We start from the raw sequence: 144,179 nt of genomic DNA on the forward strand, positions 1-144,179 counted from the left end.
TTTCAATACAAGCAAGGCTGGGATGGCACAGGCGGCACACAGCTGTTCCCCACAGTAAATTGATAGCGAAAGGGTCGTGGATATTTTTATGTCAGTTGTAGATTTTTGAGCTGCTTTTTTCTTCTTCCTGGATGTGACCAATTACACTGTGATGGTCCTCAGCAGGGGGGTGCGTGCCAGGGGTGCAGATCATTGCTCGACTTCAAAAAGTGCTCCTAAAATGCATTTAAAATCAGCTTAAAAGCGAGCTGTCAAAAAGGAGTTTTGTTTTACTTTCTAGATTGTTTCACTGACAAAAAAGTCTGAATACATCTTCATTAATTTAATTCAGTCACTAGGGTGGAAAATGAAGCACTGCAAGTGGAACCAGCCAAAGTTGGCCATGCTTTTATCCACAACATCATTGTTGGTTGTAGTTTGTAAAATGTAGAAAAAAATCTTGGAATTTCACAGCATTTAACAGTATTTTTCAAAGAAAATAATGTAATCAAAATGTACTGTAACATTGCGACAAATCAAAGCTGGAACGCAAATGGCGTGCGACTAAACTTGAGGTTTTCCATCAAGTATGGAGTGATAGTTTAATAACTTATAAACACGCTTACCTTAGCTAAAAGTAATTCATACTCCAATCTCATCCGACTTAATAAAAACGATCCTAAATATTTGTTCAGTACAGTAGCATCGCTAACCCAACAAGGGACTCCCCCCGCTAGCGCCACCCATATTTTATGAATTTCTTTAATAAGAAATGGGGTTCTGTTAACACAGATACGAATGTATATACGATGGATATTGCCCTCCAAAATAATCACTCTCTTTTTTAAGATATAACATTAGAAGTGCTCTTGTGACTTGTAAATGGGACAAAACAAACAACATGTTTACTTGACCCACTTCCTGGAAAACTTATCAGGGAGTTGTTTGTAATTTTAGGGCCATCAGTGCTAAATATTATTAACTTATCACTTTCCTCTGGTACTGTTCCCCTAGCATTCAAATAATTGGTTATTCATCCTCTGCTCAAAAGACCTAACCTCGATCCTGACCTCCTGGTAAACTACCGGCCGGTATCTCACCTTCCCTTTATCTCGAAAATCTTCAAAAAAAATTGTTGCACAGAAGCTAAATAAACAATTAGCGTCCAACAATCTCTGTGAACCCTTTCAGTTGGTTTCAGGGCAAATCACTCTACGGAGACAGTCCTCGCAAAAATGACTAATGATCTATTGCTAACTATGGATGCTGATGCATCATCCATGTTGCTGCTTCTTGATCTTAGCGCTGCTTTCGATACCGTCGATCATAAAATTTTATTAGAACGTATCAAAACACGTATTGGTATGTCAGACTTAGCCTATTTCTTGGTTTAACTCCTATCTTACTGACAGGATGCAGTGCGTGTCCCATAACAACGTGACCTCAGAGTATGTTAAGGTAACATGCAGAGTTCCACAGGTTTCGGTTCTTAGCAACTATATGCTGCCGCTAGGTGACATCATACACAAATACGGTGTTAGTTTTCACTGTTATGCAGATGACACCCAACTCTACATGCCCCTAAAGTTGACCAACACGCCAGATTGTAGTCACCTGGAGGTGTGTCTAAATGAAATTAAACAATGAATTTGCATCTTAACGCCAATAAAACGTAAATGCTGATTATCGGTCCTGCTTGACACCGGCACCTATTTAATAATACCACCTTAACATTTGACAACCAAACAATTACACAAAGCGACTCGGTAAAGAATCTCGGTACTAACTTTGACAGAACTCTCTCTTTTTAGTCACACATTGAGAGTGTTACTAAAACAGCCTTCTTTCATCTCCGTAATATTGCTAAAATCCGTCCCATTTTGTCCACTAGCGACGCTGAGATCATTATTCATGCGTTCATTACGTCTCGTCTCGATTACTGTAACGTATTATTTTCGGGTCTCCCTATGTCTAGCATTAAAAGATTACAGTTGGTACAAAATGCGGCTGCTAGACTTTTGACAAGAACAAGAAAGTTTGATCATATTACGCCTATACTGGCTCACCTGCACTGGCTTCCTGTGCACTTAAGATGTGACTTTAAGGTTTTACTACTTACGTATAAAATACTACACGGTCTAGCTCCATCCTATCTTGCTGATTTGATTGTATTGTACCATACGTCCCGGCCAGAAATCTGCGTTCAAAGAACTCCGGCTTATTAGTGATTCCCAGAGCCCAAAAAAAGTCTGCAGGCTACAGAACGTTTTCTATTCGGGCTCCAGTACTCTGGAATGTCCTACCGGTAACAGTTAGAGATGCTAACTTAGTAGAAGCATTTAAGTCCCATTTCAAAACTAATTTGTAAACTCTAGCCTTTAAATAGACCCCATTTATGACCAGTTGATCTTTTGTCTCTCTTTTTGCTCTACCCCCTCTCCTGCGTGGAGAGGTTATCAGATGACCACGAATCAGCCGCCGCGGATGACGCGCTAGCTGTTCCAAGTCGGGACCCAGGATGGACCACTCCTCTTTGCATCAGTTGGTGACATCTTTGCGCTTCTGACTTGTCTCCATTCAAGATGATCCCCCGCTGGTCTCCCAATGGACTGGACTTGCACATGAAGTCGGGACCCGGGGTGATCACTCCTTATGCATCAGTCGGTGACGTCTCTGCGCTCGACGTGTCTACATACAAGAGAATCCCCTGCTGGCCCCACTATTGATTGATTGATTGAGAAGTTCATTGACATCTTAAATAATTGAATCCATGTAATGCTTTAAAAAGGCAAATGGATGGCACAAAAAGCCAAAAGGCTTGTTTCCATTGTGGTCTATTAAATATTCATCACATTTGATACATTCAATACTAAAAGATATGTAACCTGTAACATGTATATAAAAAAATACATATTGACAAATGATGTACATATACACAGTATACATGTCAGGTGATTTGAAAAACAATATATAAAAAAATGGGGGGGGGGGGGGGGGGGGGGGGGTCTGTTGGTAGTGCATTCCACTGTGTGGTGGCAAAATAGTAGAATGCATTTTTTCCCAAGAGAGTCTTGAATTCACAGGTACTCCCTCTCGTGTAGTACCTGTGAGCATCACTTACTCTGGTGAAATAGTTTGACAGGTACTTGGGGACAGTTTCTCTGAGTATTTTGAATACCAGGCACATTGCAATTTGGTGTACTCTTTCCTCAACTCTAAGCCATCCTAATTTGGTAAAGTGGGCTTGAGTTAGGTGAGTCCTGTATGGGAGGTTGAGCAGGAGTCTCACCAGCTTGTTTTGGGAAGTTTGCAGTTTCGTTTTTAGTGGCTTGGGGATACTGGTGAACCATGAGGTGCAGGCGTAGTCAAAATGACACTGTATGAGGGCACCAGCAAGGGTCTTAAGTGTATCCCTGTTGATAAACGCAGAAATCCTGGCCAAAAATCTAGTTTTATTATTGATCTTGGTGATTGCTTTTAATGCCATTTTTTTCACCCGAGAGAGTGTTGTCCAATATACAACCTAGGTAAATTACCTTGTCTTTGCTGGTGATTATGGTATCACCTGCTTTAATCGTAAAGCCCGGGGATTTACCTAGGTTGTGCTTGGACCCAAATAGGATGGACTCTGTTTTACCCAGATGTAGTGACAGTTTGTTATCGGAAAGCCAGAGACAGAGATTACTTAGTTCGGTGCTGAGTGCACTTTTAACTTTCGATTTGTTCCTGTCCGAGGACAGATCGCAGAATCGTCTGCGAACAGGAACAAATTGCTGTTACATGCTGATTTCATGTCGTTAATGTAAATCAAGAATAACAATGGTCCCAGAATGCTCCCCTGTGGGACACCACAGCTCACCTTGAGGGGAGAGGACAGTTATCCGTTCTCCTCGACCACCTCTTCTCTATCCTCAAGGTAAGATTCCATCCAATTTGTGGCTGCGCTGTCAAAACCGATTGCCCTCAACTTGTTTAACAGCATTGAGTGGTTAACTGTGTCGAATGCCTTTTGAAGGTCCAGTATAACCATTCCACAGTACTTGCACATGTCTATCTCTCACCTGATGTAGTCAGTTAGGTACAGTAGGCATGTATCGCTGGAATGGGATTTTCTGAATCCTAATTGAAATTTGAATAGGAGCTCGCGATTTGATAGATAATTATCTATGTGCTCATATATTAACCTCTCTATAACCTTTGAGATGGAGCAAAGGATGGAAACAGGGCGGTATTTGCCGGGGTCTAATTTGTTTCCTTTTTTATACAGAGGTAATATTCTCGCGAGCTTCAACTCTTGTGGGACATGACACTAATTGATAGACAAGTTGGTGATATGAGCAACCATTGGTCTGGTTTGATGTCAAAATCAAATCAATGACAGTTTGAGAAGCAGGGCACACCCGTGTGAATTGAGTGATCAGCTGTTTCAGGCTATGTAGCTTACAGTAATTACGGAAGGATTTGTAGATAGGAGTATCTTTTTTCAGGATGTTGGTGTTCAAATCACCGATCAGTATCACTTCAGAATTGCCTAAAGCAGCTGATCCCTCGTTTAGCTGTTCATAAAAGTAGTTACAGGACCATACATTAGTCATATTCAAAGTCCTCATGTGTCCTGAGTTTATAAACATAATGTGAATTTTAATAAAAGGAAAAAAGATTTTGTGACGATAAAAAATATTGATGTAATCATAGCAGTATCGACTAGATACGCTCTTGTACTTGATATCGTGACAGTGGATATCAGGTGTAGATCCACCCATGGCATTTGTTTACATTCAGGAACTGCGTCATTAGCGGTGACACCGGTGAGCCACGGTGTGTAGTGAAACATGTTCAGCTATTCCTCGTCCTGCAGGGATGATATTTGTAAGAAACATACTTTATTTGTCGCCATGGAGGCGAGGATTAGTGATTTAGAAGTAGCTAAAACACTGCAGACTGCGAATGGATATTATCTGCTAGCTAGCTAGCCATGTCTTAAAGCACCTCTTCCTGAGGGCGTTTCAGTGTTATGACTTCACCTTTATTGTTAGTTTTTAGGCCAAAATGCGTCCCTTTTCTGTCTACACACATTGTCTACTTGTAAGTACTCCGTGATTGTGTGCTGCCGAACATGCTCCTCTGCTCGTAAAACCAGCAATGTCATGATGTGACGACGCAGCGTCATGCCCGTTAAAAAAAATGTAATGGGGAATCGGTACTTTTCAAACAGAGTATAGTACCATTTTTGATTCATTAGTACCACAATACTATACTAGTACCAGTGTACCATACAACCCTAATATATATATATAATTAGATATATATTTATATACATATATATTTATATACATATATAGATACTGTATATATATGTACATATATATATATATATATATATATATATATATATATATATATATATATATATATATATATATATGTATATATATATATATATATATATATATATATATATATATATATATATATATATATATATATATATATATATATACACACACACAATGTATACACAATCAATATTTATACAGTTCTGAGTTTGTGTAATGTAATTAAATAAACATTTAAATGTATTTGATATCAAAATCACTACACTAACTTCAGTTGTTTTTTAATTATTATTTATTACAACTATGTGTACTGTTTAAGAGTAATCTGTGATCGCGTTTACACCGCTGTTTTTACACGAAATCTGCAATCGCAATGTTTTAAAGGGGAACTGCACATTTTTGGGGGAATTTTGCCTATCGTTCAAAATAGTTTTGAGAGACAAGAAGATTTTTGTTTTTTTTCGCTTTCTAACATATACAAATTGTCTCGTTCTAGGTTGCTCGCAATGCAGCTAATGAGAGCAGTCGTTTCTAAATCTAAATCACTTTAAACATGCATTCAAAAACCGCCAACAATACTTAAATTACGTTCCGTAACCTGTACAATAACCAAGCGGTCGTGACATTGTTATTGTAAGAGCAAATACTGAGGAACTATTTTTGTAGCGTACGAACACATCGGCATGGCCAAGTATTAGCCATAAACGGCAAGTACGGCGAGAGATAAGCTAGCTTCTATGACGACACACAACACATTTGAGTTTGTAATGCACAACACAATGCGATAGGATACAAATCTGTACTGACTGAAAAACATAATCATATTACAGTATCAGTAAAGTGTTAGCCCACATTTCATGTTTTTTTGTACATAGCTGGCCAGAAAGAATATGTACTGTAGTTGTAATAACACCCATGACATGCTGCGTGTATCATGATCAATATTAACATGAGACTCACTCGATGGACACACACACACATCCACAAATACACTCATTACGATGCTTTTTTTTCGGCACACAGCAGTGAGTTGATTGTGACGTAACAACAATCCTTTGCAGCAAAACAAAACTTCAGTTTGCGTTACTTAAAGCACTAAACAACAACACATAACTTCAAATTTAACAACCCCCAATATTAAACCCCGACGACCATGCAATATGAAGTATAAACGATAAAACATGGAATATTAAGAGTATTTGAAAGTTCGACTTCTACCTTGTTTGCGACCTCCTTAAAGTTTTCTAATCAATCAAAAATATCATGCAGCTAAAATGCCACATACAATATTTACTATTCTTTGTTCATCACATAATAAAGTGTTTGGATGTAGTCATTAAATCAATGTGTTCCTGGTTGCCAAAAAGGGATTCAAAGTAATATTTTGATATCGACACATCTCATCTATGCATAAAATTACTAGACTACACTTAGGAGATGTAAAGATGAGATGTGTCAATATCAAAATACTATTTTGAACCACCTTGGCAACCATAAGCTGTGTTTTTTTTATACATTAACTAACATGTCGGGTAATTGTGTTATTGTCTTAGTCAACATGCCTTTGTTTTGATTAGTTATTGTCTTTTTTTTTTTTAACCTGTTTGATGTAAAAAACAAAACCCAAATAAAATAAACAGCTTGCAGCCCAGGTCTGGAACGGCCACCATTGTCGGCAAGTCCGCCCATTATGCCCGACTGCCCTGGTCTGGAGAGAAGATAATACAACAACTGTTGGTATGTCACCATCGTCACAGTTAGTACACAATATGTAAAAGTAGGGCGGCTAGATCCATAAGTTGGTTGTTTCGATACCAAGGGTATGACTGATACTAGAGTGATTAGTTTTTAATTTGTCACAATCTTTTTCGTTTTTGTTTTAGTAATTTTGACTTTACTACACACAGAATATTTAAATAAATCAAAAATAGCAGTTTTTACTTTGGTTTATTCATTTTGTACTACTCACTTTGACTGATACTAGAGTGATTAGTTTTTAATTTGTCACAATCTTTTTCGTTTTTGTTTTAGTAATTTTGACTTTACTACACCCAAAATATTTAAATAAACCAAAAATAGCAGTTTTTACTTTTGTTTATTCATTGTGTACTATTCACTCTGTTTTTCTCAAACAATTGTATGTAACTAAATAGAATAAGAAACTAGTTTAAGTATTGGGTTGATATTGTTAAAGTGTCAATAGCACTTACCATAAATAAACTGGTATTAGTATTAGTATCGACTAGAGATGTCCAATAATATCGGCCTGCCGATATTATCGGCCGATAAATGCAATAAAATGTAATATCGGAAATTATCGGTATCGTTTTTTTTTAATTATTGGTATCGTTTTTTTGTTTTTGTTTTTTTATTTATTTTTTTATTAAATCAACATAAAAAACACAAGATACACTTACAATTAGTGCACCAACCCAAAAAACCTTCCTCCCCCATTTACACTCATTCACACAAAAGGGTTGTTTCTTTCTGTTATTAATATTCTGGTTCCTACATTATATATCAATATATATCAATACAGTCTGCAAGGGATACAGTCCGTAAGCACACATGATTGTGCGTGCTTCTGGTCCACTAATAGTACTAACCTTTAACAGTTAATTTTACAAATTTTCATTAATGACTAGTTTCAATGTAACTGTTTTTATACTGTTTTACTTTCTTTTTTATTCAAGAAAATGTTTTTAATTTATTTATCTTATTTTATTATTATTTTTATTTTTTTTAAGTACCTTATCTTCACCATACCTGGTTGTCCAAATTAGGCATAATAATGTGTTAATTCCACGACTGTATATATCGGTTGATATCGGTATCGGTTGATATCGGTATCGGTAATTAAAGAGTTGGACAATATCGGAATATCGGATATCGGCAAAAAGACATTATCGGACATCCCAAGTATCGACCAATCTCACTCATGGGTGATCTGTATCAGAATCAGCAGCAAAAACCTGGATCGAAACATGACTTTCACTGACAATATCACCCAAGCGACCGTTGTACCACAAAGGTTCAATACTGTACTCTGCTTTGTGAAAGTGTGCAAATGACAATGGGACTGGATTGAGAAGAACAGAACATGAACTCTTTCTCAACCAAAGCTTGTCATCTTCATATAATAGACCACCCCTTGCCAGGAAGAAAGAAGCTAAATCACTAGATGTCATGCCATTTTGCTCTTTTTTGTGAACATCACTGGCAGCTAACTCATTCAGTAAGTTCAGTTTCACTATGTTTTATTGCTGGTACACTGCAAATAACGCCTCTTTGAAACTGAGTCAAACAAAGGCTTAGTATTTCCAGATTGAGACAAGTCAGAGTCTTGTGTGACGTTGAGTATGTCAGACAGTAACATTACTTTCAACACAAGTTTGGGACATGATACAGTGTGACTTACAAAGACAAGTATTGACACCCCCACTTCCAATTGTGTTTATACCGAGCAGTGGTGTGTGAAAGCATAGCATGTGAGAGGGATTTTAGGCATCATACTATAATTACTCACTTATCACATACTGTAGTGAGGACATCTTTGTATTTGTATTTGTATAGCATTGAGCCTATTTTGTCACAACATTTGTAAATATTTAAGAATGTGGAAAAATGCAAATGTAAAGTAGAGAGGGGATTCATATGGCCCCATTTGTTGTGATTTACCTGACACATGAAAAGTGACGAATTGGGCGATGCACTATCCACTTTAGCTACCACACGGCAGTAGACTGTTAAATATCTTAAAAGGTGTTTTGTGGCAATTCCAACTTTGACTACAGCGTCACTTGCTATGTTGAGTGACGCTTTTAGCTTTTTCAGTATACTGCATTGCAAAATTATTAACGCCAAATCCAACCAGGAATAGGGCCATATGAGTACTTTCCTTACTGGAGCAAATAAATCCGAAGCTTGTCAAAGTCGGCTTTACCCCGCCTTTTTTCCAGTTTGCAATTAAATTGGGCCCAATGATTTCCTCGTTAATGGAATCACAGATGGAATCAATAACAATCATCAAGCACTCATGCGGCCACTCCAAAACTAAATGTTTCACTCACTTCCATGGAGCCTTACTAGCCCTATAATTTCTGACTCCAAAATAAAGAGCACCAGAATTTCAAAATTACTTTTACGCGTCAGGTGAAGTTCTTTTTTTTTTTTACAAAGAAAAAGGGGGATGGAACCAAAAAGAAAGAAGAAGAAATTGCAAAGAAGAAGAAAAGCACAAAAAAACGGTGTGCTAATTCTAATGTGAGCCAACTGTTGTTGACGTGACCACAACTAAAACATCTTTATCGGTAAGTTATTAATAACTTGACAGTTTCTAATTTTATAACTTCCGTCCATCCATTTTCTACCGCTTGTCCCTTTTGGGCTCACGGGGGTGCTGGAGCTTGAACACAAAATAATAACTGATGCATCTTTGTTTGTGCTGTCATAAATTTAATTACTCAAGAACTTTAAAGCATGTCAACTTATAGCAGTTACAGTATGTTACAACATTATTATTTCTTACATTGAACAAAGAGAGCACAGTCTATCACGTCAAATTCTTTGTAAGTTAAACATACGTGGCCAATGAAGTTGATTCTGATGCTTTGACTTAAATATAGGGCTACATTTGTTTGTTGCTGTATTATAAATGTACAAGAAATGTAAGGATTTTTGCATTTTATTAAGTTAAAGAACTGTAATTATATAAATTTTAAAAAAAAGTGCCAAAACGGTCCCTCTGCGTGTTCCAAATGAATGATACTGATATTATTATTGTTATTATTATTACTGATATATATATATATATATATATATATATATATATATATATATATATATATATATATATATATATTTGCGCTTTTCTACCTTCAAGGTACTCAAAGCGCTTTGACACTACTTCCACATTTACCCATTCACACACACATTCACACACTGATGGAGGGAGCTGCCATGCAAGGCGCTAACCAGCACCCATCAGGAGCAAGGGTGAAGTGTCTTGCTCAGGACACAACGGACATGACGAGGTTGGTACTAGGTGGGGCTTGAACCAGGGACCCTCGGGTCGCGCACGGTCACTCTTCCACTGCGCCACGCCGTCCCTAATATATATATGTATATAATAATATAATATAATATATGTATATATATATATATATATATATATATATATATATATATATATATATATATATATATATATATATATATATATATATATATATATATATATATATATATATATATATATATATATATATATATACCAATATTGGTCCAAAATTAGCAACAAAAAACCAAACAATTAACGGATTACATCAGCTTGGATCTAAAATGTCCAATATAGGCGCTCCATTAAAAGCAGTCCTGCAGTGCCTTTACTTGTGCAAAGCTGGACAGCCAGTTGAAATCTAACTGAACCAATGAATAAATTAAATGTTATATAGCACTTTTCTCTAGAGACTCAAAGCGCTTTACATAGTGAAACCCATGATCTACCCATATATGCGGTCCTCTCCAAGGTTTCTCATAGTCATTCACATCGACGTCCCACTGGGGTGAGTTTTTCCTTGCCCTTATGTGGGCTCTGTACCGAGGATGTCGTTGTGGCTTGTGCAGCCCTTTGAGACACTTGTGATTTAGGGCTATATGAATAAACATTGATTGATTGATTGACTTTGATCTACATCTTTAAGTTACATTTAAACCATTGCTCAGCACACAAGCTCGACATGTGTTCTAAATTAAACATAACTGCAGTTTAAAACACAACATTTGTAAATATAAACAAGTATCAAATAATTATAGTTGCATGTTACTTACACAGAAAAAGTCTCTAAGACAGAAGTGCATTTGAAAGTGTCCAGTAAGAAACGTGTCCACATCATTGAATTTGCTGTGTCTTGATCTGAACTTAATGAATTATTGTGACCACTTGATGTCGCCAAAAACAATTACCACTTCACTTCAGCTTAAAGATAGTTTAAGTCCATTCCAGACTGTTAATAATAAACAGGTTGGTTTTTTTGAGACCTACCATTGGTCTCTGTTTGAGTAGTTTCACTTGACCAAGACTTTTTTTAGCATGACACACTACAAAATAATAAAAGTGTGTATGATTCGTGCTAATATCAAATTGAACCAACATCGGTATCGGCCACTCCTCAAGGCTTGAATATCGTTATCGTATCAGAAAAGAAAAAGTTATATCGGCATCCCCTATCCCATTAACGATCAAAATGGGGTGTGCGCGTAAAATGCACACGTCATAGTCACATCCAGTGTTGCTTTGTGTGCAAGTTCTTAAATTTGACTAATCTGAACAATATCCAGTGTTGTGGTATTTCAATTAACTGGAATCCAGTGTGCTGTGGGGCCCTATTGTAGTGAATCACACCTGAGACATCAGAAATTAATCAAATCTTTATTAGACACGTAAACAATGTGATAAAGAACATTTTACATCAATCAAACTAGGGATCTAGATATCTGGTCAGGACACTGCTCACTCTTTTGCCTTCAACTTCATTGTTTATTCGTGTTTGGTGACTTTATATACTCTGGACCTAGACGTTGAGTCCGCGACATACATGGCGGACAATAACTGATACAGTCTGCTTTGCCAGTCCAAAAGCATTCGCTGTTTTCCGTAGTTTTCCCTCGACGTTCAGATAATAAAAAACACACGCTACCTTTTTTTATCACATCCACAGCAGCTCACATTCTCGTTGACTCTCCTTCGACAAATGGACAAAGTTTTTCGGTAAGTAGAATCACAGCTGACCTGGACATTCGAAAGTTCTCTTGCCATCTGAGAAGTGTTGTATCCGAAATAGCTGCAATTGCTTTCTCTTAAGGTATTCATGTGTGATTTCCACAAGCGTCTGTACATGTAGAAGAAGGAGAAACACGGGCATGTCTGGATGACTGGCCTTCATATTTCCAGTGGTTACCTCCGAGTTACGAAACCGCTTTATTATGAAGCTGGCTGTGGCGCGTTCTTTCTGATGTCAATTCCTGTGTGGGGCACGGTATTTCTGGCGTCACTTCCTGTGTGGGCGCGGTCTTTCTGGCGTCACTTCCTCTCCGAACTCAGTTTGTAAACGATCAATGAGTCCATACAAAGCTAAGTGCCGGAGATTCAAGAAATACACGGCGCACTTACCTGTGTAAAAATTTGTCCAAGGAGGGGGACCTTAAATTCTGGTTTAGTGTGGCTGAAACGGGGCTTAGGCTAAATAATTATTCGTTTAAGGGGTTATCCGGCTTAGTGTAGACATAGCCTGTGTATGGAGGCATTACCTGTGGCTGCCTCACTTCTCGTCTGCCTTGTTATTTTGATCAGGAAACACGGAATTTCCGCGATTTTGACCATAAAAATTATGAAAATATACAGGAACCACACCAAAATGACATGGAACGCATAGACTAAAAGAGAAATATTAAAACTTATGGTAACACTTTAGTATGGGGAACATATTCAGTTGCTTATTAAGTACTTATTAATGCCTTATTTTGCATGGCCTTATTATACAACCCTAACCCTAACCCTAACACTAATCCTCTAACCCTAACCCTAATCCCCTAACCCTAACCCTAACCCTAACCCCAACCCTAAACCTAACCCAAACCCTAACCAAATAACGCAAAATTAAGTCTTTTTTACTTAAAATATGTTCCCCTAGTGTCCAAATAACTCTAAAAAACCTGATCTGAACCAAAATTGATCCCCAGCAACTTTTCGAAGCATCAAACAGGTTTATATGTGGTTATAGTGTATATATATTTTCTCTTTCTGTTTTGCACTCTCTTGGAGTCAACATGTGCATAGTCATGTACATAGTGTCATGTACATAGGGTAGTTACCCCCCCACCCCCTATGTTTTGTATATATTGTTTTTCAAATCACCTAACATGTACTGTGTATATGTACATAATTTATCCATGTTTTTAACGTAATTTTTTATATACATGTTACAGGTTATATATATTTTATTATTGAATGTATCAAATGTGATGAATATTTAATGGGCCACAATGGAAACAAGCCTTTTGGCTTTTTGTGCCATCCATTTGCCTTTTTAAAGCATTACATGGATTCAATTCTTTAAGATGTCAATAAACTTCTCAATCAATCAAAATTAAGTCTTTGTTACTTAGAATATGTTCCCCATACTAAAGTGTTGCCAAACTTATTTTATTTTATTACTTCGTTTTTGAACATCTCATGGTTAAGCCTTTTACCCCCCTGGTGGCAAGCTGAGGCACTGCCTCACTTGCCTCCCCTGACAGCACGTCACTGGGATGGAAAACTACGAAATTCCCAAAAAATTGAATTTTGAAAAAAATACAACAGATTTATAGGGCCTACGTACGGTATGTACTGACACAGACAGTGGGTGAATAAAGTTGACTCAGCAATCTTGCCCTTTAACGAAGACAGCGATGTGACACTTGAAAAAAACATCAGCCAGTTCTCCTGCCCTGTTGTGTTGAAAGCAATTGTCCGGCAATTTTCTTAACACAGTTTGATCCTGTGTAAAAGGAACATGAGGATGAATGGCGTCTATTGTGTGTCTCATGTAGCAATGTTGCAGGATGTCCGTGTAAAAAAGGCTGTGGTTTACTGTCCACGTGAGATGGACTATACAGCTTGATGGAAATGATGGCTTTCACACACACACAGCCCTTCACCCCACACCCATCCCTCTGAGTGGACTGCTGCGATAAGTGTCTGTGGGACAGAATACATGTGTAAGTGGCCCTAATGAAGCCTAAACCCACGGAGGGAGGTGGGGATAGCGAAGGTCACACTGGGCGGGCCGGGTCGCGCTTGTCGTGTCAGGCAGATTTTGAAGGCCACGTTGGCGTGAGGGAGGCACACAGCTTTGCGTAAAGCAGCTTGTTTGAGGCGGGGATTGTGTTAGCGGACCACCACACACGCTGAGGAAGAAGAGAGAAGCGGGTATTACAGACCTGCAGCCTTAATCCACATGGCACTGACACACTCTGTTATCCGTGCGCTTGGCAGCCAACAGACTGATGGAGGCCACGCTGGACATCCTGCTGGGCCGCCCTACACATCTTTTTCTCTACAGGCACAATTGCAAATACTTCCTTTGTCCTTTCCGCCATGCTTTATTTCCATCACAACAACAAAACTACTCAAAGTCTATACAATTCAAACAAATAAAAAGAAAAAACATGCCGTGTCCGAAAAGGAGAAGAAATAAGCAAAGGCTTATAATGTCCTGCCCCATCACCCAGATTAATAAAATAATCTGATTCTTTATCAACGACAGAATAAATGATCATTTTATATAACAATATTTCGTATATAATTACAGAATACATATCTGTAATTACCTCCATGTCAGTGACGTGCGGTGAGGTTCATGGCTGGTGAGGCACTGACTTCATCACAGTCAGATTTACAAACATATGAACCCTAAAGAGTATCTTATTCACCATTTGATTGGCAGCAGTTAACATGTTATGTTTAAAAGCTCATACCAGCATTCTTCCCTGCTTGGCACTCAGTATCAAGGATTGGAATTGGGGGTTAAATCACCAAAAATGATTCCTGGGCGCGGCGCTGCTGCTGCCCACAGCTCCCCTCACCTCCCAGGGGGTGATCAAGGGATGGGTCAAATGCAGAGGACAAATTTCACCACACCTAGTGTGTGTGTGACAATCATTGGTACTTTAACTTAACTTTAACTTTACACATACAAACTGTAGCACACAAAAAAGCACATTTAATAAAAAAAACGTTATTATGGTTGTGCTGGATGTAGAATGCACCCCCTGACGGGAGTGTTATAACTAAAGCCCACACTTAAACTTTCCACGTGCAAGATTGAATCTATTTAAAAAAGTTATTTAATAAGAAGCCAAAAGTACAAAAACAATAATGTTCGTGTTGGAGGAGTTGTGAATGAATGAAATCTGAAATCCGTGCTGCAGTCTGCAGGTGTACCTAATGTTGTGGCCCTGCGGTCGTTCGCGGCTCCTCCAACGCTTTTTTGAGTGGGTTCGGTCTTGCACGTGGGGGGTTTGGGTGTGGGCTTTGGTCGGTGTGGCACTCCCGTCGGGGGGTGCGTTCTACGGCGGGGGTGCATTAACCGGCACAAGGAGGCGGGATTACTGCGAGCCTCAGCCAGTGCGTCTTCGCAGCAGTTTTATGATTGTTCAGCACAAGAAATACGTTACACACATACAGTTGTTGACAAAATACACTGTACATTATATACCTCAGCTGACTAAACTATGGAAATGTATAATATAATTCATATAGCAATACGGTCTCACTGCACAGCAGGCCAGCAGTTAGCCGAGTCCACAATCCATGGTGAGGCACAACTGAGTGACGTGCCTCAACTGGCTGCTGATCACCGCACCGTCTCTTCTCAGTATTTGAACGGCAAATGTGAAAATTCAGCGATTTTGAATAAAAATAATCTAAAACTGGTGAAGTTAAATGGAAAATAGCTTTATAATATAATCACTGGATACATATAACAATTTAATTGTTTTTTTTTCTTTTTACATTTTTTTTCTTTCTATGATGGCAGGTGAGGCGGGGCCTCACCTGCCTCCAGTGACTGCACGTCACTGCTCCATGTATACTCAAAATAAAATAAGAACAGTCATCATCAAAAGTAGTTTATATGTATGAAATATGCCCACAAAATATGTTGTTTCCTCTTCTTTGCTGAACCTATCCATTCTTTTTCTTTTTAAATTGGATGATGTTATTGCTTTGTTTGAATTCCTCATTCGATTGATTCTTACTTCCTCAAACCAGCCGCAATTTCTGACAGCACACTTGCTTCCGAAGAAACTTGCACATGACATACTGCACACATGCCAGGAACTACTTTATGCACAATCTAACTGGATCCAACTCCTTTACACAGACACGCTCCTGGTAGACTATAATATGTTTATTTCGATGCTTGGACTTTGCAGGTTCACAGGAGTTGAACTGCAAAGACATTAAGAAGGTTCAAATTCAATTAATCGAAGGCCTGCTTCGGGCTTGTTGTATTTTGCAAGTGATACCATGTGATGTATTTTTCTTTCTTTTTCCCTCCTATAACTAAAGTTGGCTTAGGAGGTAAATATATGTATGTTTTTCTTTGTCCTCCAACTGCTGCTGTATAAGTCTTCTGGCACTTCCCAGGGGAGTCCTGCCTCGCTCTTTGAAAACCACTGAACTAAACCATAAGCCTTAATATACTTAGAATATGTGTTTCAGTGTTCAGTGTTTGCATAAGTGCATTGACTCACGCGGTGTATGTCCGTAAAACATGATTCACAGCCGTGCAGAAAGACAGAATGAAAAGGGGGCAGACGTCAATTGTCTAATTGTAAAGGAAAGAAATGGTACCTTTGGATGTGTACGATACGAAAAAATACTGCTGTACGAAAACCAAAACCATTTTTGCCATTTAAAGTAATGTAAATCTAATATGAATCAGTTCCAGACACACACACATGTTAACATCAAATATGTTATAAAGATAAATTTTAGTTTTGCACACAGAAAACTATGCAAAATGCAAATAAAGGACGAATGAACGCACTTTTACTTTTATCAAAAACTACTGGCGATTATGGCAAAGATTAGCGAGGAAAAAGAGGAGATCCACATGGATGGAACATTCAAACTTTGCTTAGAGTTCAATAGTGTTTCTCACCTTTTTTATGAAAGCGCTGGGTATGCAACTTTCTTGGGCCCATGGTGGGTTCTTTTGCAGCCACACCCAATTAACAAAAAAGCACAGAGTGCGTTTTCATTGTACTAAAATTAAATCACCCATGTGATTAATCACAAGAAAATATTGCATTAATCATGCACAGTATATACGCAGATTAATCATGCAATTTATTTTAAATGCACTTTACCTTAACACCTGAAAGGCAAAGCAGGTGTGCATATGTCAGTGCAGAGGTGAGTGAGGCGATTCCTACTGGTGTGTACACCAGTAAATTTCACTTTGAATACTCCCTGACTTGACTTCAGATAAAACTGTTTCATAGTTTTACGCAAATGGATGACGTACATTCAAGTAAAACATCTAAAAATGTTCCTTGATGTCATTCTGAAACTAAAATTATGTTTATGTTCAAATATTGGGGTCTTTTTTAAGTTATATTAATTTTTGCAAGCAAGTAAAAACCTGTAATTAATCATGATTGATCCAAATTCAAAAGTGTGTTTAAGCTGATTAAAAGAATAATCATTTGACAGTACTAATTTTTAGTGAACAGTTTGGTCTAAAAACAAATCACATTACAACCCAAGGGTGTCAGTTCAGCTCGTTTATTTATTTATCATAGTTTTAGATTTTTTTTTTTTATGTTTAATGAACAGACAAAATAAATCTGATGAGCGAGACAAGCATTTCTCCAATGGCTGTCTAATTTGGCTGCAGTGGAACAACCCACTCTATGCTCCCCCATTGAAGTCAATGGACACTATGACCGAGAAAAAAAGGTTGCGTCAGCTGTTGTAAAAGTAGTATTTTTAGTCAATGAAATGTGACACAGGGCGGCACGGTGGGAGAGGGGTTAGTGCATCTGCCTCACAATACGAAGGTCCTGAGTAGTCTTGGGTTCAATCCCAGGCTCGGGATCTTTCTGTGTGGAGTTTGCATGTTCTCCCCGTGACTGCGTGGGTTCCCTCCGGGTACTCCGGCTTCCTCCCACCTCCAAAGACATGCACCTGGGGATAGGTTGATTGGCAACACTAAATTGGCCCTAGTGTGTGGATGTGAGTGTGAATGTTGTCTGTCTATCTGTGTTGGCCCTGCGATGAGGTGGCGACTTGTCCAGGGTGTACCCCGCCTTCCGCCCAATTGTAGCTGAGATAGGCTCCAGCGCCCCCCACGACCCCAAAAGGGAATAAGCGGTAGAAAATGGATGGATGGAAATGTGACACAAAAGTATATATTTATGGAATGATATTGTGCCTAATTTGGAGATAGCACAGAAAAATATATTTTGCAAGAAAACTCCATAATTAATGCGCATTCCGTGCGGAAACCATGTCCGTGTATTTAAGTTCCGGAGACTCCATGTGGTTGGGATTTTATCAAGTTTCCCTCGTTACTCTCATTAAACGAATAATTGAAGCAACAGAATATAAATCGTAATTTTTTTCTGATCAAATTCATCGAATAATCATTGCAGCCTCAACTTACCTATAATTGTATTGGTTTTTAATATACAGCTCAGTGGCCTTGTGGTTAGAGTGTGCGCGCCCTGAGACTGGGAGCTTGTGAGTTCAAACCCCGGCCGAGTCATACCAAAGACTACAAAAAAAAGGGACCCATTACCTACCTGCTTAGCACTCAGCATCAAGGGTTGGAGTTGGGGGTTAAATCACCAAATGATTCCCGAGCGCGGCAGCAGTCTGCTGCTCACTGCTCCCCTCACCTCCCAGGGGGCGAACAAGGGGATGGGTCAAATGCAGAGGACAAATTTCCCCACACCTAGTGTGTGTGTGACAATCGTTGGCACTTTAACTTTTAATTAAAGTGGCCCCCGCATGCTTCAGTTTTCCTGTATGACATGGACATGAACACGCCTGCCAGAACTGACCACTGCTTTGGAACAATAATCACAGATTAATGGAATTACCCAACATTTTCCCCCATCACATGACTGCAAAAGGTGTTTTCCAGGCCAACCTGCTTTCGGAATCCCCCCCACTTATACACACCTTTCCCCCCAACAAGTGGTGTTCTCCCTACGGCTACCACCAGAGGGGGTGAGTTAGCCCCTGGTCACTATGAGCCCCATGGCAACAGATGCCGCCTGCACCCCCCCCCCCCCCCCCCCCCCCCCCCCCCCAAATCACTGCTTACACTACATCACACTCCTCCCAGACTTACATATTTGTATGAATAATATTAGTATTATCATTATTGGCGTGGTCCTTATGAGGAAGGGAGAAAGAGAAAGGAGGAAGAGGACGGAGTGCGAGGGGGAGGAGAGGGAAGGAGGGGGGGAGAGAGAGAGAGGGGGGGGGGGTGAGGGAGAGAGAGAGAGAGCGAGAGAGAGAGAGGGAGAGAGAGGGAGAGCGAGAGCGCAGGGCTGCTGCTGGTGTAGTGGGAGAAAGACGGGGAATTACACTTAGCAGAAAAGACACGCAGAGGGGAGGACACACCAGGTGGACACCCCAGTCCTCGACCATCTCTCCCCTCCAGTCCTGCTGTCCGTGTCGTGTCCGTGAGACGGTCACCGCACGTCAGACTCGGAGGGAACACACACCGCCGTCCACCCTCTGAGTCCATGGGGTAACAACAGGTATGTCTGACTCTGACCGCGCTGCATTGACAAAACAAACAAACATGGAGACATGCTGCGTGTCTCTCAGCTCCTTGTTGGACAGCTCGGACGACACGACTGTGACATGTTTGTATCTTTTATCATCACATCGGTGCGTTGTCTTCGGGGCTTAGCAGTGCCTGTTTCATTTATGTCCGCTTTATATTTATGGACGCTGCCATTCATTGTGTTCTCTGACACACAATGTACGTCGCGCTAGAACTTCCTCACACTTTGCCAAAAATAATTAGACTTTTGAAAGCGTGAAAGTTAAGAGCCACACGCCGCCCGTGAGCACTTTCTCCCGGCTGAGAGTGTGAGGATGCTCCGTGCAGACGTCTGGAGGATGGAAATCCTCACATAACCTCCACAAAGGGGGAATTCTCTAAAGGGAAATTTCTGCTGCGTCAACGGATCAAAGTTGTCTGCCAGAAAAGATATTTACAGAAGACAGTTTTACTTTTGAAATGTCCACTCTTCTTGTAACCATCTGATGTTTTGTATAGTGTTTGTGTATGTGTGCGTGTGTGTGTGTGTGTGTTGTGGGAGTACAGCACACACACACACACACACACACACACACACACACACACACACACACACACACACACACACACACGCACACACTCACACACACACATCTTGGTAGTACTGATTTCTGAACTTTCTGTTCAGAAAACTCATGCTCTTGTGGAGGCTTTTGTGAATGAAATATTGTCCAGCCATCCATCCATTTTCTACCGCGTAATCCCTTCGGGGTCGCGGGGGGCGCTGGAGCCTATCTCAGCTACAATCGGGCGGAAGGCGGGGTACACCCTGGACAAGTTGCCACCTCATCGCAGGGCCAACACAGATAGACAGACAACATTCACACTCACATTCACACACTAGGGCCAATTTAGTGTTGCCAATCAACCTATCCCCAGGTGCATGTCTTTGGAGGTGGGAGGAAGCCGGAGTACCCGGAGGGAACCCACGCAGTCACGGGGAGGACATGCAAACTCCACACAGAAAGATCCCGAGGCCGGGATTGAACTCACGACTACTCAGGACCTTCGTATTGTGAGGCAGATTGTAATAATAATAATATATGATAAGGATATTCAACTCAATTGTTCCAGGGGCCACATTTTCAAAAAGCTAAGGATCGGGAGGCCAGATTTTTTCCATTCACTAATATTCTTATTTTGAGAAGCAGCATTCTCTGTAGTTTTAACTCCTCTCTACAACCGGAGCGCTCTAGTGTTTTAAATATACCGTATGTAATTTGCTGCAAAAATGTTAGCGTCTCTGTCTTTCAACTGAACCCAGGGGGCCAGTTTGGTGTCATTCCCGGTCCGGATTTGGCCTAAGGAGCGCCAGTTGAATAGCTCTGACGTGTGATCTGAGTCATCAGAGATGGATAACATGCGTTAGCAGGAAAATTATTTATTTACATTTTCATGGTAGGTGTGAAAAAGAGATAAACAAAAGTATTGCCATGTCAAAAGACAGCTTCAATAAAATGAGTCTTATATTTAAAAATAGAAACATCTCAGTTGACACCAAACTCTTAGAGTCCTCAAAACTTATGTATGGTCTGTCCTACTTTACGGCTGTGAATGCTGGACTTTAAACAATCAACAACTGAGAAAATTAGAGGCAACTGAAATGTGGTCCTTCAGAAAAGTACTCCGCATATCAAGGACTGAAAAGAAAAGTAATGAAGAGGTATTGGCAAAGACTAAAACAAGAAAAACAAAACAAAGCAAAAAACAAGAAGATTTCTAATTGCAATGATTCAAAATAGGCAGCTGAAATTCCTCGGACATATCATTAGAAAAGACAACTTCGAAAAACTGATGTTAACAGGAAAACTAGTAGGAAAGAAAGCTCCAGGTCAACAACAAACAACATATATCAACAGACTAAGATATTTTATTGGAACTATATTAATAATATAGAACTCATAGATAGAGCGGACGACAGAGAAGACTGGAGAGCCCTGATCATCGATTCCTGCAAACAGGCCTGATACCCCATGATGATGATGATATTTCCATTCTCCCACATTTTCAAACATAAACAGAACTTTAAACTATTAAACATCTGTCTACCAAACTCTCTATCAATTGAGCTATGCATAAATCCTTTTTCCCCCCTCATTTGAACATGTGTAACCTGAAGTAAACAAACTATCAGAAACTGCTGACACATGAAGAAGCGGTAGGATTAAAACATCCAATTATCTACATCTATTTATCCATTCATTAAACAGGGGCCTCCAACATGTTTCCTTATGACAGGGTATTTCAACTACATTGTTTTGGGGCCCACACTTCCAGAGAGCTACAGACCGGTGAGCCAGACTTCCCGCTTCACAATATTCCGTTTTTTGTATATTTATTAAAATCTGATGTTTTAAGGACTCACGGTCTTGTGTCATTCCCGCGACGTATTTGGCCCATGGCCGTCAGTTAAATAACCCTGCAGTATCAGGACTCTTTTGCTACAAAAAACAGCACTTATTATTAGTACACCAATTATTAGTTATTGACTAAAGTAAGGCTGAACAAACAAAGAAGTCCTGCTGTTTTAGATAACGTTATCATCTCCCTTCTAAACACTGAAATACTCTTTCAACCAAACAATGGTGAGCAAACGTCTTTCTTTGTCAGGTGATCTGCAATTTGCGTCATTTTGCGTCCTTCGATATGACAACACCAAAGGACTTGTTGTCTATTGGCTTCTTCCATCTAGGGTTACATTGAGTCAGTCACATATTAGTATGGCTTCAGTTTTTTATTGCTGGATGCCCTTCCTGATGAAGCACATAATTTATTAGGGCAATGGACATCTCCAATAGCCAGGTATCAAACCTGAACCAGCATTGTGTACCATTTTATAACTTGGGCAAAATACCAAGTTACTTAATTCTTTAACCCTTCATTGAGATACTTAGAAACAGTTGGCGAGACCAGTTGGAGACCCCTGGGCTACAGCGTAAATGGCCCACGCAGACTGTTTGACAGTGACTAACTGGATTGTTGGATTAAAAGACTATCTGGTGATTTCCCAAATTGTCTTAAGGCCTGGTAGGATTTAAAGGTTGTTTTGTCCTCCCTCATGCTAGGTTGAGAGTTGCAGCTTGATATGATAAGCCCTGCAAATTCTTTCATTCAGTTATTCAATTATTGTAGGATTACGTGAAGTGAGTGTGTGAGGTGTGTGTGTGTGTGGGTGTGTTTGTGTGTGTGTTTCCATCAGTTTGTTTTTGCTTTGTATTCCATTAACTACTTTGCATGAACTGCCTCCCACAATGTTTCATCCACAGCTGCCCTGTGGTGGGCTTCAGTGTATGTGCAGCAAACCTTGAAAACTGACCAAGACACCAGCTAGTAGGTGCGGGGGCGACATCATCTGTGAGATGGAAAAAATATTAGCTGCACATGTGAGATTACAAAGACTTTCCAGGATTCTACCTCATGACTCTTTACAAAGAGAAAGAGAAAGAGATGTGACTTAAAGACACCTTTTGCCGGATTTTGGTCACCAACAGACTGCTTTCTTAAGTCATCTGTAACCAAATCAAACACATTTAAAACATTACGTACAGATTTACATTTTAGGGTGCTTGGTGCCTTGTTTTAGGGCGAATTGAGTATTTGTTTCAAGCAGAGGCCACACTGTTACCCATCCATTCATCCCCAACTACATCCAGACTGGGGGGAGGCGGTGTGTGAAAATGAAGGGGTTGATTAGGGCGACAGGTTTTAAAGCTCGTGACGATATTCCCTCACTCTTTCTTGGCGCGTGTGCGAGCCTGCTGGCGTGTAGGAAGTGCTCAGTGCCCCCATGCAGGTTGTAGGCTGAAATGTGTGCAATCACTGCTTATAGTTGGCTTTTATCCCCAGGGACGCCTTGTACTACCCTCAGTGTGTTTGTGTGTTTATGTAGTAAGCACACCTCCTTTAATGACTGTGGAAATAGAGAAAAGAGGTCAAATGCTTCATCAAGGCACATTTGTTCTGTGTTAGCAACCTTATGCTCCATTCATGGCTTTATAGCTCTCACTTCTCTTCATGGTGATTGCTTGTTAATGGGCACACCTGTCAGCACCAAATTAACTTTATAAAGTCGCCATCCCTCAGGGGTGTTTTTCTGACACGTTGTGAATATTATAATTCTCACTTTTGATTCCGTGTCAGCGTGACAACATAGTGGCTCTCCTGAAACTGTGGTCCAGTTGCATCCCCCAGTCCCCGACGACTCCAAAAGCTTTTTAGCTTAACTGCCTGCATCGTACATTGTGAATACAGGTGCTCCTAATCCTAGTGGGGAGACAGTGGGGGATGTGTGTGTGTTTGTGTGCGTGTGCGTGTGTGTGTGTGTGTGTGTGTGTGTGTGTGTGTGTGTGTGTGTGTGTGTGTGTGTGTGTGTGTGTGTGTGTGCGTGTGCAGCAGCTGTCATCCCTGTCCATCTATGTAACTTGCTCATCCTGCCCCCCAATTAAGAACAGGTGAGTTCGAGCCATCCTCACCATGGACAGCCCCCACATCACACATAAACACACATCATCTCCTGGCGTCCATCTTAATATTTCATGGCAGTGTGTGAGTTTGTGCATGCATAAAGACATCCACTTTGCACTTCAATTACGGTACACTTTTTAAATGTCAATTACAAATAATAATATCAGTCCAAAACACAGCTATAATCAAATGTATTTATTTTTAATGTTTCATGATAAGGACTTATTACATGCATGTATTTACTAGTACATCTATTTTTTTTGCACTGTACTATAAGCAAAAGTGACATTTATTGGTTGGGTATTTTCAGCATCTTGAACATTTTTCTGCACACAATTGTGTGTGTCCTTGAATGGCTTGGCATTGTAGACATGCAGGGTGGGCTTCCTCAATGCAATTACCTGGCAGGCAGGGCAGCGGAAAAGACACACACATACACTCCTAGTTGTTCATTAATGAGTGACTTAGTAGTGACTTATAGAGCCTTCAGGCCTGGTCCGTGAAGAAAAATCATTAGTGAAACATTTCTATAGAATGTGGAGGTTTAAATGTGGACATTCATGTTCCATAGTGCTGCGAGCCTCCAAACCATGTGTGCTGGTTAGTTGTTATTTTTCCCACAGAATGAATTTGTCTTTTATACACACAGCATGAGCATTTGATGAGAAATTGAGCGGCTTTGAGCAAATGGTCTGCTAGCCTCAGGCTCTGGCTGGTGCCCGATTTCCATATCAAAGCTCAGGTGAGAGAGAGTGAAAGAGAGGTAGTGGACAAGAGAGAGAGAGAAAGAGAGACAAAGAGAAGAGTGTGGCTGATCAAACAGACATACGCTAACACTAAAATAACTTTTTGCATTTGCTTTGTTTTTTGTTGCTCTTCACCTTTTATAGTCAGTATTTGTCAATGCTGTCTGTCTCAGTCTAAACTTGTGTGGTTTAAAAACACGCACACAGAGAATCACAAAAATCCACACATTTGTCTGCTCACTACAATACAGATCTTATGACAAGCATTCCAGCAATACATCACAACGTTTGCTCCTTTCAACCATGTTAGACATCAATCCTGTGTTAAAATCATCCCCAAGAAATATTCATCCTGTCCACGCCTGTTATTGATTGGTGATGGAGTCCATCTTCCCTGTGACTTAACACAGGGCAAGCCGTATAGAAAATAGAGAGCAGGATGGATACTTCTCCCATTTCAAGTGTCACACCTGGCCCCGTAGAATTGATGGTGACACTAATTCATGCACTGACTCTTTGTTTGGTGTTTTCAAAGATGTGCACGTGTGTGTGTGGTCCTGATGAACATTATAGAGATTTTGTGGAGTTTAGTAATCCGGTTGTGAACTGGAGTGCTAAAGTGCTGCTAACAAGACCTGTTTAACATTCCCTCCCCTGCTCAAAGTACAATTATTCCACTTGGCTGCCATTAACATGTACAGTAGGACTTGGCTTTTAATTGGCCTGATATGACTAATGCCAGATCAACTTGGATTTGCTAATTAGTTTTTGCTTTAAAAGTGCCATCAGGACATGAAATATTCATTGATGTGAGGTGGAGCAAGGACTGTGGGCGGTATTATGGGATGTTAGTGCTATGGGCAGTGCGCCGGCAGAAGAGATTGAACCTTCGCCGGCCTGTTGTGGTCACTTATCAATACGTTTGGTGCGAGGTGTTAGTGTTTTGTCGCACACCCACGCACCGCCTCCATTTAAAGCAACGCAAGGCCACCTACTCCTCTCTCCAAATCTCATAATCTTGTCTCCCCCATTTTTTTTAATGCTCATCGCTTCACATGTTTTCTCTCCTCATATTTTGGTTGCCTAACCTCATGTCAGCCCCGTCCTCTCTGTGCCCTCTACTCCGTCCCACTCTTCCTCCTCCTCTACCCCTCCCACTCCTTCATCTCTCACCTCTCCTCCTCCTCCCTACTATAAGTGGGCCAGGTGCCTCCTGTGGCCTCCCCTACTCCATTTCTCATTTTTACCCTTCCTCTACTCTCTTTCTCATTTCCATCCTCTCCTTGTTCCCTTTCTCATTTTAATCCCTCCTGCTGAGTTCATATTTAAACATCCCTTTAGCGTAATAAGAGTGGACTCCATGCAGGACTAGTGTCTCCCGTTTTTGGTCCGTCATTGTAGTCAAAAAGGTCAGTAAGAGCCTCTGCAATAAAGGTGAGAAAGGGGGCTGAGAAGGTAGCGGGGAAGCCTGTTTCCTCATTTAAAACATCAAAAGATGTAAAAGTAGTGATGCACCAAATTTTCACCCATTGAAAATTCAACTTTGTCCAAAATATTTTTATCCCCCAAAAAACGCAGACGAAAGCAGATGTCGTGATGACGAATGCAGGAAGCAGGTGCTTTGCGTGGAGTAGAGTTAACTCGTCTGCGGTATGGATATACGTCTGTATTTCGATATAACCGAAAAAGACAGCCATCTGCAAAACGTGCAATGTGGAAATATCATCTTTGGCAAGCGCGTTCGCCACGTCACTTTTAATCACCTGAAATACAAATATTCTGATCGACATTCTGATGTTGTGAACAACACTGCACAAAAAAGGAGCATACCCGCCAGCGAGTCAACTCCGTTTGCGGCACCTTTTACTATAAATTCCAAACAATAAGCTAGTACTTTTTTCCCTACACTCTAAACCCAGTGGCTTATAAAACGGTGCAGCTAATTCATGGATTTTAATTCGCTAATGGCCATAATTCAAATACTTTTCCTAAAACACAAGCAGAGACATTGAAAAGGTGTGTTATTCTTTGTGATATGGCACAATCATTTGTACGAATTCACTTACTGCAGGTGCTGCTGGTAAACATCTACAGTATTTCATTCTGTTTAGTGCTTTCAACCAAGAGTACAAGCACCATTCCGTCTACTAGTCATCCACAGCGTTTCTACTCGTATGGATTCTTCATTCGTCACTCCAAGCAACGTTTGTAAGTTTTACAATATAGCTAAAACTATTCATACTTACCAAGCTGTCCCGTGTTTGATGTCTGTAGGATTGTTTTCATGCATAATTGTACGTGCCAAAATGTCACCGTAGAGTTATTGAGTCTGTTTGCTGATTGGAGAGCCAGCTTTCGCAGCTCGTGGGTCTATGACGATGACTTCTGTTTTGTTTAATCAGCTGTTTTACTGCCGTGTTACGACACTGTTTGGAAACAATTAAGCTATGTAAATAACCATTAACAAAATATTTTTTAAATAACTAATTTCACAACTGAAGGTGGTAATCTTTGGGCACCTCACGATTCGATTACGATTCAGGAGCTACGATTCGATAAAAAAATAAATTTTTGATGCATTTTTAATTTATGTATGTTGATACAGTTTTTCATATATTTTCCTTTCACTAAATAAGCATTCACCACTTGTGACTTTTAAAAACAGTGCATTTGTACTAAGAAACAGTTCAATAATTCCCATTACATCTGTTAAATCAATGGAAACTTAAAGATAATGCCCTAAAATAAAGGAACTGGTCGGATATCTCGTGTGGTGGCTTGCTGTGGTCAGACACATTTTTAGAAATGTCTGCATTACTTTATTCACAATAAATAAATAATTGTTAATATATGTTTACTAATCGATTTACAATCGCCAATGTCCAAATTGCAGTACATCTAAAAATCTATTACTTCCTCCACCTCTATCAACAACTTATATACCTGTGCGGCTAGTATATGGAAACATATTTTTTACTTATTAAATTTAGCGGGTGCGGCTTATATGCCGGTATTTGCCTTGTACATTATTATTTTATATTTCATATTGTTGTAATATCAGTGTTAAATAAGGCTGAAACGACGCGTCGACGTAGTCGACGTCATCGGTTACGTAAATACGTCGACGCCGTTTTTGTGCGTCGGCGCGTCGCATATTTACGTCACACTACTTTACTGTCATGGCGGAGCGCAAAGCAGACGATGCGAGCGAGGGGAAAAAAGCACGCCAAAAGTCGTCAAAAGTGTGGGAGTATTTCAATAAACGGCCTAATAATGTTGTTGTATGCACACTGTGTCGAGCGGAAATGGCCTATCATAGCAGCACAACGGCTATGAACGAACATTTGAAAAGAAAACCCCCGACAGCGTTCTTGCCATCACCATCAACAAGTCTATCGTCCGCGTGCGTATACGTTGTCATTATTACACAAAAACATGAATGTGTCATTTGTATCTGCGTTGTAAATTCATAAACTAAAGCACCGTTTCGCTCTGAGAGGCGCGTTTGGCGTGCCTGTTCAGTGTTTACAAAGACGCGCTCCTCTTTAACGCTGTGGATAGGCGGCGGCGGCGAGCGAGCGGCGAGGCGGGGCGCGCCGGGAGCGACGCCGCAATCGTGCCCAGGTGCGCGATCCACGCAGTTGGAAGAGAAAAGACTTTGTGTAAAATTAAAAGATTGTAAACCTGGCAAAGCCGTCTGGCGTTCAGTCTGTCGGTCCTGAAAGAACCCCACGGCACAAGACGTGTCACAAACGCTAACGTTAATTAGTTGTGCAAATACCTTTTACAACATTAACAGTTACATATACTATGTACAAACGAACAATTAACTTTCACTTTAATCATACTATCATTGTTGTGTTATTAAGCAGAATAAGCAATACTTTTACTTTTGTTGAAATGTTTACACTGTACACTTTTTTGTATTGGATGTTTAGCTTTATTTTTGCACATTTTAGCAAATAAGCAATACTTTTACTTTTGTTGAAATGTTTACACTTGTTACAGAATATTTCCGTTTTGCACTATTTTGTATTGGATGTTTATCTTTATTTTTGCACATTTTAAAGCAAAATAAGCAATACTTTTACTTTTGAAATGCTTATACTATTCCAGAATATTAAGATTTGCACTGGATGTTTACTTTTATATTTGCACATTAAAAAGCAAATAAGCTACTTTTAATTTTGTTAAATGTTAAAAGTTTTAAATGTTTACATTGTTACAGAATATTTTGTCATGTTGTTGTCAATGTTGACTGACTAGTGGCCATACTTTTTTTTTTGAAAATAAAAGCCATGCCTTTTGAAAAAACTGGCCTACATTTATTTTTTCCTCTTCATTTTAAATTTAAAAAAAAATCGGTAAAAGGAAAAATAATCTATAGATTAATCGAAAAAATAATCTATAGATTAACCGATTAATCGAAAAAATAATCTATAGATTAATCGATAGAAAAATAATCGTTAGCTGCAGCCCTAGTGTTAAATAAATATTTTCATAATTGTGTCATTGTTTTATTCCTTGAAGGATGAATATTAATTTGGACAATTGCAACACCTTGATTTTAGTGAGGTTCGAACTAAATGCAATGATTTTGATAATTGGCGTAATAATTTATTTCAGGTCATTGTCATTGATGCACTTTGTTCATGTTGGGTGTGATGAGACGGCAAGACGGCCATCAGAATAAACCAAAACAAACAAAACTATTATTACATTACTTCATAAAACTACTGTAGTTGTATGTAGTACATTCTAGTGAATTATTTTTCAAATTATACTTCTTATCTAAAAGTTTTTTTGTTTTTTTTTAAAGGCCTGTGACATGTTAAAATTGTGGTGTTCTGGCGGGCCAAGCACAGATTAGGAAGTTTTGACTTCAATTATTTCCAATACTTTTCTGAAAAGAGGATGGCTTTTTAAAAATAACAGTTTAAGGCTTGTAATAATAACAGTACTGCCACTTTTTTTGTGGTCAAGAATACTGTTGAACAAGTTTTGAAACCTCTCTTGCTAGTGTTAGTGCAAATCGTATTTGTCAGTTGTGTGCTGGTCTTAAACTTCCAATTTACCTGCTAAGGGACCATTTGCTACTTAACTTCTATAACTCAAATTCTCAACACAAATACTGTATTTTCTAATATATATTTGTTATGTAAATCATCAATCATGCTCTTAGTGTGTGCTGTGTTACCAGATATTATGTATCCTTGAAAGCAAATACACAACTATTAGTAAGGCATTGTCACAGGAGCTCGTTTTTGTCATTTTAGTTCCTCTTAAAATAGGACTGATGAAGCCAAACATGAACAGAAGTGAGAAAGTCCACATCCTCTTTTCAGCGGCAAGGGGCAAACTCCCCCTCGCTGAGGTTTATGTTGAGTATTAGTGAACACAAATCGAAACACGCAGCTACGCGCTACACACACTGTTGCTGCCTCATTGTTTCTGCCACTGTGAACGCAGACGGTGATCTTGCAATGGGCCTTTTCATTTCATCACATCCTTTCTAACCCCCCCCCCAACACCACCACCTTTCACTCATTGTCATTCTCTTTGCCTTTGTCTCAGACTGTCTCTTTTTCTTGCACTCTTCTTTTTAATCGCTTTCTCACCCCCGCACCCCTCCCTGCCTAGCTTCTGCTGTCTCCGGCCCCATCCTTCTGACTGTCAAGAAGGGGGTGGTTGATTGGCATTTGGATCGACACCTGATACTGTCACTGCCTTGCAATGTGGGAATGTGTGACTTCTTGAAATTAGGTTTCCAAGGTGCGTGTTGTCCTTTGCAATGACGTTTTTATGTTTACATGATTTATCGCTGTGGGGTCAGGGGGTTGGTGTTCAATAGAGCTCCATAAGCCTGCAAGCCATGGTGCTCGTTCATGTTAGTCAACAGGTGACAGATTATGTTAAATAACAGACAGACACGAGGATAGAGGAGCAGACAGAAGTAAGGATGTCCATGAGCCTTCTAGTTTCATCACAGTGTAGGAGGTAGCCTTGAGGCACAGCAAAGCAAACTCTCTTTTTTTTTACTACAAAGAATCAGTCTTCGGAGGAGACTTGGCTCTGGATGGAATACGTCCAACTATTTACTTTTACTTGTAGAACTTGGAGGTACTTAACTCAAGTGTTTTTTTTACTGCACCACAGTGCATTCAAATGGTTTTAGTCGTTAAGAGAGAAGAACAGTATTTATTTGTCACATGTACAATGTAAACTCTCTGCCATAAACCCATTCTCTTGAGGAGCAGTGGGCAGCCATTGTGTACAGTATCTTGGTCAGTATAACATCCATGTGTGGGCAATGTGGGCAAAGTGTCTTGACCAAGTACACAACAGCAACGGATGCGATGGAGGAAGCAGGATTCGATTTGCTGGAGGACACGCTCTACTTCCTGAGGCATGCCACCCACCGCACTATACCAGTGTTTCCTACACAACTGCAATCTACTCGTGGCGGCGGGGGCGCGGTTGGAATCAAGCTGACGTCATCATATAATTTGCATAATTGGCTCTGACGCGTTTATTGTGTATTTTTTCATGTATCATCCTCAAGCATCCAGCTCTGTCGTTTAGCCACGCCTTTGTGCCAGTTGGTGATGATGTGCTCAGGGTCTCTGCACTTACATGCCGCACTGTCAGTCAAGCCCCACTTCTTCCTGAAAGACCTAAAGCACCCAACCCCTGTGTGCAGGCGGTTGAGGAAAGTCCTTTTTTCGGCGAGGTATAGCTGTACACCCTCGAGGCTTCCTTCCGCCAAAGACCAGCTAGGGCAATGGGCGCTCCCGATTTTTCCCACTCGGCCACATCCCCCTTGGCCACTGTTGCCATGTCCAACACTTTCATTAAAAATCGCCATGTCCAATTTCCAGTGAATTTCACTGGTGCCTACGGTGGGATACGACCGGCCTGAGGCACTTGGTAGCACTGAGAGCTTCGTGTCTGACTACTGCACGTCTCGACGAGCCCGGTCCCCAAACATCTTGACACTTTTAGTGGAAGATTCTTGAGGGCAGAAAAATATTTTTTCGAGAGTGTTGAGAGGAGGCAAAAACGCAAGACCAACTGTATTAGACACGTGACTTTCTAGTGACAATCAAAAATTGTAAACAGATAAGAATGGTCACTTACTCACTAATAACTATTTAGCACAAAAGAGTATTTTTCTAATGATGAACATAATCAATCCATTATCACAACACACCTGCTGTATGTGGGGGGCCTCAGCAGGTCTTATGGAGGGAGGGGTAGGATTAATGTCTGAAAATTAAATATCTGAAGACAGCCCTAATTACTAATGTGTACCATCCTGTGCTATAGTATAATGTATATTTTGTACCACTACTGTACCGCAAAAGTCCTCAACCTTTTTTGCACCACGGACCAGTTTAATGTAGGCATTATCTGCCACACTTTCCACGTGTGGCAGATAAATACAGCAAAAATAAATGCATGAAAAATACAACTCACTATAACGCTGAATTAGTGGAAGCCCTGGGCTTGTTTCCATGCAATGAGATCCCCAGCAGGTTGATGGTAGTATATACCATCAACCTGCTGGGGCCGGCAGTAGGAAATCAGCTTTTGGCTACAATCTGTCACATTTATATTTTAAAAGTTAAGTCGGAGAAAATGCAGTCGTTTATAAATTATTCAATGTTTCTGTGTGGCCCGGTAGCAAATGCGTCACGGACCGTTACCGGTCCCCGGACCGGTGGTTGGGGACCCCTGCTATACCATACTGAAATAAACTATAGTAGATGTACTATCTTGTACACTGGATTGTCACCTAATTATCATATTATACTAATCTGTGGAAAATTATACTCTATACTGTTCTGTAATGTACATCTTTTATTGCACCACGCAATTCCTTAATCTCTATATGTCAATGCTCTACTGTATTATACCACCATGCCATTCCATAACATAAAATGCTAAGTAATATATTTTCCAACTAGACAAGACTACTACTTTGAACGCATCATTTAATTTGTTTGAAGCATTGTAGTCCAGCATGACACTCCTTAATTGGATTTATACAAAATTGCTTGAATGTTTTCTTGTAAAGCATCATTTAAATTGAATACTGCTTATACATGAGCCCAAGTGTGTTAATATTAAAAGAACATTAAATACTCATTCATCACGTCTTACCCATACTTGCCAACGCTCCCGATTTTTCTGGGAGACTCACGAATTTCAGTGCCCCTCCCGAAAATCTCCCGGGGCAACCATTCTCCCGAATTTCTCCCGATTTTCACCCGGACAATGGTATTGAGTGCGTGCCGTGATGGCACTGCCTTTAGCGTCCTCTATAACCTGTCGTCGCGTCCGCTTTTACTCCATACAATCAGCGTGCCGGCCGAGTCACATGTTGTATGCGGCTTCTGCAGACACGCAAGTGACTGCAAGGCATACTTGATCAACAGCCATATGGGTCACACTGAAGGTGGCCATATAAACAACTTTAACACTGGTACAAATATGCGCCACACTGTGAACCCACACCAAACAAGAATGACAAACACATTTCGGGAGAACATCCGCACCCTAACACAATATAAACACAACAGAACAAATACTCAGAATCCTTTGTAGCCCTAACTCTTCCGGGCTACAAGATACACCCCCGCTACCACCAAACCCCCCCTCCACACACACACACCTCAACCCCCCCATCTCCCGAATTCGGAGGTCTCAATGTACAAGCGATTACTATGTGGTGCAGTCTTAGTGTTTTAGCATAATCTCTGATGTGAATAATTCCTCAAGCATTGCATTGGAGTCACAGCATGGAAAGATTGTAGATATATATATATATATATATATATATATATATATATATATATATATATATATATATATGTATATGTATATATATATACACAGTTGTGGTCAAAAGTTTACATACACAAGTTGTGAAGGACATAATGTCATGGCTGTCTTGAGTTTCCAATAATTTTTACAACTCTTATTTTTTTGTGATAGAGTGATTGGAGCACATACTTGTTGGTCACAAAAAACATCCATGAAGTTTGGTTCTTTTATGAATTTATTATGAGTCTACTGAAAATGTGAGCAAATCTGCTGGGCCAAAAGTATACATACAGCAATGTTAATATTTGTCTACATTAGAGATGCGCGGTTTGCGGGCACAACCGCGGAGTCCGCGGATTATCCGCGGATCGGGCGGATGAAATTAAAAAAAATTAGATTTTATCCGCGGGTCGGGTCGGGTCGGGTGGTTGAAATAAAAAAAAATTAGATTTTAAATAGATTCAGGCGGGTGGCAGTTAAATCAATTCGGAAATATATATACATAGTTAAATGTTGTTACCCACATACGAAAAACGAGCAGGCACCTGCTGCATATGCCACAACAGAAGAAAAAAAAAAAAAAGAGATGGACACTTTTACGGAGCGGAGAAGGGACGCCTCGCCGGGGTCCGGGACCGAGGCCCCTTCCCCCGAGAGGGCCCCACCGGGAGCCGTAGCTGAGGCGATCCGCGAGAAGGGCCCGACGCACGTCCAGGGTCACCACCGCGCCCACCGCACCGACACCCCGCCTCGTCCGCCTTCGGCCGCGGCCGGCGTCACGCGCAGCAGGTAAGCAGCTTACCTGCCCGCCACCCCCGTGGCCGGGGGCTCGTAACAGGGGTCACTCCGCGCGCAGTGCGCTCACGAAAGGGGTGGGGCTCACCCTGGTTGATATAGACAGCAGCTGGACGGTGGCCATGGAAGTCGGAACCCGCTAAGGAGTGTGTAACAACCCACCTGCCGAATCAACTAGCCCTGAAAATGGATGGCGCTGGAGCGTCGGGCTCATACGCGGCCGTCGCCGGCAGCGAGATGCGCTTGGAGGTGCGCTCAGCGCGGCTCCCATATGATTGCGCACTGGTGTGCGTCTGGGCCATGACAGCGTGGCACGCGAATGTCTGCACTGCATTGGATCAGTCTCCTTTCTTTAACAGGCAAAAGCTTTATAACCTCACTAATGCCTTGCATCGTCTATATTAGATATATAACAACGGGCGGGTGCGGGCGGATGCGGTTCTGATCAAATGTTACATCGGGTGGATGGCGGATGGTTGACGACTTTCTGATGCGGTTGCGGATGAAATAATTGCCTATCCGCGCATCTCTAGTCTACATGTCCCTTGGCAAGTTTCACTGCAATAAAGCGCTTTTGGTAGCCATCCACAAGCTTCTGGCAAGCTTCTGGTTGAATTTTTGACCACTCCTCTTGACAAAATTGGTGCAGTTCAGCTAAATTTGTTGGTTTTCTGACATGGACTTGTTTCTTCAGCATTGTACACACGTTTAAGTCAGGACTTTGGGAATGTCGTTCTAAAACCTTAATTTTAGCCTGATTTAGCCATTCCTTTACCACTTTTGACGTGTGTTTGGGGTCATTGTCCTGTTGGAACACCCAACTGCGCCCAAGACCCAACCTCCGGGCTGATGATTGTAGGTTGTCCTGAAGAATTTGGAGGTAATCCTTCTTTTTCATTGTCCCAGCCCAATCCAGATCCCTTAAAAAATACTACAGTGATAATTTCAACCTAAAATTAGATGAGTGGGACTGGTCCCCTGTGCTTACGAGCAACCTGGTCGAAGATGCCTGGGATCGCTTCAAAACAGCGTTCCTAAAGATACTTATGACATAGCTCCCGAGAGGACAGTCAGGATCAAAGCCCGCTCTGAACCATGGATGAATCCGGACCTATTAGCTGCCATAAAAGACAGAGATAGAAAATACTCCGAATACCAAAAGTGTAAAACAGAAGTAGATAAACAACCCAATAATAACCTCAAATCACTCCTTTAAACACTCAAAAAGCAATGCAATAAATTAAGAAATAAAACAACTAACCTGACTAAATCCTTAAAAAAAAAATTACATTAACGACAAAATAGAGGAAAACACAAATAAGCCACGTGAGCTCTGGAAACTCAACAACCAACTTCCCGGTTGTAGCCAGAAACTAAAAACCAGACTCACCAACATCAACATCATTACAGACAAAATGGAGGTATTAAGCAGACTTAAAAACCTTTTTCACCAGCATAGCCGCAACTCTAGTCAACAAGCTGTCCCACCACTCTGGTCGCTTTGGCATATATATATATATATATATATATATATATATATATATATATATATATATATATATATATATATATATATATATATATATGTATATACTGTACATATATATATACATACATATATATATATATATATATACATATATATATATATATATATATATATATATGTATATACATATATATATACATACATATATATATACATATATATATTTACATATATATACATATATATACAGTATACATATATATATATATAATATATATATATATATATATATATATATATATATATATATATATGTATATATATATATATATATATATATATATATATATATATATATATATATATATATATATATATATATATATATATTAGTATATGTGTTATTGCTATTGCATCACTCAGCAGGGAACTTCCAGTCCAATGATGCAGTTTGTAAAATGACTGAATAACACTCAGATTGAACCAGAGTATTGACAGACGCCTGCAGTGGTACACTGGGCACACAAGTGTCCTCCATGTCCAGGTCTCCATTAGTCGACTCAGGGTCATTACACTAGACCTGAGCCACACCATCGATCTCCAGCTGCTTATTTTTTCTGCCACAACACCACTTTTGTTTTCCATCTCTCTTCATTCCTCTTTTGTCTCTTGCATCCCCGGTCTCCTCTCCTCTTTCTTATCCTTCACTGTCTCTTTTCCAACTCTAAAATGTGAGTCCTTCTATATTTAGGTGCCCCTTTCCTCTCCCCTTGATTTCGCTCTCTTTATCTCACCTCCTTCTTTTTTTTTATTTCTGCTGTTGAAGGACCGATTTTCCAAAGCGCTCCCACATTCCTTGGTGTTGGATTGTTGCGATGTTTTGATCATCCTGATGAGTGACATGACAGCCTGAGGCCATTCTATACAAGTGTGTTTTTCTAAACATATCTCTGTATGTTAATCACTTGTACATTAGGTTGAACGACTGTATTGTATATATTGAAGTAGGAGTTTTACTGCTTTGTGTATACTATGCAGTGTTTGTAAATTAGCCTGGAGTGAAGTCTCTTATATAGGTAAATGGTAGGGTGGATGGTGGGTGTGCCAGTTGTCGGACTTGTGACTTTACATTTAAGCTGAATATCTTTTGCCCCCCTTGTGAGCGTGAATTTAAGAAAGAAAAGCCTCTGTTTGCTGTCTGACTGAGCGGCAGTCACACCAAGTTATCTAACGCACACACACAGAAACACACACACACACTCACTGGACACCCGCCTCGGCACCAGATAGCAACTTGCCACCAGTGGTGAGTCACTATCATCGCGTCATTCAAAAAGCACACATCTTACTTAATAAACAACAATTAGCTCAATGGTTGTGGACATTAAGGGCTTGATCTACTAAGAGCCAAATACCACACGCTGAAAAACGTGTGAAAACTATAAAATTGTGTGTACTATTAGTGGGCTGTCAAATTTGTACATGCGTCAGTACACGCAAACCTTTAGTAGATCAGGCCCTGAGTGAGCATTCATTTATGTATTCTTGTTTTTGCTCTTTTAAAAATGTGTTTGTGGTGAGCAACTCAAGACGTCACGAAACAGTGTGCATGTTGTTTTATTATGACAGGACACTTGTGTGTACGTTTGTCAATAACAAATTGTTCATACCTCATTCTTGTGTTCCTTCTTGACTGCACTTAAATGTAGAGTATATGTAGTCCATCCATCCATCCATTTTCTACCGCTTATTCCCTTCGGGGTCGCGGGGGGCACTGGAGCCTATCTCAGCTACAATCGGGCGGAAGTCGGGGTACACCCTGGACAAGTCGCCAACTCATCGCAGGGCCAACACAGATAGACAGACAACATTCACACTCACATTCACACACTAGGGCCAATTTTAGTGTTGCCAATCAACCTATCCCCAGGTGCATGTTTTTGGAGGTGGGAGGAAGCCGGAGTACCCGGAGGGAACCCACGCAGTCACGGGGAGAACATGCAAACTCCACACAGAAAGATCCCGAGCCTGGGATTGAACCCCAGACTACTCCGGACCTTCGTATTGTGAGGCCGACGCACTAACCCCTCTTCCACCGTGCTGCCCGAGTATATGTAGTATATGTAGAATATATTTATATTATTTCTATATTTTATATATAATATATAATATATATTATATCATTTATTATTATTTGTGTCTATTGTGAGCGAACTGTGGTGCTGAATTTCCCCCAGGGATCAATAAAGTACTTTCTATTCTATTCTATTCTATTCTATTAATTTCCCATGACATAAGAATTAGACTGATATAATTTACAACATTTGGTGTTAAAATTGTTGTAAGGTTGTGTTTTGTATACTATGGTGCAAATTGTGCCTTTGTTTTGTTGTAATAAAAGTATATATTTTGGTGGTAAAGTAATTGTCTCAGTACTCTTTACAACATTTGGTAACACAACAGAATATCTACTTTTAGCCAACATTATTGCCCAACAGAATTGTCTAACTCCACTAATATTCTCATAATTTGTTGAAAGAATTGTAGTAAATTCTGCACTTCTTGCCAATTGTTTGTCTTTTAATTATTACAAAAAAGCAATGCACTGAATTTGACACATTTTGAAAGAAGCCCTATTAAGCAGAATTAAATTTTTGTCCCTGATTTATTTGACATTAAAAAAAATAGCAACAACAGTTGACATTTAAAATATGTTAACATACTATAGGAATGTCTTTGCAAAGATAATACTGTGTCACTGATGGACATCAGACCACTGACCGATTAAAGTCAATGGAAAATATAATAAAATAATATTACAGACTTATGTGTTGGCCCTGCAATGAGGTGGCGACTTGTCCAGGGAGTACCCCAGCTGGGATAGGCTCCAGCACCCCCGCGACCCCGGGGATAATGATCACAGACTGCTGTAGATGGTGATCACAGCGGTTACATCAGGGAAAGCGCAGTTATCTTATGTTTGTTTACCTACACTGTGAGAAAAAACTGACTTTACTCAAATTTCATTGAAGAACCCTGTTTAGCACAGTGTCTCTTTTGCACCAAAAGAGACATTTGAGCCCATTTCCACCATATCAAAACCCATTTGGAGCCACAAAACCCATTTGACCACTAAATTGAAGGTACATATGCAGTTTATTTTAACGTATTGTCAAATGTGTTTAGTTCCCCAAGTGACGAGCCACATGTTACACTTGGCAAGGCACGTTACGTAAAATCCACCTTAGCGAGAATATTCCCTTCTGATTCTTCTGATTCCCACACATCTCCTTCTCTGCCATTTTTCTATTTTACTAAATATTTCCATGGTTTTGTATTTTTGCTCTATTCTATCAATTGTTTCTTTGCTGCTGTGATAAAAGGCGAGCTTTGTCATCCCCCTCCAAACCCTGTCTTCTGGAGTGTGACGCACACCTCCTAAAAATTTTAACCTTGCGTAGAGGCCACACAGAACATAAAGGCTATAATAAGTTGGCATTTAGTACATTTCCTGTTTTGATACCATTTGTTCCTTTCGCAAACACCTTCTCCACTGATTTCGGATCAATAGCTTTTCAATAACACTCTCCATAGTTACCATTGTTCATTGCAACAAATGAAGCGAACATGCTAATCTTGACAAGCTAAGTGTCAGGGTTTCTCACTCATTTGACTAAGGCCATGTCTACACTAAGTCGTTTAACCCCTTAAACGAATAATTATTTAGCCTAAGCCTCGTTTCAGCCAACCTAAACCAGCATTTAGGTCCCCCTCCTCAGACACATTTTTATACGGGTAAGTCAGCCGTGTAACTTTTGAATCTCCGGCACTTAGCTTTGTATGGACTCATTGATCGTTTACAAAGTGAGTTCGGAGAGGAAATGACACCAGAAAGACCACACCCACACAGGAAGTGACATCAGAAAGAACGCGCTACAGCCGCATTCATAATAAAGTGGTTTCATAATTCGGAGGTAACCACTGGAAATGTGAAGGCAAGTCATCCAGACATGCTCGTGTTTCTCCTTCTTCTACATGTACAGACACTTGTGGAAATCACACATGAATACCTTAAGAGAAAGCGATTGCAGCTATTTCGGATACAACACTTGTCCAATGTCCGGCCGGGTCAGCTGTGATTCTACTTAGCGAAAAACTTTGTTCATTTGTCGAAGGAGAGACAACGAGAATGTGAGCTCCCGTGGATGTGATAAAAAATGGTAGCGTGTGCTTTGTATTACCTGGCCGTCGAGGAAAACAATGAATGCATTTGGACCGCTCAAAGCAGACTGTATCAGTTATTGTCCGCCATGTATGTCCCAGACTCAACGTCTAGGTCCAGAGTATATAAAGTCACCAAACACGAATGGACAATGAAGGTGAAGGCAAAAGAGTGAGCAGTGTCCTGTCCAGATATGTAGATCCTGAGATTGATTGATGTAAAATGTTCTTTATCACATTGTTTACGTGTCTAACAAAGATTTGATTTATTTACGATGGCTCAGGTGTGATTCACTACAATAGGGCCCCACAGCACACTGGATTCCAGTTCATTGAAATACCACAACACTGGATATTGTTCAGATAAGTTACATTTAAGAACTTGCACACAAAGCAACACTGGAGATGACGATGACGTGTGCATTTTCCTCGCATGCGTACTAGGTCGCGTTGCGCCGGCGGACGGAGGGGGGCGGGGGTCTCAAACGGTGGCATTGTTGTGTGTGGACACGGATAAGGTTAGGTGTGATTTACTCTGGATAACCTTAGCCGGCTTAGTGTAAACGGGGCCTTACTGGAAAACACTGCACCGAGTGGTAGATATTTTAACGACACACATTCAAAACTGATGCAGAACCTTTAAATGATAAATGATAAATGGGTTATACTTGTATAGCGCTTTTCTACCTTCAAGGTACTCAAAGCGCTTTAACAGTATTTCCACATTCACCCATTCACACACTGATGGCGGGAGCTGCCATGCAAGGTGCTAACCAGCAGCCATCAGGAGCAAGGGGTGAAGTGTCTTGCCCAAGGACACAACGGACGTGACTAGGATGGTAGAAGGTGGGGATTGAACCCCAGTAACCAGCAACCCTCCGATTGCTGGCACAGCCACTCTACCAACTTCGCCACGCCGTCAAGGCTCATGACAGTGTCTGAAGGGACAGCGTAGTGACTAAAGCACACAGAAGCATAAACCAGTTGGAGCCACGACAGACGGATGAAAGTTGTTGCATGTTGCAGACTCCTGGTCTAGTTGTCATGACAGTTGTGTAGTGGGTTCGCTCCCTACTTAGTGACTGTTTGAATATGAGTGTGAATGCTAGTTTGTCTTTACGTGCCCTGTGATTGACTGGCAACCAGCATGGGTGTTGTCCACATTTTTCCCTAAAGTCAGTCAGTCAGTCTAAATACAAATAAGAGGTACAAAATGGACAGATAGCATGGCTCAGATGGTAGAGTGGCCATGCCAGCAACTTGAGGTTTCCAGGTTCGATTGCAGCTTCCGCCATCTCAGTCACGGTCGTTGTATCCTTGGGCTAGACAATTCGCCGTCCTTGCTCCCAGTGCCGCTCACACTGGTGTATGAATGTGAATTAATGTTTGGCGGTGGTCAGAGAGGTCGTAGGCGCAGATTGGCAGCCAGGTTTCCGTCAGCGTACCCCAGGGCAGCTGTGGCTACAATTGTAGCTTACCACCATCAGCGTGTGAATGTGCAGTAAATAAATGATGGGTTCCTGGTAGGGACGTCACAGTACGATTCTATCTTGGTATTAAGGCCACGGTGCGATATTATTGTGGTATATGTCCAAAAAAAAGACTTAGAAATGTTATAGTGTGTAAAATGAAGTGGCAGGAATGTTTAGGATAAACACACTTACTGTATTTGAACACAAACATAATGCTAAAATGCTCTAATCATATTTATTACTACAAACGTGCAGGGACATTTACTGTTTCAATCTAATATTTAAAAAAAACTTACAGTTGCGTATTTTTAAAGTGACAATGTAAACATTCAGTGTAAAACAATAAAGTTCACTTCAATGTGTTTTAACTTCTACTTTCCGAGGAGCATGTTTATATCAATCTAGAATATGCTGTTTCTCATAAAAGTTAAGTAACAAGTTGGCTTTTGATAATGTAAATACCTCACAAACTGATGTTAGGCTTCCCTGGCTTCAAATATCTTTTCTGGATGACAGTTTATGAAGTAGCGACTTGTCCAGGGTTGTATCCTGCCTTCTGCCTGAGTACAGCTGGACAGGCTCCAGCCCTCCCGCCCCGTGCGACATCGAGAGAAACAAGCGGTGGAAAAATAAATGGATGGATTGAGGATTTATCAAGTAGTTTTTGAGTTTCCTCATATTTCCCGCGTTGAAATTTTTTTGGTGTGATTACCCCCTTGCGGTGCAACGTGACCGGCTGGCTCTGTGTCGCCTTGGAAACGCTGGAGACGAAAGTGGCACGCATTGCTTTGCAGAACGCAGACCTTCTTATCTCCGCCAGTAATTTTCGTCTGTTTGTTAGCAACATAACTCAAATAATTATGGATAGATTTTGATGACATTTTCAGGAAATGTAAAAAAAACCCAACTCTCATCGACTGTGAAACCACTTTATTTCCCGCTTAAAGCATTCCACGCCCCTGCCTTGGCGCCCCACGCTGCGCAGAGGATTCTGGGAGATGTAGTTTATTTTTAGACCCGGCCAATGCTAAAGCACTGGGAAAAAAAACTCATCAAGTTTTTGTTTGATACCGTCAGGCGTCACAGTATTATTATGAAGACTTTGATACCGGAATACCGCGGTATCTACAATACCGTTACACCCCTAATTCCTAGTTCTCTGTGACGCACTTTGGGTGTCTAGAAAAGTGCTGTATAAATCCAATACAATATTATTGTTATTATAAAGTTCAGTGTTATGTTACTAATTGAGTTTTTTTTTTTTTTTTTTGATATCAGCGGTGTTTCAAATATAATTAATATGAGATTTATTTATTTGCAAATATGCACTTTTTCTCTTAAAGTTATTGTATTGGCTCTCTAGAATGCAAAGGTGTACACTGCCTTGAGGAGAAATAAACGAGTGGGAGAGTGCAGAGCCTGTAACTTTGTTCCACCTCTGTTTACATAGGTGGTAAAGCCTGGCTACTGGCTAAGGTAACGGCAAAAGTCTAAAACAAAGACACAGTGTCTTGTTATCTGTTGTCCCCTTCACCTCTTTCGTCCTCCCGACCTCGTCTTTCACATTCTCTGCTCCCACTCGCTCTCAGCATCCGGTCCTCCTCTCACCTTCCTTTCTCCCTCCCTTTTAACCCCTCTTTCATTGTCTTGGAGTCCTGATCATCCACACCTCCCCCCTACACTGTAAAAAAATCCACACAATTTACGGTAAAATACAGTTTTTGCCAGGAATTCACCGTAAAAAATACAGTCACGATGTATAAGATATCACAGTATGTTTATGTTGAATCCGTTAATTTTACAGTTGGTAAATTACTATGAAAAAACTGACATATTGTTAAACTGTTTACAAAAAAAATGTATAGAATTTACGGCAAAATACTGGCTGCTGTGGTTGCCAGGATTTCACAGTAAAACAACTTAGTGCCGAATTTAGTGTTGCCAACCAGCCTATCCCCCAGGTGCATATCTTTGGAGGTCGGAAGAAGCTGGAGCACCCGGAGGGAACCCACGCAGTCACGGAGAGAACATGCAATCTCCAAACACAAAGAACCCTTCGCACTGTGGGGCACGAACGTTATCCACTGCGCTAACCTTTTACCAATATTAGCATCTGCAAAATGCCTCTGTTTCCGAGACATGTGAGCGGTACATGAGGACTTTAATTTGAAAGTATTTGTACAGGCTTTCACTGGACTACTCGCAACATGTTCCTTCAAGTGCGCTTTTAAAAATGAGCCTTAAATGCTCCGTATCTGTTAAATAGCTGCTTGCAACCAGTTTCAACACACTTAAACACACAGCGTGGTTCATTTCCATGCAGTTTACAATGAAGCACATAGACGTAACCCCTCAATGTCTGAAACGGCTTGCCACAGAAATACAAGAAAACATGTTGTTACTAGAGATGTCTGATAATATCGGCCTTTTTTATTAAATCAACATAAAAACACAAGATACACTTACAATTAGTGCACCAACCCAAAAAACCTCCCTCCCCCCACACAAAAGGGTTGTTTCTTTCTGTTATTAATATTCTGGTTCCTACATTATATATCAATATATATCAATACAGTCTGCAAGGGATACAGTCCGTAAGCACACTTGGTTGTGCGTGCTGCTGGTCCACTAATAGTACTAACCTTTAACGGTCAATTTTACTCCATCCATCCATCCATTTTCTACCGCTTATTCCCTTACTCATTTTCATTAATTACTAGTTTCTATGTAACTGTTTTTATATTGTTTTACTCTCTTTTTTTATTCAAGAAAATGTTTTTAATTTATTTATCTTATTTTATTTTATTAATATTTTAAAAAAGGACCTTATCTTCACCATACCTGGTTGTCCAAATTAGGCATACTAATGTGTTAATTCCACGACTGTATATATCAGTATCGGTTGATATCGGTATCGGTAATTAAAGAGTTGGGGAATATCGGATATCGGCAAAAAAGTGAATTAGTGAATTATATTTATATAGCGCTTTTCTCTAGTGACTCAAAGCGTTTTACATAGTGAAACCCAATATCTAAGTTACATTTAAACCAGTGTGGGTGGCACTGGGAGCAGGTGGGTAAAGTGTCTTGCCCAGGGACACAACAGCAGTGACTAGGATGGCGGAAGCGGGAATCGAACCTGGAACCCTCAAGTTGCTGGCACGGCCACTCTACCAACCGAGCTATGCCGCCCTAAGCCATTATCGGACATCCCTAGTTGTTACCCAAAAATTAACTAGGCTAATGCTTTAACTCAAACGCCTAAAACATTTAAGGTATGCTGTAAATTTAAATGTACAATCTGCAAAATCTTTAATTTAGACAGAATAATACCATACATTTTAGAGTATTTGCAGTCTTGTGACATTACAGTATTTACAAATGTATTGTACTTTTTTTTTTACATTTTCACAGAGAAGTCATATGTTTTCTATATATTACAACCATAGTAATTTAGGTTATCTACTGTTTCTTGGTGTGCAGGAATCCACTGCATTTACTACTGTGATAAACTATTTTGGATTTTACGGTGTTTTACTGTTGCTATTTAACAACTGCTTGCCGTAGTTTTTAGGGTCATTTTTTACAGTGTACTTATTCATTTTGGATTCTACGGCTGTGGTAATGAGATGTTTTATTTGCAATCTACAGCTTTTAATAGAGAGAACATTTAGGCTAAGCCCCGGGTTGTCAGTCAGGGTGTTACCATGGGAGGCATAGCCCAGAAACTCCATGTGCTAACACCCACACACATACACTTAATGCATTGTGCAAGTCCTGAACGAGTCGCTTAAAACTTGTGAGTTTTGTGCTGAATCTGACTCATGTACACAAGTCTCTGTTAACTTGTTAACTCACTCACCCCAGCTACTGCTTGCTAAATGAAACCAAGCGGCATATCAGACACTATTTTGGGTCTCTATATATTTACGTGACGGGTGACCACAGTGAGTCTTCAGACTTCAGTGAGTGACTCATAAGACTCCAAACAATCACATTTCCCACCACTACATTGCATGCACATCTTATTGCAAGGCGAGGAAAAGATCAGACAAACTGTATCACTGAACTGTTGTGGTGTCACATAAGGACTTCAGGCTAAACTTCATTCATGAGCCAAACAGCCACTTGCCACTTTGGGATGATCCTAGTCCATCCTTACTATATGACTGGATTTCCACGAGATCCCTCTAGGCTTAACACCTTGTGTTGCTGAAGGTGAGAAGACAAGATGCCACCCAGTATTGTGATGTCCTAAGCCTGAAGCGAGGCTTGAAGATGATTCTCCTGCAGGCAGCAAAGCATGATGGGGTGGGCCAGGATGGGGTGGAGGGATACCTGTCTGTAGGTGAATATGTGAAGGGTGTGGGCTTTGCTGTTTAGGTGGGGGGTTGCAGAAGGACGTAGCATTAAGTCTTTCTAAGCCTCCTGGATCCTCTTTGGTGCCTCTCCACATGACACGACTATCTTTCTTTCCCTCCACTTTGGCTCTTTGGAGGCCAGCCAGAGAGCGGACAGAGAAAGACACATAGATTTATTGTAGAAAATGCAGCATGCTTAAGGCTGATGGGTGCATAGATGAAGTGTGTGTGTGTGTGTGTGTGTGTGTGTGTGTGTGTGTGTGTGTGTGTGTGTGTGTGTGTGTGTGTGTGTGTGTGTGTGAGTGAGTGTGTGGGTGTGCGTGCGTGCGTGCGTGCGTGCGTGTGTGTGTGTGCGTGTGTGCGTGTGTGAATGTGTTTGTGGGAGTGTATGTGTTAAAGAAGAGAGGAAATTCATGAGGTGTGCACTAAGATGTAAAGAACCTCAGCAAACATGATACCGCTGGAGATAAAACAAGTTAAACATGAAAAGCATAAAACAAAATAGTGAAGAATGAGCTTTTTATATCGTTATTTTACTTGCAGCACATATACCTGTCTATGCCTGTTCGTGTGTGTGTGTGTGTGTGCATGCGTGCGAATGTGTGTGTGTGTGTGTGTGTGTGTGTGTGTGTGTGCGTGTGTGTGTGTGTGTATGCGTGCGAACGTGCGTGTGTTTGTGTGTGTGTGTGTGTGTGTGTGTGTGTGTGTGTGTGTGTGTGTGTGTGTGTGTTTGTGTGTGTGTGTGTGTGTGTGTGTGTGTGAGTGTGTGTCTGTGTGTGTGTGTGTAATTGTGACATGTGCATGCATGTGTTATTTTTGTCCATGCCTGCTTGTTAACACACTGACTTGTCCCGAAAGGCTGCCAGCTCCGTCGGATTGGGGATTAACCTCAGGATAATGGCCTTGATGCCCAGTTGAGTGGAAGCAAAGCTGTTTAAAAATATTGGCTGCTTGAATCATTTTCCTCTTCCTTCTTGTCTATCTCTTGTCTCTCCTCCGTTTACCGTATTTTTCGGAGTATAAGTCGCACCGGAGTATAAGTCGCACCTGCCGAAAATGCATAATAAAAAAGGAAAAAAACATATATAAGTTGCACTGGAGCCCGGCCAAACTATGAAAAAAACTGCGACTTATAGTCCGAAAAATACGGTAGTTTTTATTTCACCTCACCTCTTCTACAGTGACCTTTAACTGACCTCATGTTGTCAATGGAGAGGTCAGTGTAGCTTTTGGTGCCTGTTCAGAATAACATTGGGAATGGCCAAAAATTATTGAATTTAAATGTTTACTATTTTATGTGTTTTCATGTAACAAATTACAGAAGCTGCCCAAAATTTATAGAATATTTTTGCATTTTCCCTATACTGCGTACAACAAAATAAATCACATTTGGTTACCTGTTATGTACAACTATAAACCAATCAGTAAATACAAAAGTATAGTTACAGGGTTAAGATTCTGAATTTCTGTGTTTATATACATTTTTTGATATAAATTCAAAATAATTTTACCCTGTATTTGCTAATGTTTAATATTAGATACTTTTTTGGGGGGTATTGTAAACAGTTCCCATTTCTTTCTAAATTTGTATAAAAAATGGTATTTAAAAACATTTATGTAATTTACAATGTGCTTTGAATATAGGTGTAGTTTGTTATAATTTGCCAATAAAAGTACCCAACTCTCTCCAATGTGTAATTTTTCTTGCTGCCTGAATGACCTTATATATATATACATTCTCATTGAGAGTATTCATGATTTATCAAGAAATGTAATAAGTAGCTCCCACTCAATGATGGTCAGTCACACGCTGTGAGATACACGGAGAGTGAGGCTTTCTCACCTTTTTTTAGCTTTAAAAGAATCTTGTTTTATACTTCCCGGCAACCACAGCTGTTCTTCATTGTAGGAAGACGACAAGCACCTGCCAGCGCACTTACGCCCCCGCCTCTTCATTGAGAGGATGGGACACCTCATTGTATGACATTAATCTGCAGTTATTGTCCGATGAAGTGAAGTGTGAAGTGAATTATATTTATATAGCTCTTTTCTCTAGTGACTCAAAGCGCTTTTACAGAGTGAAACCCAATACCTAAGTTACATTTAAACCAGTGTGGGTGGCACTGGGAGTAGGTGGGTAAAGTGTCTTGCCCAAGGACACAACGGCAGTGACTAGGATGGCGGAAGCGGGGATCGAACCTGCAACCCTCAAGTTGCTGACACGGCCACTCTACCAACCGAGCTATACCGCCCCGATCATGAACGATAATGCCAATGCTTCCCATCCAATCTGATGGACCTTGAGAGGGACGAGTGAAACAGCCCAAAGATAGGTGTGCATTATATTAAAAAATACTTGAGGCTGTAATTCCTTCCAAAGGTGTATCAACAAAGTATTGAGAAAAGTTTTTTAAATTTAATGAATTTGCAAATTTCAAAAATCTTTAATTATGGGTTATTGTGTGCAGAACTTCGGGGACAAAAAGGTATTATTCTATTTTGGAATAAGGCTGTAACATTACAAAATGTGGACAAAGCTGTGTATACCTTCAGAAAGCACTGTAGCATGTATGCTTCCTTGTACACTAAGCAGAAAGAGGAGATTTGCCACAGCCTCATCTTCGGTTTACCCTGTATTTGCTAATTTAACCCTGTATTAGATCAATAAACATGCAAATTCAGTGATTTTAACTTAAGAAATGATTGCAATTATACGGAAAATACATTTATAACACAGTTCAAGGGATAAATATTAATATTTATTTTATTATGTCGTCATTATTTGATTTTACGCAACATATGTGCCCATTCCCTTTTCTTTGGAAACCTTGAGCCAGCCCAACATGTGTTAAATATCCAATCCAGTTTGTATGCATTCTCGTATGCAGCTCTTGTGCATTTTCATCATATTCCACAAAAACCTTTTTATTTCGCTCCCTAAAAATATTGTGTTCCATTATAATTCAAAACTATGAGAAATTTGACACAGGGATAAGCTGATTTTTCTTCTGCCAACTAATAATAAAAACTGTTGCACAGGCATGAAATTGGGATGGTTGATGTTATACTGTGAGTGCCAGCTCTTGGCTAGAAAGCCTGACTTTCCCTCCCTTTTCCTCCTCACACTTTGTTTAGTCAGTGGCTGTTTTTCTGCTGTGTTCTCCTTGCTGATTTCAACAACTCACCAACTTAAAAGAACGACTGTGAAACGAAATGGCTCACACAAAGGTTTTATTTACTGTACTAGGTCAATCACTGTCGAGGACTGCTCTATTTGTTCAGTAGAGCACTGACCATAGTTCTGGTACTGTATATAATATTCAAAACAGACAAGGAGACTAAGTATAATGAGTATAAAATGCAGTCTCTTTTTTTAAATCAACCTTTTTTATAGAACACCTTAACATGCATTAAGGTGCTGCACAGCAAGGCAACTGCAGACGACTGTCCAATGTAAGTCTATCAGGGTGAACTGATTAAAACTACTTGGATCAGAGGCCAAACGTCTTTCAAGACAAACTGAACAGTCAACTGATCAGTTGAATGCCCTAAGAATAACAGTAACCTGGATGAATGACAACATCCATTGACACATTCATCTTCAAATGTAAAAAAAAGCTTGTTGTATAAAAGTGACATGCTTACAGTATTTTTAAATGTGTAAAACATAACAAATATCCCCAAAGATGCTGACAGGCAAAATTAATGTAAAAAGACAAACAGAATCACAAGTCAAATCTAATTATTTTTAGATGAGGACCAAAAGACTTGTTCCATCCATCCATCCATTTTCTACCGCTTGTCCCTCTTGTTGAATGAACATATTTTGTTTTGATGGGATGACATAAAAATTATCCAAAAAAATGTATAAATAAAAAAGAACAGACGTATTGGCCTTCAGTCCAATCAATAAAAAGTAAATATCTAGTGTACTTCAGAATTCCTCTGCATATCTTACAAATGAAGTCAACTTGTCAAAGGTTTTCAGGCGAAATTTCACCCTGTTGGCATGATGGATGAAGACATGCTGATTCTGGAGGTCCAAAATCAAATAATCTTATTACAGGCATATCCTGGATGGCTATCTGGGGACCTTTTGTCAATTAGACTTGACCCAGGGGCAGAGGGAGGTGGGGACTGGTTATAAGGAGTTGAATAAGAAGTGTGTACACAAAGCTTGCCAAGGTTGTTGTTACTACTGTGTTATTGGCTACAAATACAAAAGTAAAGTTGTAGTTCTGCAAGGCAAAACTGTTGTCTTTTCCAAGTCAAGTCAAGTCAAGTCATGTAATGCCGGTAGGTACTGACGGACCACGATGCTCGGAGACATTTTGCTGTATTGCCGTTCAGCAGCCAGGTATCTCGTAGAAATCTGGGGTAATAATTTTTCAGGCAGCTCTGGCTCTTGCATTGTTGTAAGGATAAACTGTTAGATAATTGCTAGTCTTGCACGACACTCGATGCATGTATTTACAGTCCATTCATTTTAATCTTTAGTGAGTCACATAAGTTAACGTGAATCTTTTTGCGAGCCGCCCTAGTTCTAGCGTTGTTAAATGACAAAAATGTCAACTGATTTCTACTTTCGTGTGATCAAATCTTTTTTCACTCGATTAATTTTATAATTCACAACTAATTATTATCAATTGTGACAGAGCTAAATCGCTCATTTGTCAAACTGGATATCCAATCGTATCGGTTTATCGTTCTCTACCATAGGTTTTACACATCAAACTCATCCAAGCCTGCTTTCATGGACTTTGCTTTGTTCAAGGTCATGCTGAAACAGAAAAAGGCTTTCCGAACTGTTGGAAACATACAATTGTCCAAAGTATTGGAGAGCGTTAAGGGGAGCTAAAGAACCAAACCCAACCCTTGATTGTTTGATTAATTGATGAACAATTGTGTCTCTGCTGTCAAAGCTATCATATAAAATAACTCAACCTTTTCAATTGCATGCACTTATTTGACGCATTGCTCACGGAGCCTTTTAAGTGCTAACAACAGTACAAAATGTATGCTCATTCACCCCCAATACATAAAAGTGTCTAGCATTAAAAACATTCCAACCACTAATGAGAGATGCAAGTCAGTTTTCATTCAATTGTTTGCATCCAACTGAAGACATTTTCAAGTAATGTGCAAGACTGTCACATTTGTTGAGCAAAGGAGTAGACATTGTATGCAGAGTGATTAGCTGAGGGTGGCAACTTTCAGCGCAGTGTGTTCATCACTGGATGTTGTATCACCACTTCCTGGAAATACCTGCATTGTTCCCATGCTAATAATATAAAAAGTATTACATGACGTTTACTGTAGAAGTAACTTGTTTTACCACACATGCTAAGATCAAGGCATTCTATCAATTGCAATTGGACCGTTTGGTTAGTCTGAGAATACAATGACCTGGATGAATAAGAACATCAATGGACAGACATGCTAAGGTTTTCAAAGTGGAAGCTGTCCATGTAAACAAAGTTTGGCTCTGTACTTGGTCCAGAGGGACCTTGTACTGTCTGGGTCAAGGAAGCAGAGGAGAGGCTTGGAGCGACAGGCTGAACGGAGGGACACACAAGGAGGAAGAAGCCCCGTCCTCTCACTCCATCACACGTCTCATCACTTTAGTCGTCTGGCCTAAAGTGACTTTGCCGTGATGTGACCGCCACAAAGCGGCTGTGACGCCATGACGGCTCGGCTAAGCGTGTGTGTTTTAGGTCTCACACATGTTTATGTGTTCACGAACAGGAGCAATGTGTGTGTGTATGTGTGTGTGTGTGTGTGTGTGTGTGTGACTTTTAAGGAAGGAGGCTCTTGATTGGGGGGCAGTAACTTCTCATTTGGAGTCAAAAGGATGACAGGCTGTCTGAGCTCTGGTAGCATATTTACTGAAACTAAAAACACAAGAAAATTCATAGAAGGAAGAAAAACATTGTATGTACAAAATATATAGCAGTTGTAAGCTCAAGTAACCCTTAAAGGAAATGAAATGTGAGCACAAAAACTGTTTTTTTTTAACTTGAGTTCAAGGCAATCTTTTGCATGTGCTGATTGCAATGTTCAATGTTCACACTAAACTTTAATTCAAAGACGTACTCCCTTCTTTATCCTATTGAAAACCAAGCAACTTTTATTTAATCATGCTTTGAGTCCACCTGTACTTCAAAATGTACATAACAGATGCTTTGTTTAACAAAAGTGTTTGTTTCATATATCCATCAAGAATGTTTGAAAATGTTTGTAAAGGGGCCAAGAAAACAAGAACAATTTCACAGTTGTATCCGATAGAAGCCATTATATTTATTGTATATTTATATAATTATAATATACTGTATTATATTATCTATAGATTTGATGGAACTGTAAGACCATGTCCAAATTAAAAGATGTCCCCTTCTCATCCACAACAGTGGTGTTTAAAAAAGAAATTATGTCCACAGAAAAATCAGCCAAACTGGTTGCACATCATGCCGTCTCTGTTCATCAGTAAAGTAAAATTGTAGGTATAAAATGACATGTCCTAATATTTAAAAATCCGCACATATAGTCCAGAAAACACCAACATTTAAAAAAACAATGTCTGGGAGGGTATTTCTACCAATCACTGCCAAAAATTCAAGCAACACCCATAAGTCAATAACTTCATTACTCATATTGTGTTTTTAAATAAGGGTTAAATACATGACATAATGAAATATATTTCTTATGACACAAGTCAAAGCTGTCAGAAGTTCCATACACAAACACTAAGGCCAAAGTTTTTTAATATCTTCATCCTGGCTGGAGTTTTCCAAAAGCTCAGTTTTTAAGGTCAAAATTAATCATCTCCTGCACGTTTGTGTGTGTTGTGTGGGGCATACGTAGCTAAAAGTAAATCCTTGGAGAAGGGAGATGGTGGGCTATAATGCATGCAGACTTTGCAAAGTTAATGACCGCTAGGCAATTACAAAGGATGCTGAAGCAAAAATTCTGATTTTTTTAAATAAGTCACAACAGCTAACTGCGTCACATTACAATTAGTGTGTTGTCATTAATGAACACTTTTGTTTCAAATACCTTTATAAGAATGGTTTTCTGTGTAGGTTACCAATACTCCTAACATAAATAAGTAGAAGTGAAATTGTTTAAACATTAGTCATTACATCTTAAGACATAAAACCTTTCTTCATCTTGTCATGAATTATTTGCCTGCTTCTGACAAAACTGCCTCCTCAATGTTCACAAATGATCCTGATTGGTTTGCATATTTTCAAAAAGAAGTCACTTTTTGTAGTACGGAGCTATCGATTATTTTAGTAATCGAGTAATCTTATCGATTATTTTGTTTGATTATTCGAGTAATCGGATAAAACACTTTGACAGCCTCAATGCGTATTTTAAGGAAAATTGTTGAAACAAACCAACATTTTTCTGCTTTCCATAACCTTCATTCTTTTTTTCTATTAAAGGCACAAATCAACATTGAAATTACCCTTTTACACGTTTACCTTGATAAAAAATAATTAAAATATACTCTGCACTGTTTTTCGCCACACAGTTCAAGGCACCCACACATCAACGCTGCACTATTGCATTGGCCCTACGGAAACAATGTTAGCGTAAGTTTTGTGTACCCCATTTGATCAATATTTAGCAGTTAAACTAAAATTAAACGGTTAATCACAGCAATAAAAAAAAAAATCTAATCAATTTATTTGATTAACCGTGTCAACCCTGCTACATTGTGGTTTTGTGCTTCTTGTTAATTAGATGGAAATTTGGAACATTGATATTGGCATTTGAGGCTCCAGCCAGTGATGGAAGTTTGACTGTAGTTGGCTGTTGTTGTTACTTACAACTCGTTGAAGATTGACTCTGTATGTATCTAGCTACAAGAAAAATGACAAATATATCATGAGGTTATGGCGAATGAAGGACATTTCTAGCGTTACTTGAGGCTGTATAAAGTCTTTTACCCTATAGAAACAGGTTGGCTTTACAATGTTGAATGTGCAAGTGGCCCTGAAAGGCGACAGAAGGATGGCGTGTCTTTAAAGCGACTGGGTTTGTTAGTTTCCATCAGGCCAACACAGAAAGGAAAGAATATCTCAAGGTTAGAATGGCAATTGATTTCCTCAGATGTGTGTCCGCAAGAGGAAAATACACACACATAAAACATAAAACTGTATCTAGCTGCCTTATGAAACACAAAGTTGCACATGTCACTCTTCCTTGCTTCAAATACATTCTAGTATATAGTTGGGAATTAACAAATAAGGTATCAAACTTTTCTTAACCATCCACTCGTCCAGTGCTGCTCAAAGGAGGACGTGTTTGTCCGAGCCGACGTGGGAGACATTGTGGATGTATGTGATCCTACAAGCCATCAGGTTGAGCAGAGCTTTGCTAAACATGACCTGAAGTGTGCCGGCCCCGGAGCAAACGTTGCTGTCACCTTGGCCAAGACGAGCTGTCATCTCCCCGAGTGGCCCATGAGACCTGACAGCTGTGGCGTTCCCAAAACAAATCACCCCTGCGTTTGGTAACACTTGGCGTCCCCGCTATTTAGTCCTTGCCGAGACGAGAGCGGGAAAGGCAGCTGCTAATGCTCCGGCTAATGCACTGCCTAAATGTGTGTTCATCTTTTAGTGTGCATGTTTGGGGTTTCGCTTCTCTTTGTTTTCCCGCCATCATCTTGAGTGTTTCAATACAGCAACATGCATATTCCCCATTATCCCGTTCTTTATCCCCCTATCTTTTGTGATCACCTGCATGCATCTCTTTGTGTGTGCCCATAAAAAAAACAGTTCTAAAGACCAGAAAAAAAATCAGACTTTTCTTTTTCTTTTGGTGTGTACTAATACAGTGCAACACATGCACACGGACAGAATTACGTTGCTCTTCAAATGGCCATTAATGGTCTATTCTTTGTAGTTGTCAAGGGAGTAGCGCGTTCATCACCTCGACTGAACTGTGCAAGATCAGAAGTGCAGAGGTAAAAGTTCCAGAGAGAAGTTCTGTCTCAGGCAGTCCCTGAAGTAAGGTTGTGTTGACTGATTTTAATGGTAAATTTCACACTAATGTGGTCTGTCCTAAATGAGGTGTTTTTCTCCTTATCAACTCTTTAGTGAATGTGTTACAATGTAACTGTCAGTTATAATGAGCTCACACACACTTTCTCTTCGACACAAACACACACACTCACATGAACCCGTCAGACAGTGTTTAAACACAGATATTTCTGTGTATTTATTGCTGGTCTGTTTTTAGACATCAAACGACAGCGGTTGAGATGTGCCTTCTATTGATGTCACTGTCTTTATGTCACATTCATTATTGAGAGATCCTTAGCCTTGTCTTTTAGCTAAATATTCTCCCTCGCCTTACATTAGAAGTGAAACAACGCCCCAAGAAAATGAATCACTTATATTTAAAATGGTGCTGCCAAATAACTTTTTAATAAAAACAATCAGATTATTCACACTTTTGAATTTAGATTAATCATGATTAATAACAGATTATTACTCCCGTGTATGATTTAAATAAAATGTAAAAAGAAACCTAATATTTTGACACAGTACAATTGTTATTGTCAGAATGTCATCAAGGAACATTTTTTAAATTGAAATTTAAGTTAACTTGTTATTTTTGACAGCCCTAATTTAAAGCCATATAGTAAAATTCTAATTATTACATTCATATTCGTATTTTCAGATGTTAGTCATCATAGTCTATTTATCATGGTTGTTTTATTGTATGTTTTTTTATATTTATGATTTTGTAATCTTATATTTGTGTTTTTACTTTTTACACAACAAGAACACTTTGGTTATTCACATCTTACATAAAACTCACCAGAGGAGCTGCAGGCCTGAACACCATCAGCAACTACAATGCATGGCTCTGCACCATCCCTTCCTAAAGGTTTAATGTATATTACGTATCAAGTTCATCAAGTAGGATGTTTAAATTGCACGCGAGCATTCATGAATGGCAGGCTTTAGAAATAAAGTGCATTACATTGCATTAGAGGATTCAACGTCTGCCTCTAAATCACATTATAGACTTATTTCTTTGGCCTGCAACTAAAAAAGTATTTTAATGGTCAACTAGTCAGCGATTATTTTGTCCGATTAGTCAAATAGTCAAACGATTATTGCTTAGAATCAGCTGTATACGTTCGAGTTTGACGTTGACTCCCTGACTTCTTTTTAACACATTTTTAAAACCTATTATAGCAAATTCAATTGTAACAAAAGAAACATAAATGCAACATAGGGCTGGGCGATATATCGAATATACTCGATATATCGCGGGTTTGTCTCTGTGCGATATAGAAAATGACTATATCGGGATATTCGAGTATACATCCTCACACAGTTGCTTTTAGCTGCGGGCATTACACTTCAGGCTTTTCTCACTCTTTCTTGTCTCTGCTTCTCCCAGAGACATAAAACAAGCGCACCTTCTTACATACGTCACATACTGTCGTAACGTCATACGCTCTCGCGGAGCGGACAGGTAGCGACATGGTAAAGTTAGCTGTGATGCTAGCGGTGTGGTAACAAATGAAGGAAGAATTAATTCCCAAGAAAAACAGCAGGGACTCCATCGTCTGGCGGTGGTTTGGCTTCAAGCGGGAATATTTTTGTATGCGGCAAAAGTGTTACTACAAAAAGTAGCAGCACTGCTAATGTGTAGCACCATTTGAAAAATCACCGGCTAGAGAATGAAGAGTGCTTGAAAGTCTGCATATCAACATCTCCGGCCGGTGCCACACCCACAAAATGCCCAAGCAAACATTTCCAGATCAACACCGTATGACAAAAAAAGTAAACAACAGAAGGAGATAACGTCCGCAGGAACCTACTACATAGCGAAGGACATACACTATTTGATTTCCTATTATGCAGCTCATTTTTATTTGACAGTTATTGAAATATCTTGTGTGACATCATGCACAAAAGTGCACTTTATATGTTTTAAACTATTGTAATGGCTTTCTGTACAAAAAGTGCACTTTAATTTAGTGTTGTTTTGATATGTCATTTTAGTGACATCACGCACAAAAGTGCACTAATAGCTTGTTTTAAAATGTCTCTGACAATCTTGCACTTTCACTTTTGGAATTTACATGAATGTTTGTGCCACTGCTTAATAACTGTTTAATAAATACAGTTTTGGTAAATTGACTTAGTTGTGATTTCCCTCTCTGCATGAAAGTTTCAAAGTATCCATCCATCCATCCATCCATCTTCTTCCGCTTATCCGAGGTTGGGTAGCGGGGGCAGCAGCCTAAGCAGGGAAGCCCAGACTTCCCCCTCCCCAGCCACTTCTTCCAGCTTTTCCTGGGGGATCCCGAGGCGTTCCCAGGTCAGCCGGGAGACATAGTCTTCCCAACGTGTCCTGGGTCTTCCCCGTGGCCTCCTACCGGTCGGACATGCCCTAAACACCTCCCTAGGGAGGCGTTCGGGTGGCATCCTGACCAGATACCCGAACCACCTCATCTGGCTCCTCGATGTGGAGGAGCAGCGGCTTTACTTTGAGTTCCCCCCGGATGGCAGAGCTTCTCACCCTATCTCTAAGGGAGAGCCCCGCCACCCGGCGGAGGAAACTCATTTCGGCCGCTTGTACCCGTGATCTTGTCCTGTCGGTCATAACCCAAAGCTCATGACCATAGGTGAGGATGGGAACGTAGATCGACCGGTAAATTGAGAGCTTTGCCTTCCGGCTCAGCTCCTTCTTCACCACAACGGATCGATACAGCGTCCGCATTACTGAAGACGCCGCACCGATCCGCCTGTCGATCTCACGATCCACTTTTCCCTCACTCGTGAACAAGACTCCGAGGTACTTGAACTCCTCCACTGGGGGCAGGGTCTCCTCCCCAACCCGGAGATGGCACTCCACCCTTTTCCGGGCGAGAACCATGGACAGTTTCAAAGTAGCATATATTAATGTAGTATGAACAGGAATGTTTTAATGTAGACACATAGAATCATCATACTGCTGTGATTATATGCATCAAGTGTTCATTTAAGGCTAAGGCAAAATATCGAGATATATATCGTGTATCGTGACATGGCCTAAAAATATTGAGATATTAATAAAAGGCCATATTGCCCAGCCCTAATGCAACATATGATTCCACAAAGTATATAATCACAGTAAAAAATAAATCAGCAGACTTAAAGTGCAAGATGTCTGCAAACATGACCTTCAAATCAGAAAGTATTTTTTTTAGTACTGTTATGTTAGTTTAGCTGCAATTATTTACCTAAAGGAATAAAAGTGCGAAAAGGAACGATGCTGGCGTGATATTGATTCAAATTCATTTAAGCGACTCGTCATCAATAATAAATCTTTGTGGCCTAAACAATGCGACCGTATTTTACACAATAGCAGGAGATATGATGATAATTGAGCGTATAGTACATTGAAATACAATAAATATAGTTCAAAACTATCTTTAGGTGCTGACCATTGTCATTTATAATAATTTTGATTTTGTTCGATTTAAATTAGATATTATTTTTGTATTGAATTCCCCTCCCGAAAATGAAAATGTTAAATATTTTTTAACATATCACAGACTTATCTTTCAGTCTTTTCTATACTTTCTTGTGTCATTTGCCCCTAGAAGATTCCTTTTGACAAATTAAAATGTCACTTCATCTCAAGTTCCAAGAATTGACCGTGTATCTTTTTCTTTTTTTTAGACTATTGAAGGAGAGGCTTTTGTTCAGCTACCCAGATGAACAACAGGAAGGAGGACATGGAGATCTCTTCTCACTACCGTCAGCTCCTCCGAGAGCTCAACGAGCAGAGGCAACACGGTATCCTGTGTGACGCCTGTGTCATTGTGGATGGAAAGATCTTCAAGGCTCACAAGAACGTTCTTCTGGGCTCCTCGCGCTACTTCAAGACTCTATACTGCCAGGTGAGCCTCTACAGTCAGTTTGAAAAGTTTTGTCATTTTCCGTGTTGTCTATTCCTTTGATAAATAAGCGTCAATTGTCTTGACACGGCAGGTTAAAAAAGGGGCGGAGCCACACCACCAGACTACAGTCACTCACCTGGACATTGTGACTGCGACAGGTTTCAAAGCCATCCTGGACTTCATGTACTCCGCTCACCTCGCTCTCACCAGTAAGAACGTGATTGAAGTCATGTCTGCCGCCAGCTACCTACAAATGACAGATATTGTCCAGGCGTGCCACAGCTTTATTAAGGCCGCCCTGGACATCAGCATCCGCTCTGAGATGGCAGACGAACTATCAGACTTTGAAATGGGAGCTGTCACCGCAGCCGGCATAGGAGGTGGCGGTGGGGGAGGCGTAGGAGGTGTTGGTATCACAGGAGCAGGAGGAGTAGCCGGAACAGGCTTAGGAGGAGGTGGGATAGTGGGCATGGCCTCCGAAGCTCTCGCCTCCATCATGTCTGGTCGCAGCACCTCCCCCTGGCTGGCGCGACGCACCAGCCCTGCCAACTCCTCCGGGGACTCGGCCATCGCCAGCTGCCACGAGGGAGGCAGCACGTATGGCAAGGAGGACCAAGAACCCCCCAAGAGCCACGAGAGCCAAGAGGAAGCTTGCCATGACTCCCAGCCTGCTTGGCCACACGACTACAGGCCTGTCAGCGTTAAAGAGGAACAGGTGTCCCCTGCTTCTTCCTTGCATCCCCGGGACACCCCCAGGGGTGCCGCTCATAGCCAAAGGGATCAGGTGGCAGGGGGCACGAGCGCAGGTGGAGACGGACCCTGGCAACCCTTGACAGGGTCAGGGCGGAGGAAGAACAGGAAGAACAAGGACACAGTCAGACATATAACCCAGCAGGCCGAGAGGAACTGGGACAGGGACAGTAGGCCTGGATCCCCTCTGCCGTCCATGCTGGCTGTGGCTGGCTGGAACTACAATGGACAGGATATTCCAAGTAAGTCTGTGTTTTGTTTCTTTCACTCAAAACATTGATGTCTTATATACAGCAAAGCATTAGTGAAGTCTTGTTTATGTGTACTGATTTTGCTGATTATTCAAAGTTTATAAATGGGGGTGCAAGGAAAAAACATATCATTTAGGGATATTCCAATCAGGGTTTTATGCTGCCAATTCCAATACTGATCATTCACGAGTGAGATCGGACGATACCAGTACCGATACCAATCACATGTATTAACTGTAAATGTTTCTATTTATTTAGGGTGAGTCCTATTGACAGTTTAACAATATAAACACAATATTTAACGTAGTTTCTTATTTTTTTCACCCGTTTAATATGTTCAGCCTCGTCCTCCAGTGATTATGTAAGGTAAAATAAAAAATGTTTCCCTGTAATGGAAGTGATTATTATTAGCTTAGAGGAGCGGGTCCACACTGTGTATGGAGACACCTAATTAATTGCTAGCTGCTTGTCAGCCAGCAGAATAATAATAAATACAGTGTTACCCAGCGGGTATCGGCGTTTGTAATAAAAGGCATTAATCGGCAATGGCGATCACATAATTTTTTAGGAAAATCGCATACTGATCGGTGGCCTATCGATTGGCACATTCCTAATATCATTGCGTGCGTCCAGCTAAAAGTGCAGATTAAAGAATGTATTTGCAGTTAGAGTCACGATGGCATGAAGGGACTGTCATATCCAGAATCAAAACGATAAACTGTCCGTTCTTTCATATTGTCTAATATCCTCCATCAAACGATAGCCCACACAAATTCAGCAATTCACATGTTTCCATTTTAAAACAGCTCTGTGCTGTTAAGTATAATTTTGTCTTAAAAATAGTTTGAAAAGTGTGCTTTTTATTCAAAGTAAGATAGTTTACTAGCCTGTAATGACCTCTTCTCATCCTCAAAGGTGTAGATTAGCTTGCTTCCACACTAACGTGTTAGGACTAAGATGATTATCTCAAATCATGGAGGTGTGGGGTAAAGCGGGGTTAAATGCAGATGATACAATCCTCTTCTTACTCTTGTTTATGTAGCACAAAAAGAAGCAAACCTGAAACTCTTTCTTTTCAGGAAGCCTCATAATGTTTAATGAATTGCTTTACTCAGAAACAAATTCATCAGAAACGCTTACCTGTGTGTGTGTGTGTGTATGTGTGTGTGTGTGTGTTTGTGTGTGTGTGTGTGTGTGTGTGTGTGTGTGTGTGTGTGTGTGTGTGTGTGTGTGTGTGTGTGTGTGTGTGTGTGTGTGTGTGTGTACATTTTTGTGTGTACTGGTATGTGTGTGTATGACAGTAAGTGTGCTGTAGGCCCAAGGCGTCGATAGTTAGATCATTAAAAGTAAGAGAAGCTAATCCTGGGCGCATTAAGGGAGTTGGCTGTGAAATGGGCACACACGTCGCACAGCTAAAGAAAACAGGATAATTGAATTGACCTGGGTCACTGCACGGATTACCAGTGCGTCCTCGCCAACCTAAGCTCCTCCCCCTCTCTGTGGGATTTACGGAAGGACCTTTGAAAAGGGCAAGCGGAAGGAAAATAGGTAGATTGGCAGAAGGGAGTGTTAGATGTGTGGGGTAAAGAGAGAAAGGAAAGGAAGTAAAGGAGTAGAGGACAGAACATTGTTGCTTTCTATTTAATGGGACACGCACAAAATTACAATAATGGGCTTAATTATTGCTCTTACTAAGATATTTTCGACAGTCTACGCCTTCAATTTTGTAGAGACAGTTTAGGGAAGACCCTTTCTGTTCCAGCCTGACGGTGCTTCAGTTCACAAAGCAAGACCCATAAAGGCGTGCTTGTATGAGTTTTCTGTGGAAGAACTTGACAGCTGCAACTTCAACCCCATCAAAGGCCACTGTCCATTTCCACTGACCTCTGACCTCACAAACATTCTCCCAAAAAAAACAAAAAAACAGAGACACACTCTACACAGTGGTAAAAATGGACTTTCACTTCCTGTATGTGTAAAAGACTAAGTGGCCATGCAAACGCAGGAATTTAAACTTCTTAAAGACTCTGTATTGTAGCAAGAAGAGGATGTTTTTGAGGTTGAAAACTAGAGCTGTCATTTTTTTTTAAGCAGAATAATCACACTGTTAAATTTGGAATTAATCGTGATTATTCACAGGTTAATACTCAGTTGCATAATTTAAATTCACTTGAAAAAGAGCCCAGTATTTGGACGCAAATACAATTTTATTGTCAGAATGTCATTCACGAAAATTTTTGGAAAGTTTTATTTGAATTTATTTGTTTACGCAAAACTTGGTAACAGTTTTATCTGAAGTCCAGTCAGGGTTTATTTTGAAGTGAAATTTGCAAGCAAGCACACAAGTCTACGAGGGGCCATTAGGGCCATTATTCAGAATGACCTCTTACATACACTACTGAAATGCTCTCACATAAACAACTGCAATGTTTTTCTCTCACATACACTACTGAAATGTTTTTCTCTCACCCACACCGCTGAAACACTCTCAAACACACTACTGAAATGTGTTTCTCTTACACACACACACTACTAAAACACTCTCATACACATTACTGAAATACTCCCACACACTACTGAAACACTCTCATCCATCCATCCATCCATCTATTTTCTACCGCTTATTCCCTTCGGGGTCGCGGGGGGCGCTGGAGCCTATCTCAGCTACAATCGGGCGGAAGGCGGTGTACACCCTGGACAAGTCGCCACCTCATCACAGGGCCACTCTCATACACACTACTGATTTTTTTTTCTCTCACCCACACTACTGAAACACTCTCATACACACTACTACATTGTTTTCTCTCACACACACTAGGGCTGCAACTAACGATTAATTTGATAATCGATTAATCTGTCGATTATTACTTTGATTAATCGATTAATAATCGGATAAAAGAGACAAACTACATTTCTATCCTTTCCAGTATTTTATTGAAAAAAAACAGCATACTGGCGCCATGTTCTTTCAACTTGCCAAATAAAACAAGGAAAATGTTACAAAAATGCACACTTTTGACACCCCTGCTATAGATAATAAAAAATTGAATCTGATAAATGTATCGATAAAAAGCAGAGCCTGACGACGCATGCACGTTTATCACAACTCTCTCGCTCTCTCTGGCTCTCCCCCTCCCTCACGAATGCTGCTGCACGCACAATTTGTTGTGTTTTTAACCTTCTTAACCCTGAATGTATATTGAAAATACACACAACCCTAACTCAAAATGCCGGACATTTGAGGCATTTAAGAAACACCGCCCGACAGCCCCACAAAAGAGGACATGTGTGGTGAAAAGAGGACGTATGGTCATGCTAGCAGCGATCGGTTTCACGTCCGGTGAAACCGATCACTGCTAGTCCTCTTTTGCTAGCATGATAGCAGCTAACGGGCTAGGATAGACTGACCATACGTCCTCTTTTCATCGGGCATGTCCTCTTTTGCGGCGCTGTCAGGGCGGTGTTTCTTAAATGCCTCAAATGTCCGGCATTTTGAGTATTGTTTACACAACGTGCAGTACGCTACTTAATATGTCCGTGTGGAAACGAAACCCCCGTACCGAAACGGTTCGATACAAATACACGTACTGTTACACACCTATTATTTTGATTATTGTTTCTCAGCTGTTTGTAAATGTTGCAGTTTATAAATGAAGGTTAAAAAAAAAAAAAAACTGAGTTTCTGCGCATGCGCATAGCATAGATCCAACGAATCGATGACTAAATTAATCGTCAACTATTTTTATAATCGATTGTAATCGATTTAATCGATTAGTTGTTGCAGCCCTAACACACACTACTGCAACACTCTCATACACACTACTGACATTTTTTTCTCTCACACACACTACTAAAACACTCTCATACACACTACTGACATTTTTTTCTCTCACACACACTACTAAAACACTCTCATACACACTACTGAAATCCTCTCACACACTACTGAAACACTCTCTTACACACTACTGAGTTTATTTTCTCACACACTACTGAAACACTCTCATATAACTACTGAAACACTTTCATACACACTCCTGAAACACTGGTTGCAACACTTTCATTCATTCAAAGGCCGTCCACCGTATCTTTATTTTACTACTTTCCAAAGCCAGCAGGCAGAGCAACTCCCCTTCTTTGGTGTCAGTGTAAGGCGGAATGATCGACAAATATAAACAACACACAAGGATTGTGGGAAATGTTGTGTTTCACAGACCTTTCACAGTCAACTGCTGTGCTGCACTGCGCACGACTATGCAAGCTTTGACTGCTGACATTCAGCTCCGCCCACACTACGCTTGAGCCTGAGATCACCTTAAGTATACAGGAAGGTAGTTTCTGTGTGTTTGGGGGGGGATTGGTTGTCTCTTATTGACTTGGGATCACATAGGCCCTGCACTTGGAGTGGTGAGATGTTTTGGTTGTGGGCATATTCCTCAGATTTGTGAAGCCACTAAATTCTCCCACAGAAAAAAAAAAATTAAGTGGAACAAAACTAGTGTCAGTTTATACCGTGACCAAGTGACACTCACAAATAAACAGGATCTGTTCAGGCTTATGTCCACGTAAGTCTTAAGTCTCTGTAAGGAAAGGCTTTTGTCACCTGCGGTTGATGATCCGAAATAGATTTAAGGGCATATGGAAGGAACAAAGAATTAGAAAGTTGTGTATTTGAGGCTACTATATATGCAACATACTGAAAGGGTGTAGTAGATGCAAGGAAGCTGTTTGACCATTAATTTGTTCAGATTTTAAATTTATTTTAAGACATAATAAACACATGTGTTCTGGATTCATGTTGACACTAGATAACAACTTAGATTTACCAGATATATCCCTGGAGTAACAAATGCAAAAACTTATCACATGTTTTGTACATGTTCACCTTACACTCACAATCTTTTTTCTGTGAAACCCTCAGAACTCAACAGTATCCACATTGAAGTGTAAGATGTTCAAACACTTATTTTCCTGTATTTCGTTGGAAAAAAAACCCATTAAATCAGATTAAAGTTGTAAGCCTCAATTTGCTGTTTTCAGTCTTCATAATGTAATTTTGGCTTGTATAATCGACACACGGTTCCCAAATATTTGGGGAAGCGACACAAAGCACTATGAATTGTACAACAATGACAGTTCTGTTCCATCAAAAGTTCTAGAAAGGTATGACCTAAATAGAATGCAGCCATTATCTAGTCAGTAATTACCGTTGCACTTTTTCTTGCCATTTTGGGTCAAGATGGGAGTGAGGAAAATCTATTAGTAATCAATCAACAGTTGTAATGTCAGCAAAATAAAAATTTATGTTTGGGTGTAGGTCACAAGTTGAGGGGTATTTCTCACAAGCTCTATTTGTCATCATCTATATCTGTCTATCTATCAGTCTTTCTGTGTAAGCATACTGTATCTGCAAGAGTCATACATTGTCTTGTGTGTACTGACAACACAATGATTGCCTGACTGGGGATTTGACTGGATTACTCTCCCATATAAGTATAATGTGTATGTTCGTGTTTAAGCCCTGTGTCGTGGCGTTCATTTGAATAAAATGCAGCGTATCCATGTTGACATAAACACTTGCACGAATAAGGATTTGATTTCTTTAGATCCTTTTCCCTTGCAAACATCTGCTGTGTTCATTTGATGTCATTATTGGGGTCACAATGCACTCAACTTCCTGTCAATAACACGCAACTCTACTTTTCGTATGTTCACCTTGTGTGCTGACAGAAATATTAGAAAAAAGACTGGAACTTAGCACTGTGTTTTTAGAATCGCGCCAGTCACGCGGGCCTATTCTTTTCTGTACACGGCTTTATTAGAGCTGACAATATTTTAAAGAGAAAAGTTTTAAATAGCCTCCTGCTCTGTCTGCTGATGTTGTAAACCTTTAAATAATTACCAGAAATTATTTTTAGGTTGGTACCCGCTGTTTCGATCTGACCTGGGATGAAAAGCATCAGCAGATAAAAGGCTGTCAAGATGTTTAAAGAACATGTTGTATGCGAGCCATTGATGCTTAATTTCACCCCTTCTTGGTTTCCCATGTCACGCTAACAAAATGAGTCAATCAGGGAATTGATTGTCAGAAAATTAACTGACACCAATTTGGAGTGTTTGCCCCTTTTATACACTTCTAAAATGTGTGCTTTTCTAAGGGCGAGAGAGGAAATTATTGTTTTTGGGCTGTTCATTTACAAAACCAACAACCATATAGTGAATCAATGATTGTCCTTAGCACTCTCTTCATTTCTGACTCAAATATATTTTTTTATTAAAGGTAAAAGTTAAAGTTAAAGTACCAATGATTGTCACACACACACTAGGTGTAGCGAAATTATTCTCTGCATTTGACCCATCACCCTTGATCACCCCCTGGGAGGTGAGGGGAGCAGTGGGCAGCAGCAGTGGGTGCGCTCGGGAATCATTTTGGTGATTTAACCCCCAATTCCAACCCTTGATGCTGAGTGCCAAGCAGGGAGGTAATGGGTCCCATTTTTATAGTCTTTGGTATGACTCGGCCGGGGTTTGAACTCACAACCTACCGATCTTAGCACCTGATTAGTGTAATTAAATAGAATAACCAAAGCCATGATTAATTCCATCCATCACGGGGGTGCCATGATTAATAATTTTATATTTTTCTCAGCATTTGGTTTTGTTTGTGACTTTCTGTGTACAGTTTTAAGATATCCTTGCAAATAGGGATGCAACGCTTAACCGTGGTATTTCATCGCAAAGGCTTACTTAAACCGTGTGTCCTCCTAACTTGCTATTAACAGACATTATGCTAGTAGGTTATTTTCTGCACAACCTGCAAGGAATGAAAACAAAGTTACACCATTGGTGCATGCGTTTTTATGCACCTATCGAGACAGTATTCAACCCTATCTTAAAATGGCAGCAGGACAAAGTAGAACATTTTATTTGTGGGAACATTTCAGGTACCTAAAAAATTACCAGGGAGTCATTGAAGATAATGGCTCACTCATTTTCAAAACCTGCCAAAAGAAATCTGCGGCTAAAGGGTCTAATATGTCCAATATGGCACCGCTTTACACGGCAAAGTAAAGATGAGGCCTAATAACTGTATTAAATGATGTTAGTGGCAAGTTACCTCATGAACAATTGAAGTAAATATAAATTTGTCACTTCCAATAGTAGCTGAGCGTTGAGTCTGTTTGGTGTAAACAAACAGCAACAGGTATTCCTGTCATTCAGTGACCATTTAACGTTAGCGATTGCTTCTTCCTATTCGTGTTGAATAAACTTAAGGCTTTGTAAGTTAATATAGCGAATGTAAAACACTAACATTACATCAGGAACTTGTAGAATACCAGCACCATACCATGGGATCTAATTGTGTGCTTCCTAGTTATTATTAACGCAGCATAACATACATTATTAAAAATTAATAAATAGTCATGGATGACAGTTGATGATAATAACACTAGCGTTAATAACATTTTCCCTTGGGGATCAATAAATTTCATCTTAGTCTTTTATTAATAATACAAATATTAATTACCAATGCATTATTATTAATACTTTTGTTCGTATTTCTTATTTTGTACTGTTATTAATATCTTATTATTTGGTTACTATTATTCAGACAGTAACAAATAACATCAAAATATCTAAAAAGGTTTTGTAATGTTTTTGTTGTGAAATTAATCAATGCATAATAATCGTAAAAATGTGATTATTACTCAAACTATATCTGTACATTCAAAATCTATAATCGTTGCTTCCTTACTTGCAAGTATGTTTAATCCCTATCCTGCAAAATTCTGAAAATGTATAAAAAGAAATCTTATAATAGAAGCAATGTTCAGGGCTTTTGCTGATGTATGCACTCCTTGTTCTATGGGTTCTTTAGTATTACACATTTCCCTCCAGCTGTTGATAAAATCAACAATCATGCTCAAATTCAACATCTTTATCCGACCCTCCACCTTGATCACACACTTACACACTCTCTCATGCACACAAATGCGAGCTTAAAAAAGATAAATAATTTTCATATTCTGGGAGCTGCTGCGCTTATGCATGTTTTGTCTTGTTGGAGCTCAGACCTTCATCCTCTAGAATGAAGAGGCAGTTAAGGACTCACCTGAGACCTGCAGACTAGAATCACCCCTCACCTCTATATCAACTTTTTCTCTGTCTCTGTCTCTTTCCCTCTCTCTCTCTATCTCTCTCTCTCCCCCTCCCCCCCACCCACACACCTTGCGTCCGTCTCCCTTAGTCTCTGCAGTGTAAAGGTGAACGCTTAAAATAATGAATCAGACCCACCCCATTTCTACCCCATCCTCTCTGTATTCCAGTTAGGACTCTCCCAATAGTATTTGCACTTCATTAAACTTGAAATAGGTTTAATATTTAAAACACAGTGAACAGATTTCAACCACCCCACCCCAGCCCACCCCTCACAACTCTCCACTTCTTCCTCTCCCTTCTCCTGCCTTTTGGTTTAATAATCTACTCTCATATTTCCTCCCTAATTCACTCCTCCTTCATTAAAAACCAAAATAGATATAATATTTTAGACTGTGTGGACGTAATTTTTATCCCCTTTCTTCTCGGAGTGCCCCTGCACACGTTACATATATAGGTTGACTACATGTATTCCCTTCTTTGTGTCTTTTTTTGGCTTCTTGTTCATCTTTATCACTTTTCCCAGAGTGCCCCCTTTATCTCCTCTCTGTCTCTTATTGTATTCCACAGCTCCCCGCCCCAATTTCCCCCTCCCTCTATTTTTCCTTTGTCCCCATGCACACATGATCATTTCAGGCCTTTCCTCCCAACCTAGTGACTCCTGTGGCCTGCCTACAGCACCTCCCAAGTACCAGACTGTTCTTATATGTATTCTCTTTATCGTGAGCCTCCTGTTTGCTTAGAAAAAAAAAGTTTCATTATTGCCGTGGCAACCAGTCTTTTCTCACCGCCCACCAGCCATCCTTGTCATATGACCTCACATCCTGCTGGACATTATGGGCAGTCCACCAGCTAAAAAGCCCCTTCTCCTCCTCACACACATTCACACCATTTTTCACACTCTTGCTGTCTGTCTTGTTTTCTCGCAGCTCTGCCTTCTCTAAATGTGCGCTATTTTTAATGCTGTGGCTTTAAACCAGCCACGTTGGACAGGAAGCAGCCCCCCTTCTCGAATCCTGACGGCCTTTTTTGTCCCCACATCACCGCAACCTGCCCCTTGAGCATAACAGAAAATGGGGGTGGTGTGCACAGTGTTAAAGATTAGACATCCCACCCTCCATGCACCTGGGATGGGCACGTGTGTGGGCTGCAGTGAGCCATAGCCCACACACAATCTATATACACTCACCCACTACAATTTGCGTATCGTATATACACAGCCATGCTACTGTTCTAGAATCCCTCATCAAAAAGAGCCCCCCACTTTTCTTGGCATCTATCATTCAGGTCTAAGAATGAACTGACCCACAATGCATCATGGCAGGATGTCCTGTTGGCATGGCATGGAGAGGTGGGTGGGTCAGGAGGTTTCTGTGGTTGCACAATTCAAAGCAGAACTCCCCCATAAGTGAAACTCCACCCTTGCATACATCAACATGTATGCACTCGTGTATTAGTTTTCAATCTGTTGATTGCAGGTGAAGTGTGCAATATAAACAGCTTATCACAACATTAGAATTCCCATAAACAAGGCTATCACTTGAAATTGTCAACTGATACGGGTAAAACTAAAAAAAAAAAATTTTGTCCAAAAATGTGTTTATTCCAGCAATTAGATTCACAAGGTGAAACTAAGATCGGTAGGTTGGGAGTTCGAGTCATACCAAAGACTATAAAAAAAATGGGACCCATTACCTCCCTGCTTGGCACTCAGCATCAAGGGTTGGAATTGGTGGTTAAATCACCAAAAATGATTCCCGGGCGCGGCCACTGCTGCTGCTCACTGCTCCCCTCACCTCCTAGGGGGTGAACAAGGGGATGGGTCAAATGCAGAGGACACATTTCACCACACCTAGTGTTGTGTGACTATCATTGGTACTTTAACTTTAACTTAGCTTAATATACAAACGTATGACATAGGCTCATAACATGCAACTCTTGATATTTCAAGCCTTCTTGTGAAATAATTTTGATCATTATGCTTATGGCTTATGAAAACCTTTAATTGAAAATCTTAGAAAATGTGGGGGTTTTCAAATACTGCAAGCCGTGATCATCTAAATTAAAAGGCTTGACATATCTCACTTTGCATGAAACGAGTTTATATCACATATTAGTTTTACATTTGCAGTTAAATTGCTGACGTGAATGGACTTTGGCACCATATTAAAACATTTTTGAGTTTCACTTGTATGTCCACAGGCATCTGTTGCCATAAGAAAAAAGAACACTTGACTTTTTTATGCATCATAAGAACACTTTGCTAATGTTTTAGCATCTAACAAAATATTTCAAAATAACAGCATAGTCATAATCATCCATTCATCTTTTATACCGCTTTTCCTCATTAGGTGATGGGTAAGCTGGAGTCTATCCTAACTGACTTCAGAATCAGAATCAGAATCAGAATCAGCTTTATTGTCATTACGCAGGGTAACGAGATTGAGGCTATTCCATACAGTGCGATGTGTGCACGCAAGAAAACAATGTGTAAATATATGAAAATATAAAAAAATATAAAAGTGCAAAGAAAGGTGTGGCCCACAAACGTGACCCTGTACACTCTATACAGTGGGTGAAATGAATATATACATGAATATCTACATGCATATATTATAATATCTTCCGGTGACAGGCGGGGCACATCCTAGACCTGTCCCTGTCCTAATAATGGAATAGGATAAAGGGTTGATATTTGCCTTTTTTTAACTGATCTGTGATTGGCTGATGAGCTGCTGAGCACAGTCGATCTTTACCACAGCCGTGTCCCAATGTTGATTGACATGGCTACAGATTCCTTCAAAAGGGATGCACACTCAGGGAGACACAATTACATTTTCGTATTTCCTGTTGCAAACATGCAGGAGTTGCTTGAATTCCAGGAGGGTGCGTGTCTTGCCAGAACACCGGCTCAAATTTAAAAGCAAGCCACTTCTAAAATACTAATCCTCACCACTGATCTGATAGGCAATAATGGACCTTGCTGTCGGCTATGGTTTGAATGTCTCACTGTACCTGGAAGTTTAGCAAAAGATGGATAGTAGAGACTTTACTATTCATTACTGTAACCTGATGACCTGATGGGTCTTTGCTCTCTGTCATTTTCAGCCAACCTGAAGCTCCTTGTCCCTGCATTGTTTATTTTAGTGAGGTGGCTTTGTTCTCTTCACCGTGCACACTCCCTCTGTGGCCTCCACACACCACATCAGTTGGGAAGGGGAGCCATGGGTAGGGGGGAGACAAAGGTAGGCAGTGGGGAGGTTTGGACAAAGTGGTCACACCATGAACAGGAAGTGGAGGTCTGCAGGCAGTGGGTGTGTCAGTTTAACTGAGGCGCAGCTCATATACATGTGCACACACACACACACACACACACACACACACACACACACAAAACACTTGCACACAAACATGGGTGTGTTCCCACTGGAGGGCAAAGTCTCCTTTCCTCTTATACACCCATTCTCTCCTTTTTTCCGCCATCCCCTCATTTCCCCATTTCTGGTGTCGTTTCATCTCTTATGGCAACACCCATGCTCCCATAAAACCCCCATCCTTTTGTAATGAAGAAAGTGTTAATCATACATCAGGGTTGGCCAACAGCAAGGAGACTCTAGGAGGGAGTGTCATAAAATACTCCCAGGAGACAATTATGGTCTGTGTACTGTAGATATGTATGTGAAATGTATATGTGTGTGTGTGTGTGTGTGTGTGTGTGTGTGTGTGTGTGTGTGTGTGTGTGTGTGTGTGTGTGTGTGTGTGTGTGTGTGTGTGTGTGTGTGTGTGTGTGCGCGAGTGTGTGTGTGTATGTGTGTGTTTGTGTGTGTGTGTGTGTGTGTGTGCTTGGAGACAGTCTGCTGTCTGTCCTTCACAACTATCTCTACAACCTTCGTCTGTTTGGACCAGCTCATCACCATCCCAACTTGTAGACTGGATGTGTAACTCGTACCTCTAGTCTGTATATGTGTGCTTTTTTTGCAATAATTCTTGAAATTACCAACTTCCAGCCAATGTCGTAATGTCACTCTCTTTTAGCGAAAAATAAATAAATCTTGAGCATCCTATATTTCCTATCATTTTTTTTGCAATATAGATTTTTTTCTGAAGGTTTTTTCAAGGCTATATGGCATATCTTCATGGAAGGTTTTGCAAATACATTCTTAATATGTAAGGACAATATTGCATATATGAACAGTTGGTAAGTGTTGCACAAGTCAATACATTATTTTCTTTTTTTATTTAAAAATATTTTAGCATTGTTGACATGTGTGAATGGCAGCACGGTGGAAGAGGGGTTAGTGCGTCTGCCTCACAATACGAAGGTCCGGAGGAGTCGTGAGTTCAATCCCGGCCTCGGGATTTTTCTGTGTGGAGTTTGCATGTTCTCCCCGTGACTGTGTGGGTTCCCTCCGGGTACTCCGGCTTCCTCCCACCTCCAAAGACATGCACCTGGGGATAGGTTGATTGGCAACACTAAATTGGCCCTAGTGTGTGAATGTGAGTGTGAATGTTGTCTGTCTATCTGTGTTGGCCCTGCGATGAGGTGGCGACTTGTCCAGGGTGTACCCCGCCTTCCGCCCGATTGTAGCTGAGATAGGCTCCAGCGCCCCCCGCGACCCCGAAGGGAATAAGCGGTAGCAAAATGGATGGATGGATGGACATGTGTGAGACAAAATTATGTTTAAAAATGTACAATGATAGAATATAAAGTTTAACAATGTAGCAAAACATATGGACAGTGGAATATCATGTTTTCTTCCATAGAAGCAGTTGAAAATTGAATTGTATGAAAACAGAAAAAAAATCCTATAAGCCACTAAGACTTATGTCTTGAAATAAATAATGTTTCTCACTGTGGTACTCAAAAAAATAAATTCACATCCAAATCGCGATTTGTATTAAGTCCAAATCTAAATCAATTCATAATTTTGAGAATCAATTTAAAAAATACAATAATTTTCTTATATGAATATTTACTTATTTAACTATCGTTATGTAATTTACTCACTTACTTACCATACTTTTTTAAGGAATCGATTTTTGGGTTAAAAACAATAAACAACTGTTATTTATGTTTTTTGTTTTTTTTATTGTTCATGTTGTTGCTTTTTTTAATTTATGGTTTTCCTTTTTTAGTATTGTATTTAATAACTATAGTATTTTTATGTCTTCTCAATTGTTTTGTAAATTTCTAAGTAGTTATATTCTAAGGAGTTGGGGTTGCTGTATTTTCTTTTATTAGATTGATTAACATTCTGTGATTCTTTTCTTAGGCCAACACTGTGCATATAAGTCATATGTCAGCAGCCAAGAGGAGCATTTGTAACCTGTGACCTGTTTTGAAAATGTTTTGTTTAATAATTTTTATACCAAATAATATATTACAAAAATCGTTTTGAATTGAGAATTAATTTTGAATCGAATCGTCACCCCAAGAATCGAAATCGAATCATGAGATGCCTAAATTTTCCCATATTTATCATCTTATTTATCAAAGTGCTAGCACTCTTGTTATATCCAAGAACACATGGACTGTGTGGTTACACAATTTTGTTTACATCAAATGATGCAATCACATGCATGCGTGAAACAGACTCTGCAGGCAATCGCTTCTTCTCCCTTTACATCAGCAAGGACTAGAAGATGGAGCTAATCTTCGAGGCAATCTGAACATGCCGGGCACATTTTAAGTGGCGGCACAGAAAATTCCACTAGAAGCCATTCCACAAGGTGACAGTGCAAGCAGGGCCGTAACTAGGATTTGACAAATACCGAGGTCAAATATTGGTTGTTCAAGAGAAGTTTTGAAACACTGAAATTATGGGTATCCCAGCACCATATAAATAATGCCCTGTGTGGTCCCTGAGGGTTTGATCCATGGACCAATCCTGTTTTCAGTGGACATCCTACCCTAGCAACACATTTTTCAAGACCTTCTACTTTGCAAAGCCAGTACTAATGACGCTCGCCACGGAGCCACCAGAAATGTCAATGGACAATTTGTGTTTATATTCTAACCAGTGACAGAGAATGGTGTGGCCAGGAATACGTTTGGGGTTAAAACTGTACATGAAGTGCCTTGTCATTCAATCATTTACATTTTAATGCACTTCTTCATGCAAAACGGGCCCCCCACTGATCGCAAAGCCATATGCAGAGCGCGTGTTCAGCACCTGACTGACACGACAACGTTATTATACCGACAACGTTTCACATCAATTTCATTCAGGTGAAACCAATATCAGTATCATTTATTGTTAATGTTATGTTGACAGAACATTACGGATCGGATAATGTTTAAAGTAAAAGTGGACTTGCGTTACGGTGACCAAAGATCATATATTGAGAGAAGATGATCTAGTGCATTGTTTTACAGCGCAGACAATTACACAAAGTATATTTGCAGCCAGTCATATCTTCTTTTTGTCACTTAAAAAAATACAGAGGACATGACACAAATCATACTAAAACCGAGACATGTAAAACCTGAGGCATTATTGTATGATAAACAAACCAACTATTTGTCATCGGTCATATTAACAGTAACACACACACACACACACACACACACTCATGGCACTGTTTATGGCCACACGAAAAGTCGGACAACTCCAATGTCACACAAAGTGTAAATGCCAGGTCGTTACATTATGATTCCTCAATCAGATGTGTGCTTATTTTACTGTAATTTCTTAAGAAAATTAATTTATGGATAGCAATCATGAAATTTTGCTACTAAATTACAGAAATGTTAATAAAAAATATATATTTTACAAACAGAAAGTTACAGGAATGTACACTTTATCCCATCCCATGTGATCTCTGAAAGGGGTACAAATTATTTGCAAAGGAGGACGCCCACCCAGACATAAATTACTATTACTTACCTCATGAAAAATAATATTATTTGTTATTTTCATTGTAAGTGGGCCAAACCACTTATATTATGAAATAATCCCATGAAAATGACTGCTGTTATTTGGTTATTATAATAAAACATTTAACTTGTTATTAAGTCAGGTTAGGGACAGGTGTGATGCTGGTATGACCACAGTGTACACGGCGGGTGTTGCTCACATGTGCTCCATTAAAATGCTCGGGGAGTTTTTGCGTTTGCGCAGACACATGAAAAATTAGAGAGAACATTGATCAGCGGGCCAAACAGAAGTTAAATCCAACGCACACATTTGAGAACGTCTTTGACTCCTCAAAGCCCAGTGCACTGAATGATGAAGTCGGATGAGCTAAGCTAAGGTAAGAAAGTTAGATTCATTTGTGAAAGCATAAGAAGACAATTAACTCTAAACAATTATTATGTAACACACTGTTCATATTTAGCAACGCAATGCGACGATGTGTGCGGGTTTTGCAGTTTTATCAAACTCACTAGACCACGCTAGTTTGACGGGAATGACAATCGCATACAGAAAACACTCCTGGCCGTGCACTAAATAATATAAAGCTCCAACATTTTACCGTCATTTTGGGCAAAAGGAACACTTAGCCTAAGCGTGAGTTCTTTTTTTAATGTACTATGACTTGAAGTGTTATTATAGTGGGCAAAAGGAACACTTCAGCATGGGTTCTGTTTTGAATGTACTGTAGGCTAGTTTCAAACACTTGAATCTTTTATGTTAAAAAATAGCAAGTGTACAAGGTTGTAGTGGGGCACAAAGTGACATTGTGAGCTTGTACTGTATGTCTGCATTGATCTCATAATTGTTTAATACTACATTTGATACAGTTTGTCTCTGTATAACAGTTATTTTAAGGTTGGTTACTTGAGACAGCATAGGTTAAGAGAAGTCCCAAAGGCCGAAGAAGCCAGAGCACTGTCTTTACTTGGCCTGAAAATCAGATGTTATTCATTAAGATTATTTATTAATAGAGATGACCGATAATGGCTTTTTTACCAATATCCGATATTCCGATATTGTCCAACTCTTAATTACCAATACCGATATCAACCGATACCGATATATACAGTCGTGGAATTAACACATGACATTATTATGCCTAATTTTGTTGCGATGCCTCGCTGGATGCATTAAACAATGTAACAAGGTTTTCCAAAATAAATCAACTCAAGTTATGGAAAAAAATGCCAACATGACACTGCCAAATTTATTATTGAAGTCAAAAAGTGCATTATTTTTTTTAACATGCCTCAAAACAATAACAGTGCAATACTTTTTCATAACATGGTCACTACTGCTTTCTCTCTTGTTATATTCTTATTTTACTGTTATATATTTATTCTCATTGTTGCTTTTTATTTGTATTCTTATTGTAATATTTTTTTATTCTGTTTCCATTTATACTCCCATTATTTACTTTTTAAGCGTCCCGGAAGAGTTAGTACTGCAAGGGATTCTGGGTATTTGTTCTGTTGTGTTACGGTGCGGATGTTCTCCTGAAATGTGTTTGTCATTCTTGTTTGGTGTGGGTTCACAGTGTGGCGCATATTTGTAACAGTGTTAAACTTGTTTATACGGCCAGGTCAGTTTGTTTTGCTTTTAAATTCCTTTGATTTGTCATTTGTAACCATCTTCAAACATAATTTTTTACCCGTAGATAATATTATCCATGATGCTTCTACCTTTATTGTCCACAGTCCTCCTCATCCTTGCCTTCTCTCCTTGTCATTATGTCTTTGCAGCCCCCGCACATTTCCCCCTATCTTATGATCAAAAATGGGTCTGAGCTTGTTTCAGGTGGGACCTCCAATAACAGTAGCACCCAAATGCAGTAAAAAAAATTAAATTAAATTATCACCTTTAATTCAGTTGAGATGCCAGCTTTAAAAGTTGCAAAATAGATTTGCAGTGAAACATCTAAGGAAATAGCTCTTTTTAGGAAAGGGTGTAAGCTCTCCACCGTAAAGGTTTGTTGTCATAGTTTAATGCAGCATGTTTGTCAGTGTCCATGTGTCTGTGCAGTAATTGTCAGGGACCCTCAATGTTCTTTTTTCTTTTCGTGGCGAGACTGTTTGGCCTTCCCATGGTTCTTTTGGTGCCTCAGACATGCAGCGTCAAGGTTTAGCCTGTTTGTAGATGTGTGTTTATTTTGCACATGAGAGCAGAAATGAAGCGACTGGGTTTTTTAAAGGTGGTTTTGATAGCGTCAGACACCCAGACCCAACTTCTCCTGCATAGCCCTCTGTTTAGGCCTTGATAAGTGGAGCCAGAGTCTGTGGGGGTTCGGGATTCCTGTCTGGCACAAACACGCACATTCGCTGCAAAACACACACATACACACACCGGGATACGCCCGCTGTACATTCCTGTGTCGGACTAAGGAAGCAGCAAAGCTGTCTTTCCCTCCATTCCCAAATTAACCCCCTTTTTTTAAAGTCACTGTAAACTTATTGCACTCTTTACCACATTCCCTATTTCTGATTGATTGATACAGCTGACCGAGTCCTTACTGTAAGTGGTTCATCCTTCACCCTTCTTCCTGGCACCCGGAAGATGCCACATGGGAGTGTACTCCCTTGTGTGGGAGAGATTCATACCGTAGCTGAAGTAAGGTATAGTCACAGTTTCTTTTAGTTTAAGCCACTGAGGTACAGCATCACATCTTAAGATAACTATTTGATCAATTTAGTGAAAAGAAGTTTACACAAGTGAAGTGAAGTGAATTATATTTATATAGCGCTTTTCTCTAGTGACTCAAAGCGCTTTACATAGTGAAACCCAATATCTAAGTTACATTTAAACCAGTGTGGGTGGCACTGGGAGCAGGTGGGTAAAGTGTCTTGCCCAAGGACACAACAGCAGTGACTAGGATGGCGGAAGCGGGGATCGAACCTGCAACCCTCAAGTTGCTGACACGGCCGCTCTACCAACCGAGCTATACCGCCCCACAAACACTGAGTATATTTCTGAACAGGAATGTACAGCCCAAGGTGATGCACCAATAATTTAGATAACTAAAGTAGCTGATCCTGTGTTGCCATGGTGCTAAAAGAGATTTTAAATTGTAGAGCTGGACAACTAATGGAATTTTGATTTCGATTTCGACTGTGGTTTTTCACGATCATGAGACTATATATTTAAAAAAAAAAGTTTTATGGCCCACGCAACGTGCATGCAAATTCCAGAGCTAATTGTGAAGGTGAAACAGATGAGGACGTCTCTTAGAAGTTTGGGATGTCACCATAGTTGCTGCGTTTATATTTGACACAACGGTTGTATGTCTAAACATTAATCGTTAAACTCAACAAAGTAAGGCATACGATTTCCGTAATCACCTAACCGTGGACGGAGTCACATAATTGGCCAATAAAACGGAATCTGCTGTTAAACGCACAATATCAGGGAAATTGACATAAATGGAAGTGAAATGCTGTCATTGTGAGGAGAAGGAACATTTGTTTGGGAAAATAATTGGGAAAATAATTCCCGACACAGACTTGTCCTAAACCAAACATTCATCCATTCATCCATTTTCTACCGCTTACTCCCTTCGGGGTCGCGGGGGGCGCTGGAGCCTATCTCAGCTACAATCGAACAATGAACAACAATTGAAACAGCGACTAAACTACGAAGCTAAAGCTAGCAAGAACAATCCAAACACCTATATCACATCTAATCTCATCTGCTGGTGTTGTTGTGAACGACATCATTGATGTTACATCAATGCACAAACAAAACAGCAGTCGCAACTTGAGAGGCGCTCTTTTTTTTGCAGCACAACAGCACAGCACACTTCCTCCCTTCACAATAATAGCGCGGTGCGCCACATCTTACAGCACTTTTAGATACATTTACACAATGATTATGCTGATAATACCTGAAATTGTCCAAAGATGTATTGCGCCAAAGACATGCACCTGGGGATAGGTTGATTCGCAACACTAAATTGGCCCTAGTGTGTGAATGTGAGTGTGAATGTTGTCTGTCTATCTGTGTTGGCCCTGCGATTAGGTGGCGACTTGTCCAGGGTGTACTCCGCCTACCGCCCGAATGAAGCTGAGATAGGCTCCAGCACCCCCCGCAACCCCGAAAGGGACAAGCGGTAGAAAATGGATGGATGTATTGTGCCAATAAATGTGGGAATTTTTGCATTTAATTACCAAACATTTTATAAAATTGTATTTGATACAAAAAAATACTGTATGGTGGTAATATAAGGGAAAACTGAATGTTATTGTTTTTCATATTGTTATTTAAAGTTATTGTTATTTGTCTTATTTTTTAATTTTTTATTTGTTGTTTGTTTCTAATTTATATATATTTTTTAAACTATATGTTTTGGTGATACAGTACAATAGATACACATGTTTTCATGTTTTTAATCATAATTACAATATCAATCAAAAATAATTGTGATTATTATTTTTGCCATAATCCTCCAGCCCTAAGTCCATTGATAAGTTGTGTTAGTTTATTCATTGCCTGCCGCTCATATGGACCATCTATAGTCTCCAGTGAACCAAATGTGGATGTTTTTTAACCCACACAAGCATGAGGATAACATGTAAAATTCAAAATTCAAATCCGAAACTTTCTTAGTATGAGGCATCTCTTCCTTATTCTCCTCTATTTTGCTACAGAGCACTATCGTATATCTCTAAACCCTCTCAGGGGTGTGTTGCTGAGGTTAGAAAGGGGTCATGTGGTCTCACGCTGACCTTCTCTTTAATGGCTTCTTAATGAGAGCGTCCAAGAGGCAGGGAACGAAGAAGTTTGGAGAGGCTTGGTGAGATAGCAGGAGTTCTCCTTGGGGCACTGACTGTGTGTGTCTGTGTGCGTGTGCGTGAGTGTGTGTGAGGTAGAGACCGAGAGAGAGGGCACAATTTGACTAACCCCTTGCTCCATTTTGAGCTCTCTCCGAGCACTATGTTCCTCTCTGGGGGAAAGAAGAAATGACACGTTTGTTGCCTTGAATAAGCTCTGCAGCGTTGCACTGTCCACTGGGTTTCACACAGGGGGATGGTTGTATGATGTGGAGGTGTGGGTATGGAGGAGGGGTGCGCTTCTCTTTGATTTGCACAGTTTATGCTGATTTGATCATCAGCAATTAATCTCAATGGCTCAGCTTGGTTTCAGTGGTGAAAGAGGAAATGAATGCAGTTACTTTGGTTGCCTATAGCCACTGCAGGTACTTTAGAGTTGTCAGAGGTGGGAGGCATACATGATGCATGACTTTGTATTGACAAATGATTGTACTACAAGATTGATTTGAGTGATAAACAAGGTCCATGTTTGGTGGCAGCTGCATTCTGTGTTATTTAGGACTGTCTTCAACTGAGGATTTTCATAGTTTTTTTTCGTTAGATTTTGCCCATTGCCTGCGATCGGTAGTAAGTAATTGCCGTTACTGTTGCCAGACGCTTCCTTCCAGGGCATACTGGTCGAAGCTACACCTGGCCTGCAATGTGTCTGACGGGGGGCTCTACCTGATGGACCCTGCTTCCCCCATCTCGACACATCCTCCCAACACACCGGCTGTACGTGACGGGTCTCGGGTACTCAACTCGATGTTGGTTCCATGTCCAACAACTTTACTGCAAGATTGATAGTTCAAGCTGACTTCTCCGAATTGAATTGTCAAATAGTTGACTAATCTTAGAAACCCCAAGTGTTCCTAGAATTAGAGTTGGTGTCAGATGAGTCATATTCCTTGTGATGTGATTTTCAAAGTCCAGTCAATATTTTGTAAATTTCCGCACAACTTGTAGTATCTCAGTGACACGGGTCTATTAAAGCAAAACCTGCAGCTTGCACAGGTTTTTCTCTCTCCCTGCCTCCCCTCTCTTCGTTTCCATTTATCTCACTTCCTTCCTGTTTAACCCTCAGCTCTCCTCTCTCATTTTGATCTACACCATAAACACTGTGACTCGCTCCATCACGCTCCTTTGCTGCCCAGACAGTCTGCCAGTTTCCCATCTCCCTCTATCTCCCTTGGCCTTGCATTTCCTCTCCATGGCACCATCCTCCTCCCATGCTGAGGCCAGAGCTCTCTGCATTGTTGGAGGCAGGTTGCCAAGGATACGAGCACAGAGAGGCACAGTCTTAATGTTACAACATGGGAAAGATGAGCAGGGAGAGGGAACGTAGCCTCCCTGATCACATATTAAAGCCTCTGCTGTGTAGAGTGTTCCTCTTTCCTCCATGGACACAGCACACTGATATGGGCAGTTTGTCAAAGAACCTCTTGTACCGATCATCTGCTCTTTGTTTGTGTTTATGATTGCACTGTCATCTTGTTTTATTTGTGCACATGTCAGGCGAGTAAATAAAACGCAGCAACAGACAGACTATACTTTGTTACAGGTAAGCTGTTAAGGCTCCCAGGGAATTGTATGCCATTGACATAGGGTGAGACACTTTGGACTGATCACCTGTCAATCACATGACATTTACCTGTTTAGAATCTGTGGTTTATTGGACATACGAGATTTTGGACTGCAGGAGGATTCTGGTACATTGTTGTCATGAGACAAATGTGTTAAAGCAGGGGTTCTTAACCTTTTTGACCTCGGGGCCCAACGTTTCCACTACAGTGGAGACGGGACCCATTCAAATATTAACACTGAATTAGTCATCTTACTTTTGATTTTAATTATAATAATAATTACATTTAGCCTACATACAGTTTAACAGGTTAACAACACTGTGAAATTATATGAAACAATGTGTTAAAGATTATTATAAACGTTAGGCTTACGTCAGCCTTATTAGAAAAATAGGTAATACCCCGGTAATCAAATATACTGAATAAGAAGGGACTCAAAAACCGGCTGAAAAATACATGTACATGCATGTATTTAGTGCTAAAATAAATAAATGGAATAGTAAATAACAATATACTTTTTTTAATAAATAAAATTGCCAATAAAATTAAAGTGCACATGAAAATAGAGCTTTAACACTTTAGTCATAATTGTTGCTCTTCTCTATGACTTTTGCTCCGGAATTCTTCTGTTTGATATTGTCATTACTGCCACAAGTGGTGGAAAAGTTAATTGCAACTGAGTACCGCTTACCTATGGTTAAGAAACACTGTGTTAAAGGACCAGATGACTGACATTTTTACAAGTTCTCTTAATGTAATTTTTGCTCCTGAAAATGAATCTGACAGTCCTTTCCCATATTATGAATTTGTTTTTGAGTAATTGGTAGATAACTAATTGTACTTGGAACGCAGCCTTTCCATCACCAGACTCGATATGCCGCCGCCTTTGGTGTGACTTCATCTACAAAACTGGAACCCATTTTCCTACTTAGACAGTGTGGATAAAAGCATGCAAAAGTAATTTTTTGATTACTAAATTGCATGTTTTGTTGCCCTGGTACATGATTACTTAAAAAATTATATGGTTAACATGTTATGCAAAAATACAAAAGTCAATCCTGCTCTTGCAAATCTTTTTCCATTGGCAAAATAGCCTGTGTTTCCTCATGTTCTTTCAGTATTTCCTCAATGATATTGAGGAAACATCAGTAGAAGAAGACTCAACGTCAAATACCAGCGACTTACCTTATTTTTGTCTCATATTTGATCGCCGGGTCTGCTCTTATTTCTTAATTTTTTGCAGGGTCTTTCTGTCCTCAAGGGTGCTCCGGATTTTCATGGTCACATTTGGTTTGAGTTTTTTTCCATTTACTGAAGTCCGACCAAAACCTTCATCCTTCGAAGATAGAATCATTAAAATGATGGCTACAAATTACACTCGTTTCGCTTGGTTCGACCCATTTTGTACAAACGTTTGTACAAGTCAATTTGACTGGAGAGGTCCATACTCTCCTCATACTCCCATTATTTGGAAATGTATGCAGGATGACTACTTCTTTATTTGTTTTGCTACAATTTTCAACAGTGCATCTGGCAGACATGGCTAATTCCTTCAAATTATGCGCCAAAATATTGTGATTTGGGATGAAGATGCTTCCAAAACACATAATCAGCATTATGAAATTGCCTCCAGTTTTCTGTAGGTTACGTCAGCTGGCTGATGCAGGTCTGCGCATTCTTTGGAGCTAAAAGTGGCCGTTCCAAAAAGTGCTGGAACTTGTTAGAAATCTAACCTATGTGTATATTTTTGGAGGAATTTTACCTGTGGACATCATTTTAGGTCAGAACTATGAAATAGTACCAATATAAAGACTGTTAAAGAAATATTCTTCCTCTTTTTAGCTGCATCAAGTTCTGCGATTTACTTTGAGTGGAAGAAAACCCACACACCAAATAAACACACAGGCTAGTGCACATCCCCACCCAGAGATGTATTGTTTCCATTATCTGTCCACTCAGGAGCTCATTCTCCTGCCTCTCCCTGATAATACGACCCCTGGACCGGGCTGGACTGACTGGACGGGACTTTTGGGCCTGTTCAAAACTTCCTCCCTTGTGCATGTGCATGAAGCCATAATATGTCATCTCTCTCTTTGCTTTTAGCACAAAGCCCTTCGTGTCTGCCTTCCTTCCCCACCCAGCATTCTTTCCCCATGTACACCTCTCCCTCGCTCGTGTCCACCTCCCTCCGAGCTGCCAACTTGCTCTGCTTCACCCCACCTTTCATTAGCCCACACTTTATCTCACATGCTCACTTGATTTGCTCTCTCCCCCTCCACTCTTATATCGCTACAGCTTTTACAGTCCCCCTCCTTATGCCGGCCTCACCCTCTTCCTCGGTTGCTTCAGCTTTAAGAAACATCTTCATTTATGTCTCCCTTTCCCTGCTGACCACTGCTAGAAAAGGTGTTTATATCCAAGTGAATTTATTTGTTTCAGTGCATCTTCCTGTCAACACCTTTTAGTTATACTGAGTGCAACTTACTTAAGAATGTGTATAATTTAAAAAATGTGCCACTGTATGTGTATGTTGGATCAGAAGCTATAATGTACAAAAGGGTTTTTATCTGGATTTGGCTGCAATTTTAGTTTTACATGCAAAATCCTATTTAACATGTTCAGATGCTTATATCAGAATATTGGATTTTTTGTGCTTATTTAGGATCTTTTATGGATTGATTTTATTAAACAACTTTTAAAATCCCAATTATTTCCTCCAGAGGGGACAAATATAAGGCTGTCCTGATACAACTTATTTACTTCCAATACAAAATCGATAATGGAGCCTTGAGTATTGGCCGAAATTGATATTGTTCCGATATAATTTCAGCATGAATCATAGTACATACTTGTATTATTTTGTAGTGTTGAATGTTAGAAAAGCTTTGATCAAGTGAAATTACACTCGCAACACCAGTGTACCGGGTAAATATGAAAATATGTGTGCATGTTTATGGTCATATGAAGAAATAAACTAGATTTCGTCTATATTGTGTATAAGTACGCTCAGTGTGCATGATAATTGGCGCCTTAGCCGCTGTCCCGTGTAAATACAGCAACCAGTGTTATAAATCTAGCGTGTATAGATCTCTCACAAATGTGTGTTCTTAAAAAATGACAAATCTTGTCTTTTGTGTTGTCAAGTTGTGCAATTAATAGCTGCACAGTGTGCCAAAGATATCTTTAAAGTGCTCTGTACAGGTTTATATATTGGCAGGTAAGCTCGGCTGAGCCCGCGGGATCATGGTTTACTACAAAAGTAGTTTGTTTTTAAGAAAGTATTTATTTTTGGACATGTGGTAAAAGTAAGCGGTCCTGCTCCTGCTTTACAGTCTTTAAGAGTAACAGTTATTCAGTACAGTAGGAGTCATTGTCAAATATTAGCTTCGGCCTACTTACTGTTGCGTAGATGGTGCTTCAAGTTTGTTGTATTTTTGCCGAAGAAAATCAAACCATGGGGTTTACAAGTTGTTCTGTTGTCTATCGGTAAAGGTGTCTTTGTCTTCCCTTCTCTTTCTTTTCGGTGTAGAAGATATATTGTATTGATGTCTTGTGTTGAATCCTGCTTTTCCAGATGAAAACGCTAGTTCTGATTAGATACACTTACTCATCCGCAACTATGATTAGCTATTTTGTCCCGCCTGCTTAAAGATGTAATTAAATGTGATTAGACGAAACATTTTTGTCGTGTTTTAATGTGTTGACTAAATTGTCAATTATTGTCATCATTGTTTTAGTCAACGTGCTTCTGTTTTCATTCGTTATTGTCCTAATTTCGTTAAGGGAAAATAGGTCAATGGCGATAATGAAGGCAGAAATCTGTAGTCAACAAAATCAACACTTGAGTTATTGTGCAGAAATATGTGAAAATAACTACAAAAGCATGCTTATTCACTTACCATGTCACAAAAAAGAAAGACCAGTGAGAATAACACATAATGAGTGATACATACAGTGATTACTAATACATTGGAGGCAGACAACACAGCTGACAGACTTTACACAAAAGTCACAATTTCTCCGTGATTGTTGGTCCAAAGCCAATGAAGATTTTGCAAAATGAGGGTAATAGGTTATTTCTTTGGTCGTTGTGTGTATTTTTTTTAATGTTTATTTTGCTGTCGGGTGCATGTTGGAGTGCCTGCTGGTCACGAAACGCTGAATGAATGTAGCAGCAGAGTGCGTCAAATATTATACTTTCACGAAATAAAAGCATTTTGTATTGAAAGTTTATGAGCTGGAGTATCTTTAGAACTATATGTAGACGCACTATTTTGGTTTATTTCTTCAGAAAAACTAACGTCAAAACAACAGCAATTGCATGGATCCGAGCACAGCGGCACACGTCCTTGGTAGGAAAGATCGCAACTGTTGTTTAGCTGGCCATACTCTCTTTATACATAAATGAAATAACTGAGAAGTATTGAATTAAGGACACTTAATAGTAGCTTGTGTAACCTGTGTCCTTAGCTGTTGTATAGCTGCTAGCTGCTACCACCGGTATCTGATAGCAATATCGGATCGGGACACCCCTCGTGACAGATGTTTAAGCCTTGGCGGAGGTGTTTTCCGAATGCTCTTGTTTTTGGATTCCTTTTCCCTGTGCCATAACTCCCTGTCTCTCCCGCGTTGCCTCCCTCCCACTCGCACTCCCTCTAAACTGCATTAACTCCCCAGATTACCTTGAGCCCTGCAATCCTCCATTCACTCACCCCCTTCATCTTCCCCTTCCTCTCTCTCCTTGTTCACTAGCTCACCTAGAAGACTACTTCCGCATTTCAGCGCAGCACCAACTTTTGTTGCATCTTTCTTCTCCAGAGCAGCGCTACTGCCCAATAGTAATGACATTGTGAAAGTGACATTCATTTCAATGTTGTTCTTTTATAGACCCCACATTTTCTTAACACTGAATCAACATTCATTATTATCATTACGAACAAGACTTTTTATGTGATTCATAAATTAGCCATTATTCTTCTCCAAAGGACAATTACGTTATTTTTTGGTGAGACTAATACATAAAACGTCACTCTGTATCACTGTTCACACCTCATAAAAGTTATGTTTGTGTCCTTTCTGCTTCTGACTGTTTCTGTGTAAATGTCACTGTGAGCGCTGCGGAGTCTCACTTTGTTTTTCCCCCCTCAGTCGCGTCAATCAAATTCAAGTCCAATTCACCTTTTTTCCCCATCTGTCAACACTGTGCTTCGACAGCGACAAAATCAATCATATTTCCACCTAGAAAGGTGGTAATTTGTAAGCTGATTTAAATAAAACTCATTCCTGGATGACAGACAAGACAGTATGTTGCTTCTGATTAGATAACATTTATTTTCTGAATTAAAACTTGCAACCTTGAGAAGGAAATGCCAGTGGCCTGCCGAAGCAACCCTGAATAACACCGCCTTATCTTAGATGAGAACTTCCTGTTAAGATATTGAAAGGTGGTGACACGGGTGGAGGTCAGGATGGCGCCTGAGAAGCAGCCCTAGTAGAAATGTGCTGCTTGTTGTCTGATTTGTGCGACTGCTGTACAGAAAAGAGAAGCCATCATTTTTAAGCCGTTGTTGTTAATTCAGAAGACGATAAAAAGAGCGGAAATTTGCTTGAAGATCTTCATCCAAATGATGTCTTTAGGGTCTTAAGAGCTGTAAAACAACAGAACAAGTATGCACTTTACAAATATAGCTTGCCTATTGTGCACACACACACACACACATACACTTGCCCCTGTAAACACCCTCCCACCCACAGCCGCTCCCCCTCAGCCTTCCTGGCTCCCCATTCACTAACCCACCCACCCACACTCCATCACCCCACAGTCCACCTCTCACCCCTCTACTCAGGCAGCCGCTGATGCTCCTCAACTCATCCCTTCCACCCACACTAACCCCCCACCAACTCACCCTCCCGCAGTAGTACCACCCTCTCCACTAGTACCATCATCTCTCTCTCTCTCCCCTGTCCTCTACCACTCTCTCCCCTCTGTCCCACCCTCCTCTAAAGCCTTCAGGCTCTGCTTGATTTATGCCTGCCCTCCCTATGTCCACACACACACGCACACACACACACACACACACACACACACACACACACACACACACACACACACACACACACACACACACACACCACCACCACCACCACCAGCGTTCTTATCTCTCATGGAGGTTGTGGCCCAGCTCGTCCCTAAAAACAACAGAGGGAGAGCGAGCCAGAGAGGAGGACAGAAGGATAGAGAGAATCACCGCTTCTTTAGCTTTCCATCCTCCCTCCTTTTTAACCCCACATTTTTTCATTCTCACTCCCACACCACTTTTTAAATTGCCTTTGAATTCTTGAGCTGTTTTAGTGCCTCACTCCCTCTTCTCTCTTCTGAATGTACTTTTTTTTAAACTTCTCAAACATCAGCACGCTGAGGAAGCAAGTTGCACCACGGCCTGCCGCCTTTGTCCACTCAAGGACAAACACTAATCATGCCCGCTGGGCATAGCAGCGTCTTGGGTAAAGAGTAGGGCAAGAGTTGGACATATATGACTGTGATGGAGATAAGAACAAGGTGGCCAGTCTGTGAAGACACAGTACTAGTCTTCTTTACATTCCATTGTTTTTAATTCATTTCGATTGGGGTTTGATTTTAAACAATTAAAATGGTCTCCAAAAGTAGTTATCATTGCCATGAAAACACTGAAAACATCTGTCAAAAAAATCAAAGAAATTGCTCAAGAATGTTAAGTGTTTAGTGCAGACATGTGTGGCTCATAACTCAAGCAACAATGGTGGGCCACAACATTTTATTTACTGCACCACTACTGCAATTAGTAGCTGCACCGCATTGCATACACTAAAATACACTTTTTGACTGGCATGTGCAAGGTTCAGGTATTCAAGCAAGTTATTAATTTCTTGATATAAATTGATTGACATTTAAACGCTTGTTCTTGTGTAATCTATGTATTCTACTTTTTGTCCGTCAGTTAGTTAGTGGGTTAGTCACTTAGTTAGTTAGAGTTATAACTCAAAAATATCTGGGCGGATTTTGATGAAATTATCAGGAATAATCAGAAACTTGATAAGGAACAGGGGCCTCATGTATTAAAGCGTTGCGTTGATTTCCTTCTAAAAATTGGTGTATGTTCAAATCCAAAAAAACTATCATTGAATTGTATGTGCGCACGCACTAATCCAAGCATATTTCTTTTTTACATGCTAATGAATGTGGAATTGATTGCAGATGTCTGCCGACTGGGCCATGGAATTAGCCATATGCCTGAGATCTGGACACTCTGGCCAATCAGAATTCAGTAAGAGTCAATAGGATGTACTTATGAGCAAATGAAAAAGGGTTGAGATTGGCAGCCTGTCAATGCTGTGTGTTCCGACATCCACGCACTGGCTGAAATAAAAACAAAATGGTTGGACGTCAGGAAGAAAGTAAAGAAGAAGATGGATGTGCATGGCCAAAACAGATGAGCAGATCAGAGACAAAGATAGTCACTGCAATGATACGTACAATTTTAGAAGAGGTGGGTGACTCGGATTCAGACGGCTCCCACTGCACTGCAGCTGGAAGACGTTGTGTGTAATGCTGCCAAGGCTACAGTATTGTGTGATGTCTCCAGAGGCCAGCCACGCACTATGGTGCATGTGGGCTGGAGACGCAAGGTTTTTGACATCATCCATGGCCTCTCACACCCGGGGGTTAAGGCCTCTACTAAGCTCACGGGGCCAAATGTGTCTGGCCTGGCTTACGAAAAAACATAAGAGCTTTGGCAGGCTCGTGTGTGGCGTGCCAGCGGGCAAAGGTCATGCAGCATTCTAGGGCTCTCTAGGCAGCATTTGTGGTGCCGAATGTATGTTTTGACCAAGTCAATGTAAATCTGGTGGGCCCTCTGCTTTCCTCTCAAGGGTTCACCCACCTCCTCGCAGTAGTAGATAAGACCACCAGGTGGTCAGAAGCCACACCTTTGTCTTCTACTGAGACAGCAGAGGTGGCACGGGCATTCATTGTGCGCTGGGTGGCGCGTTTTGGCACACTCTCTGACCTCTTATCAGACAGAAGTGAGAGGTGGAGGCAGGTGCTAAGAAGTTTGTTGTGGGTTGGGGGCAAAGCGGAGTGGGTGGCCATAAACCGGCTTAAGCCTGCCCAAGTGGATATTAGGGTGCAAGTGGAGCTGGCCAAACCTCTCGGTGAGGCCACCATCCAGGCTCAGTTTCGGGGCCTGCCCCTGAGAATACCCCAAGGCCTGAGTCAACCCAGGACGCCCTTGCGGTGAAGCGCAGCCGTTTTGGCTGCCAAATTCGGCCTTTGTGGCGTAGACTGTTACATGTGTTGATTGCTACATAACTTTCTGTTAATCTTGGTAAATTCTGAGGGAGCATGTGTGGTGGTTAGGGTTAGGATGGTTAGGCTTCACCAATAGGGGAGTATTTCCGGTTCTGGGTCAAAGGGGCTGTAACTAAGTGGAAAGTAAAGAATTTATGCACTTAATCTTTGACTCCTGCCTCCTTAATCAAACACCTCCACATTGTAACCTTTTTAATAGCGCTCGCATGTTTAAAATGAAAAGTTTGCAAAACAAATATTACATAGTTTTCTCATTAAACTTTAGTCTGGCTGTGAGCAGGCAACTGTATGAACACACGTTGTTGTAAATTACACAAATTATTTTTATCTTGTGCTCCCACCTCTTCTAAAGTTTTACATATCATTGCAGCGACTATCTTTTCAAACAGAGTGCACATTACTTTATCTCCTACTTTATCTCCGGTCCCCTCGCCTGTTTTAGCCGTGCACATCTATTTTCTTCTTCACCTTCTTCCTGATGCCCAAACACTTATTTTTTTATTCCAGCCTGTGTGGTTTTCGGAGCCCTCAGCATTCTCACAATCTCAAACCTTTTTTGTTCACTGGAAACATAAGAAAGAAGAACCCCCCACTGACTCTTACTGAATTGAGATTGGGAAGAACAAGCAGATCTCAGGCATATGGCTAATTTCAATCTGATTTGTGTATTCATAAGGAGGTGTGGCCTGAGTATAGGCTGGGTGTGCAATCAATTCCACTTTGATTGTGATGTAACAAAGAAATATGTTTGGATTAGTGTGTGCACACACTTTACTATATGTGGATTTTTTTCTTGTGTAAACTGTTTTGTGGATTTGAACCTATTTTTAGTAGGAAATCCACGCAACTCTTAATACATGAGGCTTGTGGTGATTGTTTTTTAGAGTTGATCCGGTTGTATACATTATGAGGCTTATCTTCTCACTATGTAAAGAGATTTGAGTCACTAGAGAAAGCACTATATAAAAATAATTCACTTCAATGTGTGTATGCTAGTGGTTCCGGTCCTGCCTCCACCCTGCATCTATCCCTCCATCTTCTTCTGCTTATTTGAAGTCGGGTCGTGGGGGAAGCAGCCTAAGCAGAGAAGCCCAGACTTCCTTCCCCCCAGCCACTTCGTCCAACTCTTCCTAGGAGATACCGAGGTGTTCCCAGGCCACCTAGGAGACATAGTCCCCCCAACTTGTCCTGGGTCTTCCCTATGGCCTACTACCAGTCAGATGTGCCCTAAACACTTCCCCTGGGAGGCATTTGGGGGCATTCTGACCAGATGCCCGAACCACCTCATCTGGCGGATTTACTCTGAGCTTCTGCGAAAATGACAGATCTTCTCACCCTATGTCTAAGGGAGAGCCATACCACACGATGAAGGAAACTAATTTCGTCCGCTTTTACCGGTGATCTTGTCCTTTTGGTCATAACCCAAAGCTCATGACCATAGGGGAGGATAGGAACATACATGAACCGGTAAATTGAGAGTTTTGCCTTTCGGCTCACTTTCTGGATACAGTATTTTTTTTTTTTTACTACTGAGAGTTAGGGTATGGCAGCTCTCTGAGTGCTTTTCCAGTGTAACAGTCGTCCCTCGTTTATCGCTGTTACTTGTGAACGGACATGACTGGGATAATATAATGAAATATTTTCAGAGTTACAGAATTAAAATCTGTTTTGACCTGCTAAATATGTTTTTTAACATTTGAGTCCATCCATCCATCCGTCCATTTTCTACCGCTTGTCCCTCTCAGGGTTGCAGGGGTGCCGGAACTTATCCCAGCTGCACTCAGGTGGAAGGCTGGGTACTCCCTGGACAAGTTGCTTTAAGTTTATTAACATGATCCATCACAATTTCCAGTTTCTCTTTACAACATGTCCAAACAGGAGTAGGGTGAAGAACCATATCCCTTTTCCATTTCATAGCTGTTACTAACACATTTGATTCAATTCCACAATTTATTTCCCTAAATAATAAATAATAAAGTTCTCAACAAATAAATACCGTATTTTTCAGACTATAAGTCGCTCCGAAGTATACGTCGCACCGGCCGAAAATGCACAATAAAGAAGGAAAAAAAAATGTATAAGTCGCATTCGAGTATAAGTCGCATTTTTGGGGGAAATTTATTTGATAAAATCCAACACCAAGAATAGACATTTGAAAGGCAATTTAAAATAAATAAAGAATAGTGAACAACAGGCTGAATAAGTGTACGCCATATGACGCACAAATAACTAACTGAGAACGTGCCTGGTATGTTAACGTAACATATTATGGTAAGAGTCATTCAAAAAACTATAACATATAGAACATGCTATACGTTTACCAAACAATCTGTCACTCCCGATCGCTAAATCCCATTAAATCTTCCTCCCCGGTGTCGCCTCTGGTATGCACCGTTTCCTTTCTTTCTGCTGCTCGATCGCCGTTTCTGCTGCATATTTCACTACATCCAGCTTGTAATCTGCAGTGTAATGATTTACTTTTCGGTGCCATTTTAGTTCAGCCCTTCTCAGTTTTTATAAGTTACCGCCAATGTTGAAATAATCCATTTTAATAGCTACGGATGTAGCAGCAGTTAGCATTCCATGACCCACAATGCACTTCTGCCATGACCCACAATGCAGTTCTGCCATGACCCACAATGCACTTCTGCCATGACCAGCCCCCGCCGAATTCTTATTGGTTGACGTATGTGACGATTGCTGACGTGTGTGTGACGATTGCGGACATTTGCTTCGTCTCTTACGCGAATGAGATAAATAATATTATTTGATATTTTACGGTAATGTGTTAATAATTTCACCCATAAGTCGCTGCGGAGTAAATGTCGCATCCCCGGCCAAACTATGAAAAAAACTGCGACTTATAATCCGAAAAATACGGTAGTTAAATAAGTTGATAATTCCTCTGAGTTATAGCTGGGCTTTAGGTGGACCAAGCGCCTTTTCGTGTCATTTTGGCCATTTCCGGGTCCTAAATGCCTGTCAAAGTGTGCCAACTTGTCTTCGCTGTAAGCTGACTTTTATTTACGTTTATTTAATATTTAGAACGCATTAAAAGAAAAATCCATCCGTCGTCACGTCTTTCATATTAATTGTGAACGATAGGAAACATTCCAAAAAAACACGTCAAAACTGTGTTCTTAATATCAAAGATTTAGTGCATCCAATACTTTATCTCCACTTTGACCAGACAGTTGCTGATAGCTGAGTTTTAGCAGTCTCTTTATAGCCCTCTCATCTGCTGTGCCAAATATCCAGTGCTACTTCCAGCTGTTGCTGTTCAATATCATCTTACTAATTGGGAGATGTGTTATTGATGAAGTAGGGTTTGAATATAAAGTCCATCAAAATGTAATTCTACCAAAAGTTGACTTAAGGTTGTCGCTGTGAAGATGAAGTAGCACAAGGATTAGCCACTTTTGTTAGCGGTTTGACCCTTTACCCGGAAAGGGAACTCAACTTAGTTTTTCATAACCTTTTTTACCACAACACAATTAATAGACAAAATGACAAATACTGCACTGTATGGTAGATACAGTATAACACACACAAACAAATTAATGTAAGCCAAAAACGTATATTATGCTCAACAACAACAAAAAATAACATGCCGTATGGCAACACTAAATTCACTAAATTGGCCTTAGTGTGTGAATGTGAATGTTGTCTGTCTATCTGTGTTGGCCCTGTGATGAGGTGGCGACTTGTCCGGGGTGTACCCCGCCTTCCGCCCGAATGCAGCTGAGATAGGCTCCAGCACCCCCCGCGACCCCGAAGGGGACAAGCAGTAGAAAATGGATGGATGGATGGCAACACTAAATTCACTAAATTGTCCCGAGTGTGTGAATGTGAGTGTGAATGTTGTCTGTCTATCTATGTTGGCCATGTGATGAGGTGACGACTTGTCCGGGGTGTACCCCGCCTTCCACCCGAATGCAGCTGAGATACGCTCCAGCACCCCCCGCGACCCCGAACGGGACAAGCGGTAGGAAATGGATGGATGGATGGATGTTGTATGTTGCTGCTAACTGAGCCATTAATCAGACCCCCACTTGGGGAAAGACCTCCAAGCTGACAAATGGCACACAAACACACACGTAATGCCTTTCCCTGTTTGCTCTCCCCTTCCCCGACATGCAGACAAGGCCGATCTTCTTTTCTGACAGCTCTCTTGTAGTCGACAAGCCTCAGTAACTCACTGCTTAACCAACCTGCACATGTTCTCCATTGTATTTGGCTACTTTTCTCTGTTGAGATGTTTTGTGTGTGAGGGGCAAGTGTCAGGTTGTGTGTGAGGGCGTTGGTGCAGGGAGTGAGAAGTGAATGATCTGTTTATTCATGTGTTTATTTTATCGCCGCCTTGGTGGATACTGTGTCGTTCACCCTCATAATAAAAGAGTTAGGGTTCATCTCCAGGGGAAGGGGGTATTTGTTACAACATGCACACACTTCATGTGCACAATCAGAACATTAGATCAGGGGTCGGACTGGGTCAGCTGCTCTATACCTCCCTTTTCGGGCCTTGTCCTTTCTCCTTTGTGCATTTATTTTCAACTATAATCACAACCCCAACACAAACACAAAAGTGTGTGCCTCATGTATCGCGTTAGACATTCAGGAGTATCTTCTGTCCATTAGCTGCAACTCCCTCAATGGATGATGAATACAGTGTCTCTCACAACACACGAAGGATATTTCAGCCCGACACATCTTTTATTCCAAGGCCAGACTTGCCACCCCGTCATTCAAGCCCCCATGCCGCTCACAGACACGCTTTCCGGGTCGGCGTACACACACATGAACAAAGACATCCACCCTCTGCACATATTTGCCTCTCTTTTTTAAATAGGGGGTTTTATTTAGCATAAATGTGCAAGCCAAGGGTGCCTGGCTGCCATGGCAACACACTTAAATGGAGGATCTCTTCAGAAAGCAGAAATCTGAATTATTCGGACTCTTTTAAAAGAAGAACATGAAATTCCCCGCGCCATGCAGAGACCGGTTTCAAGGCCAAAAAATTTGGAAAACACTTTTTGGGTCTAACATGGATCGTCACAGGTCGTTAACAATCAGTATATGTGCACAAAGGAATGACGTAACTGCTGTGTCTCTCAAACGATTGCCTCTAAAAGACAGCGTAACATGTGTGTCTACAAATCCAGAGCCTGGCGTTCCTATGACAAAATCCATAAGCTATGTACACGGGATTAGGTGTGGACTGTTCCTGCCGCGGTAAATGATGTTATCAGTCGGAACAGGATGAGATTTAAAAAACACACAATCCATGCCGACCCAATTACGCTTACATAAGTATAGGCGGATTATGTATTCCGATTATTTTGTGCGGAAGCCTGTTTGTGGTCAACTGAATACTAATTTCTAATATCTTGCGCTTAGTCTCAGTAATGTGGGTAAATCCTCAGAAAGCAGGCTAGCAAGAGAGCCACTCCTGGCTAAAACACAGATAGCCATTTTTCAGATTGTGTCTATTGAGTGAGCGCATGCTCTTGGCTGTGCACATTAAGAGTGTATTGTGTGAATGAAGCATTGTCACTGTTGGACTGTGAGGAGGCTGCACATGTTCCATCTGTACATGCACATTTCCAAGGGATGCTGGGAAAAGTGGCCAAGGGTCACACACTCGTCCAGTGAAAAGATGAGTGGACAGAGATGAGGGTCAGAGGTGAACCTCTTTTCTTCCTCTTTCATTCTCCCTCATGCACCTCCTCTCCTCCTTCCATTGGTCTGCATTTCCTTTCTGTGTGTGTGTGTGTGTGTGTGTGTGTGTGTGTGTGTGTGTGTGTGTGTGTGTGTGTGTGTGTGTGTGTGTGTGTGTGTGTGTTTGTTGTTGGCCAACAGCGGATCTATGTTATTGATTGACTCTTGTGGCTGCTAGGCTGCCCACTGAAGGAGGGGGCAGCGCTTTAATGAATTCCAGCACCTCGTGCCCCCTACGCCAACCTCTACCTTCCCTTCTTAATTCACTTTGTGTGTGTGTGTGAGTGTGTGCGTGTGTGGGTGTGTGGGTGTGTATGGGTGGGGGTGGGGGGGTCTACATCTGTGTGCATTTCATATGTATCTTGTCTCCAGCCTCCACAGATCAGTACCCCTGCTCTTACACACCTTTGCTTTTTCTTTCCTCACCCCCACAGTCCAAACCCATCTCAGGGATCATTCCTCTAACTCCATCTGCTCTATCCTATCATTGTATAGTTACCAGCCACAAAATTAGGTACACCCGCACTATGTAATGGAGTCCAGGACAAGCACTATGTCAACAATTTGCATTGCAGTAATGCTTAATGTCGTTAGACAGCTCATTTATTTAGCAGAATTTCAAGAAATAAAAGTGTTTGTACTATTAGTGGGCGTGTTACGAGTGATCTACTTAGACTGCATGTACAATAGATAACAGGTGCAAAAGCGGTGCAGAGTGCCCAATTTAAATGAGATTATTGTGTGTACACTGGCTGTCTCCATGGATACACTCATGTTCCTCCACATTAATGGCATTGTATCCTCAAACCTATCATGTTGTTGACATGCGGCACACAAATATAATGTGCTACCTTTCTGGGCTATATTGAAGCGCAATGTATATTTGTATTGTTATCCTATCCAGCTACTCAGGCAAATCATACTGTTGATGGAGATGCCCATATTTGCTGTACATATTTACTTTATAAAAGAGAAGTGTGGGATGATTCTCTTGTTGCCTTATTTGTATTTGACTTTATTAAATGGATTTATATTAATGTTTAGCGCAGCCGGACCGGAGCAAGAGGGGATAGAAAGAAAAAAAGAGGAAAACAGAAGGGGAAATTGAGGGGATAAAACAGAGAGACAATAACAACAACAACAACAACGACAGAACAGCATCAGCAAATACGATATGCACAAATATGATAGGAAAAATGATAGAAAATAAGCAGTTAGTGAAGTAAATATTAATAACACAGAAATGACAATGAACATTATTGCACGACAAATGGAACAATAAAAATAGCAATAGAAATAGCACTAATGATAATGAATAGTAACAATAACTACATCTATTATCCACAATATAGTTGTTTCAAATGCAACAGTACATATATGTAATAATAACTTGAATTACAAAATAAATCAGATAAATGGAGGGGAAGAAAGAGAAGCGATCTGGGATTTTAACCTTGTAGATTGTTATAGTAACAATAGGTTAAGCTTCGTCAGTGTGCCATGCTTTACCCAGTTACCTGAGGGAAACAACATTAATTTATGTTTGATGAAACGTGATTATATGCATGACTGTATGTATGCATATGTGCTTGTATTGAAGCGCAATCTAGACAACAGAACATACTTTTAGTATTGAAGGTGTGCTGTCAAGACGCAAGAAAATGCACATTGCAAGAAGTATTTTCATTTGGGAGATATATTAGAATGATATATATATTCCATATGAAAAAACTAACATTATTTAAAAAAAAAAACAGCAGACACAAAAACTAATCAATTGAATTAGTTGTAATAAGACTCTTAGGTAATCCAGCAGATATACATTTGTATGTCATTGCTGGATCGGTGATATGTCTAACATTTTATCTCTGACAGTCCCAATATGTCGACACACACATAGATGGAATATACTCTCTCCATTGTCTGTCTTCACAGCACGATCACCTCCTTTCTCGCACATTTGTGCGTAACTATTCCAGTTTGCATGTACCGTACATTCCAGACATGCTAAAACTAGATGCAAAGCAGCGGCCGCAGAACAGTTTCAGTCTTGATAAATCATATTGCAAGCACTAGTATTTGAATCTCCTCATCCCAGTAGTGTGGGCGTTTTGTTGATCGGCAAATATTCTGCACTTACACGAAGACAGACACGCTAAATGGATTGCGCTTTCTATTTTTCACAGATTTTGCACGGTAAGCGATGCAATCCTCTGCCCACGACCTGGGTAGATCAGCTTTGCGTGCGCTATCAAGTTGGCATGTGTTTTAATACACTCAAACTTTGAGTAGATCAGGCCCTTTGAGATTGAGAAGATCTAAGTATTAGCTGTCAATGTAATGCAATTGCACACCATTGAAAACGGCCACCACTGCAATAAACAAATGAATACACGTTCTTTATACAGACCGTTTTAATATAGCTTTTGTATTAGACCTCATTAATTAGCAGATGTAGTTAGTATTTTTTCATTGTCAATGAATTTCTTTGATACGTGCTTAGTTTCAAGCATACATACAAGACATGCAACTAATTGCTCTGTGTCCATGTGTCTGAACTGAGCATGACTAATGACAAATGACAAATAGTGTGTATGAGAGAGAGGTCAACATTGACCAAGCGGGCTGTGGGAGAACACTGTAGAGCCATCTGTATTCGAGACATGGAGGCAAACTGCTGTCACCTTGACTTCCCCTGCACAAGACGTGGCTGAATAGGAATCATACATTCCTGTACGTTACAAACTAAAATGTTGTTTTTGTGCTCACCTTTTTTTTCTTTTTCTCTCTTCATCTCTCTGTGCATCCTTACTTATTCCACTTTTAAGTAGTTCCTCAACTACTTCAAATATAAGTAAAGGTACAACAAGGAATTAGTATGTCATCCATAATTATGCCCCCACACTTAATGAAGTCTGCACTACAGTGCACATAAAAATGTGTCTTTGAGTTGTTGTAACACACAACTCTAATGATGTGCACAGTTTATGTCCTTATTTGTTGGGGAAAGCAAGCGTTCAGTTAAATGTCAATTATGATGGAACAAAAATGTGTACAGTGCGTGGCCAGGTGTCTATGTGAGTGTGTTAAGCTGTCAGCATTCACAATGGAACCTCCAACGTCGCAACTATCGCTGACAGCTTCTCTACACACTCCACTTTCCACGACACTGACAGCGCCGACATAACACACTCTGTGTGTGCCTGTGTCTTCCTGATCGCTGTCTCTCTATGAGCCTACATTTTAGTGGGCTGGTGATGATGATGATGCGCGGTAAGGAGGAGGTGAATGAGATGTGATGGTAGTCTGAGGGTTTAACAGAATTGCTTTAATATTCTGCTTCTAGTGTTCTCTCAAGCTGATATCACTGCCAGGTGAAAGCTTTAAATCTTGACAGCTTTTTAAAACACAATGTTTTTTATTCTCTCTCTCTGAGCAAGTCACAAATCCATGAATGGTATCCAGCTTACACAGAGGCTCGTAATCCTTGGAATGAAGGTGAAGCAGCAACGTTGTGTGGCTTCGCCTACCATTTGACTTCTGCTGTGCTGGCTTATGTTGCGTGGACAGACATGTCAGTGATGGCAGCAATAAGTGACTCTCCTGTCTTCTGTCACTTCTTGTCTACTCAGGCGCAGACGTGACCGAGGCCAACAGCTCCGACAGCCGCAGCGAACGCCTTGACTTTTTCCTCAAACAGGAAGAGGCTCTTGCGGCAGAGCCGGGCTTCCTGGGTCCCAACGAATCAGAAGAGGCGAGCAGAGGAGGAGGAGGCGGCGGTACGATCTCATCGGTGGCCAACCTGAAGGCGGCACTGATGAGTAAGAACAGCCTGCTGTCACTGCGGGCTGAGATGATGGGAGATGATAACCCCTTGCTCTTTGAGTATCTGCCCAAAGGAGGACACTCCTTGTCTTGTAAGTCCTTGTTTACTAACACACACACACACACACGTACACGCACGCACACACACCTTAAATGTACAGTTCATGTACACTGCTTAGAGTGATGAATGAAGAATCCATACGAGCAGAAATGCTATGGACTAATAGTAAACAAAACGGGATGCACTTACGGTTCAAGGCACAAAACAGGAAGTACATTTTCAATCTGCAGCACCTGCAGTGAGCAAACTCGTCCAGACGATGACGCCAAAGCACAAACGATAACACACATTTTCCGTGTTTGTTTCGCCACAATATGAAAAGGATTTGTTGAATACAAAGTATTATGACCGTTAGCGAACAACAATCCATAAATTAGCTGCCTCGTTTCATAATCCGCAGAGTTCAAAGCGCTGGAAAAAAGAGCGGCTCATAGTCTGGAAAATATGGTAATACAAACTACAGTAGTTTTATGAAGTAATGTAATAATAATGTAAAGCTTTTAGTTTGGAATGCAGACTTCTTTGGTATCTCTTTCTAGCTGCTTCTCCGTCAAACACACCATCAGCAGCTTTTCCTTTTTTTTTTTTCAGCCGTTTAGAAATTCTTTTAACATTCTAAGCTGACGTTAGACTCATTCTGCTTCAGTTAGGTGCAGACGAGCCGTGATACGCTATGCCAAGTTGGCGACACGCTTGGTCGGGTGTTTGATGATTTACTTCTATAATTCAATAAATATCATCTGATTTTCATCTCAAAACACTTTGAAGTTGAACCACTCTTAAGTTGAGGTACCGTTCTAGTACATTTGAGCATACCACCCCAATACATCGTACATTTTTATGTGACCTAACATCAGATGCCATGGTTTTGTTCACTAAAGTGTTACTCTAACAATACCATCTGAAAAACAATATCAGAAACTGAACTGAACCGTAAAACAGGTGCAATAGAAAATATATGTAGATAATGTACACACCACAAACAAAAGTAACAGTTTTACCGATTGGTGTCTTAACTCATCCTGAGTCCTGACAAAACATTATTGTGAGGTTACATTGACGTTTTTTCACGACTGCGTTTCTTCACTGGGAGACTCGAGCAAACAACCATAAATGTACTTGAGTGTTTGTTTTAGCAACAATTTTGATAGGCCTGAATGCATGTGTGCGTGCGTACGTACGTGCGTGCGCGTGTGTGTGTGTGTGTGTGTGTGTCGCTGCCAGTGATGACTTGCTTGTGGTGACTCAGTGCGAGAACATTTTGTTGGAATAACTTGCGCCGTCACGAGAAGATTTTTTTATGGTTATTTGTGAAAGTTTCTCCCTGCAGTGAAATGTTTGCCAAGGTGTTAACAATCAACATCAGTTCAAATGCAATGTGTCACTCAAGTGATGAAGATATTTGATGCACGCCGCAACACAACAAAAGTGCCTTTTAAAATTGTGCTAAAAACAACAAAAAAACAGGTGGAGCAAGATTAAACAATTGACCTGAAATGATCGTAGCAAATAGGTAGGAATAGATATGCTCTATTCAGCTTTTAAGTTGTGTTCAGCTCACTGATGCATCATATTTATAGGACCCTTAATATCATCAAGTATTCTAATTACCAATTCTTTATACAGTTTATCATTTAATTTTATTTTGCATCCAGTGAGGGTGTTAAACTGTTTATTGTTGTGCCGTTTGAATGTGTAAATATTTATGTCTCCTTCAGTGTGGGGAAAAGATGTGTTTGAGTTTTATTTGCTAGCGATTAGATCTGTTGTCCTGAGGTGGGCCTGTCTGGAAAAAAAAAAAAAAAAGGGTGGGGGTGGGCAACTTTATGCCCCGTCATGCCCACTCAAGTATAAAATGAAAAGCAGGGCCAAGAAATGCACGTTAGCGGTGTGACACCGGCGCGCGCTCGTGCACGTCGCGAGTGTAGGTGTTAAGTGCGAGTGATTGAGATGTTTCTGTTGAAGGGGATGACGTTCTGTCACAGCCTCCATGAAGACACACGCCTGCACGCACACTACACTCAACTGTATCAGCTTTCATTGCTTAAAAGGAGATTGGGTCAATTCAATTTTGCTTTGTTGCTCATTTTGGTTATTCATATTGAATATATGTGTTAGTTTCTTATAGTCAGACACAATTAGGGTATAATAGAGGAGTTCTGTCCTTGTTTAGAACTACAATTTGTTTGGTGTTAAAAGAAAAAGAACATACATTTGGTGTGTGTTTGAAAGAAAAGATACACACAAGAGACATTGGGCCCCATTCAGCAATAAGTTCCTAACTTTTCCCCTTATCTTTCTTCCTAAGTGATTTCCTAAGAGAGTCCATTCAAATTCATGACATGTTATTAAACGCCCAAATTGTTCCCACCTGCTGTTCTTAAATTGCTGAATGCCAAATGGTTAGCGCGTGCGTGTCTATCATAATTTGCACATATACACGCCCTTATTTCCCCAATATGCATATGTAAACACCCTTAATTCCTTAATTTACATAAGTAAACGCCCTTAATTCCCCATGTAAGGGCACAATTCCGGCGGAAAAGCCGAACATCAAACACATGGCGAGAACACAAACAGATTACAGAAGAGAAATTCGTATTATCCCGCGGGGGGAATACATAATGTTAAAACGTAAGTTTAAGAAAGGGGGGACAGCTCTCGGTAGCCTAAAGCGTTCAAATAAATATTTGTCACTTCGGGCAAATAGGTCGACATGGTCGTGAGATATGCGCTCCCTCCCCAGGGCACGATCTGCCGCATCTTGCAGTAGCAGCAAAAGCATTGCAATTTTGTGTGTGTGCGTGTGTGTGTGCGTGTGCGTGTGTGTGTGTGCGTGTGTGTGTGCGCGTGCGTGTGCGTGTGCTATATGTCTGTCTGTCTGTCTTATCTACATCTATCTATATATATATATATATGCATATGTATATATGCATATGTATATATATATATATATATATATATATATATATATATATATATATATATATATATATATATATATATATATATATATATGATATTAATGTAACATTAGACAATAGAAGTAAGGGAACTTGTCACACTTAAGAACAAATAGGCCACCCTAAGAGGCAGGCCCGGCCCTAACCAATCTGGCGCCCTAGGCAAGATTTTAGGTGGCGCCCCCCCACATCGGCAGTGAAGTGTATATACTCACAAGAAACCGAATAGCTTTGTCTTTGACCTTTTTTTTTACTTAAAGAAAGCAAATTAACAATCAGAATAGTTAACAAGATTAAAAAAAAGATATGAATAAATAAATGAATACAAAAAATAAAAAATGAATATATGAAATTATGAAATACAATATTTTTTACATACATAAACACAAAATAAAACGTGTCAACAAGTTGCATAAAATTAATTAAAAATACAATATAAATAAGGCACTGCACAAAACAAGATATCAAACCAGTATGACTTTAACAACTATATTACAAAAAAAGGGGATCCTACAGAGTTCTCTATTTGTGCTTTTTAATAGAGATTGTCAGAGCAACCCACATGTTGGGGTACATTTCTGCCAGCTTCTTCTCATGCAGGAAGGTCAAGAGTTCCATGTTTGTCATGTTCTTTGATGGCAATGGTGGGAAATTCTGCATTTCCATTGCAAGTTCTGTGCCATTAATGTCCAGCTGGCTGTCATGGGTCAGAGTAGTACTCAGGGCTGTAGCAGCTCTTCTTTTTGTAAGTTGTGGAAATTGAGGAGTACTCCAAACTTGTCATTCACCTCTCCAAGGCTCTGAAATCTCTCATCAAGTGAAGAGATGGCTGTATGTTTTGCTGCTGCAAAACTGGTGGGTTGTGCTGCTGAAGTGGAGGCAGCAGGGGTAGATGTGGTAGATGGCCCAGGGGTGGGATTTAGAAACTTCAACAGTGCATCTGAAGAAAGGAGTATGTGACACCATTGAGTATTACAGTTTAATAATAAAAACATATGATTCCAGGAATAAAATGAAATGATATAATATAGATGAAAAACCAAAGAGATATATGTATGATGTTAACTGATATGCAAATTAGTTAATGTTGTAACAAATAATATTTCTATTAAATAGGCTTTACTTTACATTTTAATTAACGTGGGGTTATTTTTTGTATTTAGAAATAATAGTACCAACTTTTTTCTTTTTCTTTTTTTTTTCTCCAACATTTGTGGCACTGGCGTGGCGCCCCCTGATGGACGGCGCCCTTAGCATTTGCCTATACGACCTATGCCACGGGCCGGCCCTGCTAAGAGGGTTCTGGAGCACTCGTAGATTTTGTTCTTACCTGCGAACAAATCCCAGCTAAGAAAACATTAGTGAATACAAAAATCTCCTTAAAAACTTCGTAATTGGGCCTAAGAACAAAATTAGTTCTTAAGAACGGTTTCTGAATGGGGCCCAATGTGTGTAGCCTACATAATAAGGGGTTATGGAAATGGCCAACAAGCTCGCCTCCCCCCAGGGTTTGTCCCGTTGTCTAAAGGAGGACATAAAAGAAACAAACACTGTACCTCAGATTACAGGGTGGAGGACAAGTCACCCTGCTGCTCTCTACCTCCTTCACTCCACTTAGCCCTCTTCCCCCTCCTCTTGTTTTCTCCCACCCTGCTTCTCCGTCACCCCCACTTCATATCCTTCCTGGCCCTTTTTCCTTCCTTACTCCCCCACCATCTCCTCCTCCCCCATCCATCCACTTCTCCTTCACCCCTCCTTAACACTCGTCCCTCACACTCTTCCTCATTCCCTCCCCTGTTCACTGCCTTTTTACTTCCTCCTTATTTGGCTTGCTCCTGTCTCTTTGCCCCTCCATGGCGGAACATCAGTTCAACATCCTGGGAAAGTATCGATCATGAGCCGGAAAGAGTAAAGAAAGGTCACCTGGTCCAATTTGAGGCAGGCCCCTCAATGTCAGCACCAAGACTTGACTTTCCCGACAGTATCTGTTTTATATTTGTGCTACTTTGTATATATACAGTGGAACCTCAATTTACGAACGCCTTTTTGGTTTACGAACTTTTAAATCGCACCGAATGCGCCGCTGTGTACGAACCAAGTCTCGGCGTATGAACACATCATTCATTCATTCATTCATTTTGCAAGCCCTTTTAAGCCATCGAGGGCTGCCATTTTGATTACATCTTTTTCTGTACACACGGGCATAGGCATGTTTGAAGAAGTGGAGCACCCTACGTCACAGTGGCCTTGTGGTTAGAGTGTCCGCCCTGAGATCGGTAGGTTGTGAGTTCAAACCCCGGCCGAGTCATACCAAAGACAATAAAAATGGAACCCATTACCTCCCTGCTTGGCACTCAGCATCAAGAGTTGGAATTGGGGGTTAAATCACCAAAAATTATTCCCAGGCACGGCTACCGCTGCTGCTCCCTGCTCCCCTCACCTCCCAGGGGGTGAGGGTGATGGGTCAAATGTAGAGGATAATCTCACCACACATAGTGTGTGTGTGACAATCATTGGTACTTTAACTTACTTTAACATTCTGTTTACACATGGAAGCGGCACTTCTGACGCGTTTACTTCCACAATTGTCTTACCAGACTTGTCAGCCTGTCTTAGAGATCACTTTGTGTGATCAGAAACGCTTTACTTGTGTCCAAACTCTCACAGGATTGCTAGACAACCGCTTTGAGGTAGCATTTAAGTTAGCCTCCGGCTTGCGGCACTTTCAGTTTGAGGATTTTATCAGCGAAGGGGGCTTTGTTCTGCAGAAAGTCTTTAATTGTGATGAGACCAAAAAAGATGCCACAGCGGACCTTTATCACAGCGAAGGAGAAGGCACTACCGGTACACAAACTGATGAAGGATCGTCGCCTCACATGGTTAGTTTGCACTAACACTAGCGGTGACTATGTGGAGCCACTGCTCGTTTATCTCTCCTATAATCCCAAAGTGTTAACAATGCCACAGATGGAACAAAGGATTTTCCTTTATCTGTGTTTACTGTAGCAACATGGTGGTTAACGTTTTGGAGCGCACCAACATGACTTGTGTATGTGTAACATTGTTGTGTTGTTTGGATAAAAAAGAGATTGCTGAACCATTACCCCCTTGTTATACAGTACCTATACAGAGTATTTAGTGTCTTCAAAATGTGCAAGGTTTTTTTTTTTCCACTAAAATAGGGACTTTTGTCAAGGCTACAACCAATTATTCATGTTTACATTCTTATAGGGTGTTCTGCTTCACTATACAAACTATTTGATTTACAAACCATGTTGAAGAACCATTTAAGTTCGTAAATCAAGGTATCACTGTACACTGTATTCTGTAGTGGCCATGAACCCAACTGCAGAGGGGACCAGGCATCTATTTGGGGTACCGGTAATTGATAGATGTAACAATAAGAGCTGTCAAAGCAAAGTTATCGCTTTAACAAATGCGATCAATCACAGAAAATTATCGCATGATTCATGTATAAATGCAGATTAATCACACAATTAGTTTTGACTGCAATGGTCCTTTACCTTAATCGTGGATGGATTTGAAAGGCGGAGCAGGTTTTTATACAGTCAGTGATCAGGTCATTGCATACGTCAGTGCAAAGGTGATGTACTCACTGACAAATATAATTAAAAAAAAACCTCAAACTGTACTTTAGGTAAAACAGTTAACAAGTGTTGAGCAAATAAATGACGTGCATCCAAGTAAAATATATATATTTAAAACATTTCTGTATGCCATTCTGACAATAAAATTGCATTTGGGTAAAAATATTGAGGTCGTTTTTTATTTTATTTTTTAGATTAATTGAAATTAAGCAAGCAAATAATTCAGTAATTCAGTCAAAATGAAAAAGTGTGAGTAAACTGATTTAAAAAAAAATTAACGTGTGTCAGAACAAATATATATCAAGGAATCTGGTGTTTAAAATGTCGGGGTTTTGTTAAAATAATTGAGGTGGAAAGCAGTAAGATTCTAGAAACTAGTTGACTGGTGTTATTGTTAACATACTTTGGTTGGTGCTGATGTTTTGGTTAGCAATGAAGTTCAAGCAGGATCAGCAGTTAACTCTTTTATGGCCATTGCAGTATATTTAGGGAAACCTGCTACATGAATTGGCTTAAAACCATATTTTTAAAAGAGATATAACCACCTTAATTAGATTGGGATTGCCTTTTTAAAAATTGGATTAACATAATGTGCATAATGTAGTGACCTAATGTGAGAAATATATCTGCTAGAAAAGTGTGACTGAATGTTTACATTTGGCCCCCGGATGAAAACCATAGACATAGAAACAGGGAAAGACGGGGGGACGCATTTGTCTAACCCAAAAATTATACAGAGAAGGAGACAAATATTTTGTTTTGAAAGCTTTAACTCATGTGCTTTCATTTTGAAAGCACAACACAGCATGGTGACTCGCCCTTTAACTCACCGGCTCTGACTCGAGGAGCGTTGTGGACGAAAGGACACATGCAGCAGGCAATCTGCAAAATAATGTGTAGGGAACTTCGCTACACATGACTTTTTACAACGTCTCATCATTTGTTATTGGGATGGTCGCTTGTTCATTATTTTAAATGCGAACTTTGCCAGAGACAACACTAGCTAAAATGTTTTGTCATCCCATTGAAATGAATGATTGAATGGCGGCTATAAAGTGACAGCACACTGAGTTGTCAGTGAGGCACAAAGCTTGTGTATTAAATGTGAGATGTGTCACTCCTATTTATTTTTGTTGGCCAAACTGTTGCACTGACAGAACTGTTGTTATAACAAAGCTGATTTATTAGACTTTATCTTCATTGGCCAAACTGCATTGTGTTTTAAATTGACTTAAAAAAAAAAGTGAACATTTATTAATATTTTTTTCACATCTGAAAGTTGTTACTTTAGACAAAAAACATTTTGGAAATGTTTTGCGCTGTTGTTAACTAATGACATATTCTGCTCAAGTGGAAATGAGTGACAAAACATCCACAAGCAACATTGTTCATCATACTTTCTACATAGTATTTACACGTTTGTACATCCATTCATACATTATATTACTTTCATTTACGTTCACATAAAAAACACACATATTTAAGGTGTTGCGACTTGTATTTTATTTTGTAGTAGTACTGACTTCCTTCCGGTCAACTTCCTTTGTTTTCACTTTATTGAAGTATGCTTGCAAGTGACGTTAAGACCACATTGGGGCCACATTGGGGCCTGTGAGTGTTAACACTGGAGTCTGATCAAAATTACATTTTACATGCAGTGTAAACAGTCAGCTGGAAAAAATCAGATCTAAAAAAAAATCTGATTTGGGCCACTTTGTCCTGCAGTGTAAACATGGTCTAAAACTAAAATACATTTTCTTCAAAAGACTATAACTAAAACTAAATTAAAAACTGCTGTCAACATTAACAGTGCTTGGAACGTTGCTTTTCCATGGCCACACCTGATATGCCGCCCCCTCTTGGTGTGACATCATCTACAGAAATGGAGCCTATATTCCCGCATAGACAGTGTGGATAAAGGAATGAAAAACTATTATTTGGTCATTTACTTGAATGTTTTTGTTGCATTTCCGGACTTCTCTGCTCTTCCATTGGCACCATTGCCTGTGATTACTCGTGCTCTTTAAGCATTCCTTCAAGCATATTGAGGAAAACATCAGTAGAAGAGGACGCAAAATAAAATACTAGTAGTTTATTTTCTTTTACTCTCGTTTTTTCTCACCGTTCTCCGTTGTTTTGCGGGTTCTGACTCAGTGGTTCTCCCCTCGAGAGTGCTCCTGATATTGCAATTGCATTTGACTTGAGTCTTTTAAATTTTTTTCCATTCAAACTTTGAGCAAAACCGTAATTCTGCATTAAAAGGATCGCTGAAAATTACACTCCTCTCGCTTGGTTTGTCCCATTTTGCAGCAGTCAATTTGAGTGGAGAGGTCCATACTTTCCTCATATCCCCATCATTTGACTGGCCCCTTTACTTGTATTGCTACAACCTGCAACAATCTATTTGGCAGACATATTTCTGCACAAAAATAACATGATTCGGGAGGAAGACGCTACCAAAACACGTACTAAGCAATACAATATTGCCTCCAGTCTGCTGTAAGTGACATCAGCAGGCTAATGCAGGATGTCCACATTTTGTAGCTAAAAGTGGGTGTTCCAAAATGTGCTGAAACTGGTTCGAAAATCAGCCTAAAATCACTACTATGTCTATTTTGGGGGGAATTTCACCTGTAAACATAATTTTTAGGTCCATAACTATGATATAAGCGCCGATTTTGTCAGCAGTGAGGGCACCCTTAATTAAAAAGAAAGTCATTAAAACTCTAGAGTTAGAAAATATTCAAGAGTCAGGATATCTCTCCAATTGTTCTATTCCTCAAATAATTCCCAATTCAATTCAGTCCTCTCAAGCTTGTAGTCAATTTTGTGCCAATATTTGCCATTCATTGCATAATATTGTATTGTTTCCTTCTAATTGCAAAATCGACTATTCACTCACCTTCTACTATAATGTACACCAAATGTACACTACTGATGACATATAATACAAATAGTGCTCGGTTGTTTTTAACTTTTCTGTTTTGTAAAGATCTCGTCATGGATCACATTAGCTTGTGCACATTCACCTAATGAATTGGCCGTGTGTGTATCTTTAATATTGCTCCTCACAAACTCTTTCCTTGGCTGTGACCTCCTTCCTCTCTGTGTTGCGCCTCCTGTTGCCACCATAGGTGGGCTAGAGAATGGGAGTTCCAAGTAAGTGGGAGTGTCGGGTGCGGTTGTTCAGCATTCCAGGAATCCGTCCACGGTCAAGCTTCAGCGTGGTACGATTCTGTCCATTGTGTAGAGGAGGGCAATGAACGGCTCAGCCACTGCATAACTGCTGCCCACGTGGGCACATATTCCTGCACACTCACAATCCACAGTGCAGTGCAGTCCGCGCTAATGAATAGGAATACAGAGTAAAGGCTCAGCAGGAAATGTGAGAATAGTTAAAGGAAGGTCTGCGATTTTCTTTTAATTCTTTGAGTGTGAACTTGTTGCTGGTAAACATCCTCCCTAGTGGATGTCCTTTTGCCCTGCGAGCAGCGAAAGTCTTCAGTTGAGCTGCAAGATGGCATGTCTCCAAAACAATCTCCCTCCATGCTACAGAGGATCCTCAAGCCCTCTCCGTATATGCATTTTACTCACCCACAAAGCTCAAGCACACTCTTGCAAAGCACACACACTCATATGCGTAGACACACACGCACACACACACACACACACACACACACACACTTTGCCATCTTGTGTGCATGCATGTGGGTGGAAGGAGAAGGAGAGCAGAGGAGCAAATGGAAAAGAGAGAGAAGAGAAGCCCTTTCCCCTCGGCTGCTTGGTGGAAAGTGAAACTTCAGAATTGTTCTTCCTCCCCCTCTCCATGGTGTTTGATAGTGCAGCACTGGCAGCCTCTTTGCCCCCCCCCCCCCCCTCCCCATCCCCTCCCACCCCCTCACTACCACCACCACCCCACACACCCCTCCTGCCCACTCTCTCCCGTTATGTTCTGGTGGCCAGCTGCTAGCAGAGTATGCAGTTGTACGTGAGTGGGTGGGTGAGACTCGTTTCCTGTGCTCCTCAGGGCTCCGCTCCAACAACTACTGCAGCACACTCCGGCCAGGGGCCACAGGGGCCACTATTCATAACAAACACGGGGCTGGATCCTCTCCTCCTCCTCCTACTCTTCTTCCTCCTCATCTTCCACCAACACCTCCACCGTTACCGCCATCATCAACATCATCTTTTCGTCCACCCACTCCACTGCACCCCACTGAGCCCCGGCCCCTGGAGGCTCCTGGTTTGCGGACAGGGGCATTCCGGTTGCACTCGGACACCCTAGACATGGAAGTGGAAGAGGCCCCTGAGGGCCCGGCGCTCTCCACCTTACCCGAGGTAAGCAAAAAAGAGTCCTGGCTCCACTCCAGAGGCAGAGGCTGTCCTCTGGGTACCACTCCTCCACTTGGATCAAACTTTGGTTCTTGCGAGTGAAGGAGAGCATCCGGGGGGCTGCCTCACCGTGTCTGCAGGGGGATGAGTGACGATGGAGTAGAAAGTGACCTGTGATGTGAAGGCAGGCAAGCATGTTGTAATCAAGACACTTTCTACACACAATCCTCCCTCAATCCCCTCATACGGGTCGTTCACACCTTGCCACTTAGATAAGGTATTCATGGCGGCTCGGCATTTCGCCTTTCCAAAAAATTTAACGTTTTTATTGGCGGTTCAAAATGGACCATGTTCAAAACGCCTTTCGCCGTGTAAAGAACGACACCGTAAGTTTGGTGATGTCAACACAGACAAAATCCGCCAGTCATCACGGTGTGAAGACTGTAACTACACTGAGGTAGCAGAGTTAAACACGGAAGCATCACTCGCTCATCAAGGAGCTACACTGATGCAGAGTAGATGGTGGAAGCCTCCCTCATCTTTTGGGGAGACCTGTGGTACTACCGCCCCAATCTGCGTCTGCACCGTGTTTCAAACATGTCGAGGAAGGCTTTCTGCCAACGCTGGGACACGGTTCATGTGTGAACGGCCCTTTAATGTCTTTTTCTGTTTGGAATTTGTCTGTTCACTTTTTCTTTCTTTCCAGATTTCTAATTCGTTATCCATTTCTTTTTTTTCATATCATCTTTTCATATAGCTAGGCCCTAAGCGCTAATGTGGCTACCGCGACAGTCAGTCAGCGTGTGCTAGCAAATAGGTGGAATCAATACTAAAAGACAATGAAAGGTTTGCTCCTTCAGCCCAAGAAATTGTTTGTTCTCTTCAGTGTCCGTGTGGGCGTGTGTGAGTATGACTGTGTGGTGTGGCCGACTGTGATTCCTGTGCCAGTCTGTGCGTTTGGGTAAGTCAGCCTTTAGGAGGAGTATTTGATTCTTAACAAGCATTTCTGCGGACAAGCCATCTGTTTGCCCAGTGCGTGGTGTTCTTCTCCTGGTGAGGAGGGGGTAGGGATGCAGTTTAGACAAGAGAGGTGCTGCGTGAGATATTGTTACTGTAGCTCAAGCTAGGTTTTCATCCAAAACAATTTCTGTATTCATGTCTTGTTATGTTCACAGCTTGTCTCATCTGCCTGCATCCTGCATGCCCAGACTGCCTCTCATACACTCTCTTGAAATGTGTGTGGCGTGACGTGGTGTTCTCTGCTTTCAGGATGGTGGGAAAGACAAAGAAGATCAGGAGGAATACAACACAGGTAACACACCAAGACCTTCAAGGACATGTCCTTTCAGATTGTATGGAGTGTTGTATTTCACTAAAAATGCATTCATTCTCTCTGTGCTGTTCAGCCTTGGAAGGTGACCAGTCTCCCATTGAGAGGGATCAGATGGCCAAAGGGAGTTGTGCTTCTGGTTTAACAGTCCCTACATTCACGGCTTCCAGAGCGATAGAAGGGCTGGCAGTGCCGGGCACAGAGGCTCGATCAGACGTCCTACCAGAGCCCAGTGCCTGGACCTCGCAGGGGTTTGCTTGCTCCCTGTGCAAACGGCTGTTCAGCAGTCTGGACCATCTCAGGGAGCACGAGTACCGCCACAACTTGTCTCTCATGGCCATGTCCTTGGACTGGTCAGGTATGCAAAGTCCATACAACCAGCCCAGCCAGCCTCGCCATCAGTCCCAGTCCCAGTTCCTCCACTATCCCCAGTCTCTGTATCGCCCCACCGTGGTCGAGCCCGCTGCCGCACGCTACCTGTGCTCGCAGTGCCCGGCCAGTTTCACCCTCAAGTCCAACGCCGACCGCCACGAGAAGACCATTCACTTCAAGAAGAAGCTGATGCAGTGTGTGTACTGTTTGAAGCATTTCAGGGACCGCACAGACCTGCACAGGCACCTCTCATCAGTGCACTCCAAAGAGAGAGGCCACATCTGCCCGGCCTGTGCAAAGTCTTTTAGCACCCAGAAGAACTTGGCCACGCACGTTAAAGTGTGCTGTCAGGTGGGGGCCGTGCCAGGAGTTGTGCTCAGGGGAGACAATGGGATGGAAATGTCTCAGGGTGGGGCTGAAGATGATCCATGGAGGTTTTCTGAACAGATGAAAGTTGAAAGAAGTAACCGTAGCATCGTGGATGTGGAGAACTAAGAGTGTTTTTAAAATTAGAACCAGCAATCCATGCCAGTGAAGGCAAGACTCTCTTACAATTCCATCTTTTTTCACTCTTTTTTATTACAACTGAACATAATTTATTATGACATGAGAGTAGTTAATATAAATTGGAATAATAGCTTTCCAAAGCTTGTCTTATTAAATTTGAACAAATGTACATTTTCGGTAGTTAAAGTCAGCACTGATAAGACTCGTGTCGCCATGAATCACTTCAGGTTGCGGTGCCAGGTGGGGAGACAGGGCTTAGTTGTCAAGTGGAGGGAGGGGGGTTTGAGGGCGCAACCAAAACCACATAACTCTTCATTCCTTATCCAAGCATTTCTATCTGAATGAGTTAGAAGAGCACAACCTACTGGCTCAGCGCTCCACACAACCCCACCACCTGCAGGACATCAAGTGCACTGCACAGCTGTTTGCACAGAAGATGCTTTCAAAATGGACATTTAGAAGGACGCTCATGTCTGCCTAGTCCGCCTCCAGGTGCAGGACCAGTACAAGCTTGCCCTCCGTCACCACTAATAAGCTAAGCTGGCCCCCTTTGAAGTCTCACACTCCGCAGATGGAAAGGCTGGACGGGACAAAGAGGACTAGAACAACAATAGGATGCAGTCAGGTGGGGGGAGGGTGGTGTCATCTTCTCTCTGTCCATCTCTCCTGTCCCACGTCGGGGGGTCTTACGTTGGCCATGTCCACACGGGAAGGTTTTCACATTCGGAGCGGTGACATTTGTACGGTTCTGGCCTGTCATCCATCTAACAAGGCCGTCTTGTCGTGGTCATGTGGACGACCAACACCACTTTTGGAGAAGGAATTGAGACGAGCTGTCTTATATTGAACGTACCTCCAGTGCACCAGGTCCTCTTGCCATCATTATCTTCTTCTGTTGCTTTGGAGACTTTACACACAGGTGCTCCTTCTTCTTCTATAGTTTCAGTGTGCCCCGTCTGCTTACAGTGCCACCTGTGGGTGTGGCTCACGTATTACATGGTTGGACGTGATTATGTATTGATCCCACAATCTTCCCATGTGGACACAGACCTATAGCCGTAGAAAGCGGTGGGAGTTGAGCAGTAATTAGTCTTTCATGGGAACAGCCCTCCTTCACCTTTGACCCCTAATGGAAAGCAGAAGTAGGGACAGGTGCTCTTTAGACCAGATGGGTTCGGTGATGTCAGTGGAGCGGGAAGATAATGGTGTGGTCATAGAAGGAAGAAAATGAGGTGTGAGGCAAAAAGCAGGAATGGTCGAGAGACTTTTATTTTTATTTTAACCACACTGCTTTCTGCCAAAGATGTTCTCTAAGAGTTTACAGCCATCTTTACTCTGTAACTTGAAAAGGAGATCGTACTCATCAGGATTGAGGTACGAACATGTAATTGTGTTTCCATGTGCCCAATAGAAGCAGAGTGAGTGATAACAGGAAACTGATAGATTTTGGACTGCAGCTGCCGACATGCCAAACCTCTCACACACACAAAAAAATCCCATTTCTCAGGTAGCACTCGGTGTCCTGGACAGCAGCTGAAACGCTCAAAGAAGTCAGGAACTAATCAGGAAGCAGACAATTCCGAGTGGCATTTTTTTAAGTCCATGTTGCTGTGAATATTTCCCTTTGCAAAAGGTGCTGTGTAAAAAAGATGTACTTTTCTAAACAGGAGACTTTGAATGTTGCAATTAAACGATGATGAAAACGCAAATTTGTGGCTTGTTGTTTTTTATGCTGTGGATAAAGGAGGCTTTCACACAATCGCACAACTACTAACTCTAAATATGTCAGTCCTGTTTGTGTCTACTTGCATGTTTTTGTGTGTTTTTCTTTTATTCTTTGCTTTACTCAACAGAAGTCATTGTGATGATGGAGGTAATCATTTCTTTTAAATGTGCTGGATATTTAACGGTTAACAGCTAGACTGAACACTTTACCTTACCCGACCTTTACCCAAGTATTAGTTTTGACTCTCCTCCACCATTCCTTTGTGTGGCTTTTATTTCCCCACCGTCGACCTGTGTGTTTGTTTGTGTCGCACAGACCTTGTGGAGCATCTAAAGCAGACTGAATGTAGAGCCAGTGTTTATACTATCTTTTCTTTCCATGCTTTAGTGTAGAGGAAGAGCGGTTGCCAGGGCAACTGTAGCTTTGACTGGGGATCAGGGTGGCCATGGGAATTGATGATACATTTTTGTCCACCATGCCGCTAATTAAATGTAATAACTGGAAAGTGATGTCTGGGTTTCTTTAAAAGCGCCTCATTGGACTCTAATCTTCCCCTCCTACCTCTCTTCCCCTTTTGTCGCTGCAGTGAATGACTTCACGGTGATCCGCAAAAAGTTCAAGTGCCCCTACTGCAGTTTCTCTGCCATGCACCAGTGCATCCTGAAGAGGCACATGCGCTCCCACACCGGCGAGAGGCCGTACCCGTGTGAGATCTGTGGCAAGAAGTTCACCAGGAGGGAGCACATGAAGAGGCACACGCTGGTGAGTGTAATTGCTGTCATCACCACTAGGGCGCAGACTAGCACCAGCAGAGAAAGGCCTTCCCACTCTTCTGCAGCACACCCAAATGTGAAATGGCAAAACAGAGAAAAAGCAGAAGATTGTTTGCAGCTCATTACATGATGACGTCATCAAGATGCCCCTCTGAGGCATCTTCGGTGTGTGATGTGAACACAAGTCACATTGACTAAATCAACTACATTGACTTGCGTTTTAAACATATTTGAAAGTTCCTTGCTTTATAGTCGGACCGATTCCTGGAAAGTTATTCTCGATATCAGGGGTGTCCAAACTTTTTCCACTGAGGACTGCACACGGAAAAATTTGATATTTGATTTTGATATTTTTCATTTTCAAAATCTATACAATATTTTTACCTTAGGGGCTCTTCTCAAATTTGATCGCAGGGATTAGTCGTAAAAAATTTTAAATACAAATTTGAGTGTATTATTTGAAGTGAAACAATTAGAGCCTTAAATAGGTCAATAATTCATAACATCATCGATTTCAAATCATTATTATTTAGTAATGACAGGTTTGTTTGTTTGTTTGTTTGTTTGTTTTTAAATACATTTCTTGGGGATCCAAAGGGACCCCATTCTTAAACATGTTAAAAATAAGTCATACCTTTTTTAATACTTTCAATGCTTAAATTTTTCGATCGACTTGGTTATAAGTTTTGTAATTATTTGTTTGTTTTATGGCCTTTTTGTCAAATAAAAGTTGTTTTTATTTTTCAAACACACAATATGCAATACTTTCCCCAAAAAATATTTCAAAGTGGAATATTTCATAATTCTGACACCATTGATTTGGATTCATTATTATTGTTTAGCAATGTCAGTTTTAAAGACAAAAACAGCCAGCATAGCAGCTTTGTGTTATGAGAGTCCACATTGTAACTTGTTCAGGTACATTTCACCTGTTTGCTCTTTTATTCTACTTTTCAATATTTTTAAATAGTATTTTTAGAATTTGCCGTGCACTGTTAAAAATGTAGATGCTGGCCGCAAATAGCCCGGGGCCACACTTTGGACACCCCTGCTAATTACAGTTATATTCCATTGAAACGTTCACAGCCCAAGTTGAGATTCCACTCCTTTATTTGCTCCTGAATCCCAAACAGATCTTGGAACCTTTAATCATATACCACCAACCTATCATTTCAATCAGGCAAATTCCCAGATCAAATTAAAATAGCAAAAGTCAGACCAATTTAAAAGAATGGAGACAAACTACAAACTACAGACCTGTTTCCTGATTTTCACAATGTTCTAAAATTATTGACAAACTGTTTAAAGGGGAACTGCACTTTCTTTGGAATGTTGCCTATCATTTTCAATCATTATGAAAGACATGACGAGGGAGGGATTTTTTTTAATGTATTCTAAATATTAAGTAAATGCGATCAAAAGTCTGCTTACAATGGAGCCTATGGAAGCAGTTAAATTCTGCCTATATAGCCCATAAAAAATATCCGAACACCTCCATTGATGTTTTGTATACATGGTGTAAGTATATATGTAATAAGGGACATTTATTACAACATTTCATATTTACCTATTTTGATCATTTTAAGCAATAATTTCAAAAACGCATCACATTTGCTTTTTTTTTTCATCACAGATTATTAGTCACTGCAGACTTTATAAGAGCCAACAAACATAATAAAACATTACATACTGTACAAGGTCCGCTCTCATTAAGATGCCAACTGCTATAATCTTCATATATTCCCATTTAGATGAAACGTGTTTCATTATCTTCGCGAAGAAACGGGGTAGGGGAGGAAACAAGCACTTTTCATGTCGTTCTCGCCAGTTCCAGGTCCTAAATGACTGTCAAAGTATCCCAACTTGTTGGATTATATCCTCAGCCATCTACTTTACAGGTGAGATGCATAATTTATGATCTTGGATAAACTTCCAAGGAGCGAGGAAGCAGCAGACCACTCGATGATGTAAACATCGACACACAGGAAGTAATCACGTCGCCGCTATAAATAGTTTGTCTGCGTTAGCGCTTATAATAACAATATCACTCATACTTGGTTAATATTCAAGTCACTAAATGTAAATGGACTATTGTTAGAGCTTTTTGAATGGTTATTATATTTTATGGCTCCGCTTTAAGTGAACTTTTATTTACGTCTATTTAATATTTAGAATGCATTACAAAAAAAATGCATCTGTCGTCATGTCTTCCATGATGATTGTGAACGGTCACAAAAAAAGGTCATTTCCCACTTAACAGATTGGACAAATTCATGGGAAAAAAAAGTGGAACAATTGCAGAGAACCATTTTGGATACAGAGCCAACATTTCAACTAATGGAAAACATTACCAATGCGATAGATAGCAAACAGTGAGCAGCTGCAGTATTTATGGATTTATCAAAACATTTGACACAGTCAATCATATTTTAACCAACAAATTAGAACGTTATGGCATCAGAGGGTTGGTCTTAAACTGGATAAGAAGCTACTTCACCAACAGGAAGCAACACGTGAAGATAGGCAAGCTGAAAATATCCTGTGGCGTACCCCAGGGATCAATACTGGGACCAAAATTGTTCAATCTTTATATAAACGACATTTGTAAAGTTACAAAGGACATAAAGTTAGTATTATTTGCAGATGATAGAACTGTGTTTTGTTCAGGAGAGAACACACAAAAGCTAATACAAAAAAAAAAAAAAAAAAAAAGAACAAATTAAAGAGATGGTTTGACAAAAACAGACTTTGAATCTCAGTAAAACTGAAATAATGCTATTTGGTAACAGTAGAAGGGAAAGTCAAACACAAATACAAATAGACGGAGTAGACATTCACAGGGAATAAGTAATCACATTTTTGTGTGCAATAACAGATAATGAAATTAAAACAAAAAAATATGCAACATAAAGTAGCAAGACATATTTTTATAATGAATAAAGCAAAATATGCACTGGACCAAAAAACACTTATTCTCTGCTGCTTGCTAGTGTTACCATATCTGAGTTATTGTGCAGGAATATGGGGAAATAACTACAAAAGTACACAAAAAGGTAAGCTAAATGAATACATGATGTTGGTTATAGAGAACATTCAAACGTTTTATTTACCAAACCCAAAATATTCAACTTCAATGATTTGGTGGAAGCAGTTTTAGCTCCTCTGAATACTTTTGTCCAAGAGTAGTGATAACGTGATGTCACGTCCACACCTTACCACGGTTCTGAGGTGCTTACAGAGCGCACTTGTTGATGTTTCCACCTCACAGGTGCACAGCAAGGACAAGAAGTACGTGTGCAAAGTGTGCAGCCGCGTCTTCATGTCGGCCGCCAGCGTGGGGATCAAACACGGCTCCCGCCGCCACGGCGTCTGTGCCGACTGCTCCGGTCGAGGCATGGCGGCGCTGCTGGATCACAGCGGCGAGGCGGGAGGAGACATCTCTCCCGAGGAAGAGCTGTACCAGGTCGATCGCTTCCACGACGACCAGGCGGAGTGCGACGGCGACGGCGAAGAGGAGATGATGGCGGAAGGCGACGGAGAGCTGGTGGGCGAGGGGGAGGAGGAGGCGGCGGCCAAGTGGAAGGACTCCGGGATGGCGGGCCAGACTCGCCGAGCGCTGGACACTGAGAAGGAGGAGAGCGACTCCTCGGCGCAGGACGGCGAGCACCAGAACGGCAGCGAGAAAGACTTTGCTTGGATCTCCTAGAAGTCACGGAGTCTTCTTTGGGATCACAACCGAGTCCGCAGACCTTCTGGGATCTTGCAGGTCTCCTTTCACCTCTCGCTGGCCGGATGGGGGGGCAGTTTATGAATAGTTAGTACACACACACACACACACACACACACACACACGGTGACAAGATGGCGGAGGGAAAAGCTTCTTTCTGCTTCTCGCCTCCTGAAGTCGTCTTCATGTTGTTGTCGTGAAAGCTCTCGACTCAACGTTGTGTGTTCGCCGTCACAATCGCCATGGTAACGGTGGGCCCTCCGACGTGAGAGGAGACGTGAATGGATCGCAAAGCCCCACGGGAGGAGACGAGTCCCACTGCCACAGACTTGCACTTTAACCTCCAAGCTCCTCTCGGACCCTGGCTTCACCTTTGACCTCCATCTTGGCGAGCGCCGCCACCTTCTTCACGGTCCTGCCGACTGTGAGCACCCAGTCTGGACCCCCGGGGCCCCCTCTGACAGGTGCGCACCAGGCGGGACAACCTCTGTGCTGCCTTTGTCGCCTTTTCTTCTCTGTTCTTCTCGGCCACGCCAGATTGTTGAAGGTTCCCACGGCCATTTTGCTTGCTTTGGTATTTATTGAAGGAGCGTGCACTCTGCAGGTGGCCCCTCGCCCTGGAGTGTGGGAGTGGGACGTATGCAAGGATGCGTCTTATTCTGATTAGCCCAACTATGATTACTGTTGTTGTTGTTGTTATTATTCTTCTTCTTAAGTGCTGGATGCTAAGCTTTATTGTCTTCATTTTCTATCTTGTACAGTGGACAAAAACAGCTTTTATACGTTGCCTTGTTGTGGATAGCAAGCCATGGAGGCTTTGGTCGACCTTCTTATCGTCGACGCTTTGTTCCGTCACACTTGATTCTTCTCTCTCGCAGGGGAGGAAACGTGTCCACCGTAAAGATGGTGACATTTATTCTGCACACGCTTTTGCATCACGATATCGAACCAAAAACAAGTGCTTTTTGTTCCACGGTGTGTGTGTGTGTGTGTGTGTGTGTGCAGGTGCTTTTTTTAATATATTGTTGTGTTTGGTTTGTGTCATGCTTTGGTCAAAGTGTTATTATTGTGAATATGAAGGGCTGCATGCGTCTTGGTCATGACACACAATCAAGGAGGGAAATGCAAATAGAAACGGTGCATCTTTTCTACCTAGCAACTCTTTATGGCTCATTTGCATAAAGGGAAGGCACACAAGGCCATGACTGCACTTCACTTATTTATTCTTTCCTTTATCTGACAGCTGTGAAGAAGATGGAAGGGGCGGCTCTCGATGAATGTTTATTGTGGGTGTGGAAGCCCACATAGCAGTGCTATGTGTGTGTGTGTGTGTGTTACTTTCCGGCCTTGCACTCCTCTCATAACCTCGACCTCGTCTTCTTCCTCATACTGGGTTGTACTTCAGGAAACCGTCTGCCATCAATCCTCAAATATGTGCCTCAATGACCTTTAACCTGCGTGATTGTGCTTGAGAGACGTTGGCTGATTGTTATTGTTATTGTTATTATTATTATTATGATTATTACCTTGATAGGCCTTGAGTCAAATCACAAGAAACATTTGAGACAAATCAAAAATGGCGACTTTTGAGTTTGCTTCCCGCCGCGTTGTTGTTTTTGTTTCTTTGCATGTTTGTGTTGATTTTGTGGAACCAAAGCAACGCCCTCACACACCTGTCTCATTTCACTCCGTGCAAAACTGGAAGGGTTGATTTCTTGGTCATGTTGGCTGCATGGACACGTGCTCATCCTTCAAGAAGCCATAGTCGATGCTATGCTAGATTTCAAGTTGGCGCTTTTTACTTTAGAGTGTGTTCTTCTACTAAGACTGATGTGTGTATACCTTCATATATATAAATATCAATTTATATGACTATTATTATTTATTTTCTCTCAACTTTAAGAGGGTCTTTGATTTGTACAAAGTCGCACTTGAAGCCTGAGCTTTGTTTCTTTTCACTGGGAATATTGTTCAAACTGACTTTATATTAATGATCAATAACTTGTGTTTGTAACAAAATGTGCTTAATCCACAAAAAGGACGACTGTGCTGCTTTTTTTTTTGTTTGGTTCTGTTGGAGGCAGAGGAAGTGCTATTGTGCAAATATTTCTTTGGTGGATAATTCTGGTCACAAAACATTTTTACAAACTTTTTGAGCCTCCAGTTGTGATGTTGGCCCAGCAAATCTCTTTCTAACGTCATGTTTAGTGCAAGAATTTGCTTATTATTATTTGCAAAAACCAATCAGTCTCAATAAATTTTTAAATTGCTGCTGTAAAGAAGTCACTAATGTGTGTTCTCTTTTTTTTTTTTTTTTAATTAAAGGACCCATAGCGTCCAGATGACCAACATTTCACGAACTACTTCTCTTTATGTATTTTTTACTCCAGAAAATGAATCTGGCAGTCATTTCCCATAATATTAATTTGTTTCTGAGCAATTGGTAGGTAACTAATTGTGCTTGGAACGCCCCTTTTTCTATTGCCAGACCCTATATGCCGCCCCTCTTGGTGTGACATCATCTACAGAACTGCATCCAATTTCCCCGCATAGACAGTGTGGATAAAGGCATGTAAAAGTATTATTTTGATCACTTTTGTCGCCCTGATTACTTTAAAACAGACATTACGAGTAAAAAAAATAAATATAAAAGTAACTTTCCAGGACTTCCCTTCTTTTTCCATCTCCTCTTTGATACACAAAATAATACTTGTATTTCTTTGTGCGATTTCAACATATCCACATCATCGTGAAGAAAACATCAGTAGAAGAGGACACAAAATAAAATACTAGCGGCTTACCTTCTTTTTGTCTCGTTTTTTAGCTGCTTTTATTTCTCTGTTGTTGTTTTTTGCAGGATCTGACTCAGTCTTTCTCCCCTCTAGGGTGCTCCTGATTGTAAGGATTGCATTTGGTTTGAGTCTTTTATTTTTTTCCATCCAAACTCCAACCAACACTTTCATTCTAAGAAGTCAGATTCATTCCAATGATGGCTTCAAATGACACTCATTTTGCACAAGTCAGTTTGAGTGGAGGCGTGCATAATGCTAAGACTCCCATTATTTGGAAACATACAGGCTTTTTTTGATTGATTGATTGAAACTTTTATTAGTAGATTGCACAGTACAGTACATATTCCGTACAATTGACCACTAAATGGTAACACCCCAATAAGTATTTCAACTTGTTTAAGTCAGGGTCCACGTTAATCAATTCATGGCTGACTGACACCTTCAGTTGTGTTGCTAGGACCTGCAACAACGCATCAGGCAAACATATTTTAATCATTCCTTCAAATTCTCTGTAAAAATAAAATACATTTGGATGAAAGTGCTGCCAAAACACGAACTAGACGACATCAAATTGCCTCCAGTCTCGTGACGTGACGTCAGCAGGCTGATGCAGGACGCCCACATTTTGGAGCTAAAAGTGTGCGTTCCAAAATGTGCTGAAACTGGTTAGAAAACATTCCTACTGTGTTTATGTTGGTGATTTGACATGTGGACATCGTTTTTAGATCTACTATGAAATAAGTAGCAAACGGACCTTTATGTTGTAAACGAAGTACAATCATGTGTCCACTAGAGGGCGGCATTGTCCCTCACATGCACTGTGCTCAATACAATACACAGGACTTCACAGTGTGGATTGACAGTCTATAACAGAGGTCCCCACGGTACCGGTCCGTGGATAGATTGGTATTAAATCAACATAAAAACCACAAGATACACTTACAATTAGTGCACCAACCCAAAAAACCTCCCTCCCCTCATTCACACAAAAGGGTTGTTTCTTTCTGTTATTGATATTTCTGGTCCCTACATTATATATCAATATGGATCAATACAGTCTGCAGCACACATGATTGTATTTTTTTATGACAAAAAAAAATAAAAATAAATATTTTTTATTTGTCCCCCCGGTCCGTGGGACAAATTGTCAAGCGTTGACCGGTCCGCAGTTACAAAAATGTTGGGGACCACTGGTCTAAAAGGTAAGCATTTAACAATAACGTGGATTATAAACATTACATTTATTTGTGTAAGCATTCAAGTTACAAAAAGCAGAAGGTGTTCTCGAATTAAATCAACACGTTCATGAGTTTAGGTCCTGCAAGATGTATCATCCTATACATGTTCCTTTACCTTAAAGGGGAACTGCACTTTTTTTTTTATATATTGCCAATCGTTCACAATCATTATGAGAGACAAGAACACACACGTCTTTTATTTTTTATTTTAAGATGATTAAAAATGCTTGGGAGATGTAGCTAATGGGAGTCACCGTTGCAGCCTTCAAAGCCTCTGAAACAACTTCAAAACCCTCCTGCAACGTTTTATATACACACTGCAAGTCTATATATAATGTAGTATAAGAAACGTTCCTAACAATATGTCATATGTTCAATATTTACCATATTTTTATCATTTTAATTAGAGATGTCCGATAATATCGGCCTGCCGATATTATCGGCCGATAAATGCTTTAAAATGTAATATCGGAAATCGGTATCGTTTTTTTTATTATAGGTATCGTTTTTTTTATTTAAATCAACATAAAAACCACAAGATACACTTACAATTAGTGCACCAACCCAAAAAACCTCCCTCCCCCATTTACACTCATTCACACAAAAGGGTTGTTTCTTTCTGTTATTAATATTCTGGTTCCTACATTATATATCAATATATATCAATACAGTCTGCAAGGGATACAGTCCGTAAGCACACATGATTGTGCGTGCTGCTGGTCCACTAATAGTACTAACCTTTAACAGTTAATTTTACTCATTTTCATTAATTACTAGTTTCTATGTAACTGTTTTTATATTGTTTTACTTTCTTTTTTTATTCAAGAAACTGTTTTTATATTGTTTTACTTTCTTTTTTATTCAAGAAAATGTTTTTAATTTATTCATCTTATTTTATTTTATTAATTTAAAAAAAAGTACCTTATCTTCACCATACCTGGTTGTCCAAATTAGGCATAATAATGTGTTAATTCCACGACTGTATATATCGGTATGGTTGATATCGGTATCGGTAATTAAAGAGTTGGACAGTATCGGAATATCGGATATCGGCAAAAAGCCATTATCGGACATCCCTAGTTTTAATTATTCTAATTCCTCAGTGCATTAATTTCTGTTTCCAAAGCAGCGCATGTCTGTCTTCTGGCAAAAACTTTGTGTTGCTACTTCTGGATAAAAACGCTTGTGTGTGTTCTAATCGTGGCAGACTTGGTAACAAACAATGAAAACGGCTATTTTTGGACAAATGAGGATTCACAACCTCATCTTTTTGAATCAGAATGAACAAAGGATGAGCTGCTGCTTCTAGAAGCCAGCACAAAGAGGAGGGTGAAACGTTGGAGCAGACAGAAGCCGATAGAGTGAGGTGAAAGTCACTCGAAGATGCAATTGTGGAATTTGGAGACAAGCTATTTCGACATAAATGGCGTGCTTACCCCAAATAATCCAGAAAAATGTTGCCGGCCAGCTGGACCAAAGAGACAAGTGTTGTAGTTTTTTTTTATGTTGTTTTTTTGTTTGTTTGTTTTCTTCCCTTTTTTGTCAAACAAAACTATGTTTTTAATGGCAAACACACAAAATATGCAAAATCTTCCACCAAAAATATTTTCCAAAGTGGAATATTTGATGTGAAGTAATCGGAACTTTGGATAGGTCAATAATTCATAATAACATTGATTTTGATTCAATATTATGAAAAAAAAAACAGCTTTGTTTTATTAGTCAACATTGCAACTTTTTCTTAATTACATTTCACCTTTAAGCTTTTTTATTTCACTTTTGTTATGTTTTTGTTTATTTTAATGGTATTTTTAGAATGTGCTATGGGCCTTTAAAACATTAGCTGTGGACTGCAAATGGCCTCCGGGGCACACTTTTGACCCCCCTGCTATAGATAATAAAAAATGTAATCTGATAAATCTGTGGATAAAAAGCAGAGCCTGGCGACGCATGCGCGTTTATCATAACGCACAGTCAGCATATCTGCTTCAGTAAACAATGATGACGTCACTGTCAGCGATGCTAACTTGTCAGCCACTTCTCCAAGAGACTCCTTTTGAACACTCCTCGCACATTAAGACTTCAAAAGGCAAACAATTGCCCCGTTTTTTGAGCTGCAAAGTATGTTTTTGGGGTGTAGGAGTCTGCTCGGGTGCTGGTTAGCTTGAAGCTAACAGCTAGCCTGTCTCCATCCTGTAACGATGTGGATCCAGCGGGAGATAAAAGTGAAGTTTCCATGGACTCACAAAGACTAAAATAACTCATTTACTGGAGTTAAAAATGTTGACTTTACACTCACCTTAGTGTTTACCATAAAGTCTTTATTTTGACAGCCCCTCGCGGTAAACTTGTCGGAGTGCAAACTGAGGCAGTAGTTGTCATTGATAAAACTTTTGGCGAATCAAAATAAAAACGCAATAAACGGGGACAGAAATTTGACCCGGCAAATTTAAACAAAACAAAACAAAGGCGGAAAGCGATAATCGATACAATAAAAAAAAAACAAGCAAACCGGGTGTCTTGTCTGTCTTACCATGGACCCTGAGTCTACAAGTTGAAAAACTTATTGGGGTGTTACCATTTAGTAGTCAAATGTACGGAATATGTACTGTACTGTGCAATCTACTAATAAAAGTCTCATACTCAATCAATCACTCTCCACTCCCTTGCTCTCTCTATCTCTGCCCCTCCCTCACGAATGCTGCTGCTGGCACACCTTCACAATTTGTTTTGTTTTTAACCCCTTCTTAAAGGGGAACATTATCACAATTTCAGAATGGTTAAAACCATTAAAAATCAGTTCCCAGTGGCTTATTATATTTTTCGAAGTTTTTTTCAAAATTTTACCCATCACGCAATATCCCTAAAAAAAGCTTTAAAGTGCCTGATTTTAACCATCGTTATATACACCCGTCCATTTTCCTGTGACGTCACATAGTGAATACAAACAAACATGGCGGAAAGAACAGCAAGATATAGCGACATTAGCTCGCATTCAGACTCGGATTTCAGCGGCTTAAGCGATTCAACAGATTACGCATGTATTGAAACGGATGGTTGTAGTGTGGAGGCAGGTAGCGAAAACGAAATTGAAGAAGAAACTGAAGCTATTGAGCCATATTGGTTTGAACCGTATGCAAGCGAAACCGACGAAAACGACACGACAGCCAGCGACACGGGAGAAAGCGAGGACGAATTCGGCGATCGCCTTCTAACCAACGATTGGTATGTGTTTGTTTGGCATTAAAGGAAATTAACAACTATGAACTAGGTTTAGAGCATATGAAATACATTTGGCAACAACATGCACTTTGAGACTGCAGACAGCCCAATTTTCATCAATTAATATATTCTGTAGACATACCCTCATGTCAGCAGGCCAGGGAAGCTAGGGTCGATATTCTTCTCTTGATCATCTTCGGTGGCATAATGGACGGTGTGAGCCAAGACATCCAGGGGGTTTAGCTCGCTCGTCTGCGGGAACAAACTGCCGCCATTGCTTGCCGTGCTACCGAGGTCCTTTGTCCCTGAATTGCTCACACACTCCGGCAGATTCAATGGGGGTCTGGTGGCAGATTTCTTTGACTTTATCGTTGGAAATGCATCTGCTTTGAGTGTCGCAGGATATCCACACATTCTTGCCATCTCTGTCGTAGCATAGCTTTCGTTGGTAAAGTGTGCGGAACAAACGTCCTATTTCTTGCCACTTTCGCATCTTTGGGCCACTGGTGCAACTTGAATCCATCCCTGTTCGTGTTGTTAACACACCGACGAGGCATGATGTCTCCAAGGTACGGAAAACAGTCGAAAAAACGGAAAATAACAGAGCTGATTTGACTCGGTGTTTGACAAAATGGCGGATTGCTTCCCGATGTGACGTCACGTTGTGACGTCATCGCTCCGAGAGCGAATATTAGAAAGGCGTTTAATTCGCCAAAATTCACCCATTTAGAGTTCGGAAATCGGTTAAAAAAATATATGGTCTTTTTTCTGCAACATCAAGGTATATATTGACGCTTACATAGGTCTGGTGATAATGTTCCCCTTTAACCCTGGACGTACATTGAAAATACACGCAACCCTAACTCAAAATGCCGGACATTTGAGGCATTTAAGAAACTCCGCCCGGACAGCCCCACTAAAGAGGACATGTCCGAGGAAAAGAGGACGTATGGTCAGTCTAATTTAAGCCACACCCAACACATTTTAGGAGAAAACAATATTTGTACATACATTTGCCGCACCGGACTATAACCTGCAGATATATACCAAACAAGGTCTGTCACACGGTGGTAAAATGGCTCATCAAACAAAATCCAAGTCATCGTCATGGAACCACCAGCTGCGGAAGCTAGCTCTCCAATCAGCTAAACAGATTCAATAACTCCACGGTGACATTTTGGTGAATTTACAAAACTGAAACAATACAACAAGAATGCCATTGTAAGTCCAGAATACAAACACGGACACTTATAAACGTGTTAGCACATTCGCTAATGCTAACGACGATAGCTTGATTGCATTACACTAGCACGTACAAATATGCATGAAAACACATTTACAGACCTCACACATGGTAAGGTTAGTAAGGAATAAATTGTTTTAATTAGTTATATAGCCTCACAATACGAAGGTCCTGAGTTCGATCCTGCGCGGTGTGGAGTTTGCATGTCCTCCCCGTGACTGCGTGGGTTCCCTCCGGGTACTCCGGCTTCCTCCCACCTCCAAAGACATGCACCTGGGGATAGGTTGATTGGCAACACTAAATTGGCCCTAGTGTGTGAATGTTGTCTGTCTATCTGTGTTGGCCCTGCGATGAGGTGGCGACTTGTCCAGGGTGTACCCTGCCTTCAGCCCGAATGTAGCTGAGATAGGCTCCAGCACCCCCCGCGACCCCGAAAGGGACAAGCGGTAGAAAATGGATGGATGGATGGATATTGTAAAACTTGCAAACGTTGCTTGGAGTGATGAATGAAGAATCCATACGAATAGTAACGTTATGGACGGTATTACTTCTGGTTCAAGTCACGAAACAGGACGTATATTTTCAACCTGCAGCACCTGCAGTGAGCAAACTCGTCCAAAAGATGGCGCCATAGCACAAACAATAACACACCTTTCCAGTGTCTCAGTTGGTGTTTTATGAAAACTATTTGTTGAATCAAAACATTATGTTAGCGGAGAAAAATCCATAAATTGTCATGTCTGTGTGATCATGTTTTGTTTTAGTCATGTTCGGTTTTGTTTTTGGACTTTTTGTGCACTTTTGTTTGTTTTGTCACCATAGCAACCATTAGTTTCACCTGGTTCACATCCTCATGTCACGCACCTGTCTCATGTTTTCACATTTTGCGTCACGCACCTGCTGTCACTAATCATGTCACTATTATTTAAGCTCCCAGTTGCCAGGCTGTCTGGCTGGCGACATTACGATCTATCTATCCCAGGGGTCGGCAACCCGCGGCTCTAGATCTTTAGCGCCGTCTTAGTGGCGCTCTGGAGCTTTTTAAAAAATGTATGAAAAATGGAAAAAGATGAGGGGGAAAAAAAAAAAAAATTGTTTTAATATGGTTTCTGTAGGAGGACAAACATGACACAAACCTCCCTAATTGTTATAAAGCACAGTTTATATTAAACATGCTTCACTGATTCGAGTATTGGCCGAGTGCCGTTTTGTCCTACTAATTTTGGCGGTCCTTGAACTCATCGTAGTTTGTTTACTTGTATAACTTTCTCTGACTTTCTAGGACGTGTTTTATGCCACTTCTTTTTGTGTCTCATTTTGTCCACCAAACTTTTAACGTTGTGCATGAATGCACAAAGGTGAGTTTTGTTGATGTTATTGACTTGTGTGGGGTGCTAATCAGACATATTTGGTCACTGCATGACTGCAAGCTAATTGATGCTAACATGCTATTTAGGCTAGCTATATGTACATATTGCATCATTATGCCTCATCTGTAGGTATATTTGAGGTCATTTAGTTTCCTTTAAGTCCTCTTAATTCAATTTATATCTCATGACACACTATCTGTATGTAATATGGCTTTTAATTTGTTGCGGCTCCAGACAGATTTGTTTTTGTATTTTTGGTCCAATATGGCTCTTTCAACATTTTGGGTTGCCGACCCCTGATCTATCCTATCCATCCATACTACCTCTGCTACCCATGCGATTCCTGTTTATCATAGTTTTCATGCTGTTTCACGCCACAGTAAGTGTTTTCGTTTTCATGTTCATAGTCTCTCTAGTTTTGTATCATTAGCCAAGTTTGTTCTCCGCCATTGTGCGTGCCTTTTGTTTGCTTCCTTTTGTTGTAATTTGTTAGTGTTATTAATAAATATGTATTTACGTTCACGCCATGTCCAGTCCAGCTTTACTTGCATCTCGGGAAAACAAACACACCATAGTCCCCTTCTTGGCAGATGTCGCCAGCCAGACAGCCTAGCAACTGGGAGCTTAAATAATAGTGACATGATTAGTGACAGCAGGTGCGTGACGCAAAATGTGAAAACGTGAGACAGGTGCGTGACATGAGGATGCGAACCAGGTGAAACTAATGGTTGCTATGGTGACAAAACAAACAAAAGTGCACAAAAAGTCCAAAAACAAAACCGAACATGACTAAAACAAAACATGATCACACACATGACATAAATTAGCCGCACTGTTTTATAAGCTGCAGGGCTTAAAGCGTGGGGGAACAAATAGCGGTTTACAATCCGGAAAGTATGATAAAAAGTACATTCAAAAATTTATTAATTATAGTTACTAGTTACTTTACCAAAAAAGTCCTTGAACTACTATTGGAATTACTCTTTAATAAATGTATATATTTACTAGACAAAGTAATTAATACGTTACTTAGAAAAAAAATATTCATATACCGTATTTTTCGGACTATAAGTCGCAGTTTTTTTCATAGTGCGACTTATAAATGTTTTTTTCCTTCTTTATTATGCATTTTCGGCAGGTGCGACTTATACTCCAGTGCGACTTATACTCCGAAAAATGCGGTACCTGGCATATACAGTTGAGAGGCCTAGTTGCCTAGTGACATGTTTGAGGGTTTTAAAGGAGCTGTGTTTGTTAGCTTCAGCAGGCGGCAGCGTCAGGCTGCAGTTTGTCGGCTCTGACACAACTCTTTCAGAGTGTGCTTCAATGGCTGTCATATCTTCTCGTCAACAAGCGGTGTATTGTTTGGATGGCAAGTTTGTCACGTCAATCATTGCTTTGTTGTTCAACACTCCCATCGTGCACGTGTGTGTACGTTGTTGTTGTCTGCTGTGTCACAGTGTGATGTTCCTATTTGACATAAAGTTCATTTTAGTGCGGTGCTGCTTGCTGCTTTCAGTAGTAAAAAGATATTTCCTGCATTGAACATGCTGCACTTCTGACACTGTCTCGTTGTTGACATAAAACAACATTAAAAGTAGCGTTCCATGTTATATCAAGCTATCGCTAACGGCGTTGACCTAAAAGTCATTCAGTAGATTACTCGTTGCTAGTACAATAAGAGCGTTACTAACACCGTTATTACGATTACCGTATTTTTCGGAGTATAAGTCGCACCTGCCGAAAATGCATAATAAAAAAGGAAAAACACATACATAAGTCGCACTGGAGCCCGGCCAAACTATGAAAAAAACTGCGACTTATAGTCCGAAAAATACGGTCCTAAGATTAATTGCAGTTCATCCAAATTCAAAAGTGTGACTAATCTGATTTTAAAAAATATATAATTTGAAAGCACCAGTTAATATTTGCACAAAATAGAGACAAGAAGTACAACCTGATGACATATTTGTTCAATTTACTTTATTTTCTGTGTGTCCCATTACATCACATGATCATACAAGGTCATCCATCTTTTCTAAGCACTTCACATATGCTTAACATTCACACAAATACTCCTCAGAAAAAAGTGCTTCCTACGTCAGCGTGGGACTGCCGATGACCACCAGAGGTCAGAGGTGGAGTCCACACCGCGGGGGACGACGCCACGTTTGCCTCGAAATGTTTTCGGCTGGGTGACGTGAAAAGGCTGCAACAAGCTTGTTGATATTTGGAGGTAAACAAAGGGCGTCACCCTCGGATGATCCAATCACTGAGAGGGGAACACAACTAACCCTCTCAACAAGCAATGGAACAAAAACCATGCAAAACAACCTCAAACTCAAGCAGACAATCAATCGTGAAGCAGCGCGCAAACAACAAAGGCTCGTCAGGTTTTATAGCGGCCCGACAAAAAGTGGAGAACAGAAACAGAAGCGAGTGGAGCTGCCATTGCCACGTTTGATTTGGAAAGCTTCGCTGCTGCTGCATCACATGAAAATTGACATTCCAACAAAACAAAAGCAGCACAATTGTGACATATTTGGAAACAAAAAAACGCATGGAGGCTTTTCTTGCCGCACATTTGAAGGGTTAATGTTAGCTTAACGTGCTGGGTGAAGGCGTTTGGGAGGAAGCAGAGGAAGACACTCAGTCTGCTGGAATGTGCCAGGCAGGAAGACTAACTGACCAGCGAGCTTTTTGAACAAGTTGACGCCACACAAGCGAGCAAACACGGGTTAGTGCAACCAGTGAAGGAGAGCGATACTGCTGGCTGCTCTTGTTCCGTACCAGCGAGCACAAGTTGAAAGGTTTGGAGAACAAAGTAGTCAGCAGGGAGAACAACAACAACTTTTATTTGTGTAACTTTTACATTCAACAGGTTCCACCCCTCCTGTTTGCCTCAAAGCTACATCCAACCTTTACGTACGCTCACTGCAGCTTCTCAACTTGAAAATACAAATTAAAAAAATAGTAGCTGTAAAAAAAAAAATAAAAAAAAAGTTTCCTTTTCATACACGAGAGGAACAACCACAAACATAATAAATGAAAAAGTGTCACACGGTTGTCAAAATGCTGCGTATGTACAAAGAGAGAAAAAAAAAAAAAACGTTCTCGATCACTGCGTGTCTCGTTTCCACGGAGACCAAACATCCTCCTCCTGGTAAAAGTCATCACAAATCTCAACAAGCAAGCTAAGTTTGATGGCAGCAGGCCTTGATCGTCACTCGACTGATTAGTGCAACACGAAAGGTGGAATCGATGGCGCTGCTGCAGCATCCAAACACGTGCTGGTGGAAATGTAAAAAGTGCTTGCTAGGAGTCACCTGCTACTCTCTCACCTGCAAGCACACACACACACACACACACACACACACACATGCGCACGCACTCACACACACACTGCTGAGTGCTTGGAGAGGAAGTGAGCAGGAAGCACAAAGATGATGGAAAGGTCAGACTATGGTGAAGCAATAAAGCCGAGTCCACATCATGGAGACAAAAAGCAGGTGCTTTTTTTGTCCTTTTTATCTCTGGCCCTCAAAGTAAGCGACTTCCAAAGTAAACACTGCCACTAGGAGTAAAAAAATCACGCCAGCTGATGACGATCCCTGATGTCTCGTTTTTCTTATCAGGCAGTGGCCACACCCCACCGACACCATTTTGAAAGGAAACATCACTTGTATTAAAAAACGCATCCATGTATAAAAACGCTGCGCAGTGCGGAGTAGTGCAATTTGAAATCGGGTCTCCTTTTTGAAGCTCTCATCGTTGGCACTTTGTGAGGTTTCTGTGAGCTCAGCCAATCACAGGACACCAGTTAGCTTATTACTTTACGGGAGCAACACAGGAATAAACCCCCAAGTGTTTCCAGTGGGAGAAGATATGAACGACAACAGGTGCACATCGTTGCTGTTGTGCGACTTTACAGGCATCGAGAGGTGACATCAGCCAGAAGCGTCACCGCGTTTTTATGGCGACAGAGGACAAAAGTCACAAAGTGCCAGCTCTTGTTGGAAGGGTCAGACCTTGTGTATGTTTGTCATGTGTTACCATGACGATGCGGGTGAGGTCCCTTGTGCAGGTGGATTTGCATTTGAATGAAAATGTGGGTAATGATCAAGATAAAACATATGGGAATAAAATGTCAACTTTTTTCTGGAAAATGCCCAAAGACGCTGAGCAGTCAATTTGAAGTTTGGGCTTTATAAATATGAACTTGACTGCATGCTCTGCTGTTCAATAACTTTCATTAAAGTCAAACTAATATCAAAAAAACATACAACTTAGTAAAAGAGGACTACATTTTTCTAAGGGGTGTCTAAATGTTCTTCTAAGGGCTCTCTGAATGTAGTAATTATATAAGAAGGATGAGAAGGGGGAGATTAAAAAGATACATTGATTACAAACAGGGAATCTACTTCCATTACTAAAATAATCACCAAGAGACAATCAGCCAATCACAACGCTTCAAGATACTAGAATCAAAACGTGTGTTTTTAAACAACTACTGCTTTTTTCCTCGAACCTCTTTTTAATAAAATAGGGCTAAAAATATTTTTCCTCCAAATTGGTTTCGACCCGCTAAGTTTCATCTACCGTCCCGTCACAAAGTACAACAAGCAACTTTATGAATCAACTTCCCGTTGACCTCTTTGAATCTCACTTTCCCAACATAATCATATAGAAAGATGAATGTTCCGATAAATTCTAAAGTCTTCCCGGATCAAAAAGTGGAACAAGTCCTGACCTGAGATCAGGCTGGGATTGTTGGATGAGTACATGAAGCACATTAGTACATAAAGTACATCAGTCAGACTTTTAAAGGGTTTCATTCATTGTGATAAACAATCTCTTTTGGACCACGGCCTGTAAAATGGGGGGAAAAAGATAGACTTTTCTTTTTGTGTACCCCACCTGAACAACAACATGAAAGCAAGACAGACAATATTAAAGTGTTGTAATCCTGCTGATTGCACAGTGCAACTGCTAGTTGCTTCAGCACGTCCATGCTGACAATAAACTCTATCAAACAAACATCCGCTCTCTCGGCCACACGCTGCCGTTACAGTGATACTCTGAAAGGTCGACTCTTTTCTTCAAGGTGCATATTTCTTGGAGAAGGACAAGAGGGAAATATAGCTCATCTATTGTGGACATCTCGTCAGGATTTTGGCAGGGACAAAGTCAGGAAAGGGAAATCTTATTTGTACCACTTGGCATGAAGGTTTTGTGCAGAGAAATGTAAAGCTGGCGATAATGAGAATGAATGGGCAAGACGCACAGTCGATCCGGTAAGGCTGCAGGAAACAAGGTTAGAGGCGGAGCTTATATAGACGGCTGAATCGGAACGGTGGGATCTCATTCATTCGCTACTGATGAAAACATTGGATTGATTCAGTGATCCACTGAGCGAATGATCCACCCCATCAACAACAGCTCGGTGCTGCTTCATGACCAACTGAGTGTAGCAAAATACATTTTTCTAGTCTTACATTTTTAGTGAGAAAAAAAAAGTCAACCAAAAACCAGAAAAATATCATCAGAAAGTTAAAATCGACTGACGTTTTTTTGTTTTGTTTTTTTTTCAGTTTTTTTTTCCTTATGAACAGTAAGTGAGTGAGAATGTCTCAGTCTTAAGAAAACAAGTTTCAAAACCTGCATCAAGTTCCACTTGTTGTCTGTGTTTGGAAAAAGTGAAGAGCGACAGCAAACCTCTCGCTGCTCTGCGGGAGGCAGCGCTGAGAACAGGAAAAGGTGATGCTTCAAAGAGCTCATCGAGGGTGTTGGGGGTCACCTGGGGGGAGATGTCTTAGTCGGTGAATCTCTGACATGCCTTCTTCCAGCGACAGGCCGTGCACCACATCTCTTTTTTCTCCATGCCGTACACCTTCCGGCACTTCTTGGCTTCTCCACGGGGTTTCCTTGGTAACACAACACACGCACACAAATAAGTGCATGCACACACATGCTCATTCTAAGCAATCAAGCAGATCTGCACTACTAGTCAAACATTCTACAACACCACATTGTCAGCACTGAATAAGAAAATCCAAATATCTGACATTTTAATACAGTGGTACCTCAACCTAAGACAGGCCTGGGCAATTACTTTGACTCGGGGGCCACATTTAGAGAAAAAAATGTGTCTGGGGGCCGGTATATCTATTTTTAGGAACACTAATACAAAACCTCACAATAATGTCTGATTGATTGCTAAAAACATTATGACAGACCGCCTTAAAAAACGTAATGGAATTTTACATTTTTCTATGAACGATAAAACACTGAATATTGACAAAATATGGACGCCACACCCCCTTTCGATCGACATATTTTACAAACAAGTGAAACGCAACAAAAATGCAACAAACAGTGAAATATGAACGCAAAGGGTACAAAATAAACCCACCTACAATCTGATACATCTGATATTTGCTGAATTTCCCCCAGGGATCAATAAAGTACTTTCTATTATATTCTATATATCACTAAGCTTTAGAACTTTGTTGTAAAAATCTCCTTCCGCGTCTGTGGAAACGCTTCCCGCCCACACTGCTTGGTGCCTCGTCTGAGCTGCTGTGATGTAGATTACCATAGAAACTAATTAGATGACCATAGTAACTAATTAGATTACCATAGTAACTAATTAGATTACCATAGTAATTGGCATATCCTCCATAAGTGCAGATTCCAACCATTGATATACTTTGTAGAGTTGAAGACTTACGGTCATTAGAAAACCTGACTGTACATCATAATGGCAGCTACACTTTTCATCTTAAAGATCTAAAAAAATTATTTGGGAATGTCTGGCGGGCCGGATTGAAAAGCTCAACGGGCCGCATGTGGCCCCCGGGCCTTAATTTGCCCAGGTCTGACCTAAGAGTACCCCAACTAAGAGTACCCCAACTTCAATGTCTTGAGATAAGAGCTGTCTCGCGGCTTATTGTTATGTTCTAAATTGTAAGCAAACATTTGAGTTACAAGCATCCCTGCCATATATATATATATATATATATATATATATATATATATATATATATATATATATATATATATATATATATATATATATATATGTATACATACATGTATATATATATACATACACACACACACACACACACACACACACACATATATATATATATATATATATATATATATATACACACACACACATATATATATATATATATATATATATATATATATATATATATATATATATATATATACATACTAGTATTGACCACTTTGTGACCTTTTCTAAGCTCCCTACTTTGTGCAAATAGTTTGAAGAAGGCACTTCTCTGTTCTGGCCTGACAGAGAAAAATTCATAAAAGTATGCTTAGATCATTTTGGTATTGAAGAACTTCAACAGTCAGTAAACTCTGACCTTACAAATGTTCTTCCGGATGAATTAATTTGACTTGCTGTCTCAAAGAGGTTGTTCAAAATAATAGTGCTTACAAAGTACAAAGAAGAAGAATTATGACAAATACTCTTATTGAAAATAAGATATTCTTCATCTCAGTATGTTAATAATGACTGAATTAATTATTTATATATTACAAAACTGTTGTGTATACTAATTCACAGATGTTATTTTATTATATAAAAAAGTCAGTAAATGATTCTATATATTTGTAAACGCTCTGAAGTGGGAAAGGGGTAGGATTAAATAAGCTTTGCTTCTTCCTACTCCTTTTCGGACATGATGTAAAGTGAAATGATTTGAAATTGTGTGATGTATTATGCTGTAAGTGTGTTCATGTTCGAAATAAACTAAAGAAAGAAAGAAAGTGTTAACATGTGCTCAATGTTTCTTTACCATTATTGCAATATTGCTTGTCTATTACCAATGTTGGTATTGTTAATTCTTCCTACATTGTTGATACAAATGATTGTTACAGTGTAATAATTATTGTTACCTGTGGTAATGCCACCATGATACAACATTTGTAGTATAATCCTTAAACAAAGTAACAGTGAAACTCAATGTATTAATCACTGAATGGAGAACTGGGGTGGGATTAAATAAATTATCTTCTTCCTACTCCCTTTTAGAAGAGCTCTTCATTTTTAATTCCTTTAGCAATAATTAGCAGATATCCCAATAATGTTGTCCAGAAAGTGTACAACTAATATACATTATGTTAAAATATGTCTTAAATCAAGCACACAATCAAACCTGAATAGTGAAACAATTCTTACCGGTTTCCTTGTGCTGATTTTGGCGCCGTCGTTACTAAAGTGTGGTTCTTGCTGACAGTGCCATTCGTGCTAGATGCCGGCTGTCGCTTCTCCCCGATACTCACTGTGCGCACATGAGTAACAGCAGGGCCCTGGGCATATAAAACACAACATAAACTTGATTTAATATACAGTAGTTACGCCACAACAGACATGTTGCATCCAATCTATTAAGACATCCATATACTTGAGTTTATATGACATTATAGTTACATCATAATACTGTACTGTACAGTATCCTGTGAGACTTATACAAGACATAAATAAGACTCATGGCTGTGATTAAAAATGACAGTTAAGTATGAAAAATGCACCAAAACTATAACAAGTTGAATAGGAAGCGTACTCATTTCTAAATATATATATTTTTTAATATACTAGGAACAACTTCTTCATGTTCAGAAAAACAGCATTGTCATTAAGTACTTTAAATCTACAGTATGTAAAAAGCTCTATTCCGGGGTATGGCAGATGTACGTGTATCATACAGAAGATTTAGTAGTTTGCTAACCATCTCACGAGCAGAGGCAGGTCGGAGGGCCATGTACAGTGGTACGCTTAGGCTTAGTGTTTTTCAAGATACTAGCAGTCTTTCTGCTAATTGTTATGCCTTAGGTTGCAAGCAAAAATAGGGGTTATGAGCCACCCCACTGCCAGTTGGTATAAAGAATGTCAGTGAACCTACCAAAACATCCTGTTTCCTACTTGCTAGAATTACCTAATAGCTAGAGATTGATATAATGGTAGTTCAAACCATGGGAACGGAGAAAGTGAGCGTGAAGGAAAGTGCTGAGAAAAAGAGGTGGATGATATTCATTGAATTAAAGAAATAAATCATCAAAAACGTTACTGATGGTGAAGCAGTTTGAGCGTAGCACTGCTACTCGAAACCATACTGAAGCAAAATGAGTCATAACACCAGCTAAGGACATTAAGAACATATTTAAACAGTACACATTCATCCATAAAAAATATTGAGAAGTTGTTGGTGTTTTTGACAGACACACAGCTCACTCTGCAAGGTAAATGCTGTACATTATTGTTACATTACTACTACTACTATGAATAATAATAATAATAATAATAATAATGTAATAGATTTATATAGCCCTTTTTTCTTGTGACTCAAAGCATGCGACACTAAGAACCCTTCATTCATTAGCCCCACAGTCACACATTTATTATAGCCACAGGGGTAGACTGATGCAAACATGCCTGCCAACTTGTGCCCGCTGCCTCTCTGACCACCACCAAACATTCATTGACATTCATACACCAGAGTGGCAATGGGCATTCTATTGTATTGGAGGTTAGAGGGACACTTTTTTTGTTTAAAGGGCATGTTAAATGTTCAAATTGTGGATTTTATTCTTCTGGGGAGGGAGAAAAGAGGAGCACAGACTAAATGTATTTCAATTCATTTCAGTGGGCAGTGCGGTTTTGCAGTAAGGGGTTTTTCAAGGTACAACCTCTGTCACAGAATTAATTTAACTCGAACAGTGTTTCTCATAGAATCGTTTAAATCCAAAGTTAGGGTCGCCACAAAAACAATAAAAAAATATATCCCATAAATTCCGGAATATAAGCCGCTACTTTTTTCCTACGCTTTGAACCATGACTTATAAAACAGTGCGGTTAATTTATGGAATTTTCTCCGCCCACGGCCATAATTCAGCAAATAGCTATCAACAGACACTGAAATTGTGTTTTTGTTTGTGCTATGGCGCCATTTTTGAACAGTTCACTCACTGGAGGTGCTGCGGTGTGAAGGTTTTTTGAATTTCTTTCCGTTTAGTGCTTTCAACCGGAGGTACAAGTGCCATTCCGTCTTCTAATTGTCCAAAGCGTTTCTACTCGTTAAGATTCTTCATTCATCACTCCAAGAAACATTTGTAAGTTTTACAATTGAACTAAAACTATTCATATTTACTAAACCGTCGCATGTGTGATGTCTGTAGGAGTGTTTTCATGCATATTTGTACGTGCTGTCATAATGTAATCAACTCAGCGTCGTTAGCATTACCTAATATGCTAACACGTTTACGAGTATCTGTGTTAGTATTATGAACTTACATGGCATTCTTTTTGTATTGTTTCAGTTTCGTAAATTCACCAAAACGTCACAGTGGACTTATCAAGTCTGTTTGGCTGATTGGAGACCTCGCTTCCGCAGCTGGTGGGTCCATGACGATGACTTCTGTTTTGTTTAAACAGCCGTTTCACTGCGGTGTTACAGACACCATTTGGAAACAATTAAGTTATATAAATAAACATTTATAAAATCTTTCTGCATAAATAACTCCTTTCACAACTTCTATATCTGCAGTTTTTAATCCGGTGTGGCTAATATACGGAAACCATACTCGCGCCTGATAGTACAAAGTTAGCGGTCAATATTTGTTTCCACAATGTTTATTGACTATAAATATAGAAAAGCATTTACTGATTTATGTCAATTTTGTTCCGTTAAAACCTCAAAAACGACCGCGCTCCTACTTTTTGCTAGCCTGTCAATGGAGTAATCCATTGTATGTTAGCATTAAGCTCGCGGCATAAGAGACAACCTTGATCCTGTATGGTTGCAAAGCTTTTTTTCAGTTTATATGAAGCGGTATTGTGGATTTAACATGACTCCGACATGTATGTGCACTTAATGTGTATATTATTGTACTTAACGTGTGCTTAGTTTTACTGTAAGTTTATTGAGGAGACTATCAATAAACAACCGCAAGTTGGAAGTTGTTTCATCTATAATCTAAAGGACTGTTTTCCTATCTGTTCATTTAAATTTAAACATTCAGAGAGAACAGTATAATATATGTAAATAAACTAGGGGTGTACAAACTGCAGCCTGTGTTCTATTGTAGTAATAAAAAAAGCAGCAACAATTGTAAAATAGAGCAAAATGATAACATTTAACAAGGAAAAGATATGTTAATACTAATAACACAGATTTATATTTAAAAATATGTATACCATTGTTGTATCCTTTAAAAAAATACATGCGTAATAGACAATTATATGATGACGTCATATTGACATCGCCTAGGCCACGCCTTCTCCAGCATAACGTTTGTGGGAAACAGTGGCGAGGTACCACCGTACTTGCATCTTGTTTACATGCTGGGCACCTCTCTTAGCGCTTACCACCACTTTGCAATGAAATTTGATGTGAAACATATTGTACTGTTTTTTTTTTGGAACATAAGGCGCAAATAAAATCGACAGTGCGCCTAATGTACTGTTTGATTCTGGTTGTGCTTACTTAACCTCGAAGCAATTTTAATTGGTTCAAGGTGTAATGATAAGTGTGACCATAAGAGATGCGTGGGATTGCAAATTGACACTTTTTTTGAGAATATGGAACATTTCACACAGCACACAGAAATCTGTCAATATGTTTTAGCACGACTTTGGTAAGCTAAGAAGCCGCACCGCTTGATGGATCGTTTGCGCATTATGGCTACCATAGGCAGGCGTTCTGTGCTTCAACAAATGGCTATTATTATGGAAGGACCCCAAATTGGCACTTATTAAAAGATATATTATGCAACGTTTATTTCCACCCATTATGCAAAACCAACTTTTTTTTACCTAATGGTACTTGCTGTTGTTTTTGCGCCATTGTAGTCCACGCGGTAGTCAAAAAGCTCCTTCTCTATCTTTTTGTTGTGGAGCATTCATCCTCCTTTGTTGCCATTTTTAATACAAATAAGCGTAGAGTTCTAACTTATATCTGTCAGTAGACTTGCAATGGAAGCGCTAAAAACTACTGGTACAACAAAGATGACGGGGAGAAGACGCTGTCAAAGTGGAGCCACATAACTAAGACCGCCCACAAAACGGTGCATCCTGAAGAGAAGTTCATAAAGCGACTTAAAGGTGGTCTGTAAAACCTGATCTATGCAACATTTTGACCAAATAACCACCATTACATGTTATGTAGGATTATAATATGACCCCTTTAATGCGCTTTTTGTATAAATATACAGTAGATCTGAATAGAACCGCTCATTGGCAGTGCGCCTTATAATCCGATGCATGTGGTCTGAAAAATACGGTACACTAAAATGTTTCATCCTCAGGAAACAAACAGGACGAGAGAGAAAATAATGTCAATAAGCTGAAATGTTGATAGAGAGAAACAATATCTTGTCAAGATTCCATGAGACACAGCCTCACTCACCGGGAAGCCTTTGAAAATGACAGGAGGGGACTGCCATGACACACTGATGCCATTTCCAGTACCGGTTTTAGGCCCAGATCCATTAACATGGCTTGAGCTGGACGGTTCAGGAACCACGAGAATATTCACAGGGGCAGTGGCCTGGAACATGAAAAACCCCCCGACACCACCAGAAGAAGAAGAAGGATGGACAAGGAGGAACAGGAACAATGCAGACGCAGCGAAAAAGGGATTAAAAACAGAAAAAAGATTAATCATTTAATTGGGAGGACAACTCTTATGTCCAAGTTTGAAGTAGCCCACTGCCTTTACTGTGATTTACTGCGATAGTAGGCAACAATAGGTTAGACTAAATATGTAAGCTATCAAAAAACTTTTGTTTGCTATGAGCATTAACTATTCTAAAAAACTGCAGATTTAATGTTTCAAAAAAGGTTGGTAAAGTCCATATGCTTTTGAAAAAAATGGCTGTTTTTTTGTCTTCATGGCCTTTAGCATAAAAGAAAGAGTTGGGAATTACACATGGAGATGAAAAGGAAACGAATGATTGGAGCAACAGCTATAACAGGCTAATCCAAATGTTTACGAAACATAATTTTCATTTGTTGAACATTTTGCGACATTTAAGATACATAAAAGCCACGACGCAAATGACTACACTGTTGTACATCTACCTATAAATACATTATGCCGTTGTCATGGCAACTGAACATCAAGCTGCACCTCCAAACAAGCCTTTTAAGACACCATTCCATTGTTGCCTCCAAGGGCAACCCAGAGAGGAGTGCACATGAATTAGTAGGCTTAAATGAAGAGGAGGAAAATGAAGGACGAGGAGCAGAAGTAGGAGGCGTGGAGATTCAAAAGTTGCTGCAGAGCAGTTCAAGTAAAGTGTTGCAACTAATAGCTTTCTGACTTCATTCTTTGCCTGAACTTTAGCTGATATGAACTGAAGAAAACTTTCTCACACTAGTACATCCTCCCACACTGCAGAGGTGGAGGTGACCCGAGACATTTGAGTTCTCCACGCTGAACTAAAAAAAAATGTCCCGGTTGAGAGAATATAATGGGAATGTAAAGCCGTTTTATTTCACAACTGGTGGTGTAACAAATAACCGATAACTGAATCGGGAATTGGTTAAAATTTAAAATATGTAATTGGTACACGGGTACCTGGATTGATCCACACGTAAAATAAACCGGCATATGGCCCAATAAGTTATGAATCAGTTTGATTGATCTGTTACTGCTGCAAGTGTGTGTGTGTGTGTGTGTGTGTGTGTGTGTGTGTGTGTGTGTGTGTGTGTGTCCCTATCTCGCTTCACGTAAATGTCCTGCGAGACTTGTCACTTGAAGCTCGACAAGTGAAGTAAAGAGTGACGACAAACAAGCCGAACAAGAAGAAGTAGAAGTAGGAGAAGAAGAAGAAGAAGAAAAGGAAGAACAAGAAGAACAAGAACAGGAAGATCAAGAAGAAGAACAAGAAAGACAAAATGTGCAACATGGACATGATTTATAATGCACCTGAGAGTCTTAAAGGGATCTATTATACAAAACCAAATTTTCTTACTTCTTGGTACCTGATTTTGAGTATTTGGGATCTGCATAAGTCCTGAAAATTTAAAATCAAACCACGGAGGCATCGCAAAGATTTTCATAAAACAAGAGTTGTTTGAAATTTTCCCCATTTGTGGCGTTTTTCCCAGTTGTGACATTGAATGTCTCCAACATCAAAACTCCCAACCCCAACGCCGCTTTCTGTTGCAAGTCACAACTGGACTGCCTGAATGGCACACCAAAACGCTGAGCTTTCACACACTCAGCCATCCTTGATAAAAATGCAAAAAGTTGCAGAACAGGACTAGATTCAAGGAAACGAAGGGAGAGGTCGTCTGTCACAATTGACAGGTGGCGTGCCCACTGACCACTGTCACTGTCACCCTCCGTGGCCATGGGTATTTTGAAATAAACTGTCAGCTTTGGGAAACACTTCAATAAATCCAATTACCGAAGCTGCTTCTCTTTAGCCAATTTTCTCTATGAGAACCGCTCTCATAAGCCATGTTTTGTTCATTGTTGTGCATTTGCAAATAGAAGTTTGCAGTTAATGGTGTTTGAATGATATGCAATCAACCATCCTCTTCCTTGTCAGACACGAGTAACACGCATTCAGCAAAAGGATAAGGCTACAACTTACAAAAACACAATAAAAAAAATGATTTAACTCACCAAAACAGCAACAAGTCAACAATATCATCCATTTTTTAAATACATTTGCTCATTATCTTCTTCGCATGCACGTCTGTGATTGACAGCTATTAACATCAATCATTGTATTGCGCCCTCAAAATCAGGGGCCCTAATTGGGTGGAGCCAATATGTATACACACACATATATATATACATATACATATATATATATATATATATATATATATATATACACATATATATATATATATACATATTTATATATATATATATATATATATATATATATATATATATATATATATATATATATACATATATACTTATTTATATATATATATACATATACATAAACATATATATATATATATATACATATACATATATATATATATACATATATACATATACATATATATACATATATATATATATACATATACATATATATACATATATATATATATATATATATATACATATATACATATATATATACTCCGCTCCAAATTGACATTTGTTGAGCACTGTACGACGATCAGAAATGGAAAAATTCAACATCGACTACTCCACGAAGAACATTCCCATACCTGCGCAGAATGACTACAGGCTAAGGCTCATAGAAAAGACGGAACACTTCCTAAGAAGGATGCGGTGGAAAGCACATTTTTTCCTCCACCCTGAAACAAAAGGAACGCAAAAGAAAACTTACGGATTCAAATCTACCAAGTACCCACCCACAGTTGAGGAACTAAAGGATTTTGAGAACGACATGCTCAAAATGATACAATCAGTCAAATTCAAACCAGTCCGCAACCCACTCCTCACCAAGCTGAAAAATGACAAGGAGCGCATCAAGAAAGTAAACAACCTCATCATAGCTGCCGATAAAACCACAAACTTCTACAGAATG

The 144,179-nt window shown here is 40.4% G+C and overlaps 2 protein-coding genes across 4 annotated transcripts in view; one reads left to right on the plus strand and one right to left on the minus strand.

Moving 5' to 3' along the window:
• Positions 1 to 19,407: 19,407 nt before the first annotated feature.
• zbtb46 (zinc finger and BTB domain containing 46) lies at positions 19,408 to 121,616 on the plus strand. 2 transcript variants are annotated; one of them, XM_061980930.1, is made up of 7 exons: positions 19,408 to 19,637; positions 58,775 to 58,995; positions 59,087 to 59,987; positions 99,153 to 99,437; positions 110,005 to 110,315; positions 111,579 to 111,621; positions 111,716 to 114,227. In XM_061980930.1, exons 2-7 carry the CDS (start codon positions 58,810 to 58,812, stop codon positions 112,504 to 112,506), a joined length of 2,517 nt encoding a protein of 838 aa, XP_061836914.1. In that variant the 5' UTR covers positions 19,408 to 19,637; positions 58,775 to 58,809; the 3' UTR covers positions 112,507 to 114,227. The 2 variants fall into 2 exon arrangements, with proteins under 2 accessions (XP_061836914.1, XP_061836921.1); XM_061980937.2 differs by lacking the exons at positions 110,005 to 110,315; positions 111,579 to 111,621; positions 111,716 to 114,227 and adding exons at positions 114,831 to 115,006; positions 118,286 to 121,616.
• An 8,970-nt stretch (positions 121,617 to 130,586) lies between these two features.
• LOC133619712 (zinc finger protein 704-like) overlaps positions 130,587 to 144,179 on the minus strand; it is a 128,350-nt gene continuing 114,757 nt past the window's right edge. Inside the window, exons 7-9 of one of the 2 annotated variants that reach the window (XM_061980951.2) lie at positions 141,056 to 141,196; positions 136,831 to 136,961; positions 130,587 to 134,533 (exon numbers count right to left, since the gene is read on the minus strand). In XM_061980951.2, coding sequence (XP_061836935.1) covers positions 134,422 to 134,533; positions 136,831 to 136,961; positions 141,056 to 141,196 — 384 coding nt within the window. In that variant the 3' untranslated portion in view covers positions 130,587 to 134,421. The remainder of the gene's footprint in view (positions 134,534 to 136,830; positions 136,962 to 141,055; positions 141,197 to 144,179) is intronic. The other variant, XM_061980958.2, reaches the window with a different exon arrangement.

The sequence above is a fragment of the Nerophis lumbriciformis genome, linkage group LG01 (genome assembly GCF_033978685.3).
Source record: "Nerophis lumbriciformis linkage group LG01, RoL_Nlum_v2.1, whole genome shotgun sequence".
Lineage (NCBI taxonomy): Eukaryota > Metazoa > Chordata > Actinopteri > Syngnathiformes > Syngnathidae > Nerophis > Nerophis lumbriciformis.

Excerpts from the sequence above, each read along its gene's own strand:
- zbtb46 (XM_061980930.1), top strand. The coding sequence starts at position 58,810 with ATGAACAACAGGAAGGAGGACATGGAGATCTCTTCTCACTACCGTCAG. Across the intron at positions 59,988-99,152 it reads CAATGGACAGGATATTCCAA|GCGCAGACGTGACCGAGGCC; the intron begins GTAAGTCTGTGT and ends TTGTCTACTCAG. Across the intron at positions 111,622-111,715 it reads TCAGGAGGAATACAACACAG|CCTTGGAAGGTGACCAGTCT; the intron begins GTAACACACCAA and ends TGTGCTGTTCAG.